This window comes from Festucalex cinctus, chromosome 5, assembly GCF_051991245.1.
Source record: "Festucalex cinctus isolate MCC-2025b chromosome 5, RoL_Fcin_1.0, whole genome shotgun sequence".
NCBI classification, from domain to species: domain Eukaryota; kingdom Metazoa; phylum Chordata; class Actinopteri; order Syngnathiformes; family Syngnathidae; genus Festucalex; species Festucalex cinctus.
In genome coordinates this window covers 31,121,492-31,246,944 of record NC_135415.1, presented here as the reverse complement: position 1 = coordinate 31,246,944, position 125,453 = coordinate 31,121,492, and the positions used below count along the sequence as shown (strand labels likewise).

Here is a 125,453-nt window from a genome sequence, read left to right as displayed (position 1 = left end):
AATTCCTCTATTGTTTGTTTGTTCCGCTATTCCAGTGTGTACACATGTATCAGTTTAAATATTTATTAGTAGTTATTGACAGTTATAATTGTTTTTTGGTTTGTTTGTTTTTTCTCTTCAAAATAAGGATCAGGAAAACAAAAGGTTGATAATTTAATGTTAAATATAAATATTTAACCTTTAGACAGACACCAACACAATTAAACAGAATATTTGCACATTGTGAAGTATTTCAGAAACATCAATTTAAGACATGAAATAAACCTACCGTCCAGCCAAAAGAAATATGAAGCCACCTTATAGAACAATAAATCTATCAAACACATTTTAACCACTTAATATATGCAAAAATATTTCCAAAAGTTCATTTCCCTTTTTAATCAACAATTTTTGTATTTAACAATTGTTTTTTCTTTTGTCATCACTTTCATTTTTGGTTAATGTATGACATATTTTTTTGTTTTTTTAATCTGAGACACGATGATGACCACAGAATCACTACTGTTTATATTTTGTTTTTTGGGCTGTCGTAATCGCGGGCACGTCTCAGTTCTCCTATCTGCTGCTCATGCTAGTTGTAGACATTGACAGGGAGCCACAAACTGAGAAATGAGATACTTGCAGTGTGCTTTTAGCTTAGCTGGTGTGTTGGATGTGGGACATACCTGTGTCGTTTGAATCCATGCATTGGATCGTCACGGGAGTTGTTCTTTTTGGCTCGCCGGCCCGGGACATACAAGTGCACCGAGAGGACTCGATAGCCATGGGAAATACCGAGATGTACGGCACCGGCTTCTGCTAACTGTCTCCATTTGTATGTTGTCACTCGTTGCGCGCGCGCACGCCGTGTCGCGAGCACGGAAACACGGAAGTAGCTTGAATGGTGATGCTACTGAAATGTAAACAAAACAAGTAGAGCACGGCGCAGAACTCTTGCTATTATTATGAAAACCATAAAGCCTCACTCGCAACCGATACGGTCGTTTAGCTCCCCTTGACAAACGATGGTTCGGTCGAATCGTTTTTTTGTTCCACCCCTACTGAAAACGTAACTTGTCTGACGCACTCGCCCTGGCGAGAGGGCGGAGACGACCTCATCCCATAATGCTTCACGGACCAGTTGAGGATGGAAATAAATTATTTTTTTTACCACTTTTATGGTCCATAATGCACACTTTTTTTGTTGTGTTGTGTGCCTGTTGGTTAATAAAACTAGTAGTAAAAGTATCATCACTTTTGTTTTGAATGTGCAAACCATTCATGACCAGACCATGGCTGAATTCAGTGTGGTGATCAATGACTTCTGCCTCATCTTCGTAGTTAGCAGTAGTTGTTTGTGACTGTTACAACAGTGAGATAGTTTGCCTTCTTCATGAAAATGTGGAGTAACGCATTGATTCTCTGGACAGTAACTTTAATCAGACTACTTTGTAGAATAAAGTAACGCGTTAGACTATTAGTTACTTTAGAAAGCAACTTTTTTGAGTAACGCGTTACTAAGTAACGCGTTACCGGCAACACTGCAATTGAGACAGTAAAATTAAGAGGATGAGTGCAGACTTGTCTTTTGTCTCGTTTGCTGCTGTTTCTTGTTTTAGAAGCGTGTAATTATTCAATCTTAGCGTTTTATTTACATACACATCTAGTTCATATTTTTAAGCAAACAGAGATCCCATAGCTCAAAAACTTGACGTGATAGAGGAAAAACTGGGATCAGTTTTAAATTCCGCACCCAAAAATGAGTTAAAAACAGCTGTCAGACCTAACTCAACAAAAATGGTGTTCCCCAATGTTATCGCTAAGACTGAAATCAGACACGGTTGGATGAGAGGATTTTGGTCACAATAATCCCAAAGGCGCTTCAGAAAATGGATGCCAAAGATCTGCATGGCCCAGTCATGTTCTTCCACACTATATTTCTCCAAACATGCTTTTTGATGGCCTTTTATTGTTGACTGAAACACAGTCTTTGCAGAAGAGAAAAGGGATTTCCCCAAACTGTTCCCACAAAGTCGGAATCATTGAATTATTGTCTTGGTAAGATTTGAAAAAAAAAAAAAAAAAAAAAAGCTTGAAGGAGAATGAATGATTTATTAATTGATTTAGGTGCATCGGTATTTAAATCCATATATGGTTCCATATCCACATCTGTTTAACGGCTCACAAATGGAATTGAAACTTACATGATGAAAACGCCATTTGGACTGATGGTGAGGATTTATGTTGCATCTGACTCGTATTACTCATCAGGTTGTTCATGTGATTCCATCGCTGCTCTGTGCAAGGATCAAGACAACGCTGATGCTGTTCTTGGCTTTCCCTTCGCCTTTGCATCGTTAAGTTATTTATGACTATGATATTTCCATCCCCGCTCTGATGCTTTGCCATTGCATTGCCATGCCGCAGATGAGTCGGCGAGTATTGTGTTCCCTCTATTGTGACTTGTTGGTTTCTGACGTCTTTAAGGTATTTGTGTATTAAAGCTAATCGCCAACATAATTCTGGCAAACATTGAGATGGAGAACAGCTGTTGCAAACAACAACTTGAGTTTTTAAAGTCGTTTTTTTACTGCGTGACAGACGTGGACTTGTGGTGCATCTGGTTGAAACCAGCAAAGGTTTCGGTGCCTGTTTTAAAGTTTGGAGCACTTGAGCAGATTTTCTCTGTTTTTTGCAGAGGGAAGCTTGATGTGCCCATCTTTTTTGTAGACACCCTGAGGTGCTCCCTTCACTGCAACTCCCTCAGCTTTGGCATGAAACAGTAGTTCTTTACTACCAGCCTTACACAGCTTGATCCGTGTCTGAAAGTAATCACTGGAGCAACACTGACAATTACCCGTCTAGCAGGGCAGTAAATCTCAGCCGAGGGATTAGTTGAGGAAGCGCAGGTCTGCCAATTGGGGGGCTTTGGTCTCATGATACAGCGGACACAAAATGTCCTGAGGGGGCACTAAACTTGCTTGCTCTGCCAAATGTTATGCTTGCTGGTGGCGAGCCAAGTTTTAGATCTGCTGATACGGTCATCGTAATATCGTTATCCAACCTGTGTAACTACTCTTTGGCCAGTTGGAATCTGCAGGAGCAGAAATCTTATCAGCATTTGAACTGACATCATGAACTTCTCTCAGACTGACATTTTATTTGATTTTGTTTACACAACCAGAAAGCAGCATTGTTACTTCAGTTGTTGTTGCTTATAGTCACTTTGTTGGAGACTCTATTATTAAATAACAATAACTTCACAAATTGCAGATGCCTTTACTGCAACCGCATTTTGATGTTTCAGACCTCCCACTCTCACTTTTCAATTCCACGCGTTGGAATACGACCACATCTGCCTCGGAATAAATTAATCTTCTCAACTGTAGCAGAAGTAAAAAAAACAAAAAAAAACATTTGCTATTTTCTAAGGAATCGTTTAGTTGCTTTATTGTGAACGAGGTTGAAGTCGCATTTTAACTGTGACAATCCCATTAAACTAAGACAGTCCCGGTTTTATTTCATCTCACATTTACGCAGGGCCCGTCCCATATCCCCCCCCCCCCCCCCCCCCTTAGTTCAGTCCGCTAGCGAATTCGACCATGCGTATGTCAATCAGTTGTCCTAGCGATTCATAGCCTACGATAAACCAATTAAAAATTAATTTAACTTTTAAACCGCTAGCAGGCGTGTTTTTGTCAAGCCAGAAATAGAATTACTTCCTGCTTCTGTGTCTAAAAATCATGGGAAATGTAGTCCTACTCGCCTAATGCTTCGGTTGCTTAGACTCAACATGAGCTGAGCTTTTCTGCCGTCATATTTCCAATGTTACAATGCAGAAACTGGCGCGAGGTAAAAGGCACAACCAGCTTCAAATAGTTCAAATAGCTGCCGAGACTGAGCAAAAAAGGTTGGATAATGGTAAGTGCAATGATTTATTTATTTATATATATTTTTTTTAATAGCTGTCACATTTGACTTAAATTTGTTGTAAATAGTAAGAATTTATTGCACATTTGATTTTCAGCAAAAGTCCCGATTTTTCCGAGCCTTGGTAGCCCACCCATAGCAACCAATTTTGAAAATCTGGTCACCCATATTAAATGCTTATTCAAACCTTGGAAGCAAGTCCATGAATTTTATATATTTAACACCTCAGTAGTCAGGCTCAATCCAGAACAGAAGCTTTGAGTCTATTAATGGAAAGCGACCAAGTTGGGTGGTCTCTTCTTTCTTAATCACGTGTTGGTCTTCTACCGCTTTCCATCTGAAAGTAAAAAATTAGTTAGGTTTAGATCCTCATCTCATTTTCCCCAGTCGGCTGCCCCAGGGAGTAATGATAGGAAGCAGAACTTGGCTGGTAGTTTGGGAAGCAGGATGGATGGAACTACTGTGGTCAGCATTGCGGCAATGAAGTCAGAGTCTGGCCCACATTAAAACGAAGCAGACGCATGCACTCAGACAGCAGCTCCGCTCCAGCCAACATGTTTAGAACACATGAAAGTATTTTCCCCTACAGGCTGCGTCTCCTGCGCGCAAATGTTTAGCAAGTGTTGCTGCTTTGTTCAAGGAAGATCACAACAGAACAGTGAGAGGATATTTTGTATTGTTCTGCAGATGGTCATATAAATCCATGCACAGTAAAGCTCACCAGTAGTGCATCTCAAGCCTCTCGTGTATTGAGTGAGTTGCTCCCATATGTGTGCAAAAAGCCGGCTAAAACGAATGATGTCAAGGAATATACGGCACACTGCGCTACTTTTTATTTATTGCCCCACGAGGAGGCCGATTGCGTTGAGGGTTGGGCCTTGAAGCACCTTCTTGTTCCCATCCTGTTTGTACTGTGAATTGCAAGATGAGCTCATGTTCATTGACACATCTACTCTAAATTTTGGCATCGACCGAATCCTTATCAATGATGACCAAGATGCTTCATGCAAGACGGGTAACACGTACGTCAGGACATTAAAAGGTCATTTACCTTTCATTATACATGATGTGTGTGTCAACTCTGCATTATTCCACACTTGGGCATTTTGCCACTGACCTAATTTCTTGAGGTTTTTATAGCTTACCGTTGCTATGGCAACAAGTAAATATTACCCAATCATTCTTTTCATCTGCGCGGTAATTTCCAACGGGTCATATGGTTGCTGTGGTTAAGAAAACGTGAGCATTTATTATCAAATTATTTATTGGCTGGACAACCGTTGACGAGGGAAATGTAATATGTCATCTGGAACATCTGCTGCATTTTGTCTCCAGTTGACAAAGTATGTTCTAGTTCATATTTAACTTACAAGAGCATGTTGCTAACATCGCAGCATTTGGTCACTGTAAAGAACAGCCTGATTGAATTTCGATTCTTGGCGTTGTGAGATCATCTTTCTGTGAATACTGTTGGAGAAGTTGAGAACAAACATATGGAAGGACAGTCGTAATGTTGACAATGAGTACCACGCGGCGGAAGCTTCCTCTGCGCCCAACGCTGCTCGAAAATTTGCCACTTAGGCACGGCCAATTGGTCACGGAGATGCTGGAGCTTCCATCGTTATCTCTACGTTGCCGTGTTACTCGATCGTCCCAAAATGAGTTTGACAGCCTACTGCAACCGTGGCATTACTCATAGTTGAACTGTTATTTTCCAGCGACACCCGGCCCTGACAAAGAAAAAAATGTCTTGGACACGTATTCCATCTTCTTGGAAACAACTGACCTCATGTGCTGGTTCTCTGCCATAATGTCATGTCAATAACGCACTTTGGCCTATCGAGCTGTGTTCCATGACAACACTAACAAAGCTTGTCAGTGCTTCGACTGAGACCTGCCACCCACATTCAAAGCTCTCCACCCAAAGTCACACGCATACACAATAGCTAATGATCAAAACGAAATAGCACTTACAACTCCTCTCATTCTCTTCGTGCTGCCACAACACGCTGCGCTAACGACGAACATCTGCACTATTTGCTCATTCAACAAACACGTGAGCACATTAGCATTCACAAGCGCTCTTTCCAGCCATTTTGAATAGTCCGCTTCAGTTTTCATTAACACTTGATGAACAGCTCTGCTTCTGTGGCTTCCAACGCTCGGCTCTGTCGCAAAACCTGCCGCTAACTTTGTCTTCCTTGTGTTCTGGAGCGTGTCAGCAAGCTTCGGGTCAATTTGTCAGAACAAACTTACTGGAGAAAATGTCTGCTCAGCAGGGACATGTGGGACTTTCGTAGGCGAGTAAAGTTGCAGACTATGAAACCAAACAATATGTGCTTGGGTGAATAGATGTCCCGTGTGAAAGGGGGACAGTCGCGCTTTTGAGACTTGTGTGTTGAGTCCCAGTGGCTTTTGCCAGCCCTGTTGTGTAACTTATTGCCACTACACCAGAACTGACCAAAATAGTTTGATGGTGATCGCATTGACTTGTTTAACGCTGTTGAACTGTCAAACAAGATAGCATTTACCATTAGCTAAACATAGCGGTCACCAGTTTGACTATAGTGATTATATTTTATATTTTGAACTAAAATGTAGTGTCCCATGTTTTAATTTTGAAAATCTGGTCAGCCTACTATGGGCTCAAAAGTTACAATTCAGATCACTTGTCATGGATTTAATAACCACGAGAGCTGCCCACTTTTCTTCATGTTTGCTGGTGTCATCTCTATGCTGCTCACAACTGCTCGGCGGCATATTTGCATCACTCTGATGTGCTGTGCTGCATTTACGTACTTTGAGGCCCTTGTAAGATGGACAAATGCTATATAAAATACATTTACCATAACCTAAACTCTGTTTGAATTAATTTCTGCAATGACTCAGGTATTGAAGCATATACACCGTACAATTATGGGACACATTTTGGGAAAAAAAATAAAGATATTTCATTTTATTTCTGCTCTCTCTTCTTGTACATTGTCACATTCACTGCCATCTGGTAATAATAAAGTGCTGTTTTTGTGTAATATCTAATTGACTATATTGGTCATGTGATGGAAAAAAAAATATGACAAATATTGTCAAGTACTTGAAAAGTTTTATGAACCCATGTTTAGAGAATTATTTTGTTTGCATTTGGAAAACGATTGGTTCAACCAACTAATTAGGTAGCAGCGTAACATTGTGCTATTAGTGACATCCGACTACGTAAAGCAGTTGGATGTAGTACAGGTAGCCATTGCACATCTCCAAACATGTATGTGTTGTTTTATGGTATGGCCTCCAGTTGCTGTTAAAGCAGGACATATGCTGCTGTACTGTGAATTTGTGAAGGTTTATCAAACTATAATGACTCACTGGACTCCAACTTATTTTGAAGGCCTGCTGTTTTCCATGGGAAAAAAAGATGGTTGGTTTTGTTGTGTGTTTTTATTTTCTTCGTTGTTTCTTTTTTTAATGGGCATTTTGATGGTTTATTTCCCCCCCAATGTGTTGTATTCATGAGCAAATGTGGTCTTGCGACTCTTGGGAGTCTATCTGATAAAGTCTCATTTGAACTGATTACTGGCTGATTAAATTAATGGCTATGATTCAGGCAGGCATTAAAGATACAGCACAGATTACTTTAATGAGCTTCATGTGTGGAATTGAGCTCATGGAACTTGGTTATTGGGAAGGTGTCTCGCTATTAATGTTTTACATGGAAAACACAATGACGCCGTGTTTGTGTTTACAGTGCTATTAAACATTTATTTGAAAATATATGAAATCTGCTTAATTGTGATAATACAAGTAGCGTTATTATGTAATGGTGATATTTAGTTGGGGTAAGTTTAAAAAATAAATAAATAAAGTAGCATAACCCTCCAATCCAGTCAAGTTGTGTTCAGGCACCAATTTGTCCAAGCAAATGAGAGAAGCAGCGGAAAGCCCAACAACTCCAGGCAACACACAACATTAAATCATCAACAAACGCTCAGCTCGAGTTGTCAACATTTTCAGTTTTGCTCATTTCCAGGAAGTGACAAGCAAAAAAAAAAAAACATTTTCTTTTAGATGACTATAACATTCAGCCATGTAACTGCAACTTGCAATAACTTACTAATGCCAACAAAAAAAGGTTTTGTGTCCGTTGGGTTTTCTGCCTTTTCTGAACATGGCTCCTGCTGAGAGCAATCTTGCATTATTATTTTTTTTAAATTGTCAACTCAAATCAGTTATTCCAACCAGCAGCTCACGTCTGACAGTGATGACAGCAAAGAGACCAACAGAACTCAACACAGCAGTGCTGATGATCCGTTAAAAACGTTTATAGCGCAATCTGACATCAGCTCCATCTGCTGAGAAGCTGAAGTATTACCCAAGCCAACTTCCTCTTGGTGTTCAAGAAAAGACTCAAATAAAATAAAAAAAATCTCGAGAAGAGATAAAGTCAAGACTCCAAAAAGATTTATGAGGCATATTATGTATTGCTCAACATCTCGGTGATGAAACACGTGAAAATAAATAAATAAAATATACAGTAACATATCTACCTTGTCTAACATGTTGATGATGTTTATGTTTATACAGCCTTTTGAAAAGAAGGGAAAGCAGACACGCTGTATTTACCAGATTGTAGCTACACACTGATTTCCACATGATTTTTCTGTTTTTGTTTTTAATGGTTCCTGATCCATCTGCAGTATATCCTTAAACAGTTGCAATTATATGCAGGAATCGGTGGGGACTCGAATTGAGATGCTGAAGTTTTAGATTGGAGTGACAACAAATGAAAGGATATTTTCATGTGTGTATGTACGTATTGTACATACAGTATATGGTGAAAGCAAATTGTGTTCAGCACGCTCTTCGAGACCCGGAACACAAAAGTGTTTGCACATGTCTGGGAGTTTGCAAACTTGGTCGCTTGGTTTAGCTTTGAGCTAGCTAGCTGATATGACAGACCCAACATGGATGGATTTAAAACTTTATTCCAAAAGTAAAAAATACACCCCAGGTTCGCCATTGGTCTGTGTAAAGCGAGCGATCGATCCTGGAGGTTAAAATAAATCATTTTGAACTGAAAATCAAAACTTTTTCCATAGGTTGTCGTGGTACGTGTGTCGACCTTATACATTTATATACACATATGTTTTCAAAAAAGTGAATATGAAGTTGCTTAAGCATTTGGGACGACATGGTGTGGATAAAGTGCTATATAAGTGCACTCCATTTAGTAGAGTGTTAAGTTATCACTCTACTAAATGGAGTGATCACTGATAACATCTTAAAGTTGTTGCCATTGTGAAATACTTTGATTGAACGGTATGGCCACGTTTTAATACTTTGTAATAAACACAAGCGTCACCCCATCTGTATTACCTTATTAAGCTTCCGTGTGTACAAAAGTCTTTTGGAGAGCAGATTTTCATGGAAATAGTTGTTGTCTTATTGCTTTTCCAGATACCGGTCGTTGAGCTGGATATGATCATTCTGCTGTGGAACTTAAATGCTGTCTGGCGTTGACGTCATTCGTACCTCGACTCTTGCTTTTATTAGTAGCCAGCACAAGCAGGAGCACCTTTGTGCTGGGACTCCATCCCCTAATAGAAAACTCATTTTCATCTGGACGTCTCAGGCTCGGCACTTCATCCTTAACAAACACATTATTTACTTTTAAGACGAAAGGCATTTTTCCACATTGACGTTTCGTCTTGGAAACAGATGTTCGACCCAGTGTGTATTTGTTTATAGTTATAGTGGCTATAGTTATAACAGGGCTTCTGCAGGTATCATCAAATGTAATTTAATGTTAACTTGTACCTAATTTAATGCCCATGTCGTACTGCATATAGGCTACACACATATGCACACTTATATCGACATATTAGGACTGTCAGTTGAGTTAAAAAAAAAAAAAAAAAAAAAAAAGCCATATCACAATATTCTAATTTTCTGAGACAGTCCTGTATATGGTTTAACAGGCCACTTCTGAATGTAAATGTCAGTTTTAAATAATTGTTGCTGTCAGTCCAAAAAAACAAAAGAAAAACAAAATACACCCATTTCTCTAGTGCTGTTTCTCTGCTTTTTACTAATGATAATAGGAACATCACTGGGATAACAGAAAGCGTCAAAAATGTTGTCTTTTTTTTTATTTCTGAAAATACTCAACAGTTTACAGTGAATAGAACGTTAACCCTGTTCGTCTATGGTCAATGCTTGATTATGTTTCTTTTCCACAGGCAAACATAGGTTATTTTTTTTCTTTTTGCACCACAAAATCCCATGATCAGCATTGTGTTGAATGTCATGTATTAAATAAAAGACATTCCATTTGGAGCTGCATCAATCAACCCGTAAAATGCAGACAATACATGTAAAAATTGTATTCTTTGTAGCACCATTTGAGTCATCGCCTCAATAAAGTCCACTCAGATACATTCAGAAAGGCACTTTGACACATATTTACATTTGAAAAATGCTGCATGGTATGAAAAAAAAAAAAGCTGCATGGATGAAAAGCTATCACACATTGTTACACTCGCTCCTCTGGTTGGTCACGTTCAACGGTTGGCTCAAGCAGTCCGAATGAATGTTTTTAAGATTGCGGGATAGAAAATTACTAATGTCAATATTGTCCATTGTTATTAATGGTGACAATTTAAAACAGACTTTTATGCAATTTCATACAATTAAACATGACAAATAACAGTACCACCAGACATTGACCCTCACTTAGTAGTTTCTGATCACTCGTAAATGACGTTGCACTTTCCATTCACATTTCTCTGGTCAGGCATATCAGCGGTGACAATGTCAAGTTCTTCAGTCTTTACGGGATTTATAAGTCACATATGGGTATAGACCTCAGAATCTGACTGCATCCTCTTCATGATATGCTATATGTTGAAGTGTCTTTGGAAGACATCATGCACCCGAGGCTCGGGTTTCTGGGGTGTTGCCTTTGGTTTCAAAGTATCGAGAGGTCACATGTGAAGCAGCAGATGCTCAGTAGGGAAACGCCGAGATTGAAACGTAGATGATGAAGATGCTCTGGTACGTAACACGGCCCTGCTGCGAAATGGCGGCGGCCCGCACCTTGAGCCGCACCAGTTCCGGTCTGTCCAGAAGCCGCAGTGTGTAGATGATTCCCCGGCCTGCTTCGTCCTTGATGCCAAAAGCTTTCCCCATCACACCCGTCTCGGATTCTTGCTCGAGTATGACGAAGGACGTGCGTTCTTGCAGAATGCCTGACTCGGAGAAAGCGGACAGCCGCACGACGTTGTGATTCGCTGCTATGCCCGAGGGAAGCGTGAGCAGTTTGTACTGCAGGAGCAGAGGAGAGCCTCCTGTGGAACAGTCCAGACCGCATGGCTTGAAGCAGGTCCTTTCAAAGAATCCAGAGAGGAGAGGGACATGTTGAGGCATTGGAATGCTTTTGCAATAAAATCTCAATTATAGATGGTCGTATCACAATGTGTGTTTTGGTTTGGACTTACCCCGGGCTTCTTCCACGCTGGTAGGATGCAGGACAGGGAGTGTCCAGACACTGATATCCTCCTCGGGTGTTAAAACACATCTGATTGTGGCCACATTGAACGCCTTGCTCTAAACACTCGTCAGTGTCTAGAGAGAGGAAGAAAGCTTAATTTGTTGTAATTGTGATGAAAGATCACAAACGGATTTCCTGCTACCTTTACAGTTCCTGCCATTGGCTAGCAGCTGGTAGCCTGGAGGACATAGACAGCGGAAGCTGCCAATGCTGTTTCGACATTCATGTTGGCAGGGTTGCCTGAGCAGACACTCATCCACATCTATACAAATGACAAGACAATATCGTGAGTGTTGATTTTCTTGTAAATGTTCTCCGGTTGTATTCGTGTAATTGAACCGATTAGTCAATGTTTGTTGAGCAGCAAAATATCCGTCTGACATGGTGACAGTCTCCATACATCTACGTAGGTCCTACAATATAATACTATGGTTTTGGTTTAGATGGTTTTGGAGACCATAGCAGTGACTTTCTGATTGCCACTAGTCTTAAAAATTCATACCAGCGGTACCGCGAGACTGTGAGGAACAAAGAGCAGCGGCGTGAGTTGAAGTTTCATCTTTTTTGCTAAAATATAATAATAATAATAATAATATACAACTGTGTGCTAACAAGAACTATTTTCATCATAGGAGTTGACCATATTTTGATTTCCATAAGGTGAACGCTCAGGCTCAAGATTAAATGATACTCAAAGATGACTATTTTAACATATAGTACGTACAACTGTAGCAGTTGTATTTGGCTCATTCAACTTCAACTACAGCAACTACAAAGACAGGTGAATGAACGGGAGCGGATGCATTTTAATTTTCACAAGGCATTCTTTGGCCCTTCTATGTTTAAAATCCACGCTAATGGTTAACGTAATACGCTTGTGAACCCAGTCAATATGCGCGCGTGCATTAGCAAGTAAGTGCCTCAGTATTAAGTGTTATTAGAAATTGTAGGTTGTTTATATGCATTGCTGTTATGTACAAAAGCACAATTTATTTATTTATTTATTTTTTATGAGCTCATTTTTTTACAATATCGTGATAATTCTCGTATCGTGACCTTTATAATGTGATAATATCGTATCGTGACGTTTGGATCTCGTTACATCCCTACTGGCGTTTCGACGCAAGCTCACCAACGCATTTGCCGTCTCTGCTGGTGTATCCTCCGGGGCAGCTCTGCCTGGTAATTCGAGACACGCCGTGAGGACGGGAAAAAATCGGCCTGCCAAGGGTTGACACCAGCTGCGGCCGAAGTCTGGCTCTGACTCTGGTTCCGTTCGTGAAGACGTGTCCTCTCTCCAGGCCTGCGCATGAGCGTTCATCCCCGAGCAGCACAGTTCCGGGTGGGCACAAACACCGGAAGCTGCCGGGCACATTGCGGCACTGATGGACGCACGGGCTTGGCGTCTGCAGGCATTCATCCACGTCTGGATGTATACAAGACAGGAATGACTACAAAGGCACATCACTCAAATACTTGAAAGAGAAAGCAACGTCCTACCCAAACATGGCAGACCAACTCCTTGAGAACGATACCCTCTGGGACATATGCACCCGTAACCACCAACTGTGTTCTGACAGATCTGAGAGTAGCGACACATGTGACTTCCATCTTGACACTCGTCAATATCTGAAAAACAATCGAGAAAAGGACCGACAACTTTGTAAAAATACGACAAGTGAGAGTGTTCAAACTTACAGCTACACGATTTACAAACCTGATGCAAACTAGCGGCATGCCGGCTACACCCTCCTGAGGTGTAAACACGAGCCACATCAGAGGTTACGACTCCAAATGTAACGTGGCGAGCGGAACTACTTGTTTGAAATGTGGCTTTATATTTAGTCTGTTTCTGTGAAATCTGCGCAACAAATTATAGCATTCACGAAAGGTCCTTGCTGACTTTATGGAGGCAAAGCAACGGCTACGTGCTGCCGCTAAGCGATGCAGCAGATTTCCTGTGAAATCGGACTCAGTTACACAATATAAAACGCAATGCCAACGGGATCGTCCTCATCTTTACCCACTCAAGGGGAAAAAAAAAAAAAAAAAGTGTTTCCAAATTTTCCTGGAGCTTTCAACGATAATCTTACATAATCTGTCGAGTAGAAAACTGGAATGGACGTGGACATTCTTGAGAAGGAATGAAGTGAGGATGAACAGACACTAACCAGAGCACACTCCACTTTCTGCCGTGGTCATGCCAGCAGGACAGCTGTCGAAACACTGGTAGCCTCCGTCAGTGTTCTGACACTGCTGGTGAGCTGGGCACACGTTCCTCAGGCATTCATTGATGTCTATTTAAAACCAAAAAAAAATGAAATCATTCAAATTAAAGGCTACCAGTATCCCGGCGTGTTGTGTGTTATAAAAGAAGCATTTTGTGTCGAAACGGCTGACCGATGCATTTGTGTCCTGACAGCTGGTAGCCAGGGTGGCAGATGCAGCGGTAGGAACCCAAAGTGTTAAGACACTGATGTTGACACGGTGACAGGGTGGACTCGCGGCACTCGTCCACATCTGAAACACAAAATTGGGCATCCGTATTCGGCAATCAGTCTACTGTGTTTTAGTTTTTAGTTTATTGATTATGTTTCATGACCACACCATTTCCCTTAGGGATGGGATCGATCTATTAGGGCTGGGTATTGTCAACAACCTCATGATACGATACGTATCACGATACATATGTATCCAAATACTTGATCTTTAAGGCAATATGTATCCCAATATTTTACATAAATCTATTTGCATTTTTAATTCTAACAGTCATATGTATACCTAAGTGATATGTTTATTACGCTGGATGGCAAAAATATTTTTGTTAGCAGCTCTTCTGGTTTACCACCAAGCGAGCAACCTTGCTTTAACTGCCTATTTAAAATTAATGAGCAATATCGATTATGATGCCTGCATATCGGTACGTGTATTGTAATGAGGCCCACAAGTAATGGATTGCAATATTGATTTTTTGAGCTTATCTATCTATCCATCCATCCATCCAGGGTTTATTTGTTCTCTCTACTCTTTTTCATCTAGGCATTGAATGGATACATCAAATAGTGAACGTGGATTTAAAAAAAATCCAAATAAAAAAAGGGTGGGGGACTCGCCTTCGCAGCTGTTTCCTGTAATGCTGGGCTTAAATCCTGCTCCACACTTGACTTGGCAGCGGTAAGTGCCCACTGTGTTGACACACTGCTGGTTGTAGTGGCACATGTGTGAGCTCTGGGCACATTCATCAATATCTGTTGATGTGTAAAGATAGCAATTTTAAGATGTATTGCATAAAATAGCACCTATCAACCCAATCAGTGCTTACTAAAAGAATATTGTGTGTGTCTTTTTTTTTGCACCTTGGCATGTGTTGGTCTCCGGGGAGATGGTAAAGCCGGAAGGGCAGACGCAGGAAAATCCTCCCATGATGTTGTTACATGAGTGAGAGCAGGGAGACTGAAGGGCACATTCGTCTTCATCTAATCATAACCACACGTTCAATTACAATAATAAAGTGGCACAATGATATGTGTTTAACGTTAAGTATTGCCAAACCATAAAGGAGGCGGAGGCCACCTACCGGCACAGTATGAGGTTGTGTCGAGGACAAATCCTTTCGGGCAGGTTTCTTCATGACCTTCTGCAAACAGAAGCGTTCACTGTGAATATCTTTTTCCCTTTTAAACATAAAAAATAAAATAAATCCTTTCCTCTTACCTGGTATGAGAAGGCTGGCAGTGAAGTGGAAGTCCAGCATAAGCGTAAGCATATTGTAGACACTCTTGATTTGGGAAACCTTCAACAGCTGGAGCAGCGGGCCCTGACGATCGTCCTCACCCTCGTAAATAATGGTGTGATTGCAGCGCAGCACCATGGGGGCGCCTCCCCTCCGGTGGGTCTGCGATGACCACGAGTACATCTGTCCTCGGCCCGTCTGCACGTAAGACTCATCAAACTCCTACAGGACCGCAATATTCCATTTTAGAAATGGGGAAAACTGCTGAAAATCCTCTGATGACAAGTTGTGAACACACCTGGAGGCTCACGTGAGAGGTTGTCAATGAAGGAGGCACAAATCCATTGATTACGACGTCAATCAGTAAAACTCCCTCGGAATCCAGTCCTCTGGCCACGTGGGTGAGACGAAGGACCTCGCCTGGTTGAAGGGATTACAAACCATATTCAAATATTTGACACAGTCAGTTTAGTGGAGTCAGTGACGCCATCTTGTGGTTGTTTTGACGAGACACTTTTGTCAGTTGGTGCAATTCAAATAGAAGAACAAACCTGAATCAAATTCCAGCTGAGACTCCTGCCTGAACTGGCCATTTGTGAAGGCGTAGCCGTTCCTTGTGGGCGCTCTCTGAAGCACCGTGGTCCAGTAGATCGGCGCAAAAACAGAAACCAGCACCCGCAGCAAGGGACCTACCACATGACCATCAAATCAATGAACTGGATGACAGCAGGAGTAGAATGTACACGAGAGCATTATGTTCCCCAAAATAAAGATGTCCCTTGTGGTGCTGTCCACCACTTTTTTTCTGCACTATTTGAGGTGACCACTAACCCACACTTGGCGGAATGTTGTCAAGATGGGCCTGCAAAGTGCTGCCGCCTTCCTCTTCGTTATCTGTGATGTTGGCCTCCAGGAAGGACACTCCGAACTCCCGCTCGTTGACCATGCCTATTAGGCTGCCTCGGGTCTTGCGGGGGGCTTCACCTTTCATCAGAAAAAAAAAATAAAAAATCATCAGTGCTATATGGGTATAAGGATAAAGAGAAAGACAATGGAAGCTAACAAATGTCCCATTGTGTCTACAGTGATGAAATGCCATGTGTGAAAATACAATTGATGTGTTTTCTTCCATCGTGGAAGCTTGGGTGGGGAAAAAATAAATACAAAATCCGGGCTCAAAATAGCTTCACTCATGAGCGTCATGGTACGCAAATAGTTGGAGGGGTAGAGAGGGGCCCGCGGCATATACTAAAAATGAAATTGCTATTAAATTTGCCTGAACTGCTTTTCTACATTTCACAATTAACTATTTTTAATTAAACACATTAACATTTCTTTCTGTAACACTGTAGCGAATAAAGATGATTCATTTTTATAAGCAAAAATGGTTTCCGCCACGTTGTGAATTTATCACATAAATAATTCACAAGCAACTGCTTTAATAAAAATGGTCAGCTTATGACATGTTGCTATTTTGGTTCTGAATGATTGCATCACAGCAAACGCCAGTGTTAATTTAACACTTAAAGAGTTACATTTAAATTGTGACCAAGTGTAGTTGAATTGGTGTTAAAGCAACTCCATCCACAGTGTTAACATTTCATTGTAAAAATAACTAAAAACTGACTAAAAAATGCACATTGTTACCACAATTTAACACGAAAAATTAACTAACTCTAGAGTGAACATGATTCCCAGCATTGTTGATTCTACTGTGTATAGATTGGATTCGGCTGCTGTTCACTGTAGGGGTTTTACAGGGTTTGGACCACCCCAAAATCTTGTCAAATCCAAAACTGCTTGCCTTATAGAAAGCTGTTCAGGTAGCAGTTAAAAAAAAACACTGTAATATAAAAATGAGTTTGGTGTGCTTGATACATGAAACTCAAGTAAATCTATAAGTAGAGTTTTGTACCAACTGTACATAACGAGGACAAATATAGTATTTTGGTTTAACCTGGACAAAGTCCGGCTTGACATTTCCTGGAGTCGATATTTGGTCCGCTGCATGATCGTCCACCATTAGCTGGTTCTGGGTTGTTGCAAAGTCGACTGCGCTCTTGGAAACCTTGACCACATATGCTACTACAGGGACCCCAGTCCTGCCAGGCGGAGTAGCCTCCATTAACTAAGACATAGGGACAAAATGATTGTAGCCATTTTTCATAAAAAGCAGTCACAAGTGATGTCATGACTTCACCAAAACTCACTCTGAACCTTGAGCGTAATAGTCCGTTCAGCTGAGCCCGCTTCACTCTCCGCCACACATTCATAATCCCCTTCATCTGCAGCCTGTAGATTCACATGACGGACATTACGATGAGCTGCCATATAAAAACAAACCATCAAGACCAAACTGAGTCTTTAAAGTGGAAGTCAACCTGAAACAGTTGTTGACAATAATAATGTGTTATGTGTGACCTCACTAGTCTAAGCATGACATTCGGATTAATATCACATTTTTGGAATATGAGTTAGGAAGCAAAATCCAGCCATTTGTATTCATCACAGGGGGGCGGCCATTTTGACACTTTCTTGCGACTTAAGATGACATCACAGTACCTGCTTTCTGAAGCTGCGCTGTTATTGGTTACCGGAGACCTGTGTAACATTGATGTCATCCTCGGTCGACAGCAGGTGACAAAATGGCCGCCCTCTGACATGGATTGCAAACGACTGGCTTTTGCTGCTTAACTCATATTCCACCAATGCAATATTAACCACAATACCATATTTAGATTAGTGGGGCTAGAACATATTATTGTCTTTTTTTTCGGTTGATTTCCTTCGACAACGCTTATTTTGTTCAGAGTCCTGGGTGCACTTGAGCCTACGCCAGCTGACGGGGTGAGAGATGGTCATTCACAAGGCATAAACAACCATCCATAATCATGGACGCAAATATCAATATCAAGTCAACTAAGCATATTACGAACTGACAATATATGGACAAGGATGTAACACGATGGCACTGTTGTGAATTTGTGAGTTTATGTGACTAGCAAAATGTTGTGGAACCACATCGAAGAATATCTCACACAAAGTGCACTGTGGGAAGAACGGTCATCTGTCTGTGAGAATCGCAGCTGCAGGCTACGCAATTACAGCAGCAGCAGCTCAACGACATAACGACGTTAGAGGGCCAGAATCTGGGAACATCTAGTTCTCCGTCGACCTCCTCCCTGTTGTTAATGCTGTTAGTTTCTAACTGAAGTGCCTCCAATCAGATTGCGGCGGGAGCAGGACGCCGCCAGAGACGATCGTCAGCAACACAGACGAAGTACGGATGGCATGAATGTGCCTCTTTTCGCAAAAAATGACCTCTTCGAGTTCACTCAAAAAAGCGACACGATTCAAACTTGAATCAAATGTGCAAACTTTGTATTTACATTGACGCTGTAAATGATTAATGATCCATTGTGAAGCGTCTGCATGCGGACGGAGCGGTGCAGAGGTTTTCCATTTCGGAGCCAGCGGAGGACGGGGTTGGGGTCTCCGTGGACTGGACAGTCGAGCACAGCGGAGGCGCCTTGAATGACCGTTTGAGACATGTGGGCTTCGCCCTTCAGCACAGGAGGCTCTAAGAAAGCGGGCACACGGTATCAAGTTGAGACGAGCGTCTGTTCGGCCATGATTTCCGCTCATCAGGTTTTACCTCTGACGCGAACAAAGGAGAGCGCCCGGACGGAGCCCACGCTGTTTTCCGCGATGCACACGTACGTCCCAGCATCGCTCATCGTCACGTTGTCGATTATGATGGTGTTCCTGCCTGCTTCATCTACCGCGACACCTACAAAACGTGATTAATCCTAAATCAGTAACACGTTTGGTAGTAAAGCAGAGCACGATTCAGAGTAAATGCTACCTGGGTAAGGTATGTTGTTGACGGTCCAGGAGATGACAGGCGGAGGTGTTCCCTGAGCTTGGCAGGACAAGGCAAGATCCTGCCCTTTATTCAATGTTACATCACCAGGCAGCTCTTTAAAAGCAGGCCGCATGTTGACGGAAAGGTGAACATCCTGTTTCGTGGATCCTGCTGCATTGGTGGCGACGCATGTGAACATTCCAGCATCTCCCGGCTATGTCAGAAAAAGAAAAGCGAATTCATTCGTGGACCCAGACTGGGCCGAGGTCGAAGCCGTTAACGTTCTCACGCTCACCTCTGCCCTCTCGATAATCAGCTCTCCGGATCGCAGGGCGGTGAATTTGCCCGGCAGGTTGAGCAAAACTTGGCCATCCTTTTCCCATGACACTTTGGGATCTGGTGAACCCTGAGCAGCGCAAGGTAACAAGGCCTGAAAGCCTTGAATGACTGACATCTCTGTTTGCCCAGGAAGAATCATAGGAGGGACTGAAAAACAGCGACAACAGACTGTAAGGGTCCGAAATCTGAAGCCAGACAAAAGCGACAATCATATCATCTCCTATCATCAGACTTACATGCACTTTACCCTTTCAAAACCCGAATGGCAGCGTATTTTCAGATTGTGAACATTATTTCACTTCTTACATCTCATCTCATGAACTATTTGAATTCCACCTTTCTTCCTTTCACTTCAGCTGTCGTTGGAGGTTCTATGTAGGGATAGATCACCGATATTTGTCAAAAATATTTCGTGTTTCCGCACAGACATGTACTGCTAACAAAGAGGAGCTTGGAAAATTAAACATGGAAATGTGACACGCATGACGGTGATGAGTTGACCTGCTCGATGGACATTTCTGGAGGTAACAACGACACAACTTTAAATCGGTGATTAAAGTGTTCACGAAAGAGAAGGTGCTACGGACGAGTCATGGGCGTCGTAAAGTTGAAACATCCAGTATGTCGTAACTCGACTGTTTGTTGAATAAATATGAACTCTTTGACCGCCAAAAACGTTTAATAACGATCAGTAAAATCACGACGTATATTGCCATAAACGTTAAATAACGTCAACATTTTTTTTTTAAATTTTCTCAGTGCAACGTCTGCCTGGTCAATGGGCTGTGGAATCTAAAACACTCTAAACTACGGCCAGCAGATGGACGCATTGTATCTTTTTTTCATCAATGATCAAAGCCTTTGTCATATCAAAGTTTTTCTTTGATAACGTCTGGCAGTGAAAGAATTAAAAGAAAATGTTTCCTTTGATGCTAATATTTTCTCTTTCACTGCAAATGAATATCGGCTTGAAATGTCGGTTATCGGTCTCCTTGACAATTGATATCGGTATCGTCCTTGGAAAACACATATTGGCCTATAGTTCTATGCCTTTTTAATGAACAAACAAAACGTATTGTATTTTCACAAGATCAAACCAACTAAAAGCCTTGACTCACTTTGAATGAGCAGTCTGATATCATGACTGGTTCTGCCAGCAAGATTCTTGGCGGTGCACGTGTACGTCCCCGCATCACTGCGCTGGGTGAAAGTGATCACCAGCGTACCATTTGCATATATATGATTATGAGCACCGTCAACTAAAGGCCTCCTGTCTTTGTGCCAAGTAACCTCCGGTTGGGGTTGACCATCTGCCGCACACTCCAGACTGACTGGTTGGCCCAGCACGGCAGTGTAGTCCACACGGGGCACACTCAGCACGGGTGGGACTGAGGACACACGTCATACATTTGAATACAAGTGATAAGCAAGCCTCTTTGATTTCATGAGAGCAAAACTATACCTTGCAGGACAAGTTTGCTTCTTCCCACAGCGACGCCAGCTTCATTTTTTGCTAGGCATTGGTACGTCCCCGCATCCCCGAGAGTGACGCGGGCAAACTTGAGGGCGCCGTTTGAGAGCACAGCCAGCCTGTGACCTGGAAAATGAGTTTGAGAACAAATATGTGCCTTCTTCGTCTTCATGATGCGCTGTTTGTTTACCAGCCGCGATGGGAACGCCCTCTCGTTGCCAGGTAATGGACGGTCGAGGAAATCCTTGAGCCTCACAAGGTAAGATGGTCCCGTGATGCAACACCACTTGTACTTCCTCTGCCATTGGCCGGATTTCTGGGGACTCTATTGGATGTTGAAACGTGTTTATGTGAGATATATTTTGTCATCAAATCGAGTCATATGGTAGAGGCTTGATGCTAGCAAATGGGTACCCACCTTGCACCGTAAGTGAGATGTGTTTGTGAGCCACTCCAGCTGCATTACGAGCGGAGCAAGTGTACCTGCCGGCATGGCTTGGCAACACTGAAATGATCTCCAACACCCCTGCATAGAGTACAGCAGGCGTACCGTATTTTCCGGACTATAAGTCGCACTTTTTTTCATAGTTTGGCCAGAGGGACGACTTATACTCCAGAGAGACTTATATGTGATTTTTTATTTTTTTGTACACATAATTATATTTGTTGTAATAATAACGAACATAATTTCAGGCTTGTTATTTTCACACTGACAACCACAAGAGGGCACTGTAGTAATCTTACCAGTAGGAAGGACGCGATAACTTCCTGCTCTCGATCCCAGCTGGGCTCCGCCTTTTGTCCAGGAGACGGTCGGCCGAGGTTTGCCTTCAACATGACAAGGCAACTCCACAGGAGACATTTTCACAGCTGTGACTGTTGTGACGTCGTCTTCAATAGATGGCGGCACTTACAAGAGCAAAGAATGGAACCGCGATTGTTGAATGTAGGCATTTTAAACTGTTGTGTGCTTGTAGCGCTTAAAATTCATACCTTGGAGGTTGACCTCGATAACCCTGCGCTCCTCTCCGACATCATTCACAGCTGTACACTCAAAGTAACCTTCATCCTCATTGGATGGAGAGGAAATTACCAGCGACCCGGAAGACAATAACCTTCAAAAATAAGCAATTATGTCTTTGACTAATTTTAGGATTGTGGCATCACTGAGCAATACCAAAGCACGTGAGTATTTACCTGTATGCACTAGACTGATGGCCACCACCAAGAGGTGAGCCATTCCTTTTCCAAGACACTTTAGGAGGAGGAATGCCTGTTGTCTCACAGCTCAGAACAGCTCTGACGCCTGTTGTTACTGTAATGTTGAACGGGCCTGGACTGATTGAAGGAGCAACTGACAGGAAGCGCAACAGATTCCAACACGTCAATCACAGCCACCAGATTCAGAGTTTGCCGTCTTGCTTTATTTACCAAACACTCTGAGATCGATTCCGCGGTGGTCTGAGCCCGCCTGGTTCGATACCGTGCAGTGGTAGCGGCCAGCGTCACTCAGCTGAACCCCGTGCACACGTAAGGAGCCTTCTGCTAGCACGCTGTGCCTGAAGTATTTCAAATGCTGAATGAATACTCGTCATAAAATACATCCAACTGGATTTTATTGTTATCCATAAGATCAAGCAGGTGATACATATTGCAGTCTGATTGTATTTTTGTTAGGTACAGAACTATCGTTAAATCTTATCTCCTAAAACATCATTTGGATTATGTACAGTATGCGGTTCATGAAATTCACCTGAGCTTTTTGTGGGGAAAAACTCAACACATTCACATTCACACATTAAAAATGGATCCACGTTAAGATGAAATAAAAACCTACTTGTTGTTATCATGGGTAATGGGGAAGCCATCTTTTCTCCACATAATTGTAGGAGACGTGCCATCCTCGACTTCGCAAGGTAAAACTGCATCCTGGCCAATATGAGCTGTCACCACCGCGCTGCTCTCCTTGATCACTGGTGGCACTGAGAAGCAAAAGTATGATCAGGGTCAAATGTGTCGTCGAATGTGTTGTTGTTGTTGTTTTTTTAACCATGAGTCGTTTACAGAGAATCTCCACAATGAAGAAGAGGCTGGTGCTTCCTGCCATGTTGGTAACCACACAACTGTACTGGCCACTGTCGTCAGGTCGGACGTCCTGTATTTCAAGGTACTGACCTCCTGCCAGCCGCTGAATGCGGCCACCCGGCTACAATGGATAGACAGACAGACAGACAGACAGACAGACAGACAGGAATGAAGACAAATGATGCGAGTTCGAGATGTTCCTTTTACTTCAGTAGCTGTTTGTGAATGTATTCACATGTTGCACCTCCATCTCCACCTCATCCTTGAACCACTCGATATCAGGAGGGGGGTCGCTGTCTGCAAGGCACTCCAGGGTCAAGTGTCCGTTAACCGGCACTGGCAATGTCCTCACCTCTTCAGAGCCAAGAAGGGTCGGCGGGACTGAAGTGTGAACGTTTGTATAATCACTTGCTAATTCAAATAATCTGAAAACATGTTGTGGCATGACAGCATATCTTGCGTTGCAAATCGAGGTTTCAAAGTAAAGCTTGTTCAACAATGTACAAGATTATCTTGTATTACCTTGTACTCGAACCCAATGGTTTCTTCCGTCCTCTCCAGCTGGGCTGCTGGCTAAGCAGGTGTACAGACCTGCGTCATCAACCTTGAAGGAAATGCAATTGTTTGGCAGGTTGAGGTGTGACGGTTTATTAAAAAAAAAAAAAAAAAAAATGGGTAATGAGAATTGGACAGTGAACTAAAAGTTCAATATATTCTCATGTGTGACACTTTCTGACAATTAAATTAACCTGCGGTTATTTTACTTTCTAATACTTTTTAAAAATTATCTTAGAAAATGTATTTACTCTAAATATTTTTAAAGTTTGCAGTCTAATGTTAATGTTTGCCTCGTTTTCATCATGTTTTGATGTTCAGTATTTTGCACAAGGTTCACAGTCGCGTTCATTTGATCAGCCATTTTTTAAATTTAGTCTCATTTTTAGTCCAGTTTCAATCATGCTATTTAGTTTTTAGCATTTAGTCAACCTCATCCCGTTTTTCATCAACTTTTAGTCGACTCTCAGTGGAGCATTTTAGTCTTTATTTTAAAACACAATATTATTCATCCAGTTTTAGTCAATAAAAAGCGTCAACCATTTAGTCTAAATTTAGTTAGGACAATCATTTTACCCTTTTAAATTGAAAATTTCCCATGAATTCAAATGTCTGTCGGTTTTAATCCACGAGATTTTCCTTCTACCTGAATGTTGCTAATACTGAGAATGTGTCCGTCCTCCTGAACGATGTTGTTCCCTCCCAGCGGACGGCCATCTTTGAGCCAGCTAATGGTGGGCGTCGGTACTCCGTCTGCAGAGCACTCCAACTCCAGCGGGTTGTTTACCGCAATTGTCAGCTCTTCCGGGGCACCGGACCTCGATATCTTTGGAGGCTCTGGATCAGAATTAAAGGTGATTTATCAAAATGTGTTCGTACTGGAACCAACTTTTTTTTTTTTTTAAGTACGAAGTTGATTCATCCATCCATCCATTTTCTTGACCGCTTATTCCTCACAAGGGTCGCGGGGCCTGCTGGCGCCTATCTCAGCTGGCTCTGGGCAGTAGGCGGGGGACACCCTGGACTGGTTGCCAACCAATCGCAGGGCACACAGAGACGAACGACCATCCACACTCACATGCACACCTAGGGACAATTCGGAGCGCCCAATTAACCTGCCATGCATGTCTTTTGGAATGTGGGAGGAGACCGGAGTACCCGGAGAAGACCCACGCGGGCACGGGGAGAACATGCAAACTCCACCCAGGAAGGTCCGAGCCTGGACTCGAACCGGAGACCTCAGAACTGGGAAGCGGACGTGCTAACCACTCGACTACCGTGCCGCCCGAAGTTGATTCAGATTTTTGATTTTTTTTTGGGATTACCAAGAATGGTGAGATTAAAACTCTTTGTGCTACTTCCAGCCTGGTTGCTGGCTACGCAGCTGTAGAGGCCGGCCTCCGAAGGTGCCACATCAGGCAGCTGCAGTCGCGTCTCCTGTCCATCCAGCAACAGGTTCCGGTGAAGGGACAGCGGCTGGCCGTCCTTCAACCAAGTCAACGTTGGCGGAGGAATCCCACGGGCCTCACAGGTGAGCGTTACTAACGAGCCTTGCACAACTGTCACTGGTTCCACTGGTTCCACATGATCCACACCAGGGGGCACTGTAGAGAATAGAACTGTGATGCACCTGAAAATCCAAAATGCTACAAACTGAATAATAGCAATAATAATAACTCAGGCACATGTGTCATTTTTACAGTTTTGTAAGTTGATGGAGTTGGATGAGTTGGTGTTACGCTTTAAACATAACGTGAGTGTAATATTGTTACCTTGGACCTGGACGTCATAACTAAGCTCAGCAAGACCAGCTCGACTGCGAGCAATGCACGTGTAAACTCCAGCGTCGGACAATTGCACAGGAGAAATCCTAAACGAGACAAAATGGACAGTCAGCGTCATTTCCGCCCATTTTTTGACATACAAATGTTTGCTACGGACAGACCTCAGTACTGAGTCACCAGAAAGGAGGCGCGTATGCGGTGATAAAAGTAGTGGCTGCCCATTCTTGAGCCAGCTGATCTGAGGCGGTGGAGTTCCATCGGCGCGACACTCGAGAGTCAAAGCGCTGTCCTGTACGGCCTGCACTACTTTAGGTTCGGTGGTTTCGCCCACGATGGATGGTTGCACTGCAAAAACAACAACAACAACAACAACAAAACTTTCAACAACAAGTGATTTGATCAAAACGTACGACAGCTGAATGTTAAAACTGACCAAGGACGAAGAGAGTGTAGATTTTGCTCTCCTGTCCAGCAGGGCTGACAGCCACGCAGGTATATGTGCCAGAATCTTCAGGACTAAGCCTTAGTAAAGTTAATGTGCTGCCATCAGGAGTCACGCTGGTAAAGAAGTAGAAAATTGTTTACATGCTGTGAACGCCAGAATAACATTCTCATCATCATCATCATCATCATCATCGCCGCCCCACGTCAAACACGTGATTGTCTGTTGTCATACAAGCTACTGAACATCTGCAAAGCATCTGCTATTAATGTTCTCCATAATTGCACCATAAACAAATCCATCTGTCATCTCTTCTGCTTATAACCTTCAGTGCTAATGATTAGAAGTTGATTCCGCAAACCTCTTAGGGGAATGACAAAGATGAAGTTGTGGCTATTGTAAAACAAATGGAGCTACTTGGGAAAGACAAATAATAGATGATGACTTTGACCTCACATACGATGCATTATTGCTCTATGAGGAAATGTGGAGTGTAAATATTGAAACTTACTCAATGTGATGAGTATCTGACCCTTGCAAAGTGACGCCATCTTTAAGCCAGCTGAGGTGAGGTACGGGCGTTCCTGCTGCTTTGCACTCCAGGGTTACCTCTTCGCCCGTGGGCGCGCTAACTTCAGATGGGTGATCAGAATCCAGAATAGTCGGCGACACTGCACAGGAAAAAGGTCAATGCAATTGTGGTTTTTCATGGATGAAACATTTGAACGCTCCTCTTATGCTGTCGGTCAATATGACCCACTTTAAAGTTAGAGAACAAATGGCAGCTTCTCGCTATCAAACTTGGTACCAACAGATAAAAATACATAAATAAAATAATAATAATAATAATAATAATAATAATAATAATAATAATAATGAAAAAGGTTCATTTTGACATATTTGAACATTGAGCATTGGCCTTTTTTTTTTTGCTATGAAACTTCATATCAACAGGTTAACTGGTTAAATTTGACATATGTGCATTGAAAATGGTTAATAATAAGCTATAAACGTATAAAATAATATAAATATTATGTTGTATGCTTGTGTTTGCCATGGATGTCAAGATACATGATAGCTGTTTGTAGTTTTTTATGCTTGAGGGGGCACGTGCACTTTCGTTGTATATTTTATGCAATGACAATAAAATATCTATCTATCTATCTTTTAGGAATGAAAATGTATAAATAGTAGTATGAAACATCTCATGTAAAATTAAAATGGTTCACTTTGACATATTTTCAATGAAATGTTAAATCTTTATTGGGATGTTTTCGGAACATTAAAAATAGCCCGGCTCAAACTGACCCATTTTTAAGTTGAAGATACAAATGAGTATTCTCATCAATTAAAATGGTTCACTTTGACATACTTTCAATAAAAATGGTGACAAATGTTTATCGGGAAGTGTTTATAATATTAAACATTGCCCGGGTCAAAATGACCCATTTTAAAGTTTGTGAACTACAGATTTTTCGCAACTTTTCATTCACAGACATGAAAAATGATTCATTTTGACATTTGCATTGAAAAGTTTTAATCGTGTGCTATAATTCATAATCAGGGCACTTTGGGAACATTAAAAATAGTTTAGGTCAAACGGACCCATTTCAAAGTTAAAGAACTACAAATAGTGTTTCATGATGAAAATTGTTAGAAATTGTTCATTTCAAATATTTGCAATGAAAGCGATTAATAATGTTTAGTGGGATGCATTTTTTATTTATTTTTTATTTTTATCATTAACACCTGACCCAGGAACAATACTGCTGTTCCTGAGAAACCAACCAAACAGGGGAGTTAACTAAAAATCGCTATTTCTTGTTCCAGTTGACTTTACCCTGCACTGTGAGAATGTAATCCTTTCGTTCTTGTCCTTGACTGTTTTTGGCCACACAAGTGTAAGTTCCTGCATGAGACAGCGTAAGAGGCCCCAACTCGAGGCGGTTCCCTCGAATAGACCACTGCCACTGCAGGCTGCTCTCTGGAAACAAAACAAGTCATCGCGTTACATCGGATGCTACTGTGGTGTTTACACGTCTTTGTCACAATCGTACCAATGGGCGTTCCATCTTTGAGCCATGTGATGCTCGGCACGGGGACCCCAGAGGCCTCACACCGAAGTGACACATGAGAGCCCAGGGTGACGTTTAGGGCCTCCACGAGAGGCTCATCGAGGACAGGTGGAACTGTCGAAATATCATCAACTCATTCACTCCCAAAGACGGATTTATAGGTTTTTTAGGTTTTTGTTTGCTCGAGTTTTTGGATGAAGGCTTTGATGCAGTTTCTGACCTGAAGTGGGAGCTTAAAGCGATGGTAGTTATTACAAAGCAAAGCACACTTTTTTTCTTTTTTTTTTTGTAATAACTACTATCGCTTTAAGCGACCACTTCAGGTCAGAAACTGCATCAAAGCCTTCATCCAAAAACTCGAGCAAACAAAAACCTAAAAAACGTATAAATACGTTTTGGGAGTGAATGAGTTAAACACTGTTCACCACTATTGTTGTCGGTCACACAAGAGATGTTCTCACCATAAACTTCCAGTTTGAATGTTCTGTCTACCTGGCCAGCCACATTGGATACTTTGCAAGTATAAGTTCCACCATCTGCCATCTGGGAACAAAACCATTTCCAAAGTACGCAGTGATGGAGGCATGACTTTGGAGTTTGCTAAATTGTGTTTGCGAGCTCAACGTGGTCCTGACCTGAACTCCCGTGATCTCCAGTTGGTGGCGATCCGTCTTCAGCCCGTTCCCCGTAACGAGCTGGAGTCCGTTTTTATACCACGTGACCTCCGGCTCAGGGACACCGCGGGCCTCGCATCGCAAGGTGACAGAAGAGCCGAGCTGCGGGGTCGCCACATCCGACTCGGCTTCGGGACGAGGCTTGAGGGCGGGCGGGACTGTTGGTTTGCATTTGGAACGAGGACATGAGCTCATTCGTGATTCACTCGTAAGCTACGCGTTCTCTGTCACAGCTGCGCTAAACAGACTTTTGTTGTTTTTGCTCAGACAATAATTTGGAGATGTGATCATCTGTGTATAAAGCTGACGTGTGGAGATGGCTGACCATAAACACTGAGGAGGAGACTCTTCTGATCCTGGCCAGCTGAGTTGGAGGCCGTGCACACATATTGGCCTTCATCCTCCACTCGTGCCCGGGGCAACTGCAGCATCTGCCCACCTAAGTAAGAGGAGTCGACGTATTCAATCCACTTCATTGTTTGGAGACAAATATTTGTGTTGTACGGACTGCCTGCCACTACTCATCCATCAAGTATGAAAGTAAACAACAAAATGAACGTTGTCATTTTGAAAAGCTGCACTTTGTCCTGTTAAGGAGCCGGTGTTGTTGGGGTGGAGTGGATCGAAAAATCAAAAGGTATAAAATCATAATAATATCCAATTGAGACATCATTATGGATTGATTGTTGTTTCCTAGATCGAACCTGGCAATATGTGGACACCAGAACTAAAGTGGAGGATCTGCCCGTCTTTGGTCCAAGTGATTTCTGGCGGCGGGTACGCTTGGACATCACACAGCAATGGCACCATGTGACCCTCGCTCACGCTCAGCTCCTCCTCTTTTGGGCCTAATATTCTTGGGGGTACTATTAAAAAAAAGAAAAAAAGTTCGTACATACTGTTTTACTGTACGTATGTAAAGTGGCCCTGATGTGCAAAACACTACAACAAATACAACAGCAAATGAAAAAAAACACAAAAACAAATAATCAAACACATCAGCAAATAAAAAAAACACAAAACAAAAAAAAACAGACAAATAAAAAAATGAGACATACAAAAAAAACACACAAAAAGCCCTAAAAAAAAATCATTAACAGCAAATTGAAAAACAAAAAAAACTAATCACAACAGCAAATTAAAACAAAAACAAAAAAAAACTAATCGCAAATGCAAATTAAAAACAAAAGTAAACTAATCACGGTGGCAACTTAAACAGCAAAAAAATCACAACAGCGAAACGTTATTAGTAGTTTGTATTTTAATTTGCTTTTGTGTTTTTTTTTCCATTCTTTTGTTTTTTGATTTACTGTTGTGATTTTTTTTGTTTAATGTTTTTTATTATTATTTTATTTTGCTGTTGTGCTTAATTATTTGTTTTTGTGTTTAGTTTTTGTTTCTTCATTTGCTGTTCTGTTTAGTTTTGTTTTTTTGATTTGCTTGATTTGATTTGATTTTCTTCAGTTATTTGTTTTTGTCATTTTTTTTCCCCAATCGCTTTATGTTTTATTTTGGTGTTTTTGGATAGCTTTTTGTTTTTTTCCATTTCCGTTGATGTTTAGCTTTTTGTTCTTGTGTCATTTGATTTGCTGCTGTTTGGTTATTTGTTGTTGTGTTTTGCACTTGAGGGCCACCATTGATATGAGTCAAAAATATCCAGCAATGATCAATACTCAGTGAGAGTAAATCCAACGAAACAAGAAAAAAAAAAAAAAAAAAAAAGTCATTTTCTAACCTTGAACAGTGAGACTGAAGAGCTTCTCAACCGAGCCAACCTTATTTTCTGCTATGCACAAATATCCGGCCATGTCTGAAACCTGCGCACTGAGGAGCTACATAAAATGAATGAGGAAGTTATTCCAAAACACAGCACGTCATATTTTATTGGCTCAATGGGACAACACGACTTTACCTGCAGTTGTGCCCCGTCCTCACTGATGAGACGTTGCGAGTCCGAGTGAAGTGGTCGTCCGTCTCTCAGCCACGAGATGGCTGGCGTCGGATGTCCAGTCACATCACAATGGAGGACCACAGTACTGTTGACCACTGCTCCCACTTCCTCCAGAAACTCCTCGGACGCTCCCACGATCACAGGCGACACTGACGAGTCCAAACGTTGGAATTGATCGTTTTGCTCATGTGATAATTATCATCGCAACAAAAATTGGGCAAACGTTCACTTGCCCAAGACCTCCAGTTCAAAATGCATTTGGTCCTCTCCGGCCTCATTGACAGCCTCACAGGTGTACCGTCCCGCATCTTCTTTCTGCACTCCAGCAATCTGTAACACCTGTCCACCTGAGTGGACATAAATAACCGCGACAAGGTGTTGGGGGTCTTCTGTCGTCAAAAAGTGATCTCAAACGATGACCTCCAATCTAACCTGGCAATAAAATTGCTCCGTCAGCACCGGTGAGCTTCCGTCCATCTTTGTACCAATGGAGTTTCGGTGGCGGTATGGCGTTACTTTCACACGACAGGCTGATGGGATGGCCCAGGACTATTTCCCGCTTCTCGACCAAGTCCTCACTCTCCTCGTCCTCCCGGTCCTCCGCACCCCAGGATGCTTCTCTGTTGGTCACGCGGTGGAAGACCGGAGGAACTAAAAGGTGATGCCAAGTTTCTGCTAGTTTCGAGCCTTGTTCAACTGGCGCGCGTTCATTTCGAGACGGCGTCGCACACCTTGTATGGCAACGTGGAAGTCTCTCTTGTCTTCTCCTGCCGAGTTGGTGACCACGCATGTGTACTGACCTTCGTGGGACAGCATTGCGTTCTCGAGGTGCAGGAAGGCGCCGCTCTCCTGGATGCCAACATGGCTGCTTCCCGTCAACAGCTTCAGGGTAAAAAAAACAACAACAACAAAAACGGACTTAGATTCCAGGACATGCATACATAGAGAGCGTCTGGCTTAACAGTACACAGGAAATTCTGTAGAGTAAATTTGACTATTTAGAGTGGGACCAGACTCAGTTTTAGAGTAATATTTACTCGGGGTGTGCCAAAAAATCGATTCATAAAAGGATCGAGATTCTAATTTATTAATCGAATCGATATTTACTATCCAAAAATCGATTTTATTTAAATTAGAAATGAAGAAGAAGGGGGAAAGGCAGTTGTAGCCCACATGCTGTTTTTGTGGAAAAATGCACTTACAATACAAAATTAATAAATGTTTAAACAAAAGAAAAACAAAAAAAAAAAGAGACACTTTAATGTCTCTATTTGTCATTTTGTCTTGCAAAGCAGACTGGAGTCGATCATGACAATGTTGTGCATATCTGTAAATGGAAGCAGAAATCATTTGTCAATCAAATCATTTTGAATCGAAAATCGTTTGAATCAAGAAGCGAAAATCGATTCTGAATCGAATCATAGACCCAAAAATCGTAATCGAATCGAATCGTGAGACAGTCAAAGATTCCCAGCGCTCATATTTACACTAAAGAATTGGGGGAAAAAAATAAAAATAAATAAAATTGACTCAAGGCTGGAGGAATGAACTCACGACCTTCAGCCACGCGACGCATTTCATGCTTTCTGCTAGTATATCGCTCTTGTCAGCTGCAGATGATTCCATGATTGCAAAAAACAATGTCTTTGGCCTCATCATGGAATTGCTGCGTCTCACTCACCTGCCCATCTTTGAACCAGGCGACCTTGGGCTCAGGGAAACCTTTCGCAAGGCAGGAGAGCGTTAAACTGCCATTGATTCGTACTTTCTCTTCCCGGCTGCTTAAAGATGTCGAGTCCCCTTCAATTTGTGGGGGTACTTCGGAGAACGGAAAAGCAGAATGAGATGGATTGTCCAACATTTTGGCCTCCTAAACGTGTGGAAATTGATCCTACCCAGAACGCTGAGGGAATAGTGCTTGACAGCAGTGCCGGCTGGATTGGAAGCGCGGCAGGTATAGAGGCCATTGCTGTCCCCTTGCGCTGAGCCCACCCTTAACGCTCGCCCGCCTTGGGTGTACGTCAGCTGGGGGCTCGACACGATCGCTTGGTTGTCTTTCAACCAGGTGATACTCGGCACGGGCGCACCTTCGACGTCACAGCGAAGGACTGTGGGGAATCCCAGCACCACTGACACGTTGGAAGTCTCACTGGGACTCTTGATTGTTGGAGGAGCTGCAGAAAGGAAGCAAATGTGCAATATGCAATATTACATTTGAAGTAATGGCACAGTCAATTTCCTGTCCTGCCAACATGATTCTGAATGCACCTGCTGCCATTATACGCTAATCTACTACCTTTTTTTTTTTTCTTAACTCATTTGCTCCCAATAACGCGTAAATACGTTTTTTTTTTATGTTCCAAGTGTCCCAAAGACGTATTTATACTTTTTTTAATGCTAGAGCATACAGAAGGCTTTGATGCAGCCTCTCAACTGCAAAGAACGGTTGCAGAAATGGTAGTTATTACACAAACGGCCAGCAGGTGGCAGCAGAGCAAAGGAGATCAACCAGGGCCATGTAGGAAAAAAAAAGCTCAATTACTTAGAATTTTGAATCGATTTGTGAAAACTGATGAAACTTAGCTCTCTTCTAATGCTAATTGCTGCAAAACGGAAACAGATAGAAACATACTTTTTTTTCCTGATGAAAGAAGAGAATTTAATTTAATTCTTTTGATTGGTTCCATGCTTTTATAGCAATAGAACACAATATTGTGTGGGCCTTGCAAAATCAATCACAATCCAGTAAAACAGCCGGGAGCGAACGGGATTGCGAAATGTAAAAATGGCGGCGAGTGAATGAGTTGAAAGGAGAGGAAGGAAAGCGGTTGAAGGAAACCTTGCACTGTTAGTCTGAACTGGCGCATCTGCGTCCCTGCATTGTTGCTGGCCAAACACTGGTAAAGTCCTTGATCTCTCAAACGGACTGATTTCACTTTCAGCACCTGGCCGTCTTCCAGAAACTCCACATGTGGATCTCCATCACGGGAAAGCACCCTGAGAACAGGAAAGGCCGATATCCTTGGCATCGTTTTTTTTTTTATTGAACGTCTGAAATGAGTGCGATTCGTGCGTACTCTCCATCGCGACTCCATTCGACTGCGGGTGCTGGACGCCCGCTGACGCGGCACTGAAACTCCGCCTCCTGGCCTAGGATGGCTGTTATGTCTTGTAGTTTGGATGTTCCCGAGATCACTGGCGGAGCTGCAACAGAAAGTTCAAACCCATCAACAAGGTGCAACACTGAATGCACGTCAAGGACAAGTATGGAGTCGTTTTTTTGTGTGTGTTTTTTTTCTCCTTTTTACTATTTTACTACTTTTTACTAAGAACTGCTACATTAGTAAGAGAAATAAGGATTATTTGCCTTACATATGTTATGAATGTAGTTTTGGAGTCATTGAATAGTTATGGTCTTGTATTATATTATGATGATAATGTATTTGTTAGTCATTTTTATTTTACAGTTGCCACATCCATGATGATGCTAATGTTTGATGACGATGTGGTAGCCACTCTTAGTTTGTGTAGTCTTATGCAAATGTCCCTTATGATGATAACGTTGTCAGTTATATTCAAACTTACCAACAACATCCACAGGCAGAGCGATATTTGAATATTTGAAATCCAATAAAGCACCTGTATCAATTTGTGATTTTGGAAAACACATGTATTTAACGCAGTGCTTTTTTTTTTTAAGGTGATTCTATTATGGAGAGCGGCAAAATATTTGACTTATATCGCAATACCTCACTAAAAATGTTATTACACAATGTAAAATTTGCTGCAGTCAGGTTAGCATATCTGCACAATGACAGCAGTGATCAGTCATGTTTTCCCACACAAAAGCCTGACAATGCCACTGGCAAATGATTTGGTCCGTGATGGAACTTGGCAAATATTGCATCGTGATCTTACCTTGCACCACAATATGAAATTCCCTCCGTGCTTCTCCAGCTGAGTTTTGAGCGGCGCAAGCAAACATTCCTGCGTGTTGCGGTTGAACCCTGTAGATTCTGAGAAGACGGTTCCCGTTTTGCAGATACAACCCAGGACCGTCAACCTGGACAGATGCAAATCCACCACAATGTATCCCCACCGTCATCTTGTAGTTATAACAAAGACCACATGATGGCATTGCAGAGTCACTTATGGCTTGAGAATGTTGAGATGCGCTTCAATGGGATTCGAGTGTCACAAACGTACAGGATGACCATCTTTAGTCCAGCTAATCGTAGGTGAGGGAATAGCAAAGGCATCGCAGCCGAGAGTGAGAGGCTGCTTTAAGGTCACGGTGAGGTTGTGTGGCTGGCCATCGTCTTGGATTTCAGGGGGAACTGAAAGAAAACAGAACACAAGAAGATTTGTCGTGGGCTTTGTACTTCCCTGTAATGGTGGAGTGACGAAGTCTTACCATTCACTTTCAATCTGGTCTTCCGATCCACAGAGCCCGCCTCATTTGTCGCCACACACTTGAAGGCGCCGCCGTGACTGGCCAATGTCCTGCGAATCACGAGAGCTCCGTCGCTCGTCACGGAAAACTCGGATTGGCCAGGATGGATCTCCAGGCCGTTCTTGAACCAGCGCACCTTCGGATGTGGAGAGCCTGCAAGACAAAGATGCACGGATGCACATACGCTGAAATCAAATCAAATCCAAATCCAAAACAAAAACCAAAACAAAAACTATATATGTTAGAGAGCAGTGCAGGCATGACCAAATGGGTTGAGTTTTCTTTCCATGAGAAATTAAAATTTCAAGGGCATCATGACAGAAAAAACAACAACATGAAGAATTGAGGTTAGTGTTATCGAGATTTATTACCTAACACGGAGGGGGCGTGTTAAGCAGGCCGGGTAATTTAAAAGCACAATGTGCAGACTCCGGAGCCTCAAACAGATGTTTTCTGCAGATTAGTGGGCACAAAAGAGCTCAAAGTGTTAAATGAGAGACATGCGGAATGAGGGAAAGGTGTGAGGAGGACGGTCTTGCCCCAAACGCTGCTGAGAGCACATCACAGTATTGACTGACCCCAATATTATTTACGGAGGTGCTATGAATGGAGAGAGCACCTTTTCTCAACCCATAGAAATAATTTCCACATGCAAAAAAACAAACAAACAAAAACAAAGAACTGTGATGTTATCATCTGGTGTCTTTTTGGACATATGTTTTATCTCATTGCTGGAAGGAAATGCAAACAGATGTTCTGTTTTACATATTCAACTTCATTTAATTAACTCTTGAATTTATTTGCAGTGGCCGACACAGAATGATTGATAATCCACCGTGTGCTTCTGAAATGATGACATCTTTTCAATGCAACGCTCTTGTCAGTGAATTAATAACACCCGTCGGGCAGAAATTGGGTTCAAAGCCACTTGGAGGGAACGGACAATGACTATACAGTATGAAATCATATTTATTTAAGGATTTATTCATTTTAGATACCATTTACAAAGTGTGAGCTGCCAAACTGGGGGAGCTCGCAAGCTCGCCTTATGCTCGCACCTTGGAAGTAAATATGTCACTATCTCCAACTTCCTCCTGCAGTCCAAAACTATGAATATCAAACATTCATATGCCCAAAAAGACCAGAAGAAATATATATCAATATTTAGCCTAATCTGTACATATTTGGCATTGGAATAATCTAAAAACTGAAGGTGAAACTTTACGAATCGCCACGTCTGGTTCTACCATACGCAATCTGAATCCGCACATTCTGAAGACATGAGAAAATAGCGACACAAACAGCTTCGATTCCTCAAACGTCAACGTATGCTGGATGTTGGCTCACATTAATGGTCGTTATGCTCCAGACGTGCTCCGATGTCACAAAAGTATGCGAATGAACTGAAACATTTTAATTAAATACCCGTCCGTCTTCTTTCATTGATCACCATTCTTAAATAATAAAACTATTTAATGAGTACAAGCATGCTGCAACAAATGTAGCCCTGCAGTTCTAATAACCTAATTTTTTCTTCTTTTTTTTAATTTTTGCTACCTTCAGCCGGGCAGGGGATGACAACCTCGCTGTTGGCTATTTTCTCCATGACTGCATCTCCTGGTTCTGCAAAAGACGGGGCCTCTGTGGGAACACAAACTGAGTCAAAAGACTGACAAATGGTTTACAAAAGCCACAGTTGCTGTCACGACAGACCCGAGTTTCAAGTCACGCGTTTGATATTCTGCTCCAGAAAACAAACTTCGTATGAACTAAGCAAGTATTCATTGGAACAAACATAAATCCAAATATGTTTTGCAAAGATATTGGGTTCCTGCTGGAATGACTTACAGCCTTTTACTCTTTTGATGGCCCAATAAGACGTGATTTGGGGATTATTTTGAGGTTGGAAAATGCAGCATGAGAAATGTATAACTTCATTACACTTTTCAAATATATACTATGAGTCGTTGGAGGCGGAAAAAAAACAATTCTCCCTCTGTGCGTGTATAAATGTATAAACATTCTAGTAGTAGACAATGAATCAATCATTTCAGACTTTTCTGCTCATTTTTAATTGGAGCTGTAAAATGCTGGTGTGGAGTTGGAGGAATTCACCAAGAACTTCCAGCTTGATCTCCAAAGTCTCGTGTCCAGCGCTGTTGCGAGCCACGCACTGGTAAGTTCCTTTGTCAGCCAGGCTGAGCCGCTGGATCCGAAGGGGCGACGCGTCCTTGATCCCCACAGGAAGACCGTCGTGAAACCAATTGACCTCTGGGCTCGGCTCCCCCTGGACCACACACGGTAGCGTGACTGTTTGCCCAACCAGGGCTTTCAGTAGGGGGGGGGCAGGCTGAATCCTGGGCTTGGCTGAAAGTAACAAACAAAACAAGAACATTAACAAATGCTTTATGATATCTACGGAGAGAAGTGATGTTTTGTCACTTGTGACTTGATACTATAAAGAAGGCCCACAAAGTTACCTTGGATGTGTAAATTGTAGCTTAAGGACACATTTCCAGCTGGGTTCTCTGCAGTGCAAGTGTATAGTTTACTATCAATGAGGCGCACATCAGTTATCTTCAGGGAGCCTGAAGGTAAAACGGTGAACCTGGGGAAGGGCAAAGACATAACACAAAAACATAACATTTAATCAGTCCGTGAAGATCTATTCTCTATTAGTGGAAAAGAAATGTGCCTGTTTGGAAGGAAAACAAAACAAAAAACAAATCATTATATTCGCTTGTTTTTGTAGAACCTTTGTAAGAATACAATGACATTTTCCGATTTAAAATCAATATTCCTCAAATTACATTGCTTCTTTCAATAACATTTGTTACCCTACAATGTAGTGGTTTTATGCATTATAGGTTGCTATAGGTGCTACTGTAGAGACACAAAGTGGAAACAAAATGGAACCTTCCATACAAATATTTTGTGACGTGATGATGAAACAAAAAAAACATGAGTTTGAGTAATGACTGTGTGCCACCCTAAGTGACGACTGAAAGGTCTAAAAAAAAGAAATCACTCAGTGGAATGCAGACTTCCTCCAGGCTCGACTGATCTCCCCTGCGACTTGTTACTACCATTGTCCGAGGTAATTACGGTGTAAAAGGGTAGCCAGAGTTGAAGTTGATGAAGTCACCTCTGGGAAAGGTCACAGCGATGCCAACATCAATGGAATCCTACAGCGTGTTAAGTATGTCACTACGGCGTCACGGGTGATTTGATTGAAAGAAAGGCCCGACTGCGGTGCGAGTGATGCGTGCACAACACTGCCACGTCTACTTGAGAAAAGCTAACGCAAATGTAGCCGTTAGTTGGCCTGTCGGAGGCAAACAAAAAGTATGCTCTGGAGCTAAAAACATGGCCAGCTGTTGAACATTTCCAGGGAGCGAAATGCTGCTTTGTGTTCATCTGAGCAGCATCAAAGCGGAGTTGTATAAATGCAAAATACACACAAATGTAAATAGACCTCTCCCAGTTATGGTCGATAAGTGCTTTTGCTAGGCAACCGAACGATAACAATAACATGTTGACTTCAGCGGAAATAAGCTTGAAGCAAAAAATGGCTTGTTGCTCATCACAGTTTACCTACAATTGTGTGAAGTAAAACAGTGACATCTGAGGCGCCAAACCGCGGTGCCGTGTGCAAAATGTTGCTCTGCAGGGTTGCACAAACTAAACGAGACAGGACAGGACAGGACAGGACAGGACAGGACAGGACAGGACATCCACCCATTAGTATCCACGTTGACTATGTTTACATGCAGTCAAATATTCAGGTTAATGTCAAAATTCTGGTTTCTGAAACATTCGGGCTCACTCGTTTACATGTGGAGGTGAACAGAGTAACACGTGTATATATCCTGATTTAAGTCACGGCCCCCACGAGATGTCACTACACAAATATATGTCATTTCCGCTTTTGACTCTGGGAAAATGTACTTCTAAGAGTAGTTGTACCACATAATAGTACATTTTACTTTTACTTGAGTAGATGTGTGAAGAAGAAACGCTACTCTTACTATATCGGCGACTATATCGGCCATATCGGCTGTACTTGAGTGGTGACCCGCAGCCCCATTCATACATTAGATTTGCCGTATTTTCACGTAAGCGCTCGGCTTGACTGACTGCGTGGGAGCATTTTCCACAGACACATTGCTTACATAACAGAAAAAGCGGCCCTGGTTGACAAGAACCGGAAAGAGTCAACGGAAAGATGACATGTTGGTGCTTTTGCTTTAAGAAACTGCCACCTATCGTCGTTAGAGAGGGAGACATCGCCGAGCGAGTTACGCAGCAATTTGTCAATGGATTGTGCACGGTTGGGCTAACGTGTCTGCTTGCACTGTTGTTTGAGCGCAAAAAGTGTTTGTTTTTTTTTTGAAGTTGTCTGTCTTATAAATCAGACTTCATGTTCAAGCAGTTACTCAAGTACTAAAGTGCTCTTTTCAGTGAATACATGTGATTTTTGTTTTGTTTTTTTAATGACTACTTTTTACTTGACTCAAATCATTTTGATGTAACGCTTTTTTTGGCTACTCTACCCACCTCTGCTTAAAATAAAGCTGATATCAGCACCGATACTGTTATCTGGTATCTGTACTCGCCCATCCCTAATATATACACTGTGTCATTTGCGCCATATAGAAACAGAAAATTACATGAAAATGTCGTGGAGAATCTGATGTATTCAAGTTGGGCTTGTTTAGCCAATAGCAATGTAAGATGGCCACCAAACATGCACATAATTCCTGTACTGAAGATTCCTTGCGAAGGGAACATGCGTAGAAAACAAACCAAAGTTCGTTTGAAATAATGTGCTCCAATTCCGTTTGGGGTTCGAAAAGGGCTAATCCAGGGATTTTATTCTGTTTTTATTTTTTAAGACAAATAAGGCATAATTGGGTTTATGCGCATGTTTACATGGGCTTTCAAATATTCCGGTTTTGCAAGAGTTATCGACTGCATGTAAACGTCATCATTGATGTACACTGTCTGATGCAAAGATCACCTGCGAAGTCTCAAAACGCCAGACTACAAATAAGCTGCCGTGTCTTCACCATGCAGCTTGGCTGGATGCAAATCTGCCCACTTCCTAATTGACATGATGCAACAATCAGCAGCGTGCTCGTCTCTTCTGTACTTGAACAGCTCAGCTCGCACGTGTCTGCAGTGGCTCCATTTGCAGAGCATGGGCCCGCGTGGGGGCCGTTCACGGAGACATGTTATACTCATCAGGCAGGACGAGCAAAGAGTCAGCATGTTGTTTTATTGCAAACGCACCCCAGGGATTCCCAGCGTCAGGCAGACGGGGCTTGTATCTCTTCTCTGTCAGTTTGTTTTCTTCCCCTCTTCCTGGCACCCCCACACCACCACCCACATTTCCTCTCAGCTCCCTCGTCATCCTCCTCTCGGCCCGTTCAGTCGAAGGGGGTCTGCCTTCTATCTTGTCCGTGTACGGAGTCGGCCTGCCTGTCTGCAGCCGACGTGATGTTGCAAGCCATGCGGGAGCACAACTTCCACCTCAGATTAGCTAGCAAGTCAAGGCGACTACACACAGTAAATGAATGGCAGGCATAGATTAGGCCAGAGGTGTCCAACTTTTGAATTTGAGGGCCACATCCAGAAAATCAGAAGGACGCAAGGGCCACATAATGTTATGAAGAGAAATTGTGTTTAGTCCTAAAATTGTACAAATACATTATTTGTGCTTTTGCATATTTAGAAAAATGCTACAGTATATAAACCAATTTATTTATAGTTTAGGAATTTTTTATTTTAGTTTTGAGTTTTGTTTTTAATAGATTTCAGGGTGGTTCTGTTAGTTCTTATTAGTTTTAGTTCTTTAATAAATGCTTGGTTTTAGTTTAGTTTGTTTGGTTCAGTATTAGTTGTATTTTATTATCATATTATTTTTAAATGTGTATTACTCGTGCGCAATATTTGAAAAACGCCATACTTTCATTATTCTGGTTTATATCAAAATAAATCTACTAAAAATGACATTAAAAAATCATCCCCAAAGGCTCATGCATTCAATTAATTACCAAAGACTAAAACGAAGGACATTTTTTTGCTATAATTATAGTTAGTTTTAGTTAGTTTTGTAAACATAAAATGTAGTTTCAGTTAGATTACCTTTTTTAAAAAGCATTTTCGTCTTTATTTTATTTTGTTAATAAAATGGCTTTTTGAATTTTTGTTTTATTTTTTCTATTTAATTTTTAGCATATGTCGCGGGCCACTGAATAATGGACGGCGGGCCACAAATGGCCCCCGGGCCGTAGTTTGCAGACCTCTGGATTGGACGTGTCGCATGGTGAGCACGTTTGTCTTTCACTCCACATGACATGGCTGCCACGGTGATGTAAAAACCTTCCACTTACCCTGCTGTGACAGGGGGGACGGGGTGGCCATTTCTGCGCCACGTGACAAGCGGTGACGGAGTCCCTCGGGCCTCGCAAGGAAGAACGACCTCCGTTCCCACCTCGGCAGCCATTTTGATGATGCCGTCGTGGTCACTCCCACCCACTATCCTCGGCATCGCTGGGGAAAAATGCAAGCAGCCGTGAGAAAGTGCGAGCTCTCGTTCGGGTGACTGCGCTCGGATTTATTGGCCTCACTGTTAACACTGAGCTGGATTTCTCGACTAGCGTAACCCACAGGACTGGTGGCGGTACAGACGTAGATTCCTGCATCGTCAGTGGCGGGGTGAGGGATGCGGAGGTTTCCGTTGGGGTCAGCCTGAAGCGAGGAGCTGTCCCGAGGCAGAGGTTGCCTTCCCTGAACAAACAGCAAGTATGACATTTGTGAGGGTCCCATCTAACCTGCTTCAGTATTAACATACATACATCGAATTCAGGCTCCTGAATTCATACTTGCTTTGAACACTAAACAGCTTTTCCAGATTCCCCCTTATCGCTCAAGAGGACGACTGCAATCATGAATTGGATTGTGTCGCAGGCGGGCTGATAAGGCTGTTTGTAAAGAAGCAAGTCAAAAAAAAAAAAATCGGGCTCAAAGCCTTGATGAGACATTTGTAAGTATAACTCAGCCTTTAGATTTTACAGACTTGAAAGCTGTACAAAATGATAACAGTGCAAAAAGACACGTTGCAGTCATGGGCGCAATGAGAACCATAAAAGTCGAATGTACGAATACAGCATAAACAAATGTGTCTTGATTGGGATTTTACGCAAGAGTTGTGAGTGCTGTTAACTTAACTGCATTGTAACAAAGAGATACTGAATCAGTTTCCACTTATCGAAAATTCTAATCTGGCTCTCTTCACCTTGAATTCAGAAAATGTGTTGTATCTCCATGCGGCTTATTTTGTGCTCGAGAGCGAGTCATGTTGGACAAGAAATGCTCAACCTGGCATTGCAAATGATGCAGTGAAGATGGCTGACTCCCATCACTCAACTCAAGTCAACTCAACTCTGTATTCATTGAGCACGCTAAAAGAACCATCGCTGTTTTCCTAAGATGGAACCCAGTGGCAGCAGATACAATGAAAAGAGCAGAGGCCCCGGAATTGAACCCTGTGGAACACCATATCTTCCCTTATAGATGGGAATCAGCTAATGATGGTTCAAGCGTGTCTTGACCTCCACAGAAACCCCGATACTGACTCAGCGAAGCCCTGGGGTTCAATTGAACCCAGGTTAAGGTCATTCATGTTTTTAATTGATTAATTGATTCACAGCATGTTGATACAAGTGGCTCGCATGTCTCATCACAACTCGGAGACTCAAAAAGATCCAAGCCGAGTTTCAAACCTTCTAAAACTTTGACTGTGAGGCTACATGCCCCACAATGCTGTCAGCAATTAAACAAACGATAATTTGCGTCAAATGTATTTAAAGAATGTCATATGAACAAGAAAGACGAAACCGAAGGCAGGCACTAAAACGCTATTTGATATGTTGGGAATATGTGATGCATTTGTTCCATCATTTTTCTATACGGCTTTTCCTGTTCAAGGTCAGTGGCTGGATCGACTCGAGCAGACGTAAGGCAAAAGGCAGACAGCTCGATGATCCCCAGTGCGTGAATAGTGCATTGAATGGCAAATAGCAACTTCAAGGTTCGTGCTGCGCAACATGGTCATGCAATGAACAAAATATTGTCAATGTTCTCACAGTGCAAGATTGCGGAACTCTCTGAACTGGATTGCAAAACACTTCACTGACAAATAGTGCAAGTGACTCCTTGAGAAAATGTAGCTTACATTTCTGTCATGTTTAATTGAGCACTTTGTTTCAATGTAAGTCGCAAGTCAGCAGTCAGTCAGCCAAGGAATAAATGTAGCCAGATTAATAATAAAAACGTTCTACCTTGGACCAGACCACAACTGGCTTGGGAACGCCGCTCATCTCACATGACAACGTGATGGCTACACCCTCGTTGGCTATGTAGCGGTAGGGCCCGGCGTTGATCTCTGGGGGCACTGTGGGGGAAAAAAAAAAAAAAAAAAAAAAGTAGGCCACAAAGCACAGCTGACGATTTTGCTTGGCCCGCACAAATCTCACTGGCCTAAGAAGACCAACTGTGTTGCTACTTCAGGCATTTATTCATTACCAGCTGATGAACTATAATCTGGCGCGTCTGTCATTATCTTCTCATGAACAAAATGAACCCAGTTGCTCAAAAGCACGCGGCAAATTAAAGCCGACAGCAGGCGGCCATGCAGGCCCCTGAATTACAGTCGTTTTCCAGAATGACTTTTCTTCGACTCTATCTGGAGTCGAGCAGGGGCGTGAAAACGGAAGACTACTTACCATGGACCTCCAAGCTCACTGTGATATTCATGGAGCCGGCGACATTCACTGCAGTGCAAACGAATTCCCCAGCATCTTCTGGGACAACTCTTTCGATATGCAAACTTCCATCACTCCTCACAAATATTCTCCCGTTCAATTGAACCTAGGCGGAGTAACAAAAGCAAATGTCACACAATAAAGATGGTATGTTATTGTAATAAAGTCAAACCTCGGTTTTCCAACGCTTCTGGTCTCAACCAGAAAATTCAAGAATTTTATGTCTCACAACTCGTCCAAAAATTTGCCTCTCCACCAAAGTGAAAAAAGCCGAGCGTACCTGAACGCGACTCACTCAGGAACCCAGCTAACTCGAATGTTTCCTCCGTAGCACATTCGTGTTCAAAGTTCGTTTGGAGAAGACGTGTTCATTGTTACGCAAATCTTTTTTTTCGTGTATTAGCCCCTTATCGTCGGTCCAAAGAAAGCAAGTGCAAGTGGTAAAGCTGGTGAAGAAAAGAGGAAAGTAGTGCGCAGAACTATTGAATTTAAAAAATAAATGTTTGCATTTTGTTTTTTGTTTTTTTTTTCCATCATTTTAGATAGGATATCTAAATAAAACAGTGTCTATTTCTACACTTTTCTATTTATAGTAAACAGTATACAGTGCAGTTTATGGTGTAAAATAGTTAAAAAAAAATTAAAAAAAAACTTGGAAAGACTTGGAACGGAAATTTAAATTATTAACATTAATTATAATGGGAAAAATTGTTTTGGGTTTCGAAAAAATCGCTTTTAGAACAGTCTTCTGGAACAGATTATGTTCGAAAACCGAGGTTTGACTGTACAACAACAACAACAATAACAATAATAACAATAATAATAATAATAATAACAACAACACCTTTTTCCCATTTAGTGACCAGTGTCTTTCCGGGAGGGGAATTCCATCCAAAAGCATGCATGGGATACTCAGAGACTGTCCGATGCCAGCGGTAATAATGGCGGCGCCTTGAGCTAAGAGAGGAGGCTCTGCAATTGGAATTGATGAATGAACATTCATCAAGTTTGTTGAGTAAAAGTCAAATCATACACCGAACAAGCGTACCCAGTCCAGTGACGCTAACTCTGGCCTCAGCTTTGATGGTTCCAAACTGGTTCTTGGCCTCACAGGTGTACAGTCCTTCATCATCCAGCCAGACACCTGAAGCACATTTGAACTTGAATGATGCTTCAAACACGGCAACACGGAACACTCGGCAACGCTGAGATAAGCAGCAACTCTACAAATGATGTATTTAAAAAAAAAAAACAGCACTTCAATAACAAGTGGTCTTATTGGTTTGACTGTTATTTTTTTCTTTATTTTGAAAATACAGTTTAATTTACAAAATTAAACTGATTTTTTCTGATTTTACATGTCAACTGTAAAATAACATGAAATCACTGTAACTGTAAGAACACACAATATTTCTTTTGTTTTACAAAAAAAAATTCTCCATTAGAAATCCATATATTGATTGTTAAAATATATTCACAAATGTATTGTAATTTCACAAATATTATTTAAAACCCTAAAAAAAAGAAACAATTATAAGTTTACCATAATTTCTTTGTGAATTGACATTTTCTTGAAGTGAATTACAATTTGACAAGAATATGATTTCATATGTCATTTCACAATATTTTTCTGGAGCCCCAGCTGCCGGATTTTTTTTTTTTTTAACAGTGTATTTTGTTTTGATTGCTGATTTATAGCTTGTCAATCCTTGACATCCCAGTGCAAGGGAATCCTGAAGTTCTTTTCCTGATGCAGACCAAAGTTTCGGAGGGCGATGCAACGTTGACAACTCACTCTGAATCAGAAGGAATCCATTCTCCAGCTGCACTTTTCTACTAGGATTTTCTGTCCTCGCGAGAATTTGTCTGCCATCTTGAGTGTGCCAGGTCACGAGTGGTTGCGGGAAACCTCGAGCCACACAAGGAAGGGTGACGTTTTCCCCGACGTTAGCCGCCAAGTCAGCCGGCGTCTCCGAGAACAAAGGTCCCACTGTGGTGCGAAAAGTGCTCAGAGATGCGTTTTCCTCGAATCGACTCGACTTAGAAGGAAAGTCTGGTCTTACCTCCGACCTCCAGACTGACTGTACCAGTGGAGGTCCCGGCAGGACTGCTGGCCACACACCTGTATTGACCGGCATCTACCTCCTGTACCCCTCGAATGTGCAGCGTCCCGCGGTGGACGTCCTGCTCGACAAAAGGGGCGGAGCCCACCTCAAGTTTCCCTGGAAATAAAGCATGAACTTGAGCTCTCATTCTTCCTTTGCCTTTTTAATGTATCCAAGCAGGTTATACTAGAAGTCACCTTTAAACCAATGGACAAGAGGGGGCGGGGCTCCACTGGCCTGGCACTCCAGAGTGGCATCACCGCCAACAGCTACAAGTAGGACCTGCTGCACCACTGTTATGATCGGCACCTCTGAGCAAAAACAGCAACATTCAGATGCGGTGAACGTTTATTTCAAAAGGCTTCTAAGACTCTGCAAGGGTTTTTGTTTCAATTCATGAGCCAAAAATGGAAATCAAAAACGTGCTTCAATGATGTCATACTGCGCTTCTCAAACAAACAAACAAAGAAAAAAAAGAAAAAAGAGCTCTCCAAGTACCACAATCATGACCAATATTAAAATACTGAAGTATAGTAGTCCTAACTGTTCATTCAAAAAAAATTATTCATATTATTTATTACTCTACAGAATGCAAAACACTAAAATTATGCAGTTTGCATTCCACTCAAACAGTAGTTCTAAAACATTTTCAAAGAATATGAAATGAATGTAATTAATGATTCAATTAAAAAAGTATTATACAATAAGGTTAAATAAAAAAAAATGTTGTAATTGACAAAAAAAAAAAAAAAAAAAAAAGAACACGGGGCCCCCATAGTAGCTGTGTTCCTGACGTTAACACGGTTTTAATTCATCTCTTATTGGCTGTCACTTTATTTTTTGTAAAGCACCAATGCTAATATTGGTGAAAAGGCCGAATATCAGTGCCGATAATCGGCCCAGCTCGTTCTATCCCGACCGAACCAGTGGTATGCGTACCACACTGAAAATCACTGATAAAACCTATTAGCATAGCGCTGACATTCAAAATAGCATTAAACAATCAGTTTCAGTAAGCTGCAAGAAAATACCTTTAAATTCATGTGAACAGTAAATTTCAATAAAACAGTAAAACACAAAAAAATGGCTTTTAAAATTCGATTTTCATATGACTTTATGGGAAAATGAGATATATATATATAAAATAATTGATTCAGGTTTTATGAATCCATATCAGGCTCGAAAAGGAAAATCGATTCAATATCAATTATTAGATTTTTAAAACCCAGCCCTAATTTTTAGAAACAATATTGACAAGTCAATCTTGTGGTTTCTTGGTGAATCGGAAAGGAAATTTAACACAGTAAATCTGGGTAAAAAATAAATACAAATAATTATCATTTGATGTGAGAAAGAATGTGGCCAGAGCTACTACAAAGCTTTACTTGAGGATTATTAAAAGAATCCTTTGAATGTGTTCTGAGCAACAGAAGGAAGACAGAAGATACTTTGATACCTGCATACGTAAGTAAGACAGACTGTGAGGCAGTCCCGGCCACATTGCTTGCCAGACACGTGTAGTTGCCAGCATCCTCCGGGATAGCCCCCGTTATGGTCAAAACTCCTTTCTGGTGTAGCCTCAACCTACATCAGGTCATTGGCAGAATTCACAGCGCTGTCTAACACTGATCACACGCGCAGATGGACAGAAAAACAACAACATTTGCGCAGAGCATTTTTGTTTCTCTTGTGCGTCAAGTCATCTATTTTTGCCTGGCAAAACAATCTTTCTAACAGAACAATGATTCAAACAGGATGTGGCAATCTCTCTTGTAGCTGGAGTGGAATGTAATGAGTCCTGTGCGCCGGAGGTGTTGAGTGGGTTGAGAGTCCTCTTACCTTGGCCGATTAGCAAGGAGCGCGTTTCCATGGCTCCAGGAGAGCAGAGGAGGGGGAGAGCCGGATGCGGAGCAGACGAGGCGGATTTCGTCCCCTCGGGAAAAGACCTGGCTCTGGGGGTGAAGCGCCACAGAAGGTGCCTCTGCAGAGTCAAAGAACGCTGACAGTTACTCGTGGCCTTAGTTGTTAACACTGTCATTTCATATTTCACAAGCAAAACAGTAAAGTCAGAAGCCATGCCGCAACAGAAACCGCACATTTTTAACGTGCATCATGAGAAACATTTTCTGACAAGGTTGTGGCTAAATCCGAATGTAGGATGGCTCAACCTGTAATGGAAACCAGATGACTGCGTCCCGACAGGAACCAGGAGGCCCGGCATGTTAAGCATTTCAACAGATTGGAGTGTGATCACAGCGTACCTGGGACAAACAGCCAGACGGCGATTCTGGCGTCTCCGTGGGCATTTGAAGCCACGCAGTGGTAATCGCCGGCGTCCCGAATTTGCACGCCGCTGATCTGCACCGACGAGTCGGACAGCAGCCTCAGCCTCCCCGAACGAGCTCGGATGGCGCGACCCGCTCGATGCCACGTCAAGTTGTAACGCATGGAGCCCTCGACGGAACAGGACAGCACGGCCACACCTCCCACCAAGGAAGTCACATTGACTGCTGGCTTGAGCGCAGGCGGAGGCTCTGTTTTAGAACAGACAGGACCAAAATATTAGCTTGGAACAAGACATTTTAAAAAATGTATGGATCTTGACTTCAGCATGCTTGCGGACGTCGAAGCAGGGCACAATATGATTGGCTGCATAAAGAGTTACATCAAATGCCATCTCTTTGAAGGTAATTGCCTCCAATGAACTTTTTGTGCTCCTTATTAATCTCGATTAACTAGAGGGGGAGGAAAGGCTGAGTTACACACTGAGGAGGAGCCGCCTCCTAACATGCATTGTCCTACAAAGAGAGAAAGAACAAGAAAGAAAGAACGAAAGAACGAGAAGGAAGGAAGGAAGAAAGAAAGAAAGAAAAAGAAAACCCAGAAGACAATATTTCAGTCATTTCTGACGGACAGCAGACAAGGAAATGTGACGCACTTGATGGCAAGCCGACCTGCTCGATCGACAACATAACTTGAAATAACTTTGAAATGGCGTGATTATTGTTGGAAATTAACGAAAAAGAAGGTACTATGGAGGAAACGAAAGTCGAAACGACGTAGGCGACGTACGACGTAGCTCGAGGACTCCATGTAGTCTATTGGAATTTTTTTTTTTTTACAAATCCTGGATTAAATTCTTAAATGCTGCTTTCTTTTTCCTTTTCTCCATATTAAAAATTGCTGAAGTATTATTGACCTGCATCCATTGAGTCATTGAGCAGGCTACATGTCAATTCGAAACATCAGCGGATGTTTGTCTTGTTCCTCCACAGTTTTCATACAGACACTTGTTCACTTAGTCAGCAGCCATGAAGGTTGCTACGCTCAGCTTCATCTTAAACCCAAATAAAGTCAGTCTTCCGTAGTTGCTTTCATGTAAGCGTTGTCCAGTACCTCGAACGGTCAGCTGGGTTAAGGCGTGTCCTTGTCCAGCGCTGCTCTGCGCGATGCATTCGTAGAAGCCCTCATCCTTTGCTGAAGTATGTTCAATCTCCCACGACGCAGAGGCAGATTTCCTGACGCAAAAAAAAAATGTGGTTCAGCGACTGAGCACGACAGTAGCAACCAGATCTTATTTCACGTCACAAACAGTTAGAATCTTACACTGGAAATAAATCTCGGGTAATTCAAACCAGAGCATTGAGCTCGATACACGATCAAGACAAGTGAGCGTACAATGTATGATCTCGCTCTCTGTGACATATGAGCTAATTATGATAACCAATTCCAAGCCTGCCAATAATATATGTGCAAGATATATTATCTTATTAGAAGTGCAGAAAGTTCTAAAGTGAGAATTTAACAAATTCTCAGAAAGTTATAAAAGAAATGTTACTGGAAGAACTTCTCCGCCCCCAGCGTCCTTCCACTTCTGGTCAATCTTAGCCTGTACGGTAGGTCGCTTTCCACCGAACAGTGAATCACAACGGGCAGCATGTAGATGCCCTTCACCACATCGGGCATGTTCACAGCTGGGGGAGCTACACAATCAAAGGTTAAAGGCCACAAGAAAGACTGATGAGGAGTGAGAACCTTTGCAGCGTAGCAAAGCAGACAACTGAAGGTTGGAATACGAGTCTTACCTGGAACGATGTTGCTATACGAGACACTCGACAGTCGCTGAAAGCGATAGCCCTCCTCGTCTCTGCCCGTTGCCTTGATGAAGAAACTCTGGGAAGGGGTGCGAATCTCTGGGACACTCCACAGCCCTTGTTGGCCAAGGTCAGAGGGCATAGGCACCTGGATGGTGCGCAGGGAACGTCCCGAGCCGGATATTAGCTCGACATGACTCAGCTGACCTGGAGGTTTCAGGCCGGTGCATTTGAGCAAAATATACGCTGGCAGTCCTGAAAAGTACACAAATCCAGCCAACAGTCATTTGCCTGAGTGGTCTTTGGCAGATGAATAGCTCACAGAAACACGAGCAGAACCTTTGATTGGCCTCTCCCTAGTGTGGTTGAACTCGAGAACGGGCACACTTGAAAAGCCAGCCCGAAAGTCCAGATTGCTGACTCCCGTGACTCTCAGGGTATGACGACCACCGCAGCTCACCTTTAGGATCAAAGCAAACCTAGTACCTAGTGTTGTGGTCAAGACCACACTAAAGGAGACCAAGACATGGAGACTACAGAGTATTGAGACCGGGACATGACCAAGACAACGAGATAACAACAAAAAAATCATCATAAGTCCTGAGTCCACCCTGTCCAAGAGACTGAGACCCTTAAAAAGTGGTCTCCAGACCAAGACTGTCCTCGAGAGCTCCAACGCTAGTAGTACCTTTAGGTTCCATGTTCCAGGCCTGGGAAACTTCAGGTTAACAACACGAGCAGAGTTGGGAATGCTCAGAAGCTCTTTAAGACCCTGTTCAACACCGACCACATGACCTGGAGAGAGTCGAGAATCCAAATTTAGCTGTTTGAAATCTGTCGATATTGACTCGGAACTGTTATGTTGTATACCAAGTGGATCTTTGAGCTCAATTTGTGGAGCAGGACCACTAAGTGACACAGTGACCTCACGGAGGCTGGGGTCAAAGGGCACTTCCCACAGGTTCTCCTGGGCACTGTCATGGTTTGAGGACAGTAGATGGACTTTCATGGCCTGAACAGTCTCCTCGACCCACTTCAGAACCTAGCAAGCAGACAAAAGCACAGTAAGAAGATGACATTTTATGCTGGGGTCTGTCAAACTTTATCTGTGAAGGTTCTCCTCGAAATAGGATAAAGGCAGGAAGGATGTGATTGTGACCTTTCCGTGAGTCTATGCCCTCGCTCAAGCAGCCGTCTGCCATATATCTTTGGACTTTTCTTCTTCATCATCACAATTGTATGCCTCGGATGTTTGTTTGTTTTTTAAAGGGACAGCAACATGAAAAATCAACTTTTCGGAGCTTTTCGCCATGTTAAAATGCTATTTCCTCACCAAAAGTGGTGTTTTCCTCCATTCGTCCCTCTATGAGTAATTCTAGGTCATTCTGCTCTCCAAGCACCTCCCAACCTGAGAAAACAAGCTGTTGCCATCCTTTGATGTCATAAGGTGCTGACCCACCCCCTGCACCGCCTCTGCGGACTAAAGGCACGCCCACTTCCTGTGAGACCTCCATTGGATAGTGACAAAAGTAGCCTTTATCAGTAAACATTCTGTCCAAATGAATTCAAAGCAATCGATTATCCTTGACATTTGCAATGCCAATTGGCCGCCTTGAAATCCGACTGACACTTGTGTAAACTACAAGTAAAACGTTTGCACTGTTGTGGCTATATTGGCTTGGGAATGAATAGTATAGTGGTTAGTGTGCTTCTTGTGTAAGCAGCAAGTCCTTGGTTCGGAACCGGCTTGGGTTAATTTGTTTTTTGACTCCTTCTTCCTGCTCTCTTCTTCCCTCTCCTCCTCCACTACGATTTCTTGCGGCACGGAGGCGTTTTGTTTCAAATATTTATTGAAGAATTGATAGCTTGCGTTCAGAGGAGTTCCAACAGCAGACTGCAGTCGGCTCTCCGGGGGCGCGGCAATCACATGGGGAGAGGCAGGATTTTACTGAACCGGGCGTTTTACTTCCGCGTTACAAAAATAACCAGCCAAACGCCTAATATTTCATAAAAATTACATCGCTATGTTGTCAAAGGTAAGATTTAATCATGATATGCCGCCTATAGTTGAGTTTTGGAAGGGCTTAAAATACTGTGGCGTAATCCCTTTAAAGAGCTCAGCTATCAAACTGATAACCTCAAATTTCATCACTTTCAAGTCTGTATTCCCAAGAGTGTCTCCCGCATCACAGCTTTGGTGAATCACGGCATCCGTCCGTACATCAGCATAAAAAGTAGTGGTGCAAGCGTTTCACAAAACCAACCTTATTTACTGACTTAATCACTTCAAGACAGGCATTTCCTACTTGTCTGCTGAACGAGTTATTTCTAATTTGTTCCAAATTGATTCAAAAAGGTCGAAAACGTCTGCGATGGCTCAATTACATTCAAATTGCAAAAACAGTCATCACGACAGCCTATAACCACCCCAATCTGTAGCTCCCCAGAAAAACATCTTATACTATAGAATTACAGTTTAAACAGGTGCTTTACTAGTTTTTTTTGTATGATAAATGAAAGCAGAAGCAAAAAAAAAAAAAAAAAACACGAAAACACTTCACAGTCTCATTGCGGTGGCAACAATGGAGCCACTATCCTCCCCCTTCCAAATGCTTAAACAGCAACTGCTGTTCGTATTTGTTTTGACCTTGTGCGGTTGTGAATGCATCTGTAAGGAAAGGAAAACCTGCAGCAAGCCTTTTGACGAGGAGCCAAACGCAACACATTTTTAGACATTTATCGAAAATCGAAAACAAGCAAACCTTTGATAACATAATCATCAAGCCTACGCGATTATGTCTATGAGGTCTCCCTCGTGCTGACAGCGGCTGGTTCCTCTCGACGTTTTACAACTGGAAACAGCTGTAATGTCTGCCACATGTGCAGTCATCACCTGCAGAGCAGGAAACTGCTAAGAGGTGAGGCGACCTACATCTGGCCCTGAATGGCGTCCATTGCCTCCCACCAAAGAGCGCGAGAGGAGTGCGTGTTAGCCTGCCCTCACGTCACGGATGAAAACAAGTGGAGGGCAGACATGGGAGCACCGACTGTCCACGCAACAGTGCTCATCTGAAGCATGCTGAGCAATGTGCGGCTACGCCCCGTTTCAGCTGCTGGGAATGCGGAGGATCAAAAGTCCTTTGAAACATCATCCAAGGTGTCTCACTTGAACAAGTTTGTAAAGACTCCATTTGCTGTACATAGAAGCATGACGGATGGGCTAAATGAACTGTTGGGACTCTATTGACTGGTTAGCACGTCCGCCTCCCAGTACTGTGGACTCGGGTTCGAGTCCAGGCTACGCCCTCCCTGGGCGGAGTTTGCATGTTCTCCCCGTGCCCGCGTGGGTCTTCTCCGGGTACTCCGGTCTCCTCCCACATTCCAAAGACATGCATGGCAGGTTCATTGGGCGCTCCGAATTGTGTGCTTGTGAGTGTGGACGATTGTTCGTCTCTGTGTGCCCTGCGATTGGCTGGCAACCAGTCCAGGGTGTCCCCCGCCTACACCCCAAAGCCAGCTGAGATAGGCTCCAGCACTCCCCACGACCCTTGTGTGGAAAATGGATGGATGGATGGACTCTATTGACTGTGTACATGACCTGACCCTAGCTAGCTCATTTACTCCCAGCCATTTTCACTGGATTTTGACTGATTTTGCAAGCTCCACAGAATATTCTGTTCTACTGCTATACAAACATTCTGAAAAAAAGGATATTTGTATATATTTCCATTTGGCAGAAATTAGCATTAGAATATAGTATCATCATTAGTCACAAACCTGTTGAAAACACTGGGAAAAAAAAGAGTTTGTTGCAACATGGCCCTGGCTGATCTCTTATACTCTCTTATACTTTTTTTGTAATAACTACCATTGCTTTAAGCGACCTCGTCATGTCAGAGGTTGTATCAAAGCCTTCTGTCTGCTCTAGTATAAAAAAAAAAATTATGACTATGCTTTTGGGAGGGCAGGACAAAGTATTGAAAAAACATATTTATAAGTTTTTGGGTTTGAATGAGTTAAGCTATTCTGAGCTGCCATTTCAAGGTGCACGTGTACAACCTCTACAGCTTGACTTGGAGACCCTTTGTTTGGAACGGGTCGGTTTTGCACTTGCAAAGGTCTTCAAACGACTCAAGTGCATTTGCAAGAAGCTGTCCTACTTCAAATCAATCAAAATTAGAGCAAATAAATCCCAGATGAACCACTGAGACTACAAATTGAGCTGCAAAACACCTGTCAATACCTTTTATGTGAGTCCACCTGTTTTTCAGTGAGGTGGTCTTTGCGTTTTGCGCACTCAGAAAGATCACCTGAGGATAAATATTACCGTGGCTTAATTTTATTGCAAATAACCATGAGAGATGCTTGAATCCCTAATGTTAAAAAAATAAATAAAAAATAATAATTATATTGTGTTTTAAAACCACGGTTTTCATTTCAAACTTGTGCTCAAGGCTACCAATGATCAACAATGTCATTATTTTGAAGTGTCCCATATTATGATCCTATCTGGACAGTATTGTAATGGATTATGCAGCAAGTTCGTCAAATTGTAGTACCGTAAAGAATGCAAAAACATTCATGCTGGCAATGAGCTGTCGTGTGATGAGCCAACACAAGCCTCATCGGGCAGCTGTTGGATTCAGAAATACCATGACGAATCATATCCTGGGATTAGAGAGGAATATAAGATTGTTTGCTATACACGCTCCCTCCATAGAGACCATAGACTGAGACCACATACATAATATTTCATTTGGGCACACCTTATTAAAATGCTGTTGAGGGTTGAGGTTGGATGTGTTACCATAACTCGTTTTAGAGGCTTAAACCATTTGCATTAACTGGCTAATCGCACACTAGCCAACACCTGTGATCAAGTTCACAAATGTGTTCATGGAAATGAAGCACGTCCAGATGCGAGTTCCGGCAAAAGTCATGTGGAGTTGAGGTGTGATAACGCAATTGAATTGAGTGTCCTGCTTCCTACAATATAAAGACAACAGCGCAAAGGAACGCATCTTTTGTCAGGGTTACGGAGTGAGAATGACGTTGTCCCACACATGCCTGTACGTTTTGTAACATGCAAGCACAACTTGACGGAAAACAGACCTACACGCACGCATACGCGTTTGAGGTCATGGGTTCAGTAGGCCGCCAGAACACAGAGCGGTTGGCTCGTGTTCTGCGCTGCCCAGCCGTGTGCCGTGTGGACATTCCGACAGGATACCAGTGACGAAAAATATTTACAGGGATGAGACATTTCTGCTCCTGAAGACACAATGATGTTGACTGTCCCTTCTATAAATGGACAAACGTTGAAGTGTCGGGCTGTCACCTCGTTAACCTGCTGCTTGTCCAGGTGAAAGATCTGCCCTGACGACGTGGCGGCAATCTCCTCGTAGACCTTGTAGCCCGGCTGAGAGCGGTCGCCGCAGTCCCCAGTCAGCACAAATACCACCTGGCAACAAGACAAAAGAGATTTTTGTCCATGTTGGCATTTTGACACCTTTTTTCATTTGCCTCGCTGCCACGCTGACGTCTTTTGTCATTCAGACTTCAAAGGTCTGCGACTCGTGATGTGCCAGCGTCATTAGGCTAAAGCAAGCTAATGTTAGCATACTATACTTCCATTTCAATCTCTGTATTCTCAAATGGTATGAGTCAGTAATGCCAAATGTGCTTGACCTCTCAGCCGTCTGCAGAGGTTTATGCCACCGATACGGTATCGAGTCATCATTAGGGTGGCCAACGGTCACATTTTACACTGATTTCACACATCATGCTCACCGTGCCGTGCACCCGTCCCTTATTTCGGGATGAGAAAGTTGCCAACCGTAGTCATCATACTTAAAACCCAGGCTGGTTCTAGAAATAGTAAACCAGTGGTATCAACTTTTGCCAATGCTAATAACGAGAAGTCGTGTCCAGCGAATTAGGTACGATGGGAAGTTTGGTAGTCAGTCAGTTTCTTGCCAAAAGTACAAACTCTCTTGTCACTATCTTTCTGTGTCAGTTTTCCTTTTCCTTGGATAAAGTACACAGCCATTTGTTTGTTTGTTTCTTTCTTTTTCATTTTTACCACATTCTTGTTCACCTGATTTTTCTCTCATGACTTTGAATACCTTACGGACAATTCCGAGATAAAGTCACAAAGTCAAAATGGCGGTCAATTCCGTGAAAGAAATCTCTCCGCTCATTGAAAAGCACTGAACTTTGGATCATTGTAATTTGATTAGTGAGGATTATTTTGAATTTTGAATTATGAGATGTTGTTTCACTACTAAAACAATCTGTGAGGTTTGTTTGTATGATGATAGTCACAGGCAAAAGAAATGTTGTTTGGAAATATCAATTGTCTGTGCAACCATTCATGATTTAGATACTGTACACGTTCTCTGAACGCGTTTCCTGTGCCCAGAAGCTCACACACTAAATCCAATTTTGTACCTTGTTGATAATACGATAACACGAACTAAACTTTGAGATAGAGAACAGGTGATTTCCTAAGGTCGTTAATGTTTACCTGAGACTGACGGAGTTGCACCAGCTGTAGAACATCTCTTTTCAGCCGGTAGTCTTTTGCTCTCGCGTCGGTGAAGACATAAATGAAGGATCCAGGAAGCGAAACCTCCAAGGCTTTCTTAATGGCTCCGACGCTCATCTCGGGGCAGTCACCACCGCCCTGCGTCAGTTACAGCCACAAGAATCTGTTTCCGCACATACAACTGGACCACGTGACTTATTCCGACTTCTTCTATACAACATCAAGTCAGGTGTATTCGATACAAATTTAAAAAGATGAATCATTGTTTCGAAAGTTTCGACTTATACATAGTTTTGTCTGGCCAGGAGATAAAAGGCGGCTAACGTAGCAGTTCTGAGTTTCTATCCAAACTACAAATTACAGAAGATTCTTCCTTGAAATTGAAATTCCTGAGTTACCCAGCTTCAACTCTTCAGGGATCAAACTATTATTTGCATTGCATTATACTGACCCGATTCCGACACAGTCCACATAAAGCCCGAGATAATATTGTGGTATATTAGCGGTGCAATAATCGCTGCATGTCTTCTGTTCCCACCTGAACAAACAGCTCTTGAAGATCCTGCTGGAACTTTTTAGGGTCAGTGGTGATGTACACTGGACCGATATCTGCAAGAATACAAAGATAGACCCAACTGAGATATATTCTGGACCAAAGTTTTGGGGAAAGTTTTTTTTTTTTACCTTTTTGCAGCTTCAACATATTTAACTCTTTAGGAATGACTGTTGTTATTCCTCCGAATGGTATTTTACAGGGTTCCTTGAAAAATTCGCCAAGCATGCCTATTTTATGCGATGATTAAAGAATCGTGATGGAACAGAAAGGGGCCTTCACCAAACAGATTCATCCATAATGTCTTGGTAAGATGTAAGAAATAACAGCAGAAGACTATTTTTAGCCAACACGTCATGGCGGGACATCATCGCCAAAGCCCAAATTTCATTTCTATACTGCGTTTGCAACGTCTTTGTTCCTCACTCCTTTTTTTACATGTTAGTGCCTCCCGCCAACGATCCCCGAGGAGATGAGGAGGCCTGATTCATGTCTGTCAAATGTCCACCTGCCTCACATCTGGGCTGTTTCACTAGTCACGGTCTTCAGTTTCGTCAGGTTTGTTTAGAAGAGTTCCCACTGGAACAACCTTTATTCGTGGCTTAAGACACTGCAGAATTGGTTCCCACTGGAATGACCTTTGGTCTCACAATCATGGCTGAAGACCCAGTGTTCTAAATCTGTAACATGACCGGGTCCCGCGCTTCCATCGAGCCCACAGCCACAAGGGCATGACTCCTTCTTGTGACGAGCTCCAAGTCAGCCGCCAGATTATACGAAGCTCGAAAGATTACGATTCTGGCTTTTCACAAATGTTCACACGCAGAAAAGTTCGGTTCCTCCCCTGTCGCCTCTCATTTTACCAAGCGAAACCTCCTCCTCGTCACAGTAACCGCAGTCATTGTTACACACAACAGCCTGCTCCTACTGAAACATTAATTTGTCTGTCTGCCACACGCAATCATTAGCTGTTGTTCAGCTTCCACATTTGTTTGTTTGCACATTTTTGCATACGCAAAACCTTTTCTTCAGCTCGATCGTATCTTGCAGAGGTGCGTCAAGCTGATGACGCTACTCCACCAATCACATTTATTTTCTCAACAGTAGCACCGTGCTGCTCGTGAGCGCCAATAAAGGTCTGACAAGCAAGCACATCTTTGTCAGCCGCCGCAGCTTCTTTGCTATCCTGAACCGTTACAAGGTCCTCGAGGGTCGCCCACATTAACCGACACAAAATGTGTGTGAGTTTAAGGCAAACCACCAGAACATTCCCTCCTCCCACCATCACCAACCACCTCATGCTGGTTATACTGGGGGGCTTAGAGTTTTTTTTTGTTTTCTGGTGGATGGTGGAGAGGGCAGGCTGGGGAGGGTGATTGGGGTAATTACACACAGGCAGACAGCATATGCTTCTCATCAGGGCCCAAAAACCCTCCCCCATCAGAGTACTTTTATTTTTCAAGCTCCAGCATTTCTAATATAGTCCACAGGGAAGGAGGCGAGCAGCCTTACCTGGCCTTACTATTTGACAACAGGTCTGTTGCAGCATCGCCCCACACAAAAATAACATTGAAGTGTTGTGTAACAGTTAGTTTGTCATTTAATGAAGTGCCAAGTGACCATTTTGAGCGAAACCAAATTATTCATTCATTTATCTAATGAGATTTAATACAAGTGGTGGTCATACTAAAAGCTGTTTCAAATATCTGATGACCACACGTACACATAACCTAAAGTGCAAAAACAATATCAGTTATTAAAACCTTTTGGATTAGCTGAAATGGGCCAAATTTGTGCGTTATGGTGTCAGTTGACCTCTCAAGTCATTTAAGACAAACAAATAATATAGCTAAGCTATACATTCGGAGTTCTGATTTATTCACACAAGTCTTAAGAAATCATTCACGAAAAGATGGATTTTACCCACATGACAGTCTGCAGTGGCACAAACAGGAGGCCTACCTGGATCATGGAATGGCACCAGAACAAAGTTTTGGATGGGTCTTGTCCTTCGGCTGAGGGTCTTCTCCAGGATCCGCGAGGCGCCATCGATCACCTGTTTGAGGTCGTCGTACATGGAGCCGGTCACATCGAACACAAAGGCCAGCGTGGAGGCGCTCACATCCGAGCCGTCGACCTCCGCCAACGCAGGCGATGCCCGGAGACTTTGCACGCTGCGAGTGAGCACCAGGATCAGGCACGTTATCCAGACACCCTTCATCTTTGCTGCTTTTTTTTTTTTTTTTTTTTAATTCTACTGCATCCGTCTTCTGGAATAAAACGAATCACCAGTGAAATGTGTTTTAACAGTTTAAAAAGACGTAAAAAGGAGTATAGGAGTGTAGCCCTCTTTTGAATCGGCAATAAACAGAGAGAAAATGTATCCAAATGCGGTCTAAAACAGGTGCAGAGGAGCACATCCGTGCGTAAAGTTTGCAGCAAAGTGTGGAGAAGGCTGACTTTTGGTTTTGGAGCACCACTGGATCGAGAAGCTGGTGCGCTGACGCTCCAACGGGGGCGGGGAAAGTTATTCAAATGTTCCTGCCGAGAGGCCCAACCTGCGTGATGCCTGAGTGCGTGTAACTTGACCCCGCTGGGACTTGCAGCCGGTTTACTTCGATCCAATTTACGGTCAGAGATGACACTTTAGGCTCGATTGTACATCAGCACCACAAGGCAGGGCTGGAAACATTGTGTAGTCATATCTAGTTCAGGGGGTCTTTAAAATAAATAAATATTAAAAAAAAAAAAAAATGAAAAAGTCAAAATTAAAATGCATATTTATTCATTTGAATTAAAATATTTAAATAAGATTTTAAAAATCAATAATTAAAAATGAAAAATGCCAGTCCACATTTTGAAGTTGTCAGAAAGAGAGTTGAAAGTCGTTTTAATAAGTATCTAAAAATGTCCCAAACATGATCTCTGTTACTACAACAATCACATCCGAAACACAATGTAAGAATGTTCTAAAATATCATACTTAATAATACCAGGACACACAGCCATTTAAATGCATTTTATTATGTGCTCTCATACTGATCAATGACAGGTAAATGGCATTTGTCATTCAGTAAATGATTATTTGCATAAGGCATACCATCAGTGACAGTGCTAAAAACATGACCGCTTCAAAAAAATAAAATGAAAATAAAATAAAATATGAAGAATTGGTAGAAGGCATGATCGCATGCTCTGGCTTCACACGTCAGGACAAATATAAAGTGGACAATAGTCGCCACAGAGCTCGCAAAAGCTTTACAATGAGAATTGGTGTTTGTGCAGCAGCGTAATGAGCCTCAATTTCAATTGAAGCCGTGAGCTGCTCAGCTATTGCGCTGCTGACTGACACGAGACACTCATGCTCAGTGGGAAGTGAAAACACAACAGGATTCACAGGCTGCAAACAGTAAAATAATCCTAGGAAAACTCACAGCTCCTTCAACAATGTTCCACACACAAATAAAATTTCGATTCTCTCGGGAGAGGAAACTCAGCGAGTGAGAACCAAAAAAAATAAATAAAAATCCCACCATAGTAAGTGAAAAACGCAGTGCAAACATTTCAACAACTTTGATAAAAATAAAACTTCATTCCATTTTAAAAGAGGTGAAAACTCCTGAATACAGCAAAGCAGGAACTAAATTACGATAATACCATATTTACATATTACAATACACTGCTTTGTAACGTTAAATTAGTGCCTCACTTTCCCCACGTTCAACTTTAGAGTCGACGATGACGACAGCAGAGCTCGCCGTCTCTTCTTGCGAAAAGTCTGGAAAAGCCTCCAAAGTAATTCATCTCCTGGGATTTTTGGCAGGGAAAGATTAAGGCTGCGACATTTGCACAGAAGCAACACAGTAGCAGCAGAAGTGTGTTGAAATGGGCTCGGAAAATGTGTCCGCAATCCTCGTTGGAAACACAAACGAGTGTCTGCTGATTGTCAGTCCTCCTCTGGACGAGCATGACTGATTGCTTGATGCTGCGGGATTTTTCTGATTCCAATGCTAAATTGGATACGCCTAGCGAGGTTAGGAGTGTGATCTCCACTTAAAAAAAAGAAAAGAAAAAAAAAACACGTCTTTGCTCAGATCATGCAGGATAATCACTTGAATGGCGTGTTGAAAATATGCATTCACAAGCTCACTTCACAGCTGACAAAACGCTGAGCACGATGTCAGCGACAATTGGCGGAGGCTGGCGGATTACGCGAGGCGGCGGAAGGGACTCTTCGCTCGGCACCAAAACACCATTTGATTGCCAGCAAACAAGTGGGTCGCCTGAATAATTCATAAGAACAAACTGAGAGCAAAAAGCAGCTGCTTTGCTTTGGATTTAGGCCATTCGCTGATTGTTTTTGTTTTGTTTTATTGGCTCAGATGACACAAGCATGGCATAATATTTATCGGATGGTCGGAACTCGCCCTTGGCTAAATGTGCATGTGGCTTGCACATGAATACTGCACTCACCTTACATTCTTAGACTAGACCATCATAAAGAGACAGTGCCTGCACAATAGACGGGTCGGCCTTGGAGCCCTCCTGAAACTCCTGCAAAGTCAGTTTCCCGTCTGCATTCTGGAAGAGCAACATGGGACCATAGCACAGCGATTAGCAGAGTATCACCAGCAGGTGGCAGTGTGGGCGGAGACTACCATACAATGTAGACAGTATGAATGACACAGCGTGCAGTTCTAAATTTAAGTATCCATCTCAATTACCGGGAGGGAGCCGCTATATTTTTTTTTTAATGCTAATCAATATGCTAACACTTATTCACAACGTACATCAAAAGTCTGTTGCGCGATAGAAACTGCACTAACCTTGTCCATCATTGCAAAAATGCGATCCACTCGCTTTTCTGGCGTGTTTTCTTCTTCTGGCAGCTCCACGGTGTTTCCCTGAAATACCAGCTTATTACATTTAGCAGTTCAAAAACAATCAGGCATAATAAGTACAGTGGGAACGGCTCAAACAACCAGAAATATGGTCAAATAAAAAAATATATAACAAATAATAATAATAATAATGATAATAATAGAAGGGACCTGAAATATTAACTGATAATTATTTTCACATTTTCTGTGGCTTCTTGCACTTCTTTTCCAAAACGTAACATTTCCAAGAATAGGAATATTCTTGGCAGCATTATGATCACACTTCTTAGGTTTACGATTCAAATCTCAGCTCTGGGTTTCCTGTGTGGCGCTCGCATGCTTCTGTGGATTTTCTCCAAGTAAAGTACTTCAACTTACTCCCAGATTTCAAAAAGCACTGCATGTAACCTAATTGAATATTGAACTAGAAACTGTCCCTAGATGTGAATGTTGGAAGTGTAAATTGTGTCAAAATGTTCCCTGCAATTGGCTGCTGACCAGTTCAGGATGTACTGTGCCTCTCTCTGAAAGTCAGCTGGGACAGGCTCCAGTTCAACCATGACATTAATGAGGACAAGCTGCATAAAAAAAAACGGATGGATGGAAGTATTAGCCAAAACGTCAAGGCCTTCTCGAAATGCACTTAGAATCGAGCAGCGAATCGTCCGTCAAGTTAGGACTTAATTTCCTGTTACACTTACTGTATATGCTAAAATAATTATTAAAAAAAATCGTAAAAATGAAATTGCAACATGCATTGTGTCATACCCTTGCCATTTCCTAGATTTTATTCTTTAAAACCTTGCAGAAAACCATGCAGATTCAAAATGTTTGGTTGCACTCTTTGTAATGTTCAGTCAACTTACCACCATCTGATAAATGGCGTCGACTATGTTCAGCATCTCGTCACGGGTTATGTAGCCATCATTATCCAAGTCATATAGCTTGAAAGCCCCTGAAAAAAAAAAAAAAAAAAAAGAGAATTCAAATATTCAAGTAGGTGGTTTACTACGGCTCATCAATATGGCCATCGTTCCTGAGGTTCTATTACATCACTAAACATTTAAAATAATTTTAACACTGCCAGGTTGAAATCCCTAGTTTTGAAAAAAAAAAAATGGGTTAAAAGTTTTCATCCTTACATCTTTAAAATGTCCATAATAACCATTAGCTTAGGAAGAAGATATTGAGGGATTTCCTAGATTTCAACTCGTTAAACATTTTGGAAGTTTGACCTCTCAGAAGATGAAATCAGCCTAAACAGTGAAGCTTACAATTCATTTTGTGAGTCATAATCAGCCAAAGCTTGTTTAATTTATTGTTGCCTGTATTTTCTTTTTTAAAATGAGGTCATATTGATGTATCGGGAACATTTATTTCATCATTTTGAGTCAATTGAAAGGCACTTTTTGCATGTTTTGCTCAGTCAAAAAAAAATGTAGTAATCACATCAAGTCATATGCCTTGTAAATCAAGCAGTGTGAAAAAAAACTAACACACAATTCAAAATCATGCTATTTAAATGTCAACAACAGAGAGCACATCTTACATCTAAGTTTCTCATCCAGAGTCCCTCGAGAAGTGACCGACAACGCCTGGATGAACTCTGAGAACTCAATGCGTCCATCCTAGAAAACGGCACAAAAGATGAAGGACTGATGATGAGATGTCCTTGCCGTATGCCGCACAAAACAGGGCCAGACGTTTACTTGAAGTTTGCGGCTATTTTTGCCCCGCACCGAGCTCTCTCCACAGGCAGAAATATGTCACCTCTGGTCATTAGTTAGATGGATGCCAAAGGCTCACAAGTCGAAAAAGTTACACTCCACACACACACACACACACACACACACAATGACTGGGTACTTAAAAAAAAATGCTTTAAGGTTTTCTAAGAATCATAGCTAAAATAGTGTAAATGTTAGCTGAATTACTACAGATCATAATGTATGTGAATATTGTGCATCATTATGATGTGTTGAACGGGAAGGTCATGTTCTGTGGATTCAGACCGACTCATCACTCAAGTTTTGCACTCAGTCGCAACCGTGACGCATGCAACAGCCACCAGCCAATATAAAATGGCTTCCTGTTGGTCCGGCAGTCAGCCTCACTTTTCCTGGCTGCATTCATCTTCGCGTTAAGCTGTGTGCTCTAGAACACTGATTCTCAACTGTTGTCTGCTCGGACCTGCATTTTCCTATTGTCGCAATCTACTTGGTACAAGTTAAGAGCAATACTTTTTTTTTTTTTAAATAGACTCAGAATCCACACATTTATATTTTCAAATGCTGTTTGATGAGTCTGATGCACTGCCAAATGCCAAATATTGCTCGTCGTGATCTCCTCGTGCGATGCAGCTACACTTCCTGTCACTTAGTATGTTCCACATGGAAGCTTGGGACACTTCTGCACTGTTGCGGAATCATTCAAATAAGAATGCAAGGCATATTTTAACTAGCTGTCCGCAACCCTTCCAAAACTGGTCTGTGGCCCACTTTTGGGTGGCGACTCAACAGTCGAGAATCAATTCTCTAGATGACCAATGAAGCCCTCTCCATCGCTTTAGACTTGAGAAAAAAAGAAGACATGCTCGTTGCATAAGTCATACAAACTGTTAAGATTAGTGCATTCTTCAACAATGGGGCCCCTGAAGCAAGTGAAGGTCAGACTGTAGATAAACATCCATCAGCCAAAGGGGAACTGTCTCATCTTAAAGACACACAAAAGCCAATAACCCCGCAGGGCTTACCTACCTATGGACAGTTTGTCTTCCAAATGACCTTGTAAAGGACTCCATTGATTGTAATGAAACGAGTACTTCACAGTACAGCATGTACATACTTTGTCCCGATGTACAGTGCTTCAGAAAGTAGATACTGTCATTGCCGGACTATAAGCCACGACTTTTTTCACACGCTTTCAATCCTGCGGCTTATACAACGATGCGGGTAATATATGGATTTTTTTTCTGACGGCCGCCAGAGGCGCTCGAGCAGAAAAGGTAAGAGTGAGACAGGTGGAATATATGTGTGGAGGAAGACGCAAGTTGAATGTAATTTTTTGCTTTGTGCATGAATAAAATGAGCATGAACAGACCCTCATCATGGAAAATACAACAAGTAGTCTCAGCGACTTTTACCAGTATGTTATTTTTAACCAGCCCTGTTAGTTACTATTATACGTATTACCGCACCGTACTACCGTATTGCTGCTGTGTTACTGCCGCGTCACAGGCACTGTTTGGAAAGAAAAGCTCATGTATATTATGAAACCTTTGAAAACTCTTTCTGTGTACCGTCTTTCTTTGTAAATATCTCATGTTGCAATATGGGCACATGCAGTTTATAGTCCAGAAATGACGGTAGATACTTAACTACAGTAAAAAAGATCTCCAAAAATTAAATCTTCTGAAAGATATGAAACAAAGAATGGAGTGAAAAATGAATCAGAAAAAAATGCATTTAAATTATTATTATGTAGCTAATATGTATCTGTTACAAGCAAATGTCCTCCAAGATAAAAACCTTTTAGATATCGTATATTACTGAAAAAATACATAATAGACTGGTGTAAGGGAAATCGGTCCAATTAATTATTAAATCAATAATTGTTAATTATTAAATTAATAATCAATTGGCTCATTAATTGAAGGAGACTCAAACTTAATATTTAAATTAAGTTGAGCTTGCCTGCGGAGCACCACATCTCTTTTTGATAATTTTATCAGGATAACAGATGAGAACCTCGTTGAATCAGTCATTAAAATGAAGGTTGTGCCCTTACTACAATTTTGTGAGTTCTTTGTTCAGCTTAGAGGTCACTATAAATTGATGAAACACACACACAGTAAACCAGGGGTTGAGTTTTGTGCACGTTTATTCTCTAACCTAGGTGGGATAATCTACTTAGAATTTCAAGAAGCAAAACTAACTACTATGATAGGAAATGAAACGAGAACTAAAATAATAAAAAAAATAATCAAAGGAGAAGAAAAGAAGAAAAGAGAAACGGTCTTAACCAAGGTGATAGACTTCTTAAATCAAACCAACATGGGACCCACAATCAACCTAGTTTGCACCAATTTGTACTAGGGCAAAGGCCTGCAAAGTTGCACTTACAGATGGGGTTGGTCTGAGAAGCAGGACCCTGGATGGAGACTCGCCAAGCTCGTTTGAAGAAGGGATGAAGAAGGTTCAGTTCAGGAGAGGGAGAGACAGGTCGTCCGGCTGGCCAACTGAGCGTCACGGGGTCAACCTGCTGGCTGGGACGGGCCCTTTTTGGTTTGAGGCCTAGTGTGCCTGGAAAGGCACCATCCGTTTGAGCCTTGTGCAGGGACCAAAAGCAGCGTGTTTCGCTGCGCCTGTCGCTACACGCGATGGCTTCTGTGCGTTGCCGTGTGCTGGAGGTTAAGCTAGCTGGGCTAGCCCTTTGTCTGGCAGCCGCGCCGATGGAGACCAGGAAGGAGCCAAGGAGCAGCGAAGAAGCGGGAGCCAAAGAGCAGCGGAGAAGAGGCGGAAGAGAGAGAGCAGCACGCAGGGAGTGTGCTTTTAAATTGGGAAGGCGGCGGCCTCCACACCAGGGGGGCCGGTGAGACCACAGTGGAAAGTTACCAGCTTAGAGAAGGTTTTGGTAGAGACTAATCAGATTGAATCTGGATCCCATGTTTGTTGAAATTCTAAGGTCAGAATTCAATCAATGCAACACGTACAATTGAATACCTCAAATGAAATGTTACCTAGCTTACACTGTTAAAACGTGCATACACATGAAAGTTTAGTGGAGAATCTGCCACTGCAATGGAACATTTTCATGACATTTCATGGAGTCAACATTTCACAAATGGCAAACATAACATTTCATAATTCATTGTTCTGTTGCAAAATAAGAAAGTCAAGTTTCTAAGAAGGCTTTTACAGTCCTGATTTGTGTGTGTGTGCGCGTGCGCGTGTCAATCAGAGCATTTGTCTGTTTGTGGGGGATGTTCTTGTGCTCCCCACCCCCCACAGTGGCATGTTCAGGCCACAGGAGCTCAATTCCTTTGGAACTGAGGTTGCAAAAAGTTACAACCGGCCGATAATCGTTACAGATCCTCCCTTTGGCGATGGAAACGTTCTTCGACAGAACGTTTCGGTCGGCACTTCTAGACGTGGCATCGGCAGGTGGACAGGTGAAGCACAACAATGCAGTTACCAGAGTACAAAGTTGGTGCAAACCCACCCCTCCCCTCCCTTTGCTAAAGCTAGACTCGGCAGTTGGCTATGATGTTATCTTTCCCTCTAGGTCTACACAACGTGTCGTGTATAGAGTGGAAGGGGAAAGTAACAGACGCAACAGGAGAAGAACACGAGAGTGAAAAATAGAAGTCCAATAGTTGTCTAAAGGCCTGTGTAGGAATGTCATGTCAATGTGACTGAAAGGGGGCACTTTCGGTTCTTACTATGACTTTGGATCTTCCTAGGGCAAAAGAAAGCTGTATTAAGGGAGCATGCAGGCCGAGAAGACGTTCTCACAACTGAGCTGTTGATGTATCAAACAGATTAGTGCAGCATGTCAAGTCTCAGCGCGGTCACACCTTGCGTGTGAGCGTGCTCTGGTTGGGACACCGAGAAGAAACAAACTGTCTCGTGGTTAGTTTGGTTCAGCTTAGCGTGATGCTAGGCAGATTGAGGACCAGCGTAGTCCTTTTGGTTGTTTTGTCGGGAGACGGTAGATTGGTAATTTGTTTGCTACGCGTTGTTAGGCAAAAGGAATCTCGGTCGTGACTCGCGTGTTTTGCCATTTTAAAGTTAACGGTGTTTGGACTAACAGCGTTAACAGTTAAGGTTCTTATTTTAAATAAGAAGCTAATAAAAGCAGTAGCTAAAAGCACATTTCTTACCAATCGCTTTAGTCGTTTGGGGAGTCTGCTGAAGATCATTTGAGTCACTGTACACTTTCTAGGAAGTTTGTTTATGCACATGGTGTCATACGTATGAGTGCAGGTGTGCGAATGGGTGAAGCACAAATTTAATTGGCTATTCAATGGCGTTATGGCGGTTAGGTTTGGCCCTAGCCACTTTAAATATGTCGTTAGCGCATTCATACACAACAGCAGCAAAAATGTGTTAGCCATTAGGCGCCAGGGTGTCTGAAACCACTGTTTGGGAAGGGACCGTTTGGGTCCTGCATCAGTTGGAAAGGCAAATGCACCCATAGGTGCCTGATGGGTGGGAGCTAAAAGCTCCAAGTCATCTTGGATGAACCACAGGAAGAATCACAGGTGTATCTTGTACCTGCTGATGGTGGTCAACAAAGGTGGGCGAGGTTCGTCCCTCAATTGTAACCAAGGAAGTGAGGTCATGGAGGTTGGACCTGATTGGCTGGTCCAGTCCTGTTGTGATGACCTCCCTTTGACAGCTATGTGTCATGTCATGGGCGTATGATGTCATGACCCCCCCTTCGGCTATGTGGAGCCACGAACGGCAGAGATGTGCGGTCCGCGGAGGAGCAAGAAGAAAGCCCATGACAGGAAGCAAAAGGTGACCCCCAAAAGCGAATGTCTTGGCATGAACAGGTGAGCCGTCGACAGGCGAACGAGGAAGGCACGCGGCGGCGGTGAGCCACACAATGAGCAAAAGCAAGAGAAGAACAATGGACTGCAAGTTCATTGAAATCAGATAAGTGTTGTTGAGCACAAAGGCTGACAACGTGTGGCCCAAAAGAAGTACTGCAGGCGCGAAAGCGGGGGCAGTAAATGGCAGGGCAGTGGTGCGCACCATCTGCATTGCAAGGGTGGGCAGGGTGGGTAACAAATTGCTCAGAAGCAGATTGCAAAGAACAACCACTGTGTTGTTTGGGTTGTTCGATGACAATTTCAAGTGCGATTTCAAGTTCAAAGTCCGCGGTGAAGCTGAATGGTTTGCTTCAAAAGTGAGGACAACGGCCTCAATTTGTGTCATGCGTAGCTCAGAGGTGCAATCCAAGTCGCGTTCCGTAAGGTGGCAGAGTTGCACACCCTGAGTGGGATGTTCAACTTGGCCGAGGGGAGAGCTGGTGTTGCGAAGGTGACCTCTTGAGGGCATCTCGGGGACAACAGGCATGGTCCCCCCTTGAGTTGGGTGAGAGTCCTGGTGTGAGTTTTGTACACTCAGAACAGGTTCACAAAAAGTCTCTGTTAGGCTTACCGCATAACAATTGGCAGTTTTGGTCAGCGGTGCTGCAGGCAGAGGCTGCCGCACCTGTGACCAGATTTTGCGTCGGTCGTAATCTATCAGGGGCTTGAAGCGGCTCAGCAGATCTTGACCAATGAGGAGCGGGACTGATTCCACAGCAGACACGTACACAGGGTGGACCAATTTGTGTGGTCCAATCGTCCAGTGTAACGTTGCCATGGAGTCCAGATGGGTGTTAGTCAGTGCAAATGCACCGATCTCCAATGAGCAGTGGTTGACGCGGAGCGTCCGGCCACTGTTCTTCAGCATGGCTTGAAGTTGGTTGAAGAGCGTGTTGGACATTACTGTAATGTCAGCGCCAGGATCAACCAAAGCGTCATAGTCTAATGTTTGTTCAAGTGTCGTCCTCAAATAGAACTTACGCGATGCATCTTTAATCTTGAGGTTACCTAAGAGCTGTTTGAATGGTTGATTCGACTCGGTAACAGGTGCACTGGCAGAAGGCAAAGAAGGTGCTGGATCCAGTTGGACTGAAAGAACGGTGTTGTCCGACACCTCTGGCTCATTGATGGCTGTCGGCTGACTGTCGTTGGACAATTTGCGCAGCCCATCAAGAACTTTTGTCCAGATGCTGCTGTCAATTGAGGAGTCACCTGACGTGGATGGGGGCTCCTGAGGACTATTTGTGCGGGGAGGTTTCTTTTTGCGAGGTTTTGTTTTCGCAAAGGGTTTCTCCCGTTCACAACCACGGCTGGAGCTATGACTCAACCGCGCAGGTGCACTGCGGCCGTACTGGTGCTTCTGATGAGAACCATTTTGAGGCCGTTGTGCAGGATTTGATGGGGAAGCGGCGATGTCATCGTCGCTTTGCTGTGATTCGGACTGTCGTTCGACCTCGTCTGAACCACCTGCAACATGGTAAACAGAGGATTCCACTGATTTAGCAGCGTTTTCGCGTAAAAACACAAAGGCCTTGGATGCAAGTTCACGTAGCTCTAGGCTACTTAGCGTGCGAGGACAAGTTGTCACACCCAAGAGGCGGCTTGTGTTTGGGTGGAGGTTGTTCAAAAATAGTGTTTTGAATTCTACCTGTTCTTCCATGTTGGGTTCGTTACGATGCCCAAAGTATGCCTTGCGCAGGCGACTATAATACAGGCTGGGTGATTCCTTTCGGCCTTGTTTTACTGACCAGGCCGCAAGAAAGCTCATTGCTGATACTGGGCCATCAAATTCACGAGACAATGCGTGACATAGTGCTCGATAATCATTCAAGATGTGGATCGGCTGGCGGTCGATCCAATCACTTACTTCTCGAGTGGACGTCAATTTCATGAGGTAAATCTTGTCTTCCGTTGTTGCCTGTGGGAATCTCCTCAAATGAAAATCAAGGTCTTTGAGGTACACAGAAGTGTTATCAGAGCAATCTTGTTTTGGCTGAAATTTCTGAATGTGCTTGGCAATCGTGTCTAACTCTTTTGTAGACATGCCTGGTTGCGCCACATGATGAGGTGAAGAAGCATCTGCTTGTTGAGCAGGAGAAGGAAGGTTGGCAGCAACTGGAGACACACAAGAAGGCGTGGCGCCTAGCGGGGGTGCCGAAACAAGAAGTGTGCTTCTTGGTAGAAGCACAGAGACAGGTGGGCTTGCTCCTCTCAGTGACACTGCAGAGGGAGGGGGCCCCCGTGTGTGTTGAGCGGCAATTGAAGAAGTGCTTGCCATGGAGCGAGTGGGAACCGGAAGTGGCACAGGTGGCTGAGAAGCAGGTCCAAGATTTGCAGAGGAAGTCTGCAGCACATCAGACAACGTGGCAGCGTCTGAAAAAGGAACAGGTGCGTGCACCACAAGTGGATCAAAATGCAAAGGAGAGTTCACCTGAGACAGGTCCTGAACGGGGACCTCCAAAGCAGTGGTTTGGGACGGTGTCAATGGACACCTGGTGTTACCTTGTGGGACTTGCTGCAATTTCGATTCAGCCTGGGATGACTCGTCATCCCGGCCAGTGTTGAAGGATGGATGCTGCAATCGCCGGAGTTTTTCTTCCATTGCCATCAACTGAGATTTCAAGCGAAACGTCTGCCTTTTTCCTTCAGTGCGTTCATTTTTCAAAAGTCTAATCTTTTGAGTTAATTCCGCAATTTCATCATTCGCGAGAGCTAGCAAGTACTTATCAAATTCACGATCAGTTTGGAGATCAATCCAATGGGCTTCAGTGTGCTGATTTGATAGTTCTGCAATGCATTCTTTTAGCTCACGAATTTCAGATGTGGCATTATGCCAATTTTGTTCATGCGTGCGGGCAGTTTGTGTACTCACTTTGAGTTCCTGTGTCAATTTTGTAACTTGGTTTCCCAAGTCCACGCGGTCAGATTCATGCAACCATGCTTCCAACTCGGTTAGCTTGCTGCTAACTTGGGCATGAATTTGCTGTTCTGCTGTCAGAACGCTTTTCACTTGTTCGAGTTCATGGTCACTCAATTTCCACCTAGCCACTAAATTCACCATTAGTCGGCTGAGGATTTGTGCCATATCTTCGTGGGTTAACGACCCTTGTTGAGCGTCGCAAACGAGTTGCGCAATGTTGGTGTCAAGAATCTCTGCGCTAGCGCTGGCTGTCGCGTCGGCATAGCCTGGAATGAGATTGTTAGTCACGGTCGCAAGGGCATTTTCCAAAGCATCCATTGTTAAAAGTAGCGTTATGATATCAAAGGTATGCGTAAGCTCACTTTACTCAATTTGGAAGGACTAATTGTTAGCCAATTAGACAATGCTGAAAATGCTTAAAGATTAGCTTTTTAGGCTCAATTAGTTGATTCAAAATGTTTTACCAAAATTATTAAGGCACAGATTAAAGGATGGTATCCAAATATGTTACCAATTATTTTAAATGGCAATGCATTAAATAATTGAGGACCCTCAACAAAGTATTGTGTTAAGCAATTTAGTCTGCTAAATTACTATTAACCACAGCATACATTTGAGGTTACAGGTTTTAGGAAACAAAAGTCTACTAAGGACAGTCACATTAAATTAAAATTACATTTAATTCAATAGAGGTTTCCAAAAGTGCCTAAAAATTGGGTAAACACTTTTACTACAACGAGAAAAGCTATACACTACTGGTTGAGTGTTGCTTTTAATTAAAACAAAATTAAGTACTTGAAAATGGTGGTTAATTATTTAAGCAAACTCTTTGGTAAGTCAATAATTAAAGTTATCAAGCGTTTTAATTTTGTTAGCAAAAGTTCCTCGACTGCGGTACCGTGAATAGCCACAGGAGGACGCCGTCGGCGTTTAAAACGCAACGAGGCTCCTGTGTGTAGTATAGAGTCGTACTTTTGTTCGATCAATAAAGTTTTATGACTTTACCGCATAGACAAAACAACTCCGTCGCTCGTAAGTGACACAGAATGTGTCTTAAAACGAGTGTTTAAATACCTTGCACAAGTTTTAAAATCGTAGCACTTGGCAAGCAAAGTTGTTAGCAAGACGCAGCTAACGTAAACTTTGTCAATGAATGGCACGTCACCGGAAGTTGCGCGTGCGTATGTCGCCAGCTGTCAATCTGTCAAACACGTTAAATTCACTCCTTACGGATAATCGCGCGTGTTATTATGCGCGGCACTGACGCCGAATTATCAAGAAGACACTAATAATTATAATTTAAATAAATCAAGGAGCGGAAACCACGGAAACGTTTTAATTCCCACGGGTTTATATCGCGATACTAAGGACTCGCGTCGAGGGGAAAGAGAAAACTACTACTTCCTGTAAGACGGTGTTAATTCATTAAACACGACGGAATTAATGAAGATTAAAAAGTGCAAAACGTACAAAAATATTAACCCTAAACTCAATGTTAACACTTGGTGAAACAGGAGTAGGAAAAATATTATAATGTAACGTTTAAGAGTGGTGAAGACACGTGATGTTAAATTGTCTTAAATCCAGTAAGAATCATAGGTTAGGACGGTACAGTAGTAATTTAAATCCCTCGATTAGTTTCAAATCACGGTAACTTGATTATTTAAATTATAAAGTGCTTTGAATGCGATGTTGAAGAAGGCAGACAGTGGGCTCACGGGGGGAGGGGGCTGCGGTGTGTCCCTCTTCACACGTGAGTTGCTAGAAAGCAGGAATCAACTATACTAGCTGTAGTTTGGCAGCTGGCCGTGTAGCAATATGAATATTAAGCAAACAGTAGACTATAAGTGTTAATCAGATGGACATCTAATTCCAACAATTTAAGCGAACTGTATAACTAGTTGTTCAGTGCTACAATTTGGCAGAGACTGGGCTCTCAGTGGGGGGTCACGTGGAGAGACGTGATCCTCTTGGAGCCACAGTCAAATGAGGAGCGACTTGGAAGTCTGGCCGTTGGGCCCGCCCCTCAAATTAGTTTATTGGTCGACTGGTTTCAAGGGGTGGTTACCTGAATCCCAGTTAAGTTAAGGATACGCCTCCAAAGATGGCGGATCTTAACACGTGTGTTTTACACAAAAGGCTAGCAGTTTTAGCACCATGTGCCTTACGCTAAACCCGACAAAAGGGAGTCAACTTAACACCTTGAGAAATGTGCTGTGACTCAAATGGTGGTCTGAATGCAGAATTTCGTGCACTAGACTATTTCCTCAGCCTAAAGGCTTGTAACGTAATCAGGTAGCTAAGCTGATTGCGCCACGTGAGGTTTGGAATATATTTTTAACCCAATCAGAATTCGTGACGAGTTAGAAAAAACATTCCCAGGCCTAAAAAGTTTTGCATGCAATAGAAAAAATGTGATCGTTACTCTTCCACTTTTGTGTGTGTAACATTCACATAGTCGACAAATTCATTCTCTTCTCAATAACTAGTTGTTAGACTGTTATTTAGCGCTTCAAATACACTGCTTTTATACAGCGGATTGGCTCTGGCATAAAGTTGTAGTTAGATTGCTATGGAAACGAGCTGAAATTTTCCCAGAAGAACACGCTGCACTAAGCTGTTTTTGGATTGTTACATGTGTGTGTTTCGCAAAATATGTAACATAAATTGGCCTCACACGGGGCACCATTATGTAAGGGAAATCGGTCCAATTAATTATTAAATCAATAATTGTTAATTATTAAATTAATAATCAATTGGCTCATTAATTGAAGGAGACTCAAACTTAATATTTAAATTAAGTTGAGCTTGCCTGCGGAGCACCACATCTCTTTTTGATAATTTTATCAGGATAACAGATGAGAACCTCGTTGAATCAGTCATTAAAATGAAGGTTGTGCCCTTACTACAATTTTGTGAGTTCTTTGTTCAGCTTAGAGGTCACTATAAATTGATGAAACACACACACAGTAAACCAGGGGTTGAGTTTTGTGCACGTTTATTCTCTAACCTAGGTGGGATAATCTACTTAGAATTTCAAGAAGCAAAACTAACTACTATGATAGGAAATGAAACGAGAACTAAAATAATAAAAAAAATAATCAAAGGAGAAGAAAAGAAGAAAAGAGAAACGGTCTTAACCAAGGTGATAGACTTCTTAAATCAAACCAACATGGGACCCACAATCAACCTAGTTTGCACCAATTTGTACTAGGGCAAAGGCCTGCAAAGTTGCACTTACAGATGGGGTTGGTCTGAGAAGCAGGACCCTGGATGGAGACTCGCCAAGCTCGTTTGAAGAAGGGATGAAGAAGGTTCAGTTCAGGAGAGGGAGAGACAGGTCGTCCGGCTGGCCAACTGAGCGTCACGGGGTCAACCTGCTGGCTGGGACGGGCCCTTTTTGGTTTGAGGCCTAGTGTGCCTGGAAAGGCACCATCCGTTTGAGCCTTGTGCAGGGACCAAAAGCAGCGTGTTTCGCTGCGCCTGTCGCTACACGCGATGGCTTCTGTGCGTTGCCGTGTGCTGGAGGTTAAGCTAGCTGGGCTAGCCCTTTGTCTGGCAGCCGCGCCGATGGAGACCAGGAAGGAGCCAAGGAGCAGCGAAGAAGCGGGAGCCAAAGAGCAGCGGAGAAGAGGCGGAAGAGAGAGAGCAGCACGCAGGGAGTGTGCTTTTAAATTGGGAAGGCGGCGGCCTCCACACCAGGGGGGCCGGTGAGACCACAGTGGAAAGTTACCAGCTTAGAGAAGGTTTTGGTAGAGACTAATCAGATTGAATCTGGATCCCATGTTTGTTGAAATTCTAAGGTCAGAATTCAATCAATGCAACACGTACAATTGAATACCTCAAATGAAATGTTACCTAGCTTACACTGTTAAAACGTGCATACACATGAAAGTTTAGTGGAGAATCTGCCACTGCAATGGAACATTTTCATGACATTTCATGGAGTCAACATTTCACAAATGGCAAACATAACATTTCATAATTCATTGTTCTGTTGCAAAATAAGAAAGTCAAGTTTCTAAGAAGGCTTTTACAGTCCTGATTTGTGTGTGTGTGCGCGTGCGCGTGTCAATCAGAGCATTTGTCTGTTTGTGGGGGATGTTCTTGTGCTCCCCACCCCCCACAGTGGCATGTTCAGGCCACAGGAGCTCAATTCCTTTGGAACTGAGGTTGCAAAAAGTTACAACCGGCCGATAATCGTTACACTGGACAAATCACATGACATATTGTTTTCCTAAAGTTTGGCCCGACATTGCTATGATAGAAAATAGAGATCACAAACCTTATTTTCATCAAACACGTTGAAGACAAAAGAGGCAAACTTTGTGGGATCTCCGAAAGGAAAGAATTGCTTGTATATCTTCTGAAAGCCCACAGAATCAAGTTGTCCACTTGGACAGTCTTTAATGAAGCCTTTGTACCTGTCAGGAAAACAGACAATAATGAACCAATAGACAAACACAAGATAAGAGTCATCATAAACATCTCATGTCTGCAATGGGCATGTAGTTAAGGATACATCTGATGAAAAAGGTGAAATGCAAAGCATTTGTCTCAGTTACAGATAAGACAATTGTCCTAATCCAATAGCAAGCCCAGAGTGGTTTGCTGTAATCAAATTACTCTCTCGTCTTCTTTTAATAATATGCACGGCTGACAGATAAGTCTGAGCACTTCCCCTTACTCTTGGAAATGGCATATGTGACTTCATGTATATTAGGCTAAATATAGAAGCAATTCAAAAGCAATTTCAAGTGTACTCACTCAAAGGTGGCCATTTTCCTTGTACTGCTCAATCAAGAACCAAAGCAGCCAGACTGAACACAAATAACTCGTTACATAATAACCCATTACGGGCAAGCAAACGGCCTGTTGATCAATCAAGTTCAACAACATTTTACTCGTTTCCACCTACAGCACCAGTGACTCCGAAAGGACACACTGGTCACATTTTTTCACAACTTGAAAGAGTGTCTTAACTTTTCTGTCATAATACACAAAGGATTCAAAATTATTCCCATGTAGACGAAATAAGAACTAAATTGCCATTTCATCCAGGAGCACTTGATCACTGCGCCCCTGTATTTTCTTCCATCCATTTTCTTGACCGCTTATTCCTCACAAGAGTCGCGGGGGGTGCTGGAGCCTATCCCAGCTGCCTTTGGGCAGTAGGCGGGGTACATCCTGAACTGGTCGCCAGCCAATCGCAGGGCACACGGAGATGAACAACCATCCACACTCACAAGCACACCTAGGAACAAGAAGGCCGGACTCGAGCCTGGACTCGAACCCGAGTCCTCAGGAATGGGAGGCGGACGTGCTAACCACTCATCACTGTGCAGCCCTGCCCTGCCAATTATGTTGGTCGATTAGTGGGTGGAACATTGCATGTAGAGATGGAGCATGCAGCAAACAATGCCAAACAAATGCCAAACGCAAACGACAATTTTTACACAGTCTGTTTGCCATATGCTTCAACAAGTTTTCTTCATCTTACATTAAAATAGATCTTGGTTTCAAAAACATCACTGCCCTACACAATAAGAAGAAGAAATGCTTTTCAACAAGCTTTCACTTTTGATCAACAGCCAAACCAGCTCATATTCAAGTTCATAAAGGAAGACAAGTGATGAAAAGGACAACCACTGGCTCCACACTTCCATGAAACTACTTTGACTCTACTCTGGAGAGGATGAAGCAAGCTCCTTGTAGTCACGACAAGATAGTAGTGCTTTGATGCGCTGCTGCTACAAGTTCAGAAAAAAAAAGGAGAAACAACCGTCTCGCATTTGAATTATTGGGAGAAAAGTAGGGGGATGAAACCATGGCTCACTCGGACGCAGCATACAAAGTACAACCAAATTGGGACGTATAATCCGAATCATATTTCAAGGCCAAAGCAATTCACCTGAATTCCTCAGGCAGCGTCACCCAGTGATTATTATATTATATTATATTATATTATATTATATCTGGCAGGCAAATAATGCATTCATTGATAGAACACACCAGTGCACATGAGCTATTCTTTGGTGCAATATAATATAAAAAGAAGCTGTTGATAATCCATTTTGTACTTGTGCACTTGTAATCTGGAATATCATCCAAACTATCTTCTACTCCACTATCAGGTATTGATCTTGTTTACCTGCCAGTTGAGTATAAACATGTGGCTAAAGAAAAAAAAAAAAACTGTGGCTGCTACTTTCTGGACCTGGAATCTCCACCTCTAGTCACAGAGCCCCAACTGATATGAAGGACAACTCCCACACTCACTTTGACACCATCACTGAGTGGGAACTGAACCCACACTGCCTGCACACGAGTCAGGCGAGTGCACCACTACACCATCGCATCAGCGACTTTCACCAAGCATGTAATGAGGAATCAGAGGAAACACTTTGTCAGCAGAGTGTCAGCCCGTCTTCACAGCCTTAACCAGAATCACCTTGACTTGTCAAGAACATGAGCACATATGAGACATCTGACTCGATGGCACATGCGCAGCCTATGCTTGGGGTCGTGATGCGCTTACAGGGGCAGAGCAGAAGTAAAACAGGCAACAAGACAACGAATAAGAATTTGCGTGGAGATGAACTATTTATTCCTGGCACTTGCCCTCAGCTCATCAATAAATTCAGCGAACAATGACATATTGGTACTGACTTTAGGTGAGTGTCGGGAATACTAATTCTGTTTCTTTTGTGGATAATTAGAAAGAAAAAGTGATTCTCTGGCGGGCATTTTTCTAACCCTGCAAATTCTTGTGTCTGTGCATGTGCTCTAATTACAAGCCATCTGGCATTTCCCCTGGTGAAATTCTCTCTCATCCCTCACCCTCAGCAGTGTTGATTGCTGCTAAATCTCAAAGTGACGATTCATGCAAACTTTGCCATGAAAAATAACTGAGTGATGGTTGGCTAGCTTGCCAAAAGACAAGCTACCTTCGAGGCGCTGGAGCCTCCGATGCTCCATCCCTGACCAGACTCGTGAAAAGTGGCGAGCTCACAAAAGATGAGCTCTTTTCAAGCATGGTGAATTAGATTGTGAACGTTGGAACTAGAGGTGTGCAAAATTTCCGATTCTTAGATTATTCACGATTCGGCCGTGGAACAATCGAGAACGATTCACAAACGTCCAAATTCCGATTATATAAATATGCCAAGGGAAGCGAAACGAGCGAAAAGTACGCGGAACTGAAACGCAGTAGCGCGCGCGGTCTTCGGGACGCTTTTTGGGACGGACCGAGAGTACACATCCACAACTCACGCCTCGAGATTCAAAACAACAACAAGCATGGCTGAGCTGACCAACCCACCTCTTCGTGACATCAGACCTGCTCCGAAAAGGCAAACAACTTCAGGCGGAAGTATCAGCTAGCTGGCTGCAGTGCGTCGGTTAGCGTTCTACAGGGCGCCGCGCAGTGATACGAACGAACGAACAGAAAAGTAGTGGCTGGCGGTAATGGCGTCTGACTTTATTCAGAAAAGAGTATTGTGGTGGAAATGTATCACGCTTTTGAAAACAAATAGTTTTTAGAAGAAAAACGCTTTATTTCCGAGACCCCAGCCATCTTGCTGGACTATTTTCTTTTTTATTTTCTTCTCGTCCAACGTCGAACCAGAACTGGTGTCACCGAACGCTGTCAGAAAGAAGTCAGTGCTGATCGCACACACGGGAGGTGAGGATCAAATTGAGATTCATGTTAAAAAAGCCGAACGATCCCTTTAATGTTTACACAAGTTAAAAAGCAGAAAAGCACTTGAGGGTTTTTTTTTTTTGTACCTCTGAGAAACTTTAATGTTTACATGTTCATCTTTACACAACTTAAAAAGCAGGAAAGCACTTTTTTTTTTTTTTTTAGGCATTTGTATTGAAGTAGTAGTTCACATTGTCTTTCATTTATACCTCAATGCACTTTTGAGTGGATAAAAATAATATATTTTTGCTCAGTGCTATGTTTTATTCTGTTGAAGACTGAATATACTTAAAAGCTGTTGTTACAGAATGAGGACTTGAGTATTTTATTTACTGTTTTGAACTGTTAACTTGATACTGAAATAGTAGTTTATGTAGGCCTGAGAGGACTTTTGTACTATTTTTGTAACTAATGTACGAAACATTAAAAGCACAAAAATACATTGTTTTTTTTCTGCTGCCTGGGGGGGAAATCAATAATCGTTTTATAATCGAATCGTAGCCTCTGAATCGTAATCGCAATCGAATCGTGAGGTGCCCCAAGATTCCCACCTCTAGTTGGAACATGATTGCTTTATTACAGTGCTCTTTTTTTGTAATCAGATGTGCTAGTCTTTGTTTTGTTTTTGTCCATGCTTCCCAACAATAGCCCAGCAGCAGCATTCAGCAAACACATGAGAGGACTGCACTCATGCTTGAATCATCTTTGTAATGAAGGTGAATTGCTTGCTAACCCCGGCGCCCCCGGCTGTCAGATAGTGCCTTCACAATTACATTCAGAATTTTACACCTACACAGTAATAATCACTCGAGCCACTGTTGTGTGACTTCTTCTGGTCTGGGGTGTCTCTTCCGCATAAAATGTGTCATTTTGATCTATGCGAGTACTGTAAATGTTACATCATCGCGTGGGCTCTGATCTGACAAAAAAAGATGGGGGTACAGATGGGAGGAAGACTTCCCGGAAGCCTTGTGAAGTATCGAGTTTCTCCGTGATTAAATTCTTGAAAGTCAAATTTTCTAGTGCCCACGCCATTCTTCTCTTATCAGAGATTCCTTGTCCAAATGGAGCAAAAAGGTAGTTCACATGTTAGCGTCAGCAAGTTTCAAGAAAGCTTCAAAGTCATTCCATTTTCAGAATAGAACAGTGAGGAACGGGACTTCAAATAAGTCAAGTGTGGGCTCTTGGCAAAAGTATCAACAAGCAGTTTGATTGAATGAAAGAATGAAATCTCATGCACACTTACCACTGTTGCACCTCTTTCTCTGTAACTGCAAGAGAAATAGAGTGGCATTAGCTTTGGGACAAAATTCATTGCAACATCAATGATCATCATTTTGGACACCAGAGCTATGGCATTAAGCACCCAAATGGAAATAACAAGCATCCAGTTTACCTTGATTGGACAGTGATTAGAATATTTTATGGAACACGAATATTTCATGAAAGGATCATTTATTCAGGCCATTTAGGAGGGAACTAGTGCATGTGTACCCCCAGGACATGAGGACAATTAAGACTGAGCAAAGGCAGGTCAGGACCAGCATTAACAAAGAGGACAGTATAAAAGGCTTGATATGTTATCAAGCCTGCACAGGCACTAGTTTGTTTTTTTTTTATCTGACAAACAAAAACCCTTGCAGCTTTACATTGTCTTCAAATGCGTCCAGTTTATTGCAAATGTTTCAGAAACCAGAAATGACCATAACCCAATAATGATACATTTAAACAAAGTCACAGGTTTAATTTGAATATATTTGATTACATGCCCTGCAATATAGGGTATTGGAAAGAAATGCTGAAATTATACCTGCATTTTTTTTTATGGACTAATTGTTCGCACCTTGCACTCACCACAACCATGAGCCTGTGTAAATACATGAGCGGACAACAGGAAAATAGACATCATTTCTGCTTTTAAAGTTCTATGATTTTAAGAAAAAAAAAGAAAAAAAAAGACATTCATATTACCACACTAATATCTTATCTTATTTGGGTTTTTGCACCTGTTTACATGGCCTTTAAAAAAATATATATATTGCCAGTAATCAAATTTTGAAAGGGTTATTGACTGCATGTAAATGCAGGCTGTGATTGCTGCTCATATAAATTATGCTTTTCATTTGTACAACTCACCTAGAAAGGCACTGAATGTCACAGTCAGTCTCACTACTGTCAACCAGGACAAACTGCCATTAAATTGCCAATGTAGTCAGAAATGGAAGTAGTTCAGCATGGCTATGATTTACTTTTGAAACATTACATAACACAAGTCAGAGCCAATGTGCAATAATGCAACCCGCCCATGCAAAGAAAGTAAGTGCGGGGCCTACTCGGCCGGTTGGCCCTGGAGGGTCTGCTAAAACCCTTCCCGCTTGCACTCTGTCACTGTGAGCCTCTTCATGGCTCTGACAACACAGAAGAATCATCACGCTATTAGATAGGCCAAGCCTTCACCCTGGAGACATTTTAATATGACCGCTGGTGTTGCCATGTGATGCGAGACTGAACAGTAATTCTGGCCTAATCTGAAATCTCTTCAAGCGCTCTTGTACTCTTGTAGGCTATTAAATGACTGTACAATGTCTTCATGTTTCGTTTGTAAAAACGTCTCTGCATCTAAATCACACACTTGACAGCTTCTCACTGCTGGCCAAGCCTTTGGTTGGTTTTCTGTCAACACAAGCTATTATTTTCCAGAAAAAAACACCCTCCTTTTTTTTTTTCTACCAACGGAAACAAAAAGGCATTTAGAAAGAGAAATTTCCTCAGTCCCCAATCTGTCAAGAACCAAAGGAAAGTGGTGACGAAAATGGACACAGAGCTTCTCATGGGAGACCAAGAAATAGGTAGCATAACATAACGTATGATTGATGACCGTCTCAAGTCAAGAGAAGATGGGAGAACGATGCGCAGAGCAGCCTCTCGGAGATGCTAACCAGATAAGATCCTAATTACACTATTCCCTTCCCTGCTCAAAGGGAGCAATTAGTGGATGGACAGCAGCGAGCAGGCCAGCCCAGCAAGAAGCCGCGTCTTCCTCCGCAGCAATTTCCTGCCGCAGCAGCCCGCCTTGCCTCTGCTGTGGCGAGTGCCACCATGCAAATAACACTGCCATTAAGCAGCCAATGGATGTCGGCTCCCACTCACACCTGCACAAATGCACTGCTCAAATGACAACAATGACAATCATAATAATAAGAAGAAGAAGAATGACGATGCTGTGCCCCAAGAATAACACACACATGAATGGTGTCTTTCAGTGTAGACATCATTTTGCTAATTATCAAACTGAGCCCAAATCTAATTGAAAACCAACGGGGACAATGGTAACGTTCCGTTTATGTTGCGAAAGGAGGAAATACAAGACTGTGTCTATACTGTGAATGAGTGTTTCTGTTCCAATTGAATCCTTTCGCTTTGCAGAGTAACTGTAAAGCAGTCTTAGTTACAGCATTTCTTCTGTGCAAATCCATTTATTCACATGGGCCATTGCTTTCATGTAAACATTGTTTGTCATTAAAAAAAGAAATAAATACAGCTCAATGAACGCATACAGCAGAGGTCACCAACCAGGTAGTCCCCAAGGGTCCACATGAGTAGTCCGCCAGCCTGTTCTAAAAATAGCTCAGCAGTCATGGGACAATTGTGATTTCCCAGGTTTGTTGTTGTAATGATCATTTGAAAAGATGAACATTGGCAGGTATTTATAGAAATAAAATGTTGCATATTGATACTAATCTGCTCCCTAAATATTATGAGAAACCATTCACATAATCAAACAACATTAAATTAAGCCCGGCCGATATGGATTTTTTTTTTTTTTTGTTTCAGCCCTATGCTGGAAGAATAACATTCTGATTAACCAATTAATTGTCCAATTAATTAAAAAAAATAAAAAAGCTAAAAATCAAGGTAATAAAATAACTAATTTTTGGATGCCTTAAGGCTTGCTGACAACCATAAAACTATGAAACACAGCCACAACTATTGACAGGTTTACAATATTTTGTTCTTTAGTATGAAGGTTAACGTCACAAAAGAGAGCAAACTTGAACAATTTTCCACTTATTTTGGCGGTTAAATTTGAACATCATTATCTTAGTCCTATGTTGTAGTGTGATAATGTGTACAAAAATAGATAAATACAAATATCAGCCTTTTTTTTTGTTGTTGCTGATTTTTTACTATTTTAAAAGGGCTAATCTCGTCCGATTAAATCCAGTAGGTCAGGCCCTAATAATGCTATTTTTATTGGAGCAAATTTGTTATTTCAGAAGTGCATATCAAACCCTTCTCATTAATCAGTTCCCAAGAAGTAGCTCTCGGCTTCAAAATGGTTGGTGACCCCTGGCATACAGCATGATTAAAAGATGTCCGTAACTTCAGGTAGAGCCTGACCTTTTCCGATGACAATTTGTGGAAGACAAATTTGCTATTTTTCTGCAGCTTGAATCCAGCTAGTGCCATTTTGTTGTATTCGATTCAAATAGAAGCAGTGGACACGGGCTATTTGCTTTAAAAGTATGCTATGAGGAGAAGCGGTAACAATGCAAATTCTGCTCTTTTACTTTTTTGTTGCCAACTGTTATTTCAGTTGAAGGTTTCTGCAGGATTTGATCATTAGAGATGCGCAAAAAGAGAGAAGAGGATACTCACAGTAGGTTTTCCTCGTCAGTTCCTCAACCACCTCTGGCTTGAGCTTGCTGTTGGATTTACCCATGATTTTTCAGCTCTCCTCCACACCTTCAAATCCACCTGGTATGACCTCAGTCTGCTCCTCTGCCAGAAACATAAACAAAGGCAGGCCAGTTAAGGCCAACGCGACGACACCGGTGAAAGCGAGGAAACACACATCACTGAAGTGTGGCGCAAAAAGGAATGAATGCAGTTTCCTGCCAAAGCGATAGCTCAAATCTGACTGAACACGCTCTCCGTAGAGCCTTAAGGTCGCCGTGATGAAGAGCCGTCAGGCTGTTGCGATATTTCACAACACGGTGCGTCCGCTCAATTCTTCACAGCGGTCCGTGGGAGAAGAGTGGCGCTTGGATGCCTTGCTACCATCATCCTTGGAAGCAAGTCACCACTCGGCGGGTGAGTGAAGCACCCTCCCACGTCCAACCTTCACATTATGTCTAGTACCCCCGCGCCCCCTCCCTACACACACACACACATACGCAGTCTTGATAGATGAGATAAGGAGGTGTCCATGAAAAAAATAAAATCAATGAACACAGAGAGCTTGTTTCATGTACTTTGTACTACAGAAAAAAAAAATATATATATATAAGCAAAAACGTAGTGATCATTTCTGGAAAAGAAGAAGGCACGCTGGTGCATCATTGTACAATATGAGGAGCGCTCCCTGCTCTCCAAATAAGCATGCCAGTTGTCTATCAAGCTTAAAGGCAGATTTGAAGAGTGAAGGATCTCTCCTCCTCCATTCTGACTCATAATTCTTCCTCGTTGCTGGCTTTAAGACAACATGGTACGGTGATTTCCTCCTCTCCTACCAGCGCGGCAGACAGAAGGTGAGGGATAATAGAATTTCTCTGTCGCAGTCTTTTAAGAAGCACCGATGCCTGACTGCGGCCACATATGAGCTGAGTGCTGTTTTGTGCAAGCGCACCTTCACTGCAAACATCTGCATGCGTCCACGGCCAGTGACGTCCCGCTGAGCCAAGTCACGCTGGGAATGACCATCTTGTGTCCTGACGTGTCCTGGGCTGCAGGGTGGTGCTATGGACGTGAACACACAAGACAGCAAGTGATGACAGAGCAGGAAAATGGTGATGATGCAGTGGAAATGAGTTGTACGGTCGCCGGCTCAAACCACAGACTTCTGACTGGAAAGAAGCTTAGAAAAGCTCTAAAGTCAACAGTCAAAGCAGAACGAAATAAAAAAAATAATAATAAATTTAAACCAAAAAATTGTGTGAATTAAATCAGTACCAAAGAGAAACAGGTGGCACAAAAAAAAAAAAAAAGGCTTAAATTCATTCATACGAGCGCGTGTACATAAATAAAACGAATGGAGACGACGTATCAGCAAAGATAGTGTTGGTATACCTACATTTGAGTTTTTTTAACGCATGACGTGGCAAAAAAAATAAATAAATTGTATCGTAAACGGCTGAGGCGACGGTGGCGGTGGCCGGTAGGACGTTGCATAGCAACACTCAGTTTATGGCTACAGTCACTCCATGTTTTGCTAGTCATTGAGCTCGCGACGTTTAGCACTGAAACGCAGTCTCGCGAAGCTACTATAACCTGCCAAAACAAGTCATAAAACACCAAGGATGAGGTGAAAAGCCAGATTTAGTGGCCATTCGACATTTTACCTGAGGTACAGAAGAGGAGAGGCGCCTTTGCGTCAGCGCCGAAGCGAGCAGAGATGAAGAAGAAGAAGAAGAAGAAGAAGAAGAAGAAGTGCTGGCGCTGCTGCCTCGCGCATGGCCGCGTGTTCGTGTTGTGCTGCTCCAGCCAGCCGCCGCCGCCGCCGCCGTCGCCGACAGGGAGTGACGTTCAGTCGAGCTGCTGGCCTCAGTGCGCACACATTCGTGACTCAACACTCCGAGCCTTTGCGTGTGCGTGCGCGTCTTTGCGTGCGCGTGCGTGCGTGCATGCGTGGCTCGTAATATCCAAAAGCAGAAGTGTCCAAACTTTTTCCTCCTAGACACCCACACAGTTAAATGGAATGATGCAAAGGCCACTGTGGTATTCTTCACTTTCACTTTATTTAACATGAAAAACAACAACAACAAAAACATTAAAGATGCTCATATTCTTACCATTTTTTTTCCAGACCCAATACCAGTATAATCAACTCTTGAGTAGTCAACAATATGATACCAAGTTACCACTAATACTTCTGTTACCTAAAAATTCCCTCCATAAAAAAACAAGCAATAACCGATCATTTTAAAGGGACAGTGTGTATAAATCTTTGCCATCTATGAAAAAACTGTTCTCGCCTAAAAATACACTCAAAAATGTTTTTGACAATATTGGAACCAAAAAAAATCTGAAAACAGTCGGTGGGTGCCGAACCACAAGCATGCGGGGGTTGTCGATGGAATGGTAGGGGCAATTGTGGGCAGACGTTCTGCCGCAGAACTCACAGGAATAGCGAAGTCTAATGGGTAGTAAAAGAGCTTCATCTACTCATCAATTTCATTAGGTCTTGCAGACAGATTGCTTGAAAGGAGTCAAGTGTGGTAACAGATGGTGAGATAGGGCTGCGGGGGGGGCGGCACAGCATTGCCAAGGAAAGAAAGCTGTTAGCATTGATTAATTTGAGAATAGTTGAAAGACAGAGTGAGGTAACACCGCTAATTGTGTCAAACCGAGCCTTGGGGTTTCTTTCCAGTTTGATACGTAAGGAAAATTGGCAGTGAGGAGGTGAGGGCCGAAGAATGATACAGTACAGATGATCCATTCAAATTGAAAGATTCAGCTAAGAGTATTTGGCAACACAATTTTCTCTGACACCAAAAGAAAATCTGCTTTGTTGTCATTCCATATATGCATCAAGGTACATGTTAATTGTAGATTGCAGTTTGGGGGCCACGTGGATATTTGGAGGCCCAATGGCGAGTCAGAAATCTCATTTGCCGGCAATCCCAATCCCTCCACATCACAGCAAGCGCTGCATGGTGTAGACTTCCTGCAGACACGACGCTCCACAGTTGTTCTTCCACACCAAACTCATCCAAGTGTGCCTTCCTTGCATTGCATTGTTGCTGAGGCGCACGGAACGCTGGAACGGAAAATCCAACCCTCCATGCTGTGGATACATTGAACCGAAACTGAACAATACTCCTCCTGTAAACTTGAAAGTCAAGCATTTTTTCATGTGCAGCTCATCAAAATGCAGTTCCCCTCAGCAGCGTGCAAAAAAAGACGCTCTCCCAACAGGACAATTTCCACCCACGCATCGGAGGCTTGCGTCCAAATGCCTGGGACTGCACTTACCTGCGGTGCCTTATTGTAATCGACCGCAGGGAGCAGGGCTGAGGGAATGTGGGGAAGGTGGAGATGGGCTCAATTAACGAGAGACTCCTAATCTCGCTCATGCTGAGATCAGTGGGATCCCCTTGATTCTCGTCAATGCGCATTCGGTGGGTATAAAACAGATATTTAAAACAGATAGATCATTGACATCACTTTTTATCTCAGCTTTAACGTGATCGAGCAGAAATAAGTGAAAAAATAATATTCTATCTGTGTCACTGAGGCAGATATAGCTGAAATATTTTTATATAGTCTGTCGCAAATGCGTCTTGCCAATTTTTTCTGCTGGAGTCGCAGACGGACAGTGTGCAGCTTCACTCACTTCACTTACATGTGGTGACATTCAAGGGTTCACTTCTCACTCTTTGGCAGTGTGAATGTGAATGGCTGAAGTTTTCTGTTCTTGTGATTGACTGGACAGCAGTCCAAAGTGCCACCTGCCTTTTGCCAAAATCAAATTAACAATAATAATAATAATAATAATAAGAAGAAGAAGAATGTTCCCTTATACTGGATAAATGGTATGTATGTTTCAATTGATTGATTTTGCAAATAAATACATACCCAACATTTTTAACAGTGAACATTGTAAAATTCCCCCCAAGATAAATAAATAAAAAACTAAAGTGTATGTCTTTTGCATGAACAAGAGTTAAAATATCTGGGGAATCCAACAGGCCAACCTTTTTTTTTTTTGCTGCTGATTTCGTCACCCTTGGCAATGCACTGCAGGCAGGAAACTCCTTTATTTTATTTCGGGGAAGTTACTGTCAACAAATTTAAGTGAGAAAACACAAGAATGCTGTAAAAACGATCAGCAGTGGGAAATGTTCGCGAGTTCACATATTTACAAAGCAAAATTGTGAGAAACATCGATCGGCCTATATTTGAAAAACTATTGTTATATGACCTTTCATTAGAGAGTTGATTGTAGCCCTTCTGGTCGATTCCATCCTCGCTTCAAAAAGATCCATCACTGTGACAGTTTTATTAATAAATGCTTCCCCAACTTTGAACCAAAATGCTGCCAGAGATAAAAGAAGTGCTAGATTTCAGCAACACCCGCCGATAAGACTGTTCTGACAAGATAAGAAAACAGCAGTGATCATTGTTGCTGAAGATACGTCACATCCATCCTTTAAAGTAGGATTCAAATTCCAGATAATGAACTTGGCGTCACTGTCGCTTCTTGCGGTAAGGAGGAAAAAAAAAAAAAAAAAAAAATCAGAACAGGAGTCCTCATCATCCATAGAATATCTAAATATAGTTGAAGTGAACACATGAATCTTTTACAAGCATGACAGATGGAGCGCTCAACAGTGAGGAGCAGATGAACGAGAATCCTTTTATGTACAAGTCAGAGCCACTCTGCTTAAAATCATCTCCAAATGAAAGACTGAAAGGTTGGACTTTACAGTGCAAACTTTCACCAGCCAACTGTCAGTCCGTGCAGATGAGACGGAAGTAATACACCATTTGGCAGGAACCCTCTTTATGTCTACCAGTGTTTCATATTAAAAAAAAAAAAAAAAAAAAAAGGAAATATATCCCCTTTCAATAATTGCAATAACATGTCTAAATTAAAAGTTGCTTTTTTTTTCTTTTTTTTTTAAGGAAGCGGACCAAATATTTTGGACTGCATACTTTCTGTTAAGAAGGTCCTCCATGTTGCTAACAAACGTTCCCGTGGCATTATCTGTTGTGCCGATTGGAGTATCCCATATGGCTCATGCTATATAATTGATGACATCATAAATATGGAATCCCTCATCCAGCCCTCAGCAGACATCACCACGAGAGTCCAACAAGGCTTTCCACAGTCGACTGCACTCTTCAAATCCAGAAAGGCATTGAGGTGCATGCGATGGCGGGATAATGCCAGTAGTGTCACGCAGCTGTTGGATCAGACGGACAATGGACAGATATCGAGCTCAGTGATGTCACATATGGGACTTCAAGCCGAGGTTTATGCAGATAAAATCCCACTCAGGATTGAAAAAGGACAAGAGGATGAGTGGGGCAGTCACTTCGCATTTAACATGGAAAGGGGGGGTGAATGGGCATGATACTATTATAGAACATTGTGGTACAATATAAATGAATAAAAGTGTGGGAATGCTGAACCCATTCCCTCATGTTATTGAGATTCAGTAACCAGGAGGCCGTGGGTTCGAATCCTACCTCCGACTGTACATTGCAAATGTATTCAGTGCCACTATGCTAAGGGATATGCTAATGCTAAGTTAATGCTAATGCTAAGTTAGCATGTTAATACTTAGCTAATGCTAAGATAATGCTAATGCTAATTTAGCATGGTAGGTTAGGATGCTAAGCTAATGCTAAGTTAATGCTAAGCTAATGCTAAGTTAGCACGCTAAGCTAATGCTAATGCTTAACTTAAACAAAACAACAATTATCGGCTTACTTATCGGTTATGGACGTCGGCACTTTCTAAAATCTATTTGTTTATCGGTATCGGTTGAAAATAGCATTATCGTACATCCCTAATAAAAACATTTCTAAATGCACTAAATACACAACTTATATAATAATATTACTACTACTACTACTACTGCTATTACTACTACTATTACTAGCAATTACTAGTTATGTAATTACTTTGTCATTTTAACATCATTTATCCTTCAATTTCCTTTATAGGCATTCAGCTATTAGCATTCAGCTTTCAGCATTCCCACGCAATTTCTCCAGAAATTACACTTTGTCTAGTATTTGTAGTGATAGGCCTACATTAAAAAATAAATAAATAAAAAAGGCATCTAGACATCTTATCAATCAATAAATCTGATTGTGGCAAGACCACTAAAAAATGTGTGCTACAGGAAATTTAGAAACTATTATGCATGTTACTGTAACATTTTCAGAGCAGTTTGGGGAAAGCCAAGTTCTGTTCCATCTTGACTTGTGCAAAATATGCCATACAAACGTGCTTGGGTGCAGTTTGGTGTGGAATAACTAAGTAATTCCATAGTTTTATTTTCAGTTGGTGTATTTTACTCAAATTAATAATCTGAAAAATCACTGTTTTTTATTTTCATTTAAATGACATGCATACATCATAGTATTCAAAATGTATCTAAGAGTACAATTTGCAGTTTTTTGCTGTACTTCTCTCAAAGCACAAAAATAGCAGTACATTACTGCCGTGTGGGTGTATATGCTGGATAGATTTGAATCCTCTCACATTTTTCCCTTTCATAGCATTTTTAGGATCATGTCTGCCCTCTATTGGTAATAATCGAAACAGCACCAGTATGTGTCTCCTAATTTGGATGAAGGTACTAAAAGCTGTAAGAAGGCATTTCAAAAGTGTGGTGTGTTCCCTAATTTAGACAAAAATCACTCATTCTCTCTATTAGAGCGTGAATCAAATAGAAGAGAAACATAATGCGCAATAGGCAAAAGTGTTGAAACACAAACTTCAGTTACACACACACACAAGTGGCAACCAATGAGGTGCATGTGTGTGGTTCCACACAAGGGCAAGACAGCAAATGAAATCAACTTTGTCCCTGCTGTTTGCATAAACAACGTTAGTCATCCATCCCCCCTCGCAGGATCCCAGCCTGCAGTGTGGGACGATCACATATCGTCCGAGTACGAAAGCAGACCAGGTATGTGCTCAGGAAGGGGAGCCAGAATGGTGTTCATGACTCTGCTCTGTTTGCTGTTACTCCTACCTGGCTTCAGCACGCTAATGAGATATCCATCGGCCGAGGTAAGAGCAACGCCAGCGTCGACGCGAGCGCTGAAGGCCTCTGCTGAAGGCCTCTGCTGAAGGCAAAGTACATTGGACTCTTCAACTTGAAACTGTTTATCATCTGTCAAACACACACAGCATGCAGAGTTGCACTATATTTCGCTGCAACCTTAAAATATGTCAATAAAAAATATGTACTTTTCAGGATTTAAATCTGTTGCTTCTGCTTTTGTTGGTTTTAACAGCTTTTTGATGAATCTGGCAGACAAAGAGACATGGTTTCAGATCCTCTTTCTTCGAACGTCTCAGGTATGAGATCCTCTATCTTAGATGAGAAATACGGAATAACACGTCACGTGTATTATGCGCAGCGAGAGATCGACCTCGTCGGTCAACACAGATGCTGCCTGATGTCACCCACTTGGAATTACTGGTCGTGGTTGGACCTGATGTCCGGCAAGTCCACACGCAGGATACAGAACGCTACATACTCACCAACCTCAACATTGTAAGCATGATTGCACAAGGATATTCACTCATAGATTTTGTTATATTTTAATTCTATATTTGATTATTATCATTATTATTTCAAGGTATAGGCACTCGGCCGCCCTCTTGTGGCCGTTCTACAATCAGGGACTAAATATTTGAAATGAGAAGAATAGAAAAGTGCCATTAATATCATGCAATATTAAGAAACATATTATACTGGGACATAATTATTATTATTACCACCCATTATTATTATTATTATTATTATTATTATTATTATTATTATTATTAATTCAATCTCTGGTGTAATAACCTTATTTATTGATTGATGGAATTATTTTCTATTTTATTATCTGTTCTCATTGCTGCTGGACATGTACATTTCCCAAAGGGATAAATAAAGTCAAGTCTAAGTCTAAGTCTATTGGTACTTGGTATCGTTGACTATTGTATTGTTGACTACTCAATAGTTAAGTACTCGTACTGGTATCAGTGTGAAAAAAAAAAAAAAAAAAAAAAGTGGTATCAAACATCCTTTGACAAAAACTATAGTAACTTCTTTTGTCAGCAAAATAACTATTTCTACTTAAAAATGCAGGACTCTGTAAAATGGATCCTGTTAGGCCAATTGATGTTTCTTTTTATAAATTCGATGATTACATTATTATTATTATTATTACAATGCCAAAAATGACATCTCTTTTTCACTAATAGCGAATTATTCAAAGAATGTGCAGATTCTTTGGCATGCCTCCCATCCAATCCATTCAACTGCATGTTCTCTCTCCACTCATGCAGGCCTCAGAACTGTTGAGGGACGTGACTTTGGGAGCCAACATGAGGGTGCACCTGGTTCGCATGATCATCCTGTCAGAAGCGGAGGTCAGCAACTCACGGTCGAATTCGAGCTCACAGACCACACAGCTTTTCTCACTTTACGCAAAGCCGCTCTTGCTATTTTCAGCCCGAGATCCGAATGTCTCCAAACATCACCTCTTCTCTTCGAAGCGTGTGCGACTGGGGCTCGCGCTTAAATCCGTCGAATGATACAGACCCGCTGCACGCTGATCTGCTCTTGTACATTACCAGGTTGTTGGTGTGACGGGCTAAAATGGAGAAATGGTGTTTTGTCAACACGTGTTTCTCATAATACGCAGGTATGACCTGGCGTTGCCCGATGGAAACAAGCAGGTCAGGGGAGTGACGCAGCTGGGAGGGGCTTGTTCCAGTGACTGGAGCTGTGTCATCACGGAGGATACTGGATTTGACCTTGGGATCACTATTGCTCATGAGATTGCACACAGGTACAGCGGAGTCCATCACACAATGTATTGCACCAAGACAGGTCACTAGAATGCAGTGCTTCTCAAATAGTGGGGCGGGGCCCCCCAGGGGGACGAGGGGCTCCATCGCGTTTGACCTCGGGGAAAATGTTTAAAAAAAAAAAAAAAATATTTAGTTTTTTTTTTAACTATCCTAGAATAAAGTGCAATTGCACCCCCACTACATTAGGGGGCAGTGGCGCTCTCATTATTGGCAGAGTGTGCGCAGTTAGCGTTCGCTCGGTGGTGTCGGGGTTTTGTTTGCACTGAGCATGCGCGCTTTGAGCATCAGCACAAATTATTTTATATTTTGTTTTGCAGGTTAAAGTTTTTTTTGTTTTTTTTTAGTATTGTGTAATGCGTTATTATTTATTGATTTTATGTCATTTTATTTTTCCGTATCATATGGTTTGACATGGTCAGTCAAAAAATGTTTATAGTTTAATTAAGGATTCAAATGTATTTTTGAATTTCAGATGCACTTTAAATCTTTTCTGTTAAAGTTAATAAAGCAATCTTTGTTGTAAGTTGGTCCATATTTCTTTCTTTTTTTTTTTATTCTCTTATACGTTAATACGGATACCTAGTTATGCAGAGGTGTGCTTATAACAATTTTATAGACAAGATACTATTTATAGTTGGGGCACGACATGTTTTCTTCTTGCTGAGAAGCACTGCTATAATGGGAGGTTCAAGTATAAAAGCTCAATAGTATATTTCCAGTATTCAGATTCCCATAGAATGCAATGAGCCAAATAAAAAAAAGCCATATATTTGTTCGCTCACAGTTTTGGCATCAATCACGACGGAGTGGGGAACACGTGCAGTCGGAGTGGCTTCATGATGGCCTCGGATGGCGGCTACAACAGTGTGGATCTGACCTGGTCGCCCTGCAGCAGACATCAGCTGCTCACATTTTTCAGGTGTGGCTTGTTGTGATGATGTTATTCGAATCCCTTCATACTATGTCGAGCAAAAAAGAGAAAATGTTCGGACAAATGTGGGCAATATGAACTCACATGTATAACGGAGTGAATGGTGTTCCACAGGGTTCACTTCTGGGGCCTCTGCTGCTTTCATATTTTTGCTGCCCCTGAGTTCCACCTGAAGAAAACAGCGGTGGTTGTTTTCGATTAAAGTGTCTCGAGTTGAGTTGAGTTGAGTGATGGGAGTCGGCGTCCTAATTGCATGATTTGCAATTCTGTAGCTATCCAGCAAAACTAAAAGAACGCTGCATGAAGACGGGGAATACGAGAACATCATTTCTTTCTGAATTCAAGGTGAAGAGAGCCAGATTGGATGACAAGGCGACTCTCCCTGTTCATTTTGTTCAGCAGTAAAGTCAATGTCTTGAACTTGAAAAGAATCCTATTTTATTTTTGAGGGTTGGGTGAATGCGCATCGGAAACTGGTGAGGTTCAGAATTTCCAACGAGGTTAAGAACTACTGACATACGCAGATGTGATTTTTCACTGCAGTTTCTGCTTTCTGATGATATTTTCAGAAGACTGAAACATCTAAATCTTCAATGTGATGTCTGCCAAAAATAATCCTTTTCCTCCGCATAACCCAATTCTGTTGACATTTCCCCACAAAATATTAAAGACTGTTTTATGTTCTGATTTACGCTCATCTGACATACCTTTTTCTTTTGCCTCTGGCAATTCTTCAGTATCACATTTTACACCTCTAAAATGTAAAAGGCGATCACATGCAATGTTTTTTTTTTTCCAGCCGAGGGAATGCTGAGTGTGTAAAAGATCAACCAACCCTCGAAAGCTCCCTACAGGACTGGAAGCCTGGCCTTTATTACGGTGTTGATGACCAGTGTCGAATAGCTTTTGGAAGTTCTGCAAGAAGCTGCTCGTTCACCAATCCAGATATGGTGATGACGTTTTTACACTTAAATAAGCAGTTGACTTTTTTACAAATATTATCGCCTCTTCCCCCATCAGCCAATGTGTCGGGTTCTATCTTGCCACACGAATCCAAATGATGACAGCTCCTGCAAACGTCTTCTCGTACCACTGCTAGATGGGACTCAATGCGCACCCAATCAAGTCAGAGAATAAGACGTTTTGTTGACATGACAGTGAAAGCTAAACTGGATTTCCACAATGTACTCTTCTTCTCCGTTTTGCAGTGGTGTCTGAAGGGGCGTTGTGCGTCTCCAGACCAGCTCAGCACCTCTGCAGTGGTGCACGGATCTTGGTCCGGCTGGTCCGGGTTCTCAACCTGCTCACGGACATGTGGCGGCGGAGTCGTTCACCGCACGCGCCAGTGCAACAACCCGAGGTTAGCGCAATTCACTGTCAACAACATTATAGTGTTTTAGCAAGTTACTGGATAATAATTGTGATTTTTATTTATTTACTTATTTTGTATTCGCCCCCAGACCTGCTTTTGGTGGAAATGATTGTGTGGGGAACATTATCGAGGCTGAACTTTGTAACCAGCAGGTGAGTGCAATGATTTATGTTTACATGAGGCCTCCATACAGTGGATATTTGTAAGATTATTATTATTATATAATTATGTAAGTTCCTTTTGGACCAAAAAATATTTATTAAATTGCCCTAGTCGTTTTAAAAGTTGCAAATATATAAATTTAAACAACTCAAAATTTGTATTAATAATCTTTTATTTCTGCTTATGATTATGCCGATTTTCTCATGGTGGGGTGTAATAATTGAAATTGTAATTGAATTTTACAGATAAGCGAGTACAGATAGTGTCGGTATTTGGAGATCTGCCCTTATTTCAAGGTATTGATCCCGCGGCCGATACCAGTAACTTGTGGCTGTTTTATGAAATTAAAACAATAAAAATTAATTTAATGAAATTTCAAGGAAACATGCTACATTGTTTTTTATGCCTCAAAAGTACTTGTGATATGTTTACTTTATCAGTGACTACGCAAGAGTTCAATACTCGTACTGATATCAGTCTGAAAAAAAGTTTGATGGAAGATCCCTAAAAAGAAACATTACAATATTGTCGTTGCAGCCATGTGAGCGCACCCAACTGGATTTCATGGCTGAGCAATGTTCCGAAACAGATCTCCAACCGCTTTACCTCCATCCGGACCAGGCCTCCTTCTACACTTGGATCCCTGCAGTGGGCTTCTCACAAGGTGGCAAAACAAACGATACTCCTGCTGTGAAGTTAGTATTGAAAACTTCTTTTCTTCCTGCGGTCAGGCGATGAGCAATGCAGATACACGTGCCAGTCGGAGGGAGAAGCCTTCATCGTGAGCCGTGGATCTCAGTTTGCCGACGGGACTCGGTGCGAGGACGAAGGCCAAATTCCTTCGGGGTCGATCGCTGCTTGCCTGCGAGGGAAATGTCTGGTAGAGACCATTTTGATACCAAAAAGAAAAGAATGCTAACGTTTACTTTCAATGTAAAAATTTGCTGGCGATCAGCTCTTCGGCTGCGATGGCGCGTTGCACTCTGGGAAAGTGAGAGATGTGTGCGGTTTGTGCGGAGGGGATGGATCTTCCTGCACCATGACCTCCGACTCTTACGATGGAGGTCAGGCAAGCGGTAAGAACAACGCGTTTGAGAAACGTCCTTTTGAAATATTATTCATATGCCAGATGTTTCACTGTATTTTTCTTGTGCATTTTTGCCCTTTTTTTCTTTTTACGTTTATGGGATGAAACTTAACGCAGACATTTCTAAAACGTAAACAAACCACACAAAAAAATGGACACATTTTTTTTTACAGGACAGCGACATTACGCATAAATGAATTGGTGCCTTTTGACAGTACAGTATTAACATATTAGTTGTCTTCTATTCGTGACTTCCTGCTTTCCCTTTCAGAGTACACCACTTTCTTGTCTTTGCCATTAAATGCCACACAGGTTTATATCATCAACAAGGCGCCACTATTCACTCATCTGGGTGAGTGACATCGCCTCAGCTCAACTCGTTCAAACCCCAAAAACGTGTAAATACGTTTTTGGGAGTGAAAGACAAAGTATTAAAAACGTATTTACACGTGTTTGGGTTGGAATGAGTTAACGATCACACAGAAGGAGGATTGCGAATGTAATGTTTGGACTTTTTTTTTGCTTTCTGTATCAATAGCTGTATTATACGGAGATCAATATGTTGTCTCCGGAACGGGGAGAATGGCATTAAATATGACCTATCCGTCCCCACTGGATGATAACTGGGTCGAGTACCGCCTCCATCTGACCCCTGACCTCTTGCCTGAGATGGAAGAGCTGCTGCTGCCTGGACCGGTACAACAGCAAATAAACATTCAGGTCAGGCCAGGACATTCCACTTGATACATGTGTTGCTTCTAAAGCTACCGTGTCTGTTAAGTTTACGCTTCCTGCAAAACAAGTGCCATTTCAAATAGGCATGTATTGTTATTGCAGGTTTTTCGCAAATACGGGAAAGAATACGGAGAGAAAACAAACCCCAACATTAGCTACCAGTTTTATGTTCCAAATGATCACAGCGACTTGACAGAAATCAAAGTTGAAGGCACATGGAGTGTTTCTACAACACCTTGTTCTGTCACCTGCGGCTTAGGTATCCCACCAGTTTGTATTTATTCAGATTCTTCTCTTCAATACTAATTTAATAACATCTTCGAGTCATGTTCGAACACTTGCCAGTCTGCCACTATTGTTGCTGGATTTATGCTAATACGAATGCTGGACTGCAATCCAACAATCCAGCTGTGATCAACTTAATAGTCTGTCAGTAAAATAATATGTTCTATGTAGTCCCACTAGTCTAAACATAGCATTCTGATTTATATTGTGTTTGTGGAATATGAATAAATATGAGTAAAGCAGCAAATTCAACCCATTTTTATCCATCTCGGGGGGCGGCCATTTTGCCACTTGCTGTCAACTGACAATCAGCATGTTTTGTTTATCTTTCATTGTTCGTTTTTATTTTAAATGATACATTATTAATTAAGAATAACTTACCAGTATAAGTATTATAGGGAGGAGGACTATGCAAGTGCTTGTACTTCTTCTTACTCCTTTTTGAACATGTAAATGATGACATTATTGAGGAATTATCTTCTTTCTTCATTTTTTGTATTTTCACTTCAACGTCTATTTATATTTTGTAATGTGTGTTGTTTATATGTTCCAACCAACCACGGCTCAGCTTACAAATGTCACATGACCAAACTCAGAAAACAGGTGAGATGCGACTGATCGTTACCTGAGCCTTCATTTTCGTTTTCTCTTCACATAAAAAAAAAAAGACGGTTGGATTTTGATGCTTTATTCATAATCCACAATTGCAATATGAATCTGAATGCTCTGTTTAGACTAGTGGAGGTGCACACAGCATATTATTTGAAAGATTTTTGGGTTGATTTCCCCTTTAAAGATGATTAAAATTGTAAGCTTATACTTGTGAAAAGTGAAAAGTGTCATAGGGTCATGCAGACTTCCCTTACAGGTGTGCAGAAGCATCGGTATGTTTGTGTGGACAAACAAACAAATACACATCTGGATGATCGCCATTGTTATGCAACTCCCCCACCTGTACCACTGCACACATCATGTCAACTCCCAGCTTGCCCACCAAGGCCAGTATGACAAAATTATAGCACAACCCCTATTTGATCCAATATGGTGCTGATATACTGCAATGCAATTTTACAGCTGGATCACAGGAAAGTTTGGATCCTGCAGCGCTTCCTGCGGTCGAGGAGAGAGAACACGTCCCGTAACATGCGTCCAGAAACGTGGCGACGATCTTGTGAGGGTTCCAGATTCGGAGTGCCCGGCTGATTCGGCTCCAAACGCTGTTGAAAATTGTCATCTTCAACTTTGTCCTGCCAGGTAGTATGTGCACCCAAAAACGTCAATTCATAGCTAAACTGTCGCCTGGAAGCAGAAAACGACGACACAAATGAAGATATTTGTGTCCTCAGGTGGCGTGTGTCCGCGTCAGGGGACTGTTCAGCGGTTTGTGGGCCTGGAGAAGTGAAAAGAAACGTGTCATGTGTCCGGCACGCGGGCAGCCAAGAGGCCCAAGTTGATGAAAGTTTCTGCTCAAATCAAATCAAACCTCCGGAATCTGTGCCCTGCGTAGTGGACGTCTGTCCAATTGGGTGGGACGCAACCAGTCAGGTACGAAAGATGACAATGTCGTCTTGTTTCAAGGTGTGAATTACGAGCTTATCGTTGATTTTCACGAACAGGACCGGCCTGCCGCAAAGACCGGCCTGATGCCACCACGCTCTCGACAAGCCCCCGTGTTTGTGTGGAGTCCGGTTATCACTCAGTGCTCAAAGACGTGCGGCAATGGTACAAACAACAAGCAAAGATAAGAAGAATTGACTGAATTCTATTCCCAAATGACGCACGCCATCACTCAAAATGTCTTCCTTCTGAAGGAACGATGCAAGTGTGGTTCTCTTGTGTGGACCATCAGACCAGATGGATGGTACCTGATTTCCACTGTGAGCCTTCAAGCAAACCTCCTCCTAAATCGGAGAGCTGTAATACACTTTCTTGCCCTCCTATGTAAGACATATCAAGAAGAAAAGAAAAAAAACAACAACAACAACTTTTATGTGTGCAGTATTGCTGTAGAATTCAACTGAATATTTTCCACCACCAGGTGGCGATCTAAGCTAGGCATGTGCAGTACAACATGTGGCGGAGGCGTTGCCAACACGGTGCTGTACTGTGCTCAGGAGACAGATGGGGAAGAGAAAGTTCTGGAGGACTCTGAGTGCAGTGACTTTCCAAAACCAACAGCAGTGGTGTCATGTAACACCAACAAGTGCCCAGCAAGGTAACACAAAAGTACATGACACTCATTTCCTCCCACCTTGTCGATACAAAAACCAACTCGTCGTCATTTTGTTGTGTTCAGGTGGAAGGTTCAGAGTCTGTCGCCTTGCTCTGTATCTTGTGACCCGGGTGTAGCTCACAGGAATGTGTCCTGTGTCCAGTTTGTCCACGGCAAGGAACGTGTGGTTCTGGAGGACAACTGTCATACGTCAGTCAAACCCGCCACCACGGTGCCCTGCCTGGTGCAGGTGTGCACCTTTAGGTGGGAGGCAAAGCCGTGGAGCCAGGTAGCTGCCATCCATCCATCCCAATTGGATTTAAACATAACAAATTCAAAAATGTCTCAACGGAAATCAAGGCTCTAATCTATCAATACATACATTTGATCTCGTCATCTACAGTAGGCGAGAGCAGGCCTTGTTGTCACGTTGCAATTATCTTCTCCACCAGGGGGCGCAATTAAAAAGTGGAATACTAGTTTTCGACTTGACATGGATTGTGAGTTGAGATGAGCGCTAGTTAGCCATTTAGCACAACCCAATTATAACTCAATATATTTTTAAACAAGCATCATTCATATACAAATTCATGTGGACTCATATCATTGGAAGAGATATTCAGGTATGTTGCTATGCCTCAGTCATTGTTGTGGTTTAAGACAACTTTAAACGAGCGCTAGTATTAGCCAACATGGTAGTTTGGGGCAGATTCTTTTTGAGGTTAGTTGTCACATCTGCAAAGAATGTGCTCATGAAAAAATGCACAGCTGGCAAATTGCTTTACGCATGCCAAAATTGCCCTTTAGATGATGTCTGACAAGTGATGAAATTGGTGTGTCAGGTTTTGTTTGGGTGTTTAAAAGTGCATCTTCCAGTTGTTGGAACTTTGCCCGCATTTCAGGACTGCTTTAAGTTTCATGATGAAGCAATTGTTTCTTTCTTGTAATTCAATTTAATCTTGCATTTTCAGCGTAAGGAAGACACAAAAAAACAAAACACACACACATTTGAGCCTGCAAACCATGCCAGAAGTTGGACTTTTGCTGGACATTTGCTTAATTATATTTATCTTTTATTAGTTGAATACACTAGTGTGACATTTCACCCCATGTAGTGAGACAACTTACCTGATGGTGGCGTAACATGTCACATTCAAACTCTCTAGTTGATTGTTTATAGCTATGCACTGACACAAAATATATACCGGATGTAGAAAAATAAAATAAAATTAAAAAAAACTGTCGAAAGTGTGACATCAGTCTTTACATACTCTTCTATGAATATTATCATACCTTGTATTGCTGTTTGTCATTTCCCAGTGTTCAGTGTCCTGTGGATACGGAATTCAGTCCAGAACGGTGTCATGCATGGGCCCCTCGAAGCCGGAACCTCTCAGCCCGCTACTATGCATGCACATACCCAAGCCGATGACCATCCAGGGCTGCAGCGTGGACAACTGCGCGGATGTGCCGCTGAACTCAGTCGCCGCTCCAGCTATGCGTCCCGCTTCGGAGGAGGATTCTCACCCGTCTCACACTCCGTATACGATGACAAAGCAGCACCGCGTGGGAAAACTTCCTCCAAGTCCATCAGGGACCGTCGGCATGCCGCTGTTCTCAACAGCCAGTCCTTCAACTAAACCCAGTAATTGATTGAGATCATTCTTCTCTGTCACTTTCATTCGGAGCGAAAGGTAGCTGACCACTCGTGTGTTTGCGCCTCACCAGGTGCATGCGGAAAACTGCTCCAGCAAGAATCGGGCGCGGTCGACTTGAGCAACATTACCGGTCCCTGTACGGTGGCCATCGGCCGACCCCTGGATGAGGTCATCCACGTCAAAGTACAGTCAAGCTCCTTAAACTGCAGAAAGAGTGAGCATGATCCAGCATGTACACATATTTTCATTTCATTTACAGTATAAAAAACACAAAAAAGCAAAAGGCCAAAAGAATTGATTCAATGTGTCTCGTCAGGAGAATATGCAGTATTTTTTGACCGACTGGCACTTGTGAGAAAGTGTGAGCAGGCAGCTGGCAGCACGCTGACCACCAGAACAAACGTTCTTCTTGTGCGTCAGAATCTGCTCACGCCGGGGAACGGAATCGTCTTCACCTACAGCTCGCACAGAAACATGAAGAAGAGCCAACGTCAAAGTAGGATATGTAGTCAATAGTCAAATTCCATCCATCTATCTATCTAAACTAGCTAGCTAGCTAGCTAGCTAGATAGCTAGCTAGCCATCCATCCATCCATCCGTCCATCCGTCCGTCCATCCATCCATCCATCCATCCATCCATCCACCCATCCATCCGTCCGTCCATCCATCCATCCATCCATCCATCCATCCATGATTAATCACACTATTAATTTTGACTACAAACAATCCTTTAGCTTTAGGTTGTGTTTGAGCAATAACCATAACTACTTGCATTAAAGTAAAGCATTTAATAAATGTCTGCATATGTGCGCATACTGGGGTAATTTTCTTGTCATTTTAAATTATGCAGAAATTAACTGATTATTAAAAGAAGCGGGTGAGACGATGTCATAACATGAAATGTAGAACGAAATAACACATAACAGGCGTTCTTCAAATTTAGCGGGCAAAAAAAATGTTGATAAAAAGCTTTTTTTTAATGAGGTGATAATCAAAATTTGAAGATGTGATTATTAATCTGATTGAACAAAATAATCATTTGGCAGCATACAGGATGTAACGAATGTCGCAATGTAATTCTCACGACGTGATAATTATGATATTGTAGGGAGGGTGGTAAAAAAGTTCACGATACTGTATATAAACTTACAATATTGTTTAAAAAAAAAAAAGTATCAGTCTATGTGGTTCACAATGATGTGTTCGGCTGAAGCTGATGGAGATGTTTCCAAATATTTGCTGTTATGACTGATTTATTGGCGTGATAATGATAACGGCTGCAGTGGCCAAAACATTCCCAATTCAAATTAAACTGTACTCTTAAACCAACCGCTGCACAAATGGAATACAAGCTCGCCGTTTGAACGGATGTGCCGCTTTTAACATGACATGACAAAATCGTGGACATTTTAATATTGCAATGTTGCCGTTATCGTTACACCCCGAGTGTGCGTGTGCGTGTGTCTGTGTGTAATTCCACTAATGTAGTTTCTGTTTTCTCCCAAAGCTTGTGACAAGCAGCTGTTTTCCTCCAGTGGGGTGTTTGAGAATCCAACAACCTCTGACACGAACCACACCTGTCGGGTGCTTATCAACGCCCCCCCCTCAGTGAGGATTAGAATCCAAGCAGTGCACATCGGATTGCTCTTTAACGCCACAAACTCTCAATCTTCATACATAATGGTGGGTTATATTGCACGACGACCTCCATATTTGGCCACGTGTGCAACTTGTTGTGTGTGTTGTTCAGATTCGGGACATGGACATGCTGAAGACCAACGTGTTTAAAGGCCCGCGGTTGTTTGGATGGCACTCGTCTGGAAATATGGCCGAGGTTGAATTCCACGGAGATTACCAGCACACAGCTGGAAGCTTCCGAGCGGAATATTCCTTTGTACAACGTTAAAACTCTTTCAATATATATCTATATATTTGAAACAAAACATATTTCTGATCCAGCCGACTAGCTGTTGTGGGGGAAAAAAAAGAAAAAAAAAAAAAGTACATTTAAGCAAGAAGTCAGAACGTTATAAATGTTACATTTCAAAAGTTCAAATTCAGTTCATAATGTTTTTATAGAGACATTCGACACCATGTAACAAAATATATCATTTCTATCAGTGAGACTTGTGTTTCCTTTCAATGGCCACGCCTCCTCAGAAAACTTGACGCACAATAAGTTGCCCTCACAGACTTTCCGAGCTTTTCAGCTCCTTGTCGGTAAAGTGCCGCTTGATTTCCAGCCCCGCCTCTAAAAAGCACTCCAGGCGGCTTGCGCGCGGGTTCACTGCTCGTCTGCAGCCGCGTCCTCCAGCAGAGCTCTCATGTCCAACAGAGCCTCATTTACAGTCTGCGCATACTTGGCTGCGTTTGTCTCTTCACAGCTGTTGAAGGCCGTGACGGCGATGTTGATGTGCTCGTCCATGGGATTGTAACACACGCCGTAGCCATCTGGCACCATTGGGCCAAAGCACATCACGCAGTCGCTCTTGGAACCGACCTGGAAGCGACAAGGCAGGGCGAGGATGACGGCTCGTGCGCGGGTCAAACGCGTGACGAGCAACTCAAAAAAAGGAGATCGAAAATACATGAATAAAGCTCTCTCTAGTATTAGTTGTTATATCAGCAGAAACTACATTCACATTCTATTTTTATTCCACCAAAGGAATACACAATACATAGTCTTTTTTTTTGGGGGGGATCATGTTTAAATTTAATGTTTTTAATAACAGCAGGGGTGTCAAGCGAACGGCCCGCGGGCTGGATCAGGCTGGCAAAAGGGTTTAATACAGCACGTGAAATTTTTTTGTAAAAAAAAAATCAATAAATAAAAAAAATAAAAAACCATAAATTCATAATTGCACAAGCAGCCCTCAGATGAGCAGTGCAACTTGTACACGTCATCGTCCTGGTTGTCATTATTTTACACACAACTTCGGGTTTTTTTTGTTTTTGTTTTTTAAATCATAGACCAACATAAACATATTAAATACGACACAAATTCAATTACTGGTAACACAAATGCATATGAAAAAGATTAACGTCCTTATAACTTCATGAAGTGCACCACAATGCATTCTGGGAACAATATATATGCAAAACAGGTTGATTTAACACGTCTGGAAGTGTTGCCGCATTCCATTTGCATTCGTCTTATTTTTTGAAACAATATGATTATAATTGAGCTCCGTAATTTAGAGCTCGTCCACAAATAACGAAAATTTGTGTATAATTGATGGCAATTGTTTTTACGTTATATACCATTATTTTACCGATCCGGCCCACTTGGTAATATATATATTTCGCAATGTGGCCCCTGAGCTAATATGAGTTTGACAGCCCTGCTCTGGAGTAGAAGTAACATTTTTTTGGGAAATGCCTTTTACAAAAACAGAGCTCAAGAACACAAAATCGCCGTACGCTAACCGTGGCTGCGTTCGGAAATATGCGCCGAGCACGCACTCATTCACTCCCAATGTTCAGAAAGTCGTCACATTTGTCAAATGTGCCTTCAGAAGGAAGTAGAAGAAGAAATGGAGTAAGAAAAAAAAAAAAAAGTAGTTGTCATGGCAACTATTGTGTGACGTAAGTTTGCTAGCGCCGCTATCACGCGACCACAATCAAAAGATTTTGTGTTGACAGCAGAAAAAGCTAAAATAACCGACCAGGATTCGACCTTGTGGCCATAATGTGACAACAGGATTTGAACAACGATGAAGCGCTCAGAGCGTATTTGCCAACGTGCCCACTTTCGGGTGATGTTAGGGGGTCACTGTGAATTTTCAAATGGGGATTTTTGCTTTTAATATATACAAGTCATACCTGATATACAAGATACGTTAAAAATCTACTATGCATTCATCACAGTCACAATGAGTTTTTTGTTTTAAATCACACTCAGCACTGTCACTGATTTTCACCAGACTTGCGCAGCGTACGGAGCTTGAGCATACCTGGCTGGTTAACAGATTGTAATGGTGAGCCACAGCAAAAGACGTGTCCATGAATATCTCGGGCATCGACGTGAGGTCTTCGATACTCTGCAACCTCAGACCGAGAAGATGTCTGTCAATGGCTTGTCCGTGAATGGCCTGGAAAAAAAAAGAAAAAGAAAAAAAGAGACGATGTTTCTTCAGAGCCAAATTGACACGAAGCGGATACTTTTTGAAGTTCTCACATGGTACGCGTTTTCCTGATGTGTCTGAGCGGCCTTCCGCAGGTGTGCTAAGCGCTCCGTGTTCTGTAAGCAAGATTTGATGCTCGCTCATGCAAATGATATTGCAACAAAGTCAATGAATATTTTCAACCATCCAGGTCATTGTATTGTCAGGACATTGAATGAATTGTCAACCAGAACATTTGTGAAGTGATTCAAAGCAATCGCACCTGTTTTGTTGGGTCCTGCATTGCTTGGACAAATGTCAAAGAGTCCTTGGTGGTTACGCGCAACACGTCGGTTCTTCCATATTTGAACATTCGTAATGATGCGCTCTCGTACGTAGCGCAGCACGTGCTATACATGCTGGAATGCAGAAATTCGCCATGCATCACTGTCATCGATTTCGGTGTCAAATGTTCTTACCGAAAATAGGCAAGCTGGAACGCCATTTGAATGAAGGCATCCGGACTCAGCTTGTTTCGCTTTGGCACATTTTTCCCAAATTGAGAGAACATCAGAACGTTGACATCCAGGTCGTGGACCATTCTGACAAAGCAAAAAAGTTGCATAAAATATTTGTAGAAATGCTTATTATACTTTCAAGCACACGTACATGTTCATATTTTGTTTGGCTTTTTCAATGTCTCTCTTGACTTCCGGTGTAATGTTAAAACGCAGTTTCTGAGGCATTGTGAGAGGAACCATCGGGGATCGGACTATTTCCGTCTTCTGCCTGTGACAAAAAAACAACAACAACAGATTATCAATCATCCCATTACATTCAAAAATGATGTCAAAGTGTATCCAAACAAAATGGAAGTAAGCTTACATATACTTCACAACATAATCGATGAGAAAGACAATAGGTGGGCCCTCTGAAGGTGCGTGTTCATACACCAGTCCACAGGTACCGTCTTCACCAACGATAAACTGTGGACGATTCAGACCAAAATGGAGATTCTCGACCATGAGCATATCCGGATCGATCGATCTATGGATCGACCTACCGATCACTCGCTCACCTGCAAGGTCTTGTCGAACCAGCGGTTGCCGCTGTTCCAGCGAGCTCCGCCCCCATGCAGCATCTGCGCGGCGACGCGGCTCTTGTACAGCTCGTCTGACACGCGAGGCATCGGCGCATCCAGACAGACAGTGAAGATGCTTTTTTGGATGGCACGGACCGATTCTTTATTCGTCTTATCTGCAGTGTGGGGGGGGGGGGGGAAGTTGTCGGGCAATTAAAATGTTGAATTGTTATTAATCGCGTGACTTCGATAGTTAACTCACAATTAATCACAAATTTGATATTTGTTCTAAATGAACAATAAAATGTACAATGAAATATTTTTTTTCTAAGTTTTCATAACGCCAAAAACGTTGAATAAAGATGAGTAAAATCATGATGTATGCTGCCAAACGTTAAATGTCGTCAACTACGTTTTTTTTTTATCAATGGGAAGGGCAACGTTCAAGTGCTGATCAATGGAGTTGTGAAATCAAAAACACCCACTAACTATGGCCAGCAGATGGCAGCATTGTATCTCTTTCAATGGGCTGCCGGTGTACGGAATTACAATGAAACATGACGGAATCTGATGAAATCTGATTGAAATCAAATGTTTTCAAGGATCTTTCATTTGGTATCCATATTCATATATTCAGTAAAAGCACACAATATTCTGTTTGCCTTGAAAGATGAGTTAAAATGCTCAAAATCGGCTGGTACTGGTACTGTGGTTTCCCCCCCCCCCCCCTTATGTGTGTCAGTAAAAGAGTTAACATAAAAGTGGAAAAAATGTTAAACTAATAGAAATGTGGCTGCATATTTTTGCCATCGATAGAGTAATTTCATAATTAATAACATTTAGTTAAAAAAAAAAAAAAAAAAAAAAAGATGTGCTGTAAAATCGAGTGTGATATTGATTTGTGTCGGGGTCATTTTTCTGCCACTAGTTGACATATTTGCATTTGTAAGACATTGGTGACAGCCCAGTGCATTTTTCTTTTCATATTAATCTTTAACATGAAGTAATTAGTGAAATTCTGCACATTTTAAGATTGTAAAATACTACTTGATCCCAGTCTCCTTAAATATATGCAATATTATTAAACGTATTACTGCTAAATTTTGACATGGATGTGTCTGCGGCCATGAATTAATCGCACGTTACAAAAAATTAGCGTCGTTAAGGAAACTTTAAATGAACTGAATATTAACACACTAATTTTGACACCCTTTAAAAAAAAAAAAAAAGCACAAAAGGTTCTTTATGATCATATCTGGATCCAATTTTGAAGCAGATGTCAATTTCTCTCCTTACCCTTGATGAGATTACTGTAAGCTTTTCCCCACGTGTTGCGATGCTGTGACGTTAAGATGCCGACAGGCTCCTTGTTGGTCTGCAAAGAAGTGTTCCAAATTTTTTCCAGCTGCATGTAAATCTGATCGACAGTCAGCGGAGTGCCGTCACTGTTGTACACGTCCAAGACGAAAAACTTGCAAGGGAAAAGAGAGCAAATCAGTTGACCGTGTTTTTGGCCTTTGCAACAGACGTGTATAAGGAGAACAACAGCGCCAACTGGAGTACCTGGAAGTTATGAACGACGGCGATGTGCGTGGGAGGCGTTTTGCCAATTGCGTGATTGACAACCGTGTCTCGCTTCGGTCCCGGGATGCGGCAAGATGACAGAATCTGGTAATACTGGTCCATGCAAAGGGGCTTCTTGCTCAGGTACTCGACTGGCAGCGTGTCACTGGGATACGTCAACAAATCCGTTTGCATTAGAATCCAATTTGCTTGGATTTACAAACGTTTTTCCCCATGTTTGGAAATCATATAAATGTGTTCCAAGGCCAAACCGTCACCTTGTATAAAATTTCAGAGTGAGAATCAGATTTACTTCAAGAAATAAATGCCCAATTTATAATGCAACTGTACAGTCAACTTAACTTTCACTGTCAGACAAGTATAAAAAAAAACATATATATTTTTTTTTAAATAGGCCAGCCATTTTTAATCTTAGTCTAAGTAAAAAGTAAAACACTGACTGACAAAGGAATAATTGGAAAAAAGAGTCTCAAACAATTCATACTTTGAAAGAAGTTGACCCAAAAATAATTTTCACAATAATATGTTGTATATGTGCCAAACACGGCATTCTGATGAATATTTGGTTTATGAAAATAAATAAATGAAAAAATTCAACCAATCACGGCTCACCTGTTTTCTGAAGCAGAGCTGTGCTTGGTCGTTAAGGAGCCCTGAGCTACTGTGATGTCATTTTCAGTCGACAGCAAGTGGCAAAATGGCCGCCCCGTGAGATGGATACAAATTCAGTCGATTTTGCTGCTTAACACAATATTAATCAGAATACCGTGTTTAGACTAGTGGAGCCAAAGATATTTTTGTAAGGACATTTTTGTGGTGACTTCCATGCATTATTGTCATAAAATATGTTAAAACATAAAAATAGCACATTCTGTTTTATCCCTGTAGTAAGTAAAGATTCATAATAGTTCAATTGGAGCATTGCTGCATGGAATGTGAATCCACGTTCTCAACAACATGTGAAATATGAATTCCAAACGGTTATTGAAGTGACAGGTCCCACTGTCCTATTTGAAATGTCTGCTCAAACTCACCTGTCAATCATTTTTTTAAACTCCAACACTCCCGCAATCAACTTAGCTGCAAACCTGCAGAATGACAAAGAATGTCGACTGAATGTCACCAACTGACGCAAAGAATGCAGTGCCGAAGCGCACGCAATGTCCTCTTGGGACTCTTTGCCGCATGCGTGTTCACTGCATATCTCGTCGGTCACGGCAGTCAAAAACAGCCGAGCGACGCTTTAAATAGGCGAAGAAAGCATGAGTAAAGGTCGGCTTGAAAGTCCACATGCATGCCAACTTGTTTACACTCAACTTCCATAGTTCATCTCAAATTGTGTATTATCTATAAAGGTTCACGTCTGATATTGTGCAGGCAGGAAGGACGTGACGAAGCCGCGTCATTAACGGTATCGCATTTCGAAGGTGGAAATCAAACGTGGCAGGTGGCTCACCTCATCTGCCCTTGGCGATCTTGGAAGCGCATGCGCGGCAGAACCACGCCGGGGCTGGTGTAGACGGCCACCGGCATCCGGCAGTCCAAATAGGCCGACTGCATCCACCATTCCGATAGCTGCTTACAAAAGTATTCGTTGCTGATACACCAAATGATCCGTGGTGGCAAGTAACAAAGTAGAATTTGATATTCAATTGATGTTTCAAGTATTAATACAAGAAAAACGGTTTCTCATTATGCCAATTATTGTATAACATTGGCAGCAAAATTGTATTTTTACTTTTCACACACTATACTTCTCCTTTAAGGGGACGTCAATGCTAATGCTAACAGCTCATTGTTTTTAAAGGCCCAGTCTGCCGGTTTCACTCAGGAAAATGCACTTTTTAAATACAGGATTTAAACAAACAAACAAACAAACAAACAAACTCCTTCTCAATTTACAGATCTGGGCTTCTTGTAACGTGTGGTGGTGATTTTGTCCCCAAACCAAGCCTGTCTTTTGCCATTTTGACATTTCTGTGGAAAGACAGTGTGACGTCACAAAACAATATATTTAAAAGGGAAATCAACCCAAAATGTTGATAATAATTTACGCAGCCCGGCTGGCCGCTACTCTAAACAAGGTCGTCTGATTCATATTGCGTTTCTGGGTTATGAATAAAGTAGCAAACTCCATCCGTTTTTATCCATCTCGAGGGCGGCCATTTTGCCAGTTGCTATCGACTGAAAATGACCTCATAGACACTCTGGTAATGACCAATCACGGCTCATCTTGCGACCGTCACATGACCGTGCTTCGAAAACAGGTGAGCCGTGATTGGTCCTTATCTGAGTTTTGAGCAACTGTGATGTCATTTTTAGTCGACAGCGAGTGGCAAAATGGCCGCCCCCCTGATATGGATAAAAAAAAAAAAAGGGGTGGATCTTGATGCTTTGTTCCTATTCCACAAACACAATATTATTAGGACTTGCCCTTTAAGAACAGAGCGCGAGTACTTTTGCCATCTGATGCTGCTTTACCCAGTTTTCCGTCTTCCGAGCGCGACGTTCAAGACCTTTCTGCAGCCGGTCTCCGACGCCGCCTCCGAGGAACTCGTCCACCAGCTTCCGCGTGTGTTCCAGCTCCTCCTCGCTGACGATGGGCTCCAGCGCAGCCAGGTAGTTTTCGCACATCTGCTTCAAGGGCGGCACGGGCAGTTGAGGCAAACCCTCCTGGTGAACCAGTGACCTCTCCTGGACGTGTGGAACGGGCCCGAGCAGGCGACATGTGGGCTTCTTCACCTTCACCATGCCAGGCCGTAGCTGGAAAAGACATTTTTCGATTGGAATGGGAACGGTTCCTGCCAAAGATAAACATTTTTGGAGTACAGTATCTTTACATCTAATTGAACGCCTTATAATGTAATTATGACCTGTATTATTATGATTAGCTAATGCCTGTTAAATGTACCCAATAATGATCTAACATTTGGATGAGCACGCCAGCGATGAATTTGGCCTACAAATCTGACTGATGTCAGATGATCACGAATCAATATGTCATCATGTTGTCAAATATTAACAGAAAAATAAGAACCTTGCAAAGAGAAAATAGTTTTCAACAAGGAACTTGTTTACATGGTTTCAAAGCGTTTCCAAATAACCTCCATTCCAGAATGATGACTCCGTTTGTGAAAACTGACACCAAAACAACAAGGCAGCAAAGCAGATGTGGTCGTGCCCACCATGCGAACCTTAAATAGAAAGTTAACGCAGTTGAACTTTTGGAATGGTGACACAAACACTGACACATGCATGAAATTTGTGTAGCCAAATAAAGTTTGTGGTTATCACCTTTGCACTTGTTTTTCTGACATGAGCTATATTTTTAGACCACAAACTCTTTTGATATTATTGTTAACACAACATATTGTCTATTTAGGAAATAATCATATAGTCATCCTCCTACTACATTTACACTTCGTGTAAATTTTCCATTCATCCATTTTTTAAACCGCCTGTTCAAATATGTACAGACTCGTGACCCATTTTATAATATTGTTTCTTCGGCTATTCATTAATCAGTAATAATAATAATAATAATAATAATAATAAGCACTAGTATGAATAATTGCCGTTCGTTGTGGCTTTTGTGTTTACCTAAAATCACGATGTGTTTATTACGAAATTTCCGGTTAATCTTTTCAAAATAGCGTTAATAAAAAAATAAACAAAAACAGAGAAACAATACAATGCAATATAAGGGACACTTATTTTAATGAAACACGCGGTTATATAAATATCAAATTATTAAAACGTCAGTTAGCAGCATGTCCAAAGCTAGTAAGCTAACGTAATGACACGCACGGCCTGCTAAAAAGCAGGCCAGTCTTGTGACGACACGGACACTGATTTTCATTTTTTTTTATTGCATCACGGCATATAATAATCTTAGAGAGACGCATAAAATTGAAGCTAATAGCGTCAAACATTTTTATTTATTTTTTTGTTACAGCCCGGAGCAGGTTGCGCCCCACCCACTTGTCAAACCGTCCCGGCGAAGTCAAAGCAAACGCGCACGTTTGTCCAAGCTTTTAGTTCACAAAACTCGCTACACACTCACCGCGGCTCTGACCAAAGCGGCAAACATCCTGTGAGATCGACGCGCTGCTGATGTCTTGAAAGATGTCACGGCTTCGAGCAGGCATGTCTCAAGGACGCGCTCGCTCGGCGTCTATTCGGAGCCGTCAGAGTGGCCCGCCCCCTGGCGGAACAAGCGCGCAAAGACAACTGCGAGCCCTTGAAATGCCTGCTTTTCAACTTCCATGCCCGAATCAGTCTGATATGAATAAAAATGTCAATATCGTCCTTAATAACACATCACTATTTTTAACGAACTATAGTCACGAATCATACTTTGCCTTCAACCAATTTATCAGTGTCAATAATGTGGTTGTAAAACAACATTGCACACCTATGCGGTTCGTGAGTCTGCACGTCTCCGTACTGGCCACACGGGGGAGCTCTTCAAGCGTCGCTGCAAAGACATCTCGGCAGTAAACAACCCAGAGACTTTGCAACTACAAGAACGCACCAGAAAATAACAAGTACTGTATGTGAATTTATTAAATGCATATAGTCATTATGGTATATAAATATACAACATGTATAGTTCCTTTGTGAGGGTGACATATGTTTCAATAACAGAGCAGAGAAGCAATTTTCAGCGATGACATATTTTTTATTGGAAAGCAATGAAATCAAAGCGTACAAATGAGCCAACAATCGTACAAATCAAAAGGCTTCGATTGCTCGCGTCCAACCGCTGCCTGTTAACAACGTGTGTTTTAAACTAACACTTTGCGAGGCAAATATTTGCTCCAGGTCCGCGTGCTGCCAACTCACAAAGTCAGAAAGTCCGCCCGAGCCCAACACCGAGATCAGGTTGGAGATGTTGCTGGAGTCCGAATGCGCGTCGTCATCGCTCCGCAGCCGTTTGCACGGCCCCGGCCCCAAGTCCGACAAATAGAAGAAGTCCGGCTCAACAATCTGGTAAGTGGCGTCCATCCGTCGCTTTTTGGCGTCGCAGTGCGCGCCCTGAGCCGGTTTTGGCTGCGCGCAACAGTCCGAGTGGAAGTATCCGTTGGTGACGGTCGTCACCACGTGCGTGTCCAAGTCCAGGACGGTCTTGTGGTTGACTTGCGCGCTCGGGGCGCACTGCGACTCCCAGGCGGGTTTGTCCGCGCAAGTCCAAAAGCTTTCGGCCGCCAAGAGGTCAGAGTCGCTGGGAGGAACCATGACGCAGGCCGACGCGTCTTGGTCTTGGTCTTGGTCTTGGTCTTGGTGCGCCACCTCCGCGGGTGGGCAGCTGGGCTGCTGCTGCTGCTGCTGGGGCGCTCCGCAGTGCCAAGTGTCCGAGTCCACCCCGCCGAAGTTGCAGTAGAAGTCGTCGGCCAACTCCGTCAAGCTGCCGGTCAATTTCAGGTATTCTTGCGTGTCCCGGACGTCCTCGTACGTCCGCGTCTGCGTCTGCGTCAAGTTCTTGCTCATGTAAAACTGTCTGGCGTTCCTCAGCACGTACGTTACCAGCAAGTTCTTGTGGAGCTTGATGCCTCCTCGCTGCGTCCTGGAGCTCTGGATTTTCCTCAAAGAAATGGAGATCAGATTCTGTGCGTCAAAAGCGCGCTCCATCCTCGACGGGACCGCGCTTCTCCTCCTCCGGCGACCTTTTCAAATGTGTTTGGTTTTTGTTTTTCACAGGAGAAATGAGAAGGTTTCAGGTGGAGAGTCCCGTTTGGTTGGAGCTAGACCATGTACATGGCGCTCCATGTCTACTCGGCGAGGGCAACTCTCATATTTCCTGGCCACGCCCTCACGCGGGCGCCGTCCAATGGGAGGGAGGGAGGGAGGCGGTGCTTCTGTTCCACGCAAATATCACTCCATGCCTCATTTTCAATGCACATCTGAGCTTGGCCATGCTGCATTTCACTCCGTGTGTTCCGCACTTTTTAAATCTGAGTGGGGGCAACACTCACTTGACTTTTACAATAAAACAGAGCCTATACTTTACGTCATAGAAATACATATAAATATTAGGGCAACATTACATAGCCATTGTGAATGGATTCGTGTAATAGATTCAGAATATTATTAGTGTAAAATAAAATGGATAATGTATGTGGAAAAACACCTCACGAGCACTAGTTCAAGATAAATGGATATCAGAAGAAGAAGGAAAATAAAATAAAAAATACAAATTCAATCAATGAATAAATAAGGTTATTACACCGGAGATTGAATTAAATAAATTAAAGTACATTAAAGTGCCATATTTGTGATAATCTATAATATTGGATCTCATTATGTTTGACTACATAACAAGTAGTGGTTGTGTCATGCAGTGCTCTAATACCGCTGACTAAATTGAGCAATACAGCAATAGTTGCAGTCGTAGAGCAGGACAGAGCAGAATGCAAGTGGCGGTTTGACTAGCACACGTTGGAAAGCGGCCAGTTCCGATCGGTGCCATTACCGGCGTCGCGTGCGGGCTTCTGCCTGGAGAGAAACCACTTTACTTCCCAAGAAAAACAGCAGAGGTGCCCTTGAGCAGGGGACTGACCCCTTAAAATTTAAGGGGTCGTTCCGTATGCACGTCCATAGGATCCAGATTGCGGTTTATTTCGAGCTAATGCATTTGACACAGTATCAGGATAGAAAAACATGTTTTTCTTTTGGGACAGTATCACTTTGTATTAGTAACTTTTGCTGACATTTTGATTGGATGGTTTCGGGTTGCACCTGTGGCTGTCAAATATATAGTATAGTAGTAGTAGTACTATCGATAATCTGGTGTTGTAATTGTGCAATATAATGAAGTACAGTACACTCAAATGAGACGAACAATACTTTTGATGTCAGAAAGTGCACCTACGGGAGTCTTCTTGGTGAGTAGACAATCATGCGCCTTACAGAATAGGCGACATAAATTACAGAGTCAATCATGACTGTACAGTCTGAACCTGTCAATGATGTCATTAGGACCACCTCTGATAATAGAAACCTTGTAACACAACTCGGAGGGGTGAAGTAAAAGCTGTTAGTCGAGAGATGATCAGTCATCCCACATCTGTTTGCGTGCACGTGCAGATGGCTGACATCATCGTGAGCACCTGGATATTACTTTGATTTGCTGCCAAAAAAGGTGAATGAGGGGGACAGCCGCTATTATGGTTATCATGCTCTGATAATAGTGTCAACCGGAGCCTGGCATGTTTGTGCTCTCGCAGGAATTTCATTGAAAAAAAAAAAACGCAATGAGCAGATTCATACAAAGTATTCGTGGGTAAATTAGCTGCATTTAGCACTCATCTTGAATGATATTAAAGAAGAATGCCGTTAGGTGGGGGCTGACTAAATGGTTATATCCTCTTCTGACATTTGCAATTACTGCATTTAGTAGGGATAGTAAACAAAGTGTGGTACAGTTTGACAGAATAACATAAAGGGCCCAACAACGTAAACTATCATCGAATTGCGGAATGCGTCCTATCATTTGTAATCTACATAATGTCAAAACGAGCTCAAAAGTGAAGTGCTGTACTAAAATAGAAAACTAAATATTCATATAAACACACTGTGCATTTCACATCTGTACAATGTAATGTGTTTCACAAATAAAATTGTGTGGAAATTGCGCTTTACAAAGATACTGCTGAGATTTGAATGAGATAACAAATTTGATATGGATTTTACTGCAGCTTTATTCATGTGCAGCGGTAGAAATTTGCAGTGTCTTACTGATAGTTGTTTCTATTTTTCTGCCCCGAGGCAGAAAAATGTTCAAATATACAGTAGTGTTTATTTGTGTAAGACATCAGCGTGTTTGTTGGTTATTCCCTTCAACTATAATGAACATATTGTTAAATGAATATTGATACTGTAAATGCCATTTGGTGACAGAACTTTTGTACTAAAATGCGATGAAGTGGTGAAAATGTAGCTGATGTGGCTGCTGCGTACAGGAGATGCGCCGTATCAACACAAATCAGCAATTACATGTCACAATTTGTTCATCTATTCTTGCTGTTTTGTTTTCCACGATGGGCAATTAGCTTCCTTGCTTTAATTCAACAACAATGGAGGCTTTTCAAGCATTAACAGCGCTTCAAAGGTGATGCCACAGCATTTCATTCAGATTCAAGTCTGGATTTCGACTAGGCCACTGCGAAACCTTCATTTTGTTTTTCGAAGCCGTTCAGAAGTTGACTTGTTGATTGTTGAATGCAGAACCCAAATGCACCTCAGCTTGAGGTCACCAACTGACGGCTAAACATTCTCCCTCAAGAGCAGAATTCATGCTTCCATCAATTACAGCAAGTTATCCATGTTTTTTATCCAAAAAAAATTCCACTTTCTGATCATTAGTCCATAGAATATTCTCCCAAAAGTGTTGGGAATCATTCATATGTGTTTTGCTCAAGTAAGATGACACTGGATCGTTTTTTGTTTTTTTACCTTTATGTTCTTTTTGGTCAGCAGCGGTTTCCGCCTTGGAACTGTGCCATGGATGTGATTTTTGCCCAGTCTCTTCCTGATTGTTGAGTCACCAACACTGACTGACATTAACTGTCGCAAGTGAGTCCAGCAAGTTCTTCAGACTTCCTTTGTGACCTCCCAGATGAGTCGTCACTGTGCTTAATTTTTAGAGGCTGGGAAGGTTCACCACTGTTCCACGCTCCGTGATTCGCTGGAGGCCTCAAAGCTTTAGCGATGAGTTTGAAAACCTTTCCAGACTGACAGACGTCAATGAATTCATTTCTCATCTGTGCTTGAATTTCTTTGGCTCGTGGAATTTTGTTACAACTTTTTGAGATCTTTCTGTTTGTCAGACAAGTTCTGTTGAGGTCATTTCTTGATTGAACGGATCTGGAGGTAATCAGGCTCGGGTTCCGCAGTAAATTCATGATTAACTCATTAGCTCCCAAAAACTTATAAATACGTCATATTTTAAGTGTCCCAAAGACGTATTTATATGTTTTGTTGTTGTTTTGATGCAGTCCATCAACTGCAGAAAATGGTTGAGTGGCAGCAGAGTATAAGAGATCAACAAGGCCATGTTAAAACAGCTGATTTCCCCACAGTTCTAAGCAGAATTGTGAATAATGATGAAACTTAGCTATGTTCTATTGCGAATTGCTGCACAGAAGAAACAGATAGGAATATACTTTTTCTGATAAAAGAAGAGACTTTAATCTCTCTTTTGGTAGGTTCCATATTTTTATAGCAATAGAACAGAATATTTCACGGGCCTTGCAAAATCAGTCAAAATCCAGAAAAACACTTCAGTGAAAATGGTTGGGAGTGAATGAGTTAATAACAAGTACCTTTTCACACTGGGTCACATAGCTTTAGATGTTAATGATGTTAATGTTAATAAACCGTTGAACGCTAAGTGTACTTTTTAGCAATTAATTGTGACAGAACTGCACGTGATATGTTTCATGATTTAAACCCCCCCCCAAAAACGCTTGATTTAAAATTGACATAACCCTAATTTGCAATGCAACTGTAAAAATTAAATGGTCAATGATCCAAAAATAATAATAATAAATCAGATTTTGTTTTGCTGCTATATTTTGAGTTGAATGGGCCCTTAAAGGAAGGAACATCTGCCAACAAAAGCACTCTCGTCATCCGGCTCTGGAATTTGCTGCTCTGGAGAGGATGCACCCGATTACTTCAGAGGTGGCTTGCGTTATTTACATATGCAATATGCATAAGCAAGGTTACCGTGAGGGTGAAATAACTGCGAGATGGAAGGAGCGAAAGAGGGAGGGGTTTGGTACGTGTGCGTGATGTGGCTGCGCGCGTGTCTGCGTGTGTGTGTGTGATGGTGATGAGGGTGTGTGTGTGTGTGTGGGGGGTAGGCAGAAAATTGGCGTTATCAATATTTAAGCAACCCTTCCAGCATATTTATGGCAGACAATAGAGCAGACATGCAACTGTCTCATTTGAGTGGAAGTCTATTTATTACACGCTGAAATCGGGGCTGTAAATTGCTTGTTTATTGATAAGTCTCTGCCATACTTTCAGAGTGAAGAGCTCAGTCCTTACTAGATATTCTCTTTTGAACCTTTTAACATTTCTTATAATTGCTCTTCCAGGCCCGAATGGATACATTGAGTAGATATTTCTACATATGGCGAGCATATGTATGCAATTTATCCACGATGAAAAGTGGGAGGAGAAATAAAAGGTCTCAAGCTTTTTTTTTTTTTTTTTTTTTTTTTTTTTCTCCCCCCTTTCACTCACGGAGCAGCGGCCTCTCGGAAAAATGTTTCCATGTGTTGTGTCTGAGCACACTGAGAGCAACGAAGGAAAACATTCTCCCCTCCAAACCACATGCAACAGATTCTTCCAGAATCCAAATAAATCAACTCTGTTTCTGATCATGTGACTTTTTTTTTTTTTTTAGCTTTGTGTTATTCCCAACATATCCTGTTTCCCCGCCCCCGTATCCCGGCACGCGTTACACATGCGTGTATCGACGGCGCACGCAAGAAACCCGTTCAGAGTTTCCATTTCCCGCGCGTAAGATCACCTGCGCAGACGGAATGGCGCGCTTCATTCAGTGCGACAAGCTCAGGCAGGAAAAACAGGAAAGGGAGTTCAAGGGTGTCCGACATGAAATATTCCGAGCTAGGGGAAACCCAGTGCTCATGGCAGCGCTCCAGTTTATGAAGAAAAAGTAAGTCAAGTTTGACTGGCGCTCCAGTTGAGATTTTGTTTGTTTGATGTGTATCGACAGCACACACTTTGAAGAGTCGAAGATGATCGTGCCAAATCTTTAAATGTAGTATTTAAAGTTCAATAAACTATATTGGATTTCCCAACTTAGCTTCTATTTTCGAGTGTTTAAACTGGAGTTCCAGCTCACAAACTCAGTTTGTTCCTTGTTTTCTCCTTCCATTTTGAGTCCATCCCGGAGGGGTTTGATACGGTTCAGGTCAAAATTTTGCGAGCAGTTCTTCCTCAACAAACGCACCCAACAAAGCCTGTAAGGACTTTCTTTTCTTTTCTGCATGAGGGCAAAGTCATGCTGGAACACAAAGTGGTCGAATTGTCAAATGGTTTGCACAAGGCTGGAAGTATAGAATTGCCCAAAAAGTCGACGCGAGATGACAAATTCACCCGTTTTCTGAGGTTAGTCATGTGACGCTCGCAAGCTGAGCCGTGATTGGTCGTTACCTGAACAACGATGACGCCGTTTTCAGTCGACAGCAAGTGACAAAATGATAAAAATGAGCGGACTTTGCTGCTTTAATCATATTCCACAAATGCAAAAATTAATCACAATACCGTGTTTAGACAAAGGGGGCTTCATAGAACCTATTAGTATTATTATTAGTGGAATAATATTGCCAACATAATATTGTAAAGAACATTGTTGGGTTAACTTCCCAGGTAAAAGGGGGAGTTGGTAACAAAAGTGCTTACAATATATCAACATTTTAAAAAGTGAAAACAAATTGCAAATTTTGCATTGTAGCAAAAAACATGAAGTCGATGCACATATTCTTTTTTTTTCATGGGCCACATAAAATGTGATGTGAATTTGAATTTGACACCTATGCTTCATTTGTGTACTTCATCAGCGGCTTCGGTGTCTTTCTCAAGAATACTTTTGACAGGCGTGGATTCGTAAAGTTGAAAATCATACCGCTGCTCTCATGATTTGTTTTGTTTTGATTGAATCTGAGAGGCTCATAAATTTAAGAAAGCTATTTTGGAGGCTGGTATTTGAGATGCTGGACAACAATCCTTATATTTTGTTTGCCCTAATTCACATACAGCACACTAAAAGACCACAACGCGGTGTACAATTCAATAAGCTGGATCATATCGAGTAAAAATGTAGTCACAGTATATGAGGCAGGCAAAACAAACACAAAATGCAAAAATAAAGTCACTAATAACGATACAAAGCACCGAAACCACTTTTGATCCATAAAATTTCCCCAAAAATCAAAGACATAACTTTAAGGAAAGATCTCCATATCCCATGAAAGCATTCTCCTTAAAATGGCCTGAAATTAATGTCATTTTTCAAATTCTTTTCATTTCTACTTCCTTCATAAAACGCCCACACGTCAGAATATCAATCGCTTGAAATTAGGCCTGGCATCATCCCGATATCGATTTCTGGTAATGGTACTCGCCCATCCCTATCTAAAAGTTGTGATTACGCTCCTTATATTTGATGTTCTTAAATTGTTGAGATAGGAAATTCAAAATCACATTGCAAGGTGTATCTAAAGGTGAACAGTACCTCGTGAATAAAAACCGTGACCGAAAAGGGACACTTAACCCAAAAAAAAAGGTCTGAAATACTCGTATTCCTAACTTAGTCTCTGTCACGACATTGACAGTTTCAATCTATTGTTCTATTGTTGAAAGCACGTCCATGGTGATCAATCGGCCAGGCCTCCGAGGGGCGCAGTGTTCCCCGTGCATCTGTCAGCTATTCCGGGCTCATTCATTGTCAAATCGGCTGCGCAGCCTTTGCCGGAGCTGAGATGCAGATTTATGCCAGAGCGATGCCGGTTCTTGCATATTAGATGAAAGCCTTGTTTGCATATACCCGCTCGCTCTCTCCCCCTCCCCTTCCTTCTCTCTCTTCCTTTTTTTCCGAGGCGTCACTTTAATATGTATGCAAATGGGCTCCGCTCCGCGGGCAGATATGTGCGGAGTCCCGTCCTGCAGTCAGGAGGTGTAGGAGAGATTGCGTTTGTATTTATGAGGCACGGGCCCTGCCGCTCTTGGGAGAAAAATGCAGCGCGTCGTGTGGCGGAGGCTCTGCAGTGCAGGCAGAATGCAGATATGCCAAGAACGGAGGTCATGCTTGTCACTAATGATAAGACCAGACAATTAGAATGGAGTATAGCTGGAATGTAACCTCCCCTTATACACCCTGACTCAAACAAATCCATGAGCCTGCAAATCCCTGCTCTGGCGTCAAGAACAAAGCAAAAGTGACGAGAAGCTAGAGTAGATGCCTTTTGCTGAAAGCCCGGTTGACTGCTGCGGGTCTTCGCTTGGTGCTGGACTCGGATGGGAAATCCTGCGTGATTGGTTTGATTCAGAGACAAAAGCATTGATCCCTCGAATCCCTCAAGGTGAAGGATCACCGTCAGGGGCCGAGGCAGAGACGACAAGGTCAGGTCACCGATGGGAGCGGAACCTTCAACCCATTTCATTAGTCTGATGATTCCTGAACAGGACGCAAGAGGATCAATCATATCCGCTAACTACAAACACAGCTACATTCTTTACCGATGCAAATGAAACAAATTCCCCATTTAACTTTTCTTTTTTTTTCCTTTTCCAGGCATATTACTTGAAATTTAACGAAGTGTGTAACGAACTACCAATGTTCAGTAAACATGTTTGACTGGCGAGTCCGTTCGAGCGTATTTGTGGGCTAAATACTACAAACACAGGAGTGCTGTCACTGTCAAATATTTTTTAGAATCAATTAATATATCGATTACTCAATCAATTAATCTGATTCATTTTTTTTTTATTTTGTATTAAAGTGTATTGCAAAAGCATTTTCTCTCTCCTGATTATTATAACTAATGATTGGTGTTCATGTCATACTTCGTATTTGTATAGTTATTATATATATATATATATATATAAAAAAAGGGGCATTGGCGTTGTATTATGCTACCAGTTTGGTCATTGTTTTCAAATTAAAAACAGATGTTTGCAAATGTCTTATTTTAATGAAATACAGAAGATCGTCTTTCATGAAGGACTACAGAAATCAGTGAACAATTACTGTTGAAATGCTGATAAATAAAAAAAATTTTTTTTTAAAATGGCTCCAAACTATTACTCAATCATTAAAATAGTTTAAATTAATTTGAAAATCAATTGTGTCGATTACTGTAATTGATTAATTTTGACAGCTCTAAAATATGAAAATGACATGGGGCATTACTTGCACATGCACAAGATACTAACTACCCTATTGCATTATGAGAAAAAATGCAGAACCTAAATCATGCACTGCAGACATATTAAATCATAAAAGTTACACATTTTCTACTTAATTTTCCAATATATTTGTGGGCTAAATGTTTTTTTTAGTTTTTTTCCAATTGCACACGTGGCATTATGGTGAAATGTGATGTTTGTCCATTGAGCAAGTAAGCATGTTTCAGACATATTTGTGAGTATGTTTCAACGTGTTTGCGTGTACGTTCAAACGTGTTTACACTCCACAATGGCATTTCCACACTTGTGTAGAAACTACATAAAGCAAAAACTCATACGAACTTTCTCACATGACTGTTATTATATTCAAACCATAATAATACCTTGGCTTGGTGCCAATCAGTAATCTACCAAAGCAGCGCACACGCACACACGTACGCAGGAGTGTGTGCAAACCAAATGTTCTCTCTCCCTCCCTCTCTCTCGCACACACGCACACACCCCTTCCTCCATCATGAATAAACCATACTGTGTCTATGAGTCATATACCACCCCCACATCCCTCTGACCCACTCCCCCTTTTCGGTGCTGTTGGAGTTTTAAAAAAAAACGCTAATTAAGGTGATGGCTAGCTCCAGCTCCTGTCAGCAGCTTGTGGGGGCCTCTCAAGCAGCCAGACTTCTCTGGTCTCTGGTTTGAGCTGCTCTCTCCCCCAACTGCCATCTCTGGAGGACCGGGGGCCCTTCATTCATATTCAGCCCCAGTCGCGGGCACCTGGAAGCAGCCGGCACCACCACCACCACCACACACATGAGCGCGTCCCCGTTAACCGTCGATCACCAGCCCCCCCCTCCCGAAATGTGATTTGGTTTCAAACCCAAATTGAAGAGATGTTGTTGGAGGAGCTCGAAACCTCACCTCGGCGGTTGACACAACCCAACTGATGGGTTGAATCACCCCACGGTGGACGGGGGGGAGATAGAGAAGAGCGAGATAGAGAGCAAGAGCGAGCTTGCCTTTGGTGGACGAGCTCGGTAACCATGACAACGCAGCCGGGAGAGCGAGAAACAGGAACATACAGAATGCGTTTCTGCTGAGACTTGCACATGTGGCACGGCGCTGCTTTTCCTCCGAGAAGAAGTGGCGGGGATGCGCATGCGCGCGCGCCTTATGAAACATACATGCCTGCCGCTTCTCCAAGCCAAACGTCGCCCAGTGAGTCACACACGTTATGGCGCAATTGAGGCACACTTTCTTTGTCTTTAGTTCCAATTGCCAAACGTGTGGAGGTAGAATCTGGCACGCAGTATGACAAAAGCGACATAAAACACAAAATCGAAAAGGCATTTTCCCTGTGTAGCCCTTATTTTATTTCTTTTTGCCTATTTTCTTTCTGTGCGCTTCAACGCCGCTCCCCTTTTCTGCCCGTCTTTCCTTTTCCCTCCTGCTCCCTTTTCTACAGGCTCAGTCTAACCTCCCCCCCCTTCCTCAAGGGAATAAAGGTCGTAACGCAAATGATTACTCAAGCCCCAGTTGCCATAGAAACGCAGTCACGTGACTCGAGCAGGCATGCATAGACCACAACAAAGGGGTGGATCAGGAACCAGCGCTGGAAAGAGCTGCGGCTCGCCTTCCCGGTGCCTGAGTGCGTTTCACTCAAATTCGAGCTTTAAAAATAGGCGAGGAGCATGAAACAGGCAGAGAGAGAAAAAAAAGACACAGACGACTTCAACTCCGAAGAGCTGCGAGCTACGATTACAGACTGTCATGAATCTGGGCTGCAACGCTGCAGCGCGCCTTATAGTCGAGCGTTCACGAGCATACCAAGGGTGTGTCCTATTCATCATGTCCTTCTTGGAGGCAGAAGTCAGGCGCCAGTTGTCTGGAATTTGTGAAATGGCGTCAGTTGTACAAATGTCCAGGGTGGCGGATTCGCCTGCTTCCAAAATAGGAGTCGAAGCTACGACTTTTTAGAGCGCGACACTTTTGAGTCTTCCCCCCCCACTCAAAGACCAAAAACAAACTTCAATGGACACTTGCTTGAAGCACGATTGTTACTTTACATCCTCGGTTGTTCTCTGACATCGAGGAAAGATAAATGGAAAAAAAAGATAATACTAAAAAAGGCTGCTAGAACAAAGAGGTAGAAAATCAGAAAATTGTTGTGGAGGAACACAACGTAACATGCACAAGTAGGAACAGCCAGCATACATTATTCATTACGAAATTGGTGTCATTAACAAAAAAAAACAAACAAACATGTAATGTTACTTTTTAACATATACACAGTAAAAAGTCTACACACCCCTGTTCAAAGGTTTTGGGGATATAAAAAGAACAAGATAAATCCTTTCAAAACTCACCCTGTTTTTTACAGACATATAACAGTGGAACTTGAAAACAAAACGATTAATCAATAATGCATATCACGGTATAAACTGCATCCCTTCACACTAAAGGTATAAATCACGGTATACAATTAAGTGTTTTTTTTTTTTTTTTTTTATAAATAATTTGCTGTATGGTTTACATTGTCCTTTATAGAAGCTAAATTGATAAAAAAAGAAAAGAAAAAAGAAGTAGTAATACATTTACTTTGGATAACAACATTCATTGTGCAAATGTCAATTCAAAATTAAAAATCGGTGCAAAATATCACGTCAACAAGATGCGCTATGCAATGACGTCATCAACTCGTGCGACCGATATCGTCTTAGTTTGCACATTCAACACGGGTGGGCAATTTGTGAATTGATTTACCAACCAGTCGAGTTGAAGCACCGGTAAAGATTTAATTCCTGGATCCAATATCATCGTAAAAAGAAAGCGAGTGGTGGCTAAGATTTTTTTTCACAGTGTCAGTTTCACAACAGTTTTTTTTTTTTTTTTTTTTTTTTTGTGGCTGTAGTCTGCAGTATTAGCTAATATTAGTAGGCTACTATATATTCAAGTGTTGAATATAGATTTGTCACTTGTAAATCATAATTGATTCTGTATGATCGTAACCATTTGTGAGCCCAAAGGTATAACCAAAGGCAGCCACCTAAAGACCTTTTTTTTTTTTTACCCCCATGAATAAGAAATGTGTGTCAGGAAGCAACACCTCCAGTTCAACAACAAGGTGTCCTGTCCCAACAGGATTCAGTTATCCTGCAACTTGTCCACCCCCACTGAGATTAGTCCGAGGCCCTAGTTGAACCCGTCGACCTGCAGCCATCTTTCAATTCTGAAAGACCAACCAACATCCCCCACAGTACACACCCATAACAATTAGGAATGATCTCACAACACATAATGTATAGGCGAACGGGGATACAGCATGTTGGGATCCAGAAAAAAACTCCATGGTTTCATCTTAGTTTGAGCAACCATCATTCGAGTGTGCTCCATCAACACCAGAAGAGCAATAGGACGGCGAACATTTTTTACCGATGAAGTCACCACATCTGCGGTTATGAACACTAAGTGCTCTGTGCTTCAACTCCTGCGCTCTCTTTTCCCTCGTTTCTTTCCCAATCTCCCACACGATGATGAAGCATTGCTTGCCTCCGTACTACAACACGCCGAGTTCATACGATGCAAACAAATAAATACTCAAGTCTGAAGGGGCATGAGCATTGTGAGCCCCCAACTGACTGCTGGGCGCT

The 125,453-nt window shown here is 42.2% G+C and overlaps 5 protein-coding genes and 1 long non-coding RNA gene across 14 annotated transcripts; 2 read left to right on the top strand and 4 right to left on the bottom strand.

Moving 5' to 3' along the window:
• Positions 1 to 10,033: 10,033 nt before the first annotated feature.
• On the bottom strand, positions 10,034 to 59,362 carry hmcn2 (hemicentin 2). The gene is made up of 81 exons (XM_077521432.1): positions 58,969 to 59,362; positions 56,992 to 57,062; positions 56,433 to 56,591; positions 55,245 to 55,367; positions 50,777 to 50,948; positions 50,595 to 50,701; positions 50,246 to 50,366; positions 49,898 to 50,161; positions 49,651 to 49,795; positions 49,209 to 49,330; positions 48,074 to 48,346; positions 47,652 to 47,793; positions 47,269 to 47,396; positions 46,010 to 46,123; positions 45,771 to 45,929; positions 45,503 to 45,697; positions 44,756 to 44,851; positions 44,552 to 44,679; positions 43,669 to 43,813; positions 43,225 to 43,337; positions 41,512 to 41,671; positions 41,275 to 41,434; positions 37,360 to 37,487; positions 36,995 to 37,246; positions 36,437 to 36,520; positions 34,841 to 35,032; positions 34,633 to 34,763; positions 34,345 to 34,489; positions 33,504 to 33,630; positions 33,266 to 33,423; positions 32,322 to 32,600; positions 32,108 to 32,244; positions 31,158 to 31,308; positions 30,859 to 31,077; positions 30,660 to 30,773; positions 30,388 to 30,575; positions 30,211 to 30,307; positions 29,180 to 29,341; positions 28,801 to 28,914; positions 28,437 to 28,633; positions 28,263 to 28,344; positions 27,784 to 27,915; positions 27,567 to 27,710; positions 26,238 to 26,397; positions 25,718 to 25,842; positions 25,446 to 25,629; positions 25,273 to 25,370; positions 24,826 to 25,104; positions 24,147 to 24,337; positions 23,468 to 23,549; positions 23,190 to 23,326; positions 22,925 to 23,066; positions 22,698 to 22,842; positions 22,292 to 22,419; positions 22,058 to 22,214; positions 21,854 to 21,975; positions 21,605 to 21,769; positions 21,279 to 21,386; positions 21,051 to 21,185; positions 20,852 to 20,986; positions 20,508 to 20,777; positions 19,346 to 19,536; positions 19,051 to 19,264; positions 18,841 to 18,975; positions 18,575 to 18,765; positions 17,396 to 17,477; positions 17,143 to 17,313; positions 16,017 to 16,169; positions 15,737 to 15,874; positions 15,484 to 15,605; positions 15,167 to 15,407; positions 15,030 to 15,089; positions 14,809 to 14,928; positions 14,566 to 14,700; positions 13,853 to 13,972; positions 13,624 to 13,749; positions 12,953 to 13,081; positions 12,585 to 12,878; positions 11,595 to 11,714; positions 11,400 to 11,526; positions 10,034 to 11,287 (listed from the first exon to the last, which is right to left on the bottom strand). Exons 1-81 carry the CDS (start codon positions 59,225 to 59,227, stop codon positions 10,909 to 10,911), a joined length of 12,600 nt encoding a protein of 4,199 aa, XP_077377558.1. The 5' UTR covers positions 59,228 to 59,362; the 3' UTR covers positions 10,034 to 10,908.
• LOC144018837 (uncharacterized) lies at positions 23,347 to 29,412 on the top strand. The gene is made up of 5 exons (XR_013283535.1): positions 23,347 to 24,354; positions 24,865 to 25,031; positions 28,743 to 28,918; positions 29,071 to 29,112; positions 29,173 to 29,412. It is a non-coding gene; the product is annotated as an uncharacterized LOC144018837 (long non-coding RNA).
• ncs1b (neuronal calcium sensor 1b) lies at positions 59,060 to 85,696 on the bottom strand. Of its 3 annotated transcripts, none has more exons than XM_077521435.1 (10): positions 85,445 to 85,696; positions 84,733 to 84,842; positions 83,763 to 83,885; positions 80,350 to 80,374; positions 75,687 to 75,825; positions 63,436 to 63,514; positions 62,753 to 62,841; positions 61,833 to 61,910; positions 61,480 to 61,587; positions 59,060 to 59,180 (listed from the first exon to the last, which is right to left on the bottom strand). In XM_077521435.1, exons 3-9 carry the CDS (start codon positions 83,824 to 83,826, stop codon positions 61,489 to 61,491), a joined length of 573 nt encoding a protein of 190 aa, XP_077377561.1. In that variant the 5' UTR covers positions 83,827 to 83,885; positions 84,733 to 84,842; positions 85,445 to 85,696; the 3' UTR covers positions 59,060 to 59,180; positions 61,480 to 61,488. The 3 variants fall into 3 exon arrangements, with proteins under 3 accessions (XP_077377561.1, XP_077377560.1, XP_077377559.1); XM_077521434.1 differs by lacking the exon at positions 59,060 to 59,180 and adding an exon at positions 60,011 to 61,289; XM_077521433.1 differs by lacking the exon at positions 59,060 to 59,180 and having other exon boundaries at positions 60,011 to 61,587; positions 85,445 to 85,695.
• A 4,967-nt stretch (positions 85,697 to 90,663) lies between these two features.
• On the top strand, positions 90,664 to 103,066 carry adamts13 (ADAM metallopeptidase with thrombospondin type 1 motif, 13). Of its 5 annotated transcripts, none has more exons than XM_077521639.1 (29): positions 90,665 to 90,855; positions 91,083 to 91,146; positions 91,209 to 91,345; positions 92,128 to 92,211; positions 92,294 to 92,406; positions 92,487 to 92,633; positions 93,440 to 93,574; positions 94,386 to 94,536; positions 94,607 to 94,711; positions 94,795 to 94,946; positions 95,047 to 95,110; positions 95,658 to 95,784; positions 95,852 to 96,000; positions 96,076 to 96,196; positions 96,479 to 96,559; positions 96,746 to 96,927; positions 97,045 to 97,201; positions 98,096 to 98,225; positions 98,302 to 98,481; positions 98,574 to 98,772; positions 98,844 to 98,949; positions 99,039 to 99,168; positions 99,266 to 99,442; positions 99,524 to 99,728; positions 100,760 to 101,084; positions 101,168 to 101,311; positions 101,414 to 101,593; positions 102,605 to 102,780; positions 102,848 to 103,066. In XM_077521639.1, the coding sequence occupies exons 1-29, from the start codon at positions 90,754 to 90,756 to the stop codon at positions 103,001 to 103,003; spliced, it is 4,179 nt and encodes a 1,392-aa protein (XP_077377765.1). In that variant the 5' UTR covers positions 90,665 to 90,753; the 3' UTR covers positions 103,004 to 103,066. The 5 variants fall into 5 exon arrangements, with proteins under 5 accessions (XP_077377768.1, XP_077377765.1, XP_077377763.1 ...); XM_077521637.1 differs by having other exon boundaries at positions 92,294 to 92,418; XM_077521640.1 differs by having other exon boundaries at positions 90,665 to 90,922; positions 92,294 to 92,418.
• Positions 100,704 to 112,095, bottom strand: LOC144018946 (carnitine O-acetyltransferase-like). 3 transcript variants are annotated; one of them, XM_077521645.1, is made up of 14 exons: positions 111,929 to 112,095; positions 110,347 to 110,628; positions 109,322 to 109,440; positions 108,900 to 108,953; positions 107,845 to 108,010; positions 107,578 to 107,752; positions 106,279 to 106,457; positions 106,086 to 106,186; positions 105,870 to 105,989; positions 105,680 to 105,802; positions 105,484 to 105,619; positions 105,275 to 105,337; positions 105,051 to 105,188; positions 100,704 to 101,552 (listed from the first exon to the last, which is right to left on the bottom strand). In XM_077521645.1, the coding sequence occupies exons 1-14, from the start codon at positions 111,953 to 111,955 to the stop codon at positions 101,514 to 101,516; spliced, it is 1,722 nt and encodes a 573-aa protein (XP_077377771.1). In that variant the 5' UTR covers positions 111,956 to 112,095; the 3' UTR covers positions 100,704 to 101,513. The 3 variants fall into 3 exon arrangements, with proteins under 3 accessions (XP_077377771.1, XP_077377769.1, XP_077377770.1); XM_077521643.1 differs by lacking the exon at positions 100,704 to 101,552 and adding an exon at positions 103,154 to 103,597; XM_077521644.1 differs by lacking the exons at positions 100,704 to 101,552; positions 108,900 to 108,953 and adding an exon at positions 103,154 to 103,597.
• A 430-nt stretch (positions 112,096 to 112,525) lies between these two features.
• On the bottom strand, positions 112,526 to 114,081 carry LOC144019292 (immediate early response gene 5-like protein). Its single transcript, XM_077522258.1, has one exon. The coding sequence runs from the start codon at positions 113,494 to 113,496 to the stop codon at positions 112,600 to 112,602; it is 897 nt and encodes a 298-aa protein (XP_077378384.1). The 5' UTR covers positions 113,497 to 114,081; the 3' UTR covers positions 112,526 to 112,599.
• Positions 114,082 to 125,453: the final 11,372 nt, after the last annotated feature.

Excerpts from the sequence above, each read along its gene's own strand:
- ncs1b (XM_077521435.1), bottom strand. The coding sequence starts at position 83,826 with ATGGGTAAATCCAACAGCAAGCTCAAGCCAGAGGTGGTTGAGGAACTG. Across the intron at positions 80,375-83,762 it reads ACTGACGAGGAAAACCTACT|TTACAGAGAAAGAGGTGCAA; the intron begins GTGAGTATCCTC and ends TTTCTCTTGCAG. Across the intron at positions 63,515-75,686 it reads ACGTGTTTGATGAAAATAAG|GATGGACGCATTGAGTTCTC; the intron begins GTTTGTGATCTC and ends GCCGTTTTCTAG.
- adamts13 (XM_077521637.1), top strand. The coding sequence starts at position 90,754 with ATGTGCTCAGGAAGGGGAGCCAGAATGGTGTTCATGACTCTGCTCTGT. Across the intron at positions 97,202-98,095 it reads TTCTGTCACCTGCGGCTTAG|GTGTGCAGAAGCATCGGTAT; the intron begins GTATCCCACCAG and ends CTTCCCTTACAG. Across the intron at positions 99,443-99,523 it reads ACCAACAAGTGCCCAGCAAG|GTGGAAGGTTCAGAGTCTGT; the intron begins GTAACACAAAAG and ends TGTTGTGTTCAG.
- hmcn2 (XM_077521432.1), bottom strand. The coding sequence starts at position 59,227 with ATGAAGGGTGTCTGGATAACGTGCCTGATCCTGGTGCTCACTCGCAGC. Across the intron at positions 28,634-28,800 it reads TCTCCTCCTCAGTGTTTATG|TCCCGCCCGCCCTCAAGCCT; the intron begins GTCAGCCATCTC and ends GCAAACCAACAG. Across the intron at positions 11,715-12,584 it reads CAGAGACGGCAAATGCGTTG|ATGTGGATGAGTGTCTGCTC; the intron begins GTGAGCTTGCGT and ends TCATTTGTATAG.
- LOC144018946 (XM_077521643.1), bottom strand. The coding sequence starts at position 111,955 with ATGTTTGCCGCTTTGGTCAGAGCCGCG. Across the intron at positions 107,753-107,844 it reads CCGTCGTTCATAACTTCCAG|TTTTTCGTCTTGGACGTGTA; the intron begins GTACTCCAGTTG and ends TTCCCTTGCAAG. Across the intron at positions 106,187-106,278 it reads GGTTCGACAAGACCTTGCAG|TTTATCGTTGGTGAAGACGG; the intron begins GTGAGCGAGTGA and ends AATCGTCCACAG.
- LOC144019292 (XM_077522258.1), bottom strand. The coding sequence starts at position 113,496 with ATGGAGCGCGCTTTTGACGCACAGAATCTGATCTCCATTTCTTTGAGG.